Here is a 144,179-nt window from a genome sequence, read left to right on the forward strand (position 1 = left end):
ATTAGGATCAAGAATAGAAGCAGATAGCCAGGTAAGAGTTATTGAAGTTGTCTAAGCAAGAAATAGGATCAGAGCAGTGGAAACAAAAGAGATAGATTTGGGGACATCTTTTGGAAGCAGGAGATAGGACTTATTGATAGATTAGATGTGATCATTCAGGAAAGGGAACACTCGGAATGATTCCTAGGTTATTATCTTGACCAACTGCAGGTGTCTGATGCCAATTATTGAGATGGGGAAGAGTGAAGGAAAACTAGATTTGAGTTTGGGAAGTTAATTGGAGTTACTTAATAGGCAACCAAGTGAAAATGTTAAGTAAGCATGTGGCTATAAGAATCGGGAATTGAGAAAAAAGATTGGGAACGTAGATTTTAAACTTCAGTATCATTCGCACCAGATGACCATTGAATGAGTGATTGGTTGGGATTAGGTACAGAATGTACTGACAGGGAAGAAAGTAGCCCCTGAACAATGCACACATTTAGTGGTCAGATGGAAAAGGAGAATTCAGCCAAGAGACCAGGCAAAGTGACCAATGAAGTAAGAGAAATGGGCCATTGTGCTGACCAGAGCCTGGAGGAGCAAGCCCTTTGAGATGAAGGAAATAGCCAACTGTGTTGAATGGTTCTGAAAAGTCAAGTAACATGAAGACAGAGGATTGGCCACTGGTTGAAGTGGCAGGGAGGTCATGGGTGGCCTTGATGAGAGACAGTTTAGGCCCTGGTGATGCAGAATAAATCAGCGTTAACACCAGCAATTCCGACAGGGCAAAGCAGAAGCTTGCTTAGCCTGCTGCATCCCAGAGTTAGTTCCTGCCCTGGAGAAGTTGGTGCAATACCAGGGAAAGGAAGCAGGAGTCTAACTGTCTCTTAGCACCCATGAAATAGCAGTGCGTTTGAATAAGCCAAGCAACCTCTCTGGTCCGCATCAGTAAAGTTAGATGCTCTGCAATTCTATTTATTTATTTACTCATTCAGCAAATAAGAATCAAGCAGCCCTTCTACACCAGGCCTAAGTAAGAAAAAGACCCAATCCCTGCTTTTGAAGAACTGTCTCTAATGCATTGACTTAGGTCATCAGCGTATGTGTGTGCGTGGCTCACCTCCTCAGCAAGAACATAGGATCTTTAAAGCTGTATTCTTCTCATCTGGGTGTCTCCCAGGGCCTAGAACAATGCCTGACACACACTGGGCACTTAATAGTGAGGTCATGAATATGTTGTGGTACTATTAAAAACAATATTTACCACTTTCTGATTCACATACAAATCTTGTCTCTACCATTCATTATTTGGGCAAGTTATTTAACTTCTCTGTGCCCCAGTTTCTTTAACTATAGTATCAATATCATAATGTGTTATAAAAATTAAAGGGGGTGCCTAACATATAATAAGCTGTTATTATAACATGTGCTTATGGTAGAAAATTCAGAAAAATCAGAATTTCTGAAGAAGTGAACTAAATCTCTCATGACAACAACTAGACATAACCATTGCCAATGTTTTGGTGAATGTCCTCCTCACGCTTCTCTTTACATGATGCAGAGTTACCTCCTGAACACGAATGGGTCCAAGAGCAGTTGGGTTTATTTACTGGGAATATTGTGTAGAGCTACTGATATTATGTCTTTTATTTTTCCTTTATGCAAAATAGAGTGAAATTATGTTAATGCTATTTTGTGTTAATAAAATGTGTATATTAAAAACTACCAGCATTTAAAAAAAAAAAAAAGAGCCCTGGCTCGGTGGCTCAGTTGGTTGGAGTGTCATCCCATACACCAAAGGCTGCAGGTTGGATCCCCGACTGGGGCACGTGCGGAAGGCAACCAATTGATATCTCGCTCTCGCATCCATTTTTTCCTCCTCCTGCCTTCCTTCCTCTCTCTAAAATCAATGAACATATCCTTAGGTGGTGATTTTTTTAAAAAGCTACCAGATATTTAAGTCTTTGCAGTTGACTCCTAAAAATTTTATTTACATTATCTTAGTAAAGATAACAACATGTAGTGGCAGGTGTTACCCCCATTTTATTAATGAGGAACATGAGGGGCAGAGGAGGTCCCTCATTTGGACCCAGATCTGTATGACCCAAAGCCCATGTTCAATAGTTTGCCTAAGAAGCGTTAAGATATAGAATTTTGTGAGATGTAATACAAGAGTTCCTATCATCAGCTTTCTTATTTCACCTTGAGTACAGTAATGACAGCAACATCTTCCAAGTTGTGTGACATTTCTCCAGATCTGCATGTTTTGCAGGGAAAATAAGCAAAGCAGAATAGCCTTAGCATTTATGGTGGGCTATGTGTTTTTGACATCCTGTGGGAATAATACAAGGTCATGTTCAACTTTTAAAGTAAGGAGAGTTGGTAGCAAAGCTTGAAAATGAGGAAGCATCTAAATGAAATAGTATTTCATAAAAACCAGAACTTTTACCCAGCAAGAACTTTCCATAACAAAGCCTTCAGAGGAACCTCTAGGAAACTAACCCAACACTTTTTGGGAAGCAAAGGTAATAAAATTGGTAAGTCAAGCAGCTAAGATTAAAGTTCTTAAGACAGATATTGCTGAATACTCAGTCTGGTTGACTGGCTCAAAGAGGGTGAAACAGGTAGAATATAACAACAGAGTTTTCAGACTGTGACTGTTTAAACAGCATAAAGCCCTATCCTATAGGGAGAACTGTGACAGGAACTCCCTAACTTGTAGGAAGAGTCCTACACCATCAGCATCTGATTGCTGGGCTATCTTCTTCAAAAACTGGGCAGAAGCCACGTGATTAGCTTTTGTTGATTTCATCCTTCAGGGTAGAAGATGTATTCAATTTGAATATTGCTTCTAAATTATTTAAAGAAATTAAAGACAACACCTTCTTAGTGGCTCTAGTCCACCAAGCACATTAGACACTTTTTCAAGTCAGAACTAAAAGAAAAAGAAAAAGGAATGTCTTTCTTGGGTCCAGAGACAAAGAAGGAAATAGCTCCAGCTGCCTGCTTCCCTGTTCTCCCAGATCTGATCTCAGCACAGGCCAGTATCAGGTCCAGACACTTCCCCCTTCAGGATGGATGTGATGGGTGACAAATGAGGTGATAATGGCTCCATTGGACTACAGTTTAGATGCACGTGAGTCTTTGCCAAGGCTCTTTTCCAGGGAGAAGTGAAGCCACAGAATTGGGTCTTTGTGTATTGTCTGAACAGAGTGGATGGGACACCAACTGCAGTAACCCAGGCCATGAGCAGGTTCTAGCATCTTCTAGTGCCCCCGCTAACTCTGTCCATCCGAAACAGGCCTATGCCTCATGAGGCCTCTGCCACCATGGCTGTTACAGGAATTAGAGACTTGGTCAGCTCTGACTTGATTTGCTTTATCTAATAAAAGGCATTGATATTCAAGAATTAAAGGATTTGTGTGGTCAAGTGGTGCAGAGCATTACAAAGCTGTCTGCAATTTCCTAGCATCCTGAACTAACATGAACTCAAATGCTAAACCTAAACCTACTCAAAATAACATTCACTCCACCTTTTCTCAATGGGGGATAATCAAAATATTGCACAAGGAATTTCTCACAAAGAAGATGTTCTTGCCATCTTGGTGGGGTCTCCTTCTGTCCATATTGTAGGTAAAAATATTTCGCTCCCTCATCACCCCTTTGTGCAGGTGTAAAGAGAGCCCTATACACCAGAGAGCCATGTAGAATTCCCCACCTTGGTGACCAAAAGCACAGCATTGGTTTCTAGAGACACCAAGCGTGTTGCTGACTTGGCTTGGTGATGTTAAAACCCCCAGCTAAAATCAGACCTTGTCTACAGTCAGCACTAACACGAGGCCTCTCTGAAGCTATGGGATATCTTGCTTTTTCCTGGGAGGCACTGGCATCTTAGAAGGCCCGGATGGTTTCCTTCCCTCCATCTCACTGAACACAGTGGCTGCTTCAACTTCAGCGTGGCTGCAGGATGGCCACTCTAAAAGTCAGGGCTATGTTCTTTCTGGGTCCAGTTCATTTTGGGGGGCAGGTGGGATTGACCATCAGTCTTTCATTTAACAGCAAGAAGTTTTTCCAGAAAACTTCTCCTGGCGGACTGTAGCCAGAACTGGATCACATGCCCAGTGAGCCAGTCACTTGTAAGGGGAATGGAAATGTCCTTGGTGTTTGGGGGCCCTTGGGATTTTCAGGGCATTTCTTTCCTTCATTACTTACACGCTTACTTTATATTTTTAAAACCCTTAAAATTGGAGAGACTTAATTATCCATGGTTCAAGCTGTGGTGGATAATTGATTATAGAGAAATATGGTAAAATGATAGCATAAAGTTTCCCAAGAGTGTGGGGAGGAATAGGAGACAAAGGATGGGTGGAGAAGGGACTGACCTCTGGCAGGGAGGAGACCAGGAGGAGCAGATGTGTCCCAGTCTAGGGAGGTGTCTAGCCACCATTGTTCCCTTTGGTCACTAAGGGACTACCGACTATATACTTTCAGCCATGTTTACTTTCATAGGCACAAGGTTTTTTGCTTTCGGGGCTGCTGCCAAGTCTGCCAGAGAAGATACTGCTGAAAAAATACAGCCTTACCCTAAGTGCCAGCCTTTCCTGTTGGGCTTTTCCTAGCAAGGCTGGACATCGTAAAACATGTTCTGCAAAGAATATTTAGTTTCCTCTTTGGATCGTGCTTTCTTTACCAGTCATAGCCACCTCATGACAAGCTGTGGCTCTGCTTTGAACCAAGTGTCCCAGAGTTTAGACACAGGCTTGTGGGGTAAGATAAACTAAAAAAGCTAGGAATGCATCCTCTACACTTCTCAAAGTTCTACTAAGGAACACTCTCTTTCTCAAGGCATTTATTTTTTAATTACAAAGGGAAAAACAGTGACTTTGCAGCAGAAAAACATGGCAAACGGCACTTTACCAATTAATCAAGGTTAATGTTACCAGTTATAGGGCTTTCTGACTTCATCTACTCCCTGATATGACAAACTCAGAAAGGCACACTACTTCTCTGGTGTCCATGCCAAAAGTGCCTGCCACAATGTAAGCATGAGAAAACATCAGACCAGCTCAAATCGAGCGGTGTTCAACAATGAACTAACCAGTAGTCTTCAAGAGATTTGGGGCTCTTCAAATGTCTTTTCATAGGTGAATGCTCAAATGAATGGGGGTCCATCAAACCATGGAATTCTCAGCAAAAAAAATGAATAGACAATTGATAAATGTCAGCAACTTGGATGGATCTCAAAGGACTTATGTTCAGTGGAAAAAACCAGTCTCCAGGGGTTTTGTACTGTAAGATGTTACTTATATGACATTCTTTTTTTTTAAGATTAAAAATTTTTTTATTTATCTTTAGAGGGGAAGGGAAGGAGAGAGGGAGAGAAACATCAATGTATGGTTGCCTTTCATGGGTCCCCTGCTGGGAATTGGCCTGAAGGGAACCAGCCTGCAACCCAGGCATGTGCCCTGACTGGGAATTGAACCGCGATTGTCTTGTTCGCAGGCCCGCGCTCAATCCACTGAGCTACACCAGCCAGGGCTATACGGCATTCTTGAGAAGAGAAAACTATGGAGATAGAGGACAGATTCATGGTTGCCGGGGGTTAGGAAGTGGGAGAGGAAGGGAGGTAACTGTGGTTCCTACCTTGTGTACCATGAGGGGGTCCCTGTGATGGAACTGTTCTTTCATGCTGGTTGTACAAATTCACATGTGATAAAGTTGCATAGAAACACACACACACACACACACACACACACGCAAATAAAGGAGTCCACATAAAATTGGTGAAATCTGTGAAGTCCATGGATTGTATCAATGTCAATTTCCTGGTCATGCTTTTGTGCTCTAGTTATACAAGATGTTGCCATTGAGGAAAACCACCTACAGGGTACAGGGGTCTCTCTGTATTGTTTCTCACAGCTGCATGTGACTCTACAATTATCTCAAAGTAAGAAGTTTTGTAAAAATATGTTTAGGTTGCAGAAGTCAAGGAAAAATGTAGGAACCCCCAGGTTAGAAGAGACTTAGAAGTCACATAACTAGATGCAATGTGGGACCCTGGGCTAGATACTCAATCAGAAAAAAGGGCCTTAGTGGACTAAGCTTGTAGTTGTGTCCATACTGAAGTTCATTTCTTAGTGTTGATCATTGTATTATTGCTCTAGAAGACAGCAACATTAGGGAGAGAGAAGTGAAAGGAACTCTCTGTACTTTGGGGGGCACCTCTTTAATGTATTTCAAATAATTTCAAAAATTACAAGTCACTTAAAAATTTCAAAATAAAATTACTTTATAAGTTCTATAAGGAAAATTTTCTTCTATCCTAACTAACCCCAAATCTGATCATTGCCTTTAAACATAAATTGGAAAGCAATTTAGAGTAAATTAGAGTAAACAAAAAAGAAAACAAAGAGCACACATAATTTCTTCCTATTCTTACCCACAGGTTTCTTCAAGTTTAAGACCATGGACGGCAGTTATAATACAAACTCCCAGAGTTTAGATATCACAGCGCTACTCCTTTTCAATCATAGGAGCCTCTACAGCTCACTTGGTTAAATTTGCCTGGCCCAATACTTGATGCTCAGAGGCGCTCGGTCGACAGATGACTGTCATGTGACCAAGCCACCTCTTGCCCCCTCCCCTGCTGTTCATGGGGAAGACTGAAGCTGGGCTAGGCGCTGCTCTGACTGGTTCTGAGGAGCCCCACCAAGCTGTCTCTAGCATACAGGAGTGACCCAGCATAACCCAACACGTTTTGCAACCCGACTGGTTGAAATGGGGTTGATTTCCCACCCGTGATCTCAGAGTTGCACGTTCAAGGGCAGTGGCCTTAGACGAGGCCACCATGTCCCACCCAGCCCTGTGCACTGCACAGCCGTGTCCTCCAGGCTCAGCTTCCACCATCTTCTTCAGTCAAAGCATCTAAACGAGGCAGGTTTTGTTGTGTGGGGCCTCTTTTGCCTTCCTTTAAATAAGTATTTTTCCAAGCATGGAATTCAGAGGAGAGGTCACTCTTTCTGCATGGGAATCTGTCTGCTTTCTTTTTATGGTCATTTCTATATCCAGAAGGCCCCTGGTCCAGCACACCATTCGCAGTCCAGTATAATGTTCCCCCGAACACCCGTTCCTGTGTTCCCTCACGGTCTCGTCACGTCAGACCTCATTCAGGGGCCACTCCCCGCTCGTCCCCTTCAGTCCCTGGCCTTTCTGCTCCAGTGGAACAGGATAGTCCTGGAGTTTCTTCTGCGGGTTCTTATCTGTGCAGCTCTGGTCCCAGGCTGGACTGGTCTGCTTTTCATCTGTCTAACTGCAGAGGTTATAGAGGGATGGACAGAAGTTTGGACATAGCAGTCTGGGAAAACTTCGTCCATAAACCTGATTTGATACATCTGTTCCACTGGCAGCGGGAGGACCACCAGGCATCCAGCTGGCTCCTCGCCTCTTCCAAGAGGCTCAGTCCAACGGGGTGCTCCCTGATATTCTTCCCTCTGGTAGAAGCAAGTGTCCTGCTCAAGCGCACTAGGCACGTCGTGGGCCCTGGGCCACCGTGAGCAGTCTCCCAGCCCAGCAGGTGCACAGGGAGACCCAGACATCCAGCAAGGAAAGTAAGACCAGACAACCAGGTCGTGCCTGCCTTTCCTTCTCTCAGAACAGAACTCTCCTGGAAAGAGAAACCAAGCCCCCACTTTCATCTGTCTGGTTCTGCCAGGTGAGCCCATAGAGCATAAAGCTAAGTTCCTCATGTCCAGACCCCAGAGTCAATACGTATATTGACTGGAGATCAATATATATACAGGCGATCAACCTAGAACTTCGGGTACTTCAGAGCGGTCTGGCACCCACAACATTAAAGGAAACCTGTCCCTCCACCTCTTCCTCACTGGTATGAACCCCTCACCTGCTGGAATGTTAAGGAAATCTGCCGCACTGATATCTCAGGGTGTGTGGCTGCCCAGGACTCTGGCCACACAGGAAACAGTCCAGGGCAGAGAAGGATATGAATGCTATTTCGGGCCTCATCAAGGGTCTCTGTCACTTTGGCATATGTTACTCAGTGAAGAGGGTTTCCAGGCTCACTGCAGAGAACGCGAGTGCTGAGCTCATCCCACTGGCAGGCGGCGGGTGCTCGCTGGAGGCTGGCTAATGACTATCACATGGCTGGACTTAGATGCCCCACCCTGGGGCTCACAGCACACTCCGGCCACAGCCTGAGGTGCAGAGTGGTAGTAGGAGGGGGCAGCCACCGCCATTCTCCCCCAGCTTCTCACTGGACCCTCCAGTGCCTCGGGAAGGCCCTGGAAGGAGAGGCTCTGGGGCTCCTGCTGCCACGGGCGCTGTAGGTGGGGAAATCATCCATGGAACTCTGTGACATTTTCCTTCTGTTTATCCTTTATATTTTAATGGAATTCTGTGGTCCAGACTTGGTTTCAGACTCTGTGCTCTCAGAGTCAGCTGAAGTACAAAGGGGGGGGATAAAAAAGAGAAAGTAGTGGGAAAAATTAGATTCTTGATTTGTGTCCAGATGGTACTGGACGAAAATAGACTCAGAGATTCTCACTGCAAACTTGCCTCTGGTATGACGCTCCCCTCCCTTCACCGAAGGTCTTCTTGGTAGGAGAGGGAATGGGAGTGGGAAAAGACTGGGAACATTCCTTTTCCCTTTTCCCAGCCACGTATTAGAAGGCGCACGCAGGTTCCAGTGGAGAACGGCTGTGGACCACCAGGAGTCGCACCGCACACAGGGGCCTGGGACAATGGTCACAGCCCACGTAGAAGAGACCCTCGGGAGGGGAGGCTGGCCTGGCCTGCGGGCAGGACAGGTAGAACCCACGTGCTCTGCCTCAAGCAACCGCCTGTGACGTACGCAGAGGTACCGCAGCAGCTGACCTGGCCAAGAGAGGCCACACAGCGCTCCCGTTATACTGGCAGCAGCCACCTGTTCAGATGAAAGCAGAGAGACCAGGCGCTGCCCTGGGTCCCGGGTCCGCTGCCTGCAGGGAGCAGCAGGGTTTCAGACTTCAGGAAGAGGCTCACAGGGGCGTGGTACCTCGGGAGAGCCAGCTAGAAAGCGGAGGACATGCAGTGCTCTTGGGAGACAGCATGGAGAGCCTGGAAGGCGTCCACCTGCCAGAACAGAAGAGCTGACCGATTGAATGGTTCCCCTCAGGTACCACAGGGCACGAGCTTCACAACACCAGCAACGCGACCCAGGGCCCCACCCTGCCTGGAGAGAGGCTGTGCCCTGGAATTCACACACCCCATTTTATTCCCCATCATTGATCTCATGTTCACCAGGGATGTCACCAGTGTCCGTAGCTGCCACACAGAGAAGGTGTCCTCGGGCCCAGTGGCAGTCAGCCAGATGCCAGTGAAATGAGCAGTGGTCAGATAAAAGGTACTTTTTAAAAAATGTACCTTTCTCACCATTGGGTTTCCTTCCAAATGTTTCAGCTGCCTTGGAGGACAAGTAGAATGCCAGCGAGTCTGCTCTCAGTCTGCAGTGCCAGGGCCGGGCAAGGGAGGACACCGTGAAGGTCTCAGAGACAAGGACCAGGCAGATGCCAGGACCAAGTAAGAGCAGATGGTCCAAAGCAGGCATCTGCCTGAAGGTCAGGCGGCCAGGCGAGGGCCAGGTAGGAGAGAGCCCAGGCAGACGCTGTGGGGGAAGCACGCCCAGACCTTCTCCTCGGGAACTGGAATTCTAGTGTGGGGAACCTCCCTCAAGTTTGCCCAGGACCAGTTCTGGGTTCAGCTCTGACATCTTTCAGAGCTTGAGGGTTGGAATGAAGCTCTTAACTTTCCTAATCTTCACTTATATGTTGGGTATTTTCTCCACTTCAACTCAGTATTAGGGACAACCTCATTGTGTGGGAAGTGTATTCAAACAGAGCATGCTAATATTTTACATCGCACTGTGCTTTATACTTGACAAAGCACCTTGTATTTCTTTTTTAGAGTTGATCTATTATTTACTTATTTATTCCCCAGCATTACTCTCCCCTGCCCTGCCCATCCCCCACCTCCCACAGTCAATCCTCTCCCGCCCATGTCTTTGTCCTTGAGTTCTTTATATGTGTTCCTTAACCTGACCCTTCCCCTCCTTTCATATTTCTTCTCTTATGGGGGCCTTGGCATCATCCTTTGAAACAGAAAGGAAATGACTGGACTCCACAGACCATTAGGCTCCTTGAAGACAGAGACTATGTTGTTCATCACAGTAACCTAAACACTTAATATGCTGCCTGGTACAGAGTAGACACTCAAGGAACTCTTTTTTTCAGTAAAGGGGTGGGTGGATGAGAGGGTGGGTGGATGGATGGAATTTGAGTCAATTTTCAAGGTGGATTCAGTTCCAATTTCCACTTATTAATGTGTGGCTTTGTCCAAGTTTCTAAACCTTATTTTCCTCATCTGTAAAACAGCAATAATAATATTGCTTTAGCTACCACAATAGAAAAAATTAAAAAGGCATGCTCAGTGTCATAGTGACCAGGAATGAAGCCAGGGCTTGAAGCAGGGTCTCCTGATTTCTAGTCCCCTGTTTCCCAACGCATTATGGTAGGGCAAGGTAGAAAACTACTGTGTGTTTATCTGGCAGGCTCTGTTCCAGAAACTTTAAAATCCTCATAAAAGCTCTACAGCTGTGGTCCCTAACCTGTTTGATGCCAGGGACCGCTTTCATGGAAGACAATATTTCTGTGGAGAATGGTTTTGGGGAGATTCAAGCACATTCCATTCAAGCTCACCACCTGCTGCGTGGCCTTGTTCCTAACAGGCCAGGGCTGGTACTGGTCCTCGGCTGGGAAGTTGGGGACCCCTGCTCTATGGGGTAAGTACTATTATTATTCCCAATTCACAGAGAAGTTAAGTGACCTGTCAAAGTTTCCACAATGGCACTGAGATTGAAACCCAGGTCTATCTGACTTGGAAGTCCCATTTTCACCACTTGCCATGTTTTCTTTTTAGCTCACACCGAGTCCATGGTTGGAGGCTTCCCAGGTTCCCCATCTGGCTTGGAAACAAGACGTGCAAAGGCTTCCAGAGACTCCAGCACCAGACTGGAAGAAGCCACCTGAGGAATCACCACAGTTTTAACTGTTGACCCGTATGTACCAACAACCCTGCAAAGTTGGAATATTTTGGCGCAAAGCGTGGCTGTCCGCTGCCACACCTACATCATCAAACTACTCTCTGGTTGCCCAGATTTCTTGGTCCAGACTGTCTAGAAAACAGCCGGTAAGGGTGCCCTTTGTGAGACTGGGTCTATGGAACCATTTATGGCCCAAAATAAACTCCAAGCATATGAAGATTTATTGTGGAAGTCACAGTGTAGGAAAACCCAGAGGAAAATGAAAACAGAGCTTAATATAAATCTTTTTATATATATTTCTACTAGAGTAATTGGTTGAATTAACTTCCAGCCAGGAAGCAGGTATCCAAAGCTAGTTAGGGTCCAAAACTCAGAGTGTTCCAATATGGGGCACACCTGTCCCTAGGAGGAGGCAGGGAAGAGAGCTGGAGTAGAGGAGAAAGAAATAGTTTTAATTATGGAACAAATGAAATGAAACAAATTCCAAGATGTATTTCCCTATGTTTAAAAATATATATTTTATTGTTTATGCTATTATAATTGTCCCAATTTTTGTCCCTTTGTCCCCCTCCATCCAGCCTACCCCAGCCCACACTCAATCCCCACACCGTTGTCCATGTCCATGGGCCACATATATGATCTTTGACTAATTCTTTCACCTTCTTTCAATCAGTCCCCAGCTTGCCCCGCCCCGCTTACAACTGTCAGTCTGTTCCATGCTTCTATGCCCCAGCTTCTATTTTGATTATTTGTTTATTTTGTTCATTAGATTTCACTTTATAAGTGACATTGTATGGTTTTTGTCTTCCACTGACTGGCTTATTCCACTTATCATAACAGTCTCTAGTTTCATCCATGCTGTTGCAAAAGGTAAAAATTCCTTTTTTACTGCTGCATAGTGCTCTGTTGTCTAAATGTACCACAGTTTTTTGATCCACTCATCTACTGATGGGCACTTAGGCTGTTTCCAAATCTTGGCTATTGAAAATATCACTGCTATTAATATAGGGGTGCACATATTCTTTTCAACTGGTGTTTCAGGATTCTTAGAATTTATTCCCAGACACGAGATAGCTGGGTCATAAGGCAGTTCCATTTTTAGTTTTTTTAAGGAAATTCCATACTGTTTTTCCACAGTGGCTGCACTGGTCTGTGTTCCCACCAACAGTGAATTAGGGTCCCCTTTCTGCCACATCCTCACCAGCACTTGTTGTCTGTGGATTTATTAATGATAGCCATTTTGGCAGGTATGAGGTGGTATCTCACTGTGTTTTTAATTTGCATCTCTCTGATGGCTAGTGATGCTGAGCATCCTTTTGTATGTCTATGGGCCGTTCTGTATGTCCTCCCTGGAGAAGTATCTATTCAAGTCCTTTGCCTGTTTTTTCATTGGATTGTTTGTCTTCCTGGTATTGAGTCATGTAAGTTCTTTGTACATTTTGGAGATTAAAGCTTTGCCTGAAGTATCACTGGCAAATATATTCTCCCACAGAGTGGGTTCCCTTTTTATTTTCATGACAGATTCTTTAGCTGTGCAGAAGTGTTTTTAATTTGATGTAGTGCCATTTGTTTATTCTTTCCTTTGTGTCCCTTGCCCTAGGAGATATATTGGCAAAAACACTGCTACATGAGATATCTGAAACTTTACTGTCTATATTTTCTTCTAGGATTTTTAAAAAAGATTTTATTTATTTATCTTTAGAGGGGAAGGGAAGGAGAGAGGTAGAGAAACATCAATGTATGGTTGCCTTTCGTGTGTCCCCTGCTGGGAACTGGCCTGCAGGGAACCAGCCTGCAACCCAGGCATGTGCCCTGACTGGGAATCGAACCGCGATTGTCTGGTTCACAGGCCCGCGCTCAATCCACTGAGCTATACCAGCCAGGGCTCTTCTAGGATTTTTATGGTATCATGAGTTCTATCTAAGTCATATCTATTTTGAGTTTATTCTAGTGTATGATATAAGTTGGTGGTCTAGTTTCATTTTTTTTCCATGTTCCAGTCCAGTTTTCCCAACACAACTTATTGAAGAGACTGTCTTTACTCCATTGTATGCTCTTGACTCCTTTGTCGAATGTTACTGACCATAAAGGCATGGGTTTATTTCTGGGCTCTCTGTTCTGTTCTATGCCAGTACCAGACTCTTTTGATTACAGCATCCTTATAGTATAGTGTGATATCAGGTATTGTGATCCCTCCAACTTTGTTCTTTTTTTCCTCAAGACTGCTGAGGCTATTTGGGTTCTTTTTTGGTTCCATATACATCTTTGGAATATTTGTTCTACATCTGTGAATTATGCCTTTGGTATTTTTAATAGGAATGGTGTTACATCTATAGGTTGCTTTTAGTAGTACAGATATTTTAATGATGTTAATTCTTCCAATCCATCAGTGTGGTATATGTTTCTACTTATTTGTATCTTCCTCAGTTTCTTCCTTCAGTTTTCCAAGTACAGGTCTTTTATGTCCTTGGCCAAATTCACCTGTGAAGCCTTCTGGTGTTTATCTGCTCCCTTGCTGTGTGTGTCACTCTCTTCTTGTCCTAGGGACTTGTGTTTGACATCTAGCCTGGCCCCCATCCATCTGGTGCAGGACTTTTATTTGATGGGAGTTTTTTTTTTATTACTGCTTCAATTTCATTAGTGGTTATCAGCCTGTTCAGGTTTTCTGCTTCTTTCTGATTCAGTTTTGAAAGGTTGCAAGTTTTTAAAAATTTATCCATCTCACTCAGGTTGCCCAATTTCTTGACATACAATTGTTCATAGTATTTCCTTACAATCCTTTGTATTTCCATGGTATCAGTTGCTAATTCTCCTCTTTCATTTCTGATTTATCTGGGTCCTCTCTCTCTTTTTTTTTTGATGAGTCTAGTTAAAGATTTGTCCGTTTTATTTATCTTTTTAAAGAACCGGCTCCTGGATTCATTGATCTGTCGAATTGTCTTTTTGGATTGTTTTTGTTATTGTTGTTTTTCTCTCTATGTCATCTATTCCACTCTGATCTTATTTCCTTCCCTCTACTCACTCTGGGCTTTGCTTGTTGTTGTTTTTATGGTTCTTGTACATGTAGGGTTAGACTGTTTATTTGAGAATTTTCCATCTTCTTGAGGTAGGCCTGTAATACTATGAACTTCCCTCTCAGGACTGCTTTTGCTGCGTCCCATAGGCTTTGGGTTATTGTGCGTTCATTTTCATTTGTTTCCAAGTACTTTTTTATTTCTTCTTTGATCTCTTTGATAACACATTCATTATTTAATAATGTGCTGTTTAGCCTCCATGTATTTGAGTTTTTTTTTACTGAAGTTGATTTCTAGTTTCATGACATTGTGATCCCTCCCCATTGCCTCCCACTCCAGACTCTCCGTAGGCGACTCCAGTCCACACCATCCTCCCTTAGCTGGAGCCCAAGTTAGTGGCTGTGAGTGAAAAACCTGTGCTTTGGCTTCTTAAAAAAAAAAACAAACAGTGGCTTTGTCTCCAATAGGCTCCATCTTTCCCTGGCAGACAGAAACCACTCAGCCTTTCACCACTAGGTGCTACATGTGTAGCTGATCTCGGCTCTGGTGCTCTGGGTTTGGGAGCCTTATCTGGGGTCCAGGCTTCACTCCTCTCAGGGGTGCTGTAACCTTGGACTGCTGCCCATGGGAGTGGGGCTGGTGCCTTAATCATCCCCGCCCTTCCTACTGGTCTCAAGGTGGTTTCTGTCCATCCTTGGTTAAGTGTCTCTTCAGATAGTCTTTGGATGATTATTTCAGGTGGCTGTTCTCCTCTTTAGTTTTTTTTTTTTTTAATCCAGTTTGGTTCTGGGAGGAGGTGCGAGAAAGGTCCCCCTACTCTGTGGCCACATTGTGACCCTCCACCTGTACTTCTGTGTCAGTTATGGCTTAGCTATAAATGACAAAGAACCCAGCGCAAATTAGTCTAAAGTAATCTGTTCATTTGTAAGTCCACATAACTTACAAGTCTAGAGGCAGGTTTTTATCACTGTCTGTGTCCTCCCCAAATTCCTATGTCGAAACCCTAGTCCACAATGTGATAGAATTTGGAGGTGGCGTTTTGGGGCCTAATTAGATTGAGATGAGGTCATGAGGGTGGGGTCCTCATGACAGGATCAGTGCCTGTATAAAGGAGACCAGAGAGGAGTCCTGCCCCCCTCTCCCACTGGAGGACAAGACCCTGACCTTGCTGTGTGTGAGCTGCCCAGTCTATGGCATTTGTTGCAGCAGTCCAAGTTGGTGAAGGAACAGGTCTCACTTTAGGCATGGTGGCTGGCCACAGGAGTGCAGAGCTGTCCTATTATCTTTTTTCTCTCCCAGTGTCCCACCTCTCCTTACTCTTAAATGGCTCCCTTCTCAGAAAAGCTCATGCCCCCATGAAACAAAAATGGCCCCCAGGTTCAAGTTGGAGAAGCAGCCTAGACAGAGGCACCTCATCTGTCCCAGAATTCCCAGCAAAATCCCACTACCTCTCACTGTCATTGACGGGCCTCTGTGCCCATTCCTGAACTGACTGCTGTGGTCCGAGAATGTGACATGCTAATCATGTCCAGCCTTGGCCACGAGCTTTGCCCTGCATCCATGGCTATCACCCCACTCAGAGAATAGAGGATGGGGTGGGGGCCATGGATGCTGAAGACACAAAGAGCGCCTCCTACCACAATGGGTTAGTGGGGCCTGGGTGTGGGGAGCCAGGCCAGATGTCAAATACAAGTCCCTAGGACCAGAAAAGGGTGACATACATGGCAAGGGAGCAGATAAACACCAGCAAATGGAAGGCTGACTTGTCTCAAAACCTTATACACTGCATTTATTATTAAGCCATAAAATGTTTTATCCCAAATAATAAATTAAAAGGTACAGTTTGCTAAGGTGGAAACTCATACCTTATGTAACTTAAACTGCAAAAATCAGTGCATGGGATTCTGTGAAAGGGTTGGTATATCCTATAGAATTGTTCTGTATTTAAATAAGTACAGCTGTGCCTACCTTTCCACTCTGTGTTCATGCCTGAAATAATGTGTATAAATTGAATGTGAGACCAAGGGCTTGTGTTTTCGAATGTGAGGCACCAAGGGGCACAGCAAAATGCATCTATGGTGTGAAAAATCTCCTTTACTTTCTCCATAAGTTTAGCTTGTGGCCTATTGGCTTTTTGTAGAGCAAGGCCAAGGTCATATCTTTAACACACACACATACACACTCTACTCCAAAACCCACAAACAACATAGCAGTACCTGCGGAAACAGCTTAACATTTTTGTTCCCAACAATCTTTTCCCATGAGTCTTTTCTTGTATAACTACATCTCTTCAAATTCACTTCCCCAGACTGTGTTCCTCCTTGGACAACAGTGAATTTCATAAACAAATGGCCTTTCAGTGACTTGACAGCAGAAAGACTCCAGAAGCCAATACTTCCTGAGCCAACAAACAAAATTCTCTTTCAATAGCATTTTCATTGACTCTAAGGTCAGGCCCCTGTGTATCTCGATGGTTCCATTTAGACCCATACCGGCTGAGTTAAGTAGGTCTCACTGGCAGCATCTCCTCCCGACAGTGGTGGCCATAAGGACAGATGCTCACTTAAGATGTTGTGTGTGAACTGTTCTTATTTGTTGACTTGTAAATCTTGTTTAAATTGTTGGTAAAAGCTGATATTTAATCAGTACTAGGACTAAAGTTGTGTTTATTAGGAATTTTCTCTTGCCTAGGCTGGACACTCAGAGGTCTCCTTCAGCCAGAGACATTCATGGCAATCTTTTAAAACCCATCTCTTCCACCTAAAACACTCTAGGCCTTATGAACGTGATCATGACATAAATGCCGAAAAGGAGGGCAACAAGGGCACAGAGGATGGATTTGCAGCCTTTGCATGATGAGTCTCTTTTGAGCATAAAGGGATCGGGGCAGGTTGCAAAGGACTTAACAAGTGCGGTTTCTCCTAGTTCACCTTCCCCTCTCAGGAAGGAAGCAGAGAAGAAGCAGGTGCCACTCGACCTGGTGTGATTTCAAGGGGCACTTGTGCCCCACCCCCCAAGGAACTTCCTCCCAGGTGCTCACCAGATGCCAAGCTCTTCCCACAGTAGTCATGCTGCTCGGTTCTTCAAGTTCAAAGGCAACTGTTCTGGGAAATACTGGTTTAAATCACTGACATGTACCTTGGTGATGTCAGAATCTTTCCTTAGGTGCGGCATTGAGGATATCAAACATCCATTTTGGGAACTAACTTCATTTAATCTTCCAAGCAACTTTAAGAACAGGCAGACTAGTAGTAATACCATTTTACAGATGAGAAAAATGACATTTTAAAACTTTAGGGAACTTGCCTGGGTCACGTAGGGTTTTGAGAATTACAGGGGTTGAGAAGAGAGAAAACTATGAAGACAGGAAAGTTTTTGCTGCTTCACAACTGTTTCTGTGTCCGAGCCCCACCCCCAAAGTCACAGCACAACTCTCTTCTGTTCTTCCAGTAAGAGACCAGGCATGAGGTGGGGTGAGGGCAAGGGTACCCAGAAAGTAAGACACAAGCCATTCACTCATTTGAGTAAGCACATCCATCCTCATTTTCCAGTACTGGGTTCCAGGGTGGAAAAGAAAAGAACTGGGTGATTCTTCCTTCTTATCTCCTTGTCAGTGACAGCCTTGCACTCATCCACTGACTTTTTACAGGTTCAGAGTAGCAGCAAACAGTACAGAGATTCCCCATAGTCCTCGCACAGAATCAGATGTGGACAAAAGGAAACAAGCCCAGAACTAAGAATTACGGTACCTGATACTCTCCCTGCACCTCCCTCTCCACCATACTCCTCAAAGAATGCCAGATGGAACAGATTTGAAAATATGCACCACCCTCAGTACCTACACTTTGCTTTGTAACCCTAAGCCTGCTCACCGCAGAAAGTTCCTGTGCATCCTAGATGGGACAGATCAGGAAATGGCTGATTTCGCTCTGAGTTCCCTCAGGCAGCCACCCACTTGGGAAGGCCTGCGATGCTGGACGGGGCAGTGCTACAAGGTCCAGGAACCCAGATGCTCCTTATTATGACATTTTGAGTTTGCACTGTTAAATTAATTTGTCCAATTACAAAGAAAAAATAGGCACTGATAGCTCTCTTGGCAGTTTCCCACACTTCAGGGATCAAAATTCTCTGCAACATACTGATGAGATCTGAACAGTTTGACTTCTACTTAATGGGTGCTTTCTTTCTTTTCCTCCCTCCCTCCCTCCCTCCCTCCCTCCCTCCCTCCCTCCCTCCCTCCCTCCCTCCCTCCCTCCCTCTCTTTCTTTCTTTCTTTCTTTCTTTCTTTCTTTCTTTCTTTCTTTCTTTCTTTCTTTCTTTCTTTCTTTCTTTCTTTCTTTCTTTCTTTCTTTCTTTCTTTCTTTCCTTCCTTCCTTCCTTCCTTCCTTCCTTCCTTCCTTCCTTCCTTCCTTCCTTCCTTCCTTCCTTCCTTCTTTCTTCCTTCCTTTCTTTCTTTCTTTCTTTCTTTCTTTCTTTCTTTCTTTCTTTCTTTCTTTCTTAACATAATTGCCCACTCAGTGGGTTTCTGAATCTGTTGGCTCATTCATTTAAGAAAACCTATATAGAGCACCTACTGTGTGCCTGGCACAGTGATGGCTGCTGGGCCTTTAGAGTTCCTCACTGGAGACAATTATGACAATGGCAAGTGACCAATGTGCAAGAGGAACAGGCATGCCCACCACCATGGGAGCAGAGTGCAGGGTCAAGGCCACAACTGAGGCTGACTAGCTGATGAAGTGTTTGCCATTATGGAGCAGACTCGGATTTCATCTGCAATCTGGCAACCATTTTTATACTCAGATTCAAAGTGCAGCAGGATGCTTCCTGGTAAAATGAATCCACACCACCCATCACACATCATTACTTTCAAGGAAGCAGCAAGTGTTTCAGGGACTTGAGCATATGCAGTCTGGCCTGGTTGCAGAGGGAGCTGGCCCCTCTGCCATCCTCCTCACACTAAGGCCTGGGGACCTTGGCAGTGACATGGGGGCCAAAGTAGAGTGAGTGATTGGTGGCTGGACCAATGTGTGATAGTTCAAGCAGCCACACCCATTCACATAACAAACTTTTGTGCTGTGCCTATTGCCACCAGGTACGGCTCTGGGGCCAGGGCTGAAATCGGACAGACTCACTGCCCTGGACGGCTGACAGCCCATGCAAACCAATCAGCAAACAAGAATGGCAAATGTCGTTACGGTGTGCCAGGCCCTGTCCTAAGAGCTTTACATGTTTCACCTTCACCACCAGCAAACAGGGTAGGTCCTCCTATCAATCCCAATTTATAGACAAGGAAACTGAGGCACAGAGAAGTCAAGTAATCTCCCCAAGGTCACCAGCTAGGAAGTGGAGGAGTCATGGGTCTGAACCTAAGTAATGCAGAGCCTGTGCTTTCTTCCCTAACACTCTTCCACAAATAAATGTCCTTATGCATGACATTAGGAGGTGATAAGTTCTGTAAGAAAAAAAAAAAAGAAGCAGGATACAAGGTGTTGGGATATGTGTGTGTGGGCGGGAGTGGTTTGTATTTTATAATTACTGTGGTCAGGATAATCCTCAATAGGAAGGGGTCCCGTGAGCCAAGGTCTAAAAGAAGTAAGGAAGTGAATGATGCAAACATCTGGGGGAAGAGCATTACAAGGAGCAGAGAGCAAGTGCAAAGGCCCTGTAGTCGAACAAAGGTTCTGCCTCCAATTTCAGCATGGGAGGTGAGGGTTATTTCCATACCACCAAGTAATTCTCTGACACCAGCTAGATGTCCTATATGTCCTAGAAATAGCAACAGAGTCCATAGGCTAAGGGTTCAATTACAGGAGTCTACCCCTCCCCCACCACCACTTCAGACACTAATAACCAATTCAGTTTGCCACCTGTGCTTCTGACCAACCAGCTGTAGATTGGAGATTTCAATGGCCCTCCTTCCTTGGGTTTGATTAATTTGCTAGAGGGACTCACAGAACTCAGAGAAATATTTTACCTACTGGATAATTATAAAAGCACAAAACTCAGGAACAGTCAGATGAAAGAGATGCACAGGGCAATAAATGAGGAGAGAGCATGGAGCTTCCATACCCTCTCTGAGTGCTCCACTCTGCCTTGATCTCTGTGAGTTCACCAACCCCAAAGCTCTCTGAGGCCTGTCCTTTTAGGATTACAGGGAGGCTTCTTCATACAGGGGTGATTGATTAAGTCATTGGCCACTGGGGATTGATTCAAACTCCTTCGAGATCAGGGGATTGGGACTGAAAATTCCAACAGTTTAATCACAAGGTTGGCCCTTAGGTAGATGAGATCTCATCCTTAGTTGTGGTCCAAAAGTCACCTCATTAACATAACAAAAGACACATCTACTGCTCTCATTACAGGCAACTCCAAGGGTTGGGGTGCGGTGGGCGAAAGTAGGCTCACAGTTATGAGTACACAAGACAGTTTATTCTTGTATGATTATTTATTTATTAATTATTGTCTTTTTTTATATGATTGTCTGGAAACCTACTTTTGCCCACCTCTGTATATATTGCTTATTGTAAGTCACAATATCACAGAGTATGAAGTAGCTGGGGTGGAGGGAGGGGGAAAATGGAATGAGGTGAGACCAAAGAGGTAATGGGGTTGGGAAGCCATTCCATGCAGGGCTCTGGCAGGCACAGTGAGGACCCGGGATATTTTCTGAGTGACACAGGAGCTGTGATGGCCATTACATTTCTGCCAAATACTCCCCCTCTGGCCACATGATAGAATGATAGAATTGTTCTTCCTTGTCCCTTTGAAGCTATGTGTGGCCCTGTGACCTGCTCAGTCAACAAAACAGGAGCAGAGGTGATGTGGTCACTTTCAAGCAGAATCTTTAAATAAGAAATAAGCTTTGTTGGATTAAGCCACTGAAATGTTGGTGTTGTTTGTTACCTCAGCACAATCTAGCACCAAACTGACTGATACAGATTCCAAGAGAGGTTTTGGAAAAGAGGAGTTCTGGCAGGATCATTGTGGCAGCCGTGGGTGTTCAGAATAGGCTGAAGGTGGAAGCTGAGAAAGCAATGAAAAAAGTATTGCTATAATGTAGGTGAGGGACTAAGATGATGGTCTATTGATCATTGGTAATATTAGGTAGGATAGGTAGCAAACCAAGGCATGGAGGAGGGGGGAGACATGTACGCCCACTGACTCAGCAGTCCTGAGCCTGGTCTGGTAATATTGCCGGGTGTCCCGACATCACAGAAAACACCAGGCTAACACGGGAGGAGGGCAGTCCTTGAAAGTCTAGGCATCATCTCCACTATCCGGGAAAGAACGCCTAGAAACTGGGCTTTCATCCCAAGGCCTAAAAGGTAGGGATGGACCCACGGTGCCAAAGGAAGAAGCCCATAAACACCTTTGGGATTTCATGACACCCCAATCCCTCCTACCCCTGCCAAAAGTTGATACCACCTTTACCTGTCAATCAATATGTAACCTCTTCACACCCATCCCACCAACTATAAGTCCTCCAAACGGTCTTGCTAGCCCTGCCCTTACCCTTCTCCCCTACCTTGGCAAGTGCCATTCTCTTCCATGGGAACATATCATCAATAAACCTGCTTGCATTCTAACAGACTTGCTGATCTGTAATTCTTTGCTGTATCAGCAAGAAGAAAGAACCAAGTTTCTCCCATAACAGTAATACTGGACATAATGAAAAGTGATCACATTCCAGATACACTAAGTTGAACTACTAGGATTTGCTAATAAATGGATATTGGGTGGAAAAGAAAGGAGTCAGAGATGTTCCCAAGGTTTTTGATGTGTGCAACTAGAAGTTATGAAAATTCAGCTGTCAGCCTTCTAAAACCCCCACCCCCATGCAATGCACACCCACTTCTGAAAAAGAACTAAGTTTTTTATACAGCAGGCAGAATGCCTGAAATTTCACCATGGAACAGTCATTCCTCTTGGAGAGGCAATGCCCTTTTCAGGCAGCTTATTTCAAAATGGAAATACCTGCTAGAGAGGTTGCTTCTTGTGGATTGGTTTATACTAGCAACTTGCAACTCAAAAACACCCTTAAAACTATCTAGGCCAAGCCCCTCATTTCATTTGGAGAAACAGAGGTCCAGAGAGGTAAGTGATCATGCCCAAGGTCATGTAGAAAATTAGAGTTGAGCTGATATCCAAAGAGGATTCCTGCCTCCCAGTGCACTGCTTTCTCCCCTGCCTATTGTCCAGCCCAGGCAGGGGGCTCCTGGCTGTGCACGGGCCTTGGAGGGATTGCAGGGAAGAGACAGGGAGCCATGTAAACGGCACATTGTCTCCTCCATGATTTTGTATGGACCCGTCCTGAGTAAGATCCAGTGCTTCTCACTTCAAGGTAACAAATCTTTCCATCACATTAACCTTGGCTTTGCTTGTCCTGAGCCAGAGACCAAACCTGAGAAGGGAAATTATTTTAAAAAGTGAATAAAATACAGTTCAACTCTGAGTGTGTGTATGTGTGTGTGTGTGTGTGTGTGTGTGTGAGAGAGAGAGAGAGAGAGAGAGACCTAGCAAGCACAGAGCACAGTCAAGTTCCTTGTTTCCTCTGTCTTCTTGGATGTTTCCCCGCCCTGCCAGCTTTGTGCCATCCTTCTTGCAAGGCATTCTTTGAGCTGCTCCCCATGGGTCGGGCGCAGCTAAAAGCAGACAGCGCCAGCAATGCCTCTTCACAGCCTAGCACACTGTATCCTAGCACAGCAACTAGAATCGTTTGTGTTATGCATTTTTATGTCGTGCTTCAAATTTACAAAGCGCTTGACTATAATTTTTATTAGATTTTTATTATTAGTTGTACCTTTTAAAACAGCTATTTGAAACATTCCACACTGAAACCCCCCATCTGATTTTTACAAATCTTAGACAATGCCCATTTTTAGCGACTTCTGTCTTAGACTTACTCTGGGGTCTAGGGAAGCCAAACTGCCTTTTTAGGTAGTTAGTGACCAGAGCTTTCCCATGAGTGGCAGAGTGGTAAGAGGCAACAAGGAGGTTTAGAGCTGAACCTCCTCTTCTAAGAAGAAGGTAAAGAATAACCTGAAGAGGAAAACATTGCAAAAGAGATTCACAGTCTCAAAGACCAAAGGAACAGCTCTCAGAACCATGGGCAGCCAGGGGCCAGTTTGTAGTGTTTACCAGGCCCCAGGGTTGAAAAATGTGTAGAATAAACTGAAATAGTGTTAGTTTTTCCTTCTGAAGCTGAAATGAATGTTTGCATTACATAAAAGTGCTGAAAAGTATATCAGCGCCTGTAAAAATGTTCACTAAAACAGATGATTTTGCTTTCATTGCAAATGTCCCCATAAAAAGGCATAGTCTGTGCCTCATTCCTCTGTTGAGAGGTCTGTAAGTACTGTCCTTGACGTCCTGGGTAAGCCTCCCTTTCTTCCAGTGCAGACCAACTTTGTCTTTCCTCAGACACGTGCACGGAGTTTGGGAAGACTGCTGAAACCACACCTGGAACAACGTGACATTGCGTGCTGCTTCTGGACGCACGGCCTGTTTTGTGTATTAACTGCCTCCTAAATCCCATTAATGACAATGCCACATGTGCTGTCTTCATTTTTTACCCCCGTTTATTCTTTATTCCACTCTGACACACACCAGCTAGGGTGAAAGAGCAGTGCTTACGTCTCATTACAACCAAGATTTCTGTATACCAAATATTCCAAACAATGGCCAGTTCTTAGAACAATTTTACTCAGGTCAATTTAATGACTGTTACTGAGGACAAACTCTGTCGGGGACTGTAGGTACTCAGATCTGCTGATTGAGAGCTGAAAAGAGCTACACAGGTAACCTCAGAGGGCTGAATATTGGACAGGACAGGATTCTAACACAACAAAAAAAATCGTGGTTCTCCCTGGAACTTTATTCTGTTGGGACCTAATTTAGAATTCCAGAAGGGGATGGCAGTTTTACCCCATGCAAATTTTAGGGTTTTTTCCCCCCATTTCTGCAGCTCTTTGGTTAGGGGCCTGGTGGCTCCTTGGTTCTATCACAGGGGTAATCATCCTCCAGCAATTTCCATGTCTCTGTGACAACACAGCCTCATGTCCGAGGGGGACTTGAGGAGGCCTCCTTGTCACCTTCATCACACCAGTCAGGTCTGACAGTACGAGACTGGCACAGATGCCACACGGCTGAATTGGGACTCATTTGCACCAGGGCCACATCGGATGCGGAGTTTAAGCCAGCTCTTCGCCCAGCCTAGGGCCTTGGTGGCAACGTAGCTCTTCATTTCATCGCAGTCTGTGGGGCAACATCACACACAGGAGCTTTTCTTGTGGGGCCTCTTGTGCAGGCATTTTTTCCTTTACCACAAAATGTTTTTCTTTTTTAAAAAATGAACTTGTTGCTCCAACCAGCTTAGTATCTGGCTCTGGATCCAGAGCTTGAGGGTAATAGTGAAGTTGAAATGTGTTTCTGGATTCTGTGGTTTCAAAGTGGTGATGCTTTCCAAACCAGGGTGGGCCCTGCACAAACTGTCAGGCTGGCGAAGCCAGCCTCTCCCCGTCTCTCGTCACCCCTTGCTCGATCCGAGCTGGAGGAACTGCATCTATGGAATTAAATCATGATCCCCGCACAGAGCACTCACTATGTGCCCAGAAATATTCCAAGTGCCTTACCTGCGTTGTCCTGGTTTAACCTCCCCGTGTTCCCATGGGCACCCCTGACAGGGAACTGCCTCCTCTCAGGAACCTGCTGTCCAGAGAGGCTAAGTAACTTGCTCAAGGTCACACAGGCGGTAAATGCTAAGACATGGTAAAGGAACCTAAGATAAAAGAAATCTAAAGGCCACAGACCCATCTTCCTCTGAGGAACCTGATGCACAGAGAGGGTAAGTGACTTGTCCAAGGTCACACAGGCAGTGAGTGGCTGAGACAGGACTCAGGAACCTAGGATAAAGGAACTTTGAAGGCCACAGGTCCAACCTCTAAGCCCCTACTAACACATTCTTTGTGGTACATAATGCAAAAGCATGCTGCTTTCTAAAAAAGGCAAAGAAGAAAATTTCTTGGAAAAATATATAATTTGGGTTCAACCAAGGTATTCCCAGTCTTCCTATCCCATCACGTACGTCCAGGACTCGCTTCCTCCCTTGCCTGCCATTGGACGCAGCGGTGCGCACACCTGCTCGGTGGCCAGAGAAGCCTGTCTGTCAGAAAAATGCCTTCCCCTAGTGTGCTTCCTTCTTAATGAAGACAACATTTTGAAAGTAAAATTACACACTGTGTAGAATAAACAGTACAACAATAGCTGTGATTAATCTGTCAGAGACTGTATAATGTGATGCTAATAGGAAGAAATAAACTCCTGCTGAAGAGCCAAGTCATCTCTGCACATGGGCAACTTTTAAAATTAGCAAGCCACTAAGTGGATCTCCATCCTGGGGAGAAGGAGGAAAGACAGGCTGAGGACGCTCCAGCACCCAGAGGGACTGGAGGCCTGGAGGAGACTGCTGGGCTGCAGCCTTGTCTCCCGCTGTCCCGAGTTCCTGGCAGTCCCTCTCCCTTTAACCTTGTGAGAGTCACTCAAGCCTCCCTAGCTCCACCCATCCCCTGCTATGATTCCTCCAGCTCAGCCTATGACAGGACACATGTGGGTGTGGGCATCAGGCATGTGTGCACAGGGTGCGGTGGGGGAGGGGCCCACCCAGGTCTGTGTTGGGCACCCCCTAAACAGCCTCTCCCAAGTCTTTCAAGCAGATGTCATTTTAACTGATGGGTGCTAGGCTCAAAAAGCAAAGGAACTAGAATTAGGAGCCCAGATGTTTCTGATCCTAAAGCTTGGGGTTTTGGTGCTTTTGTTTTTGTTTTGCTTCTTTTGGCAAGAGATACACACTAAGGAAAAAAGCTGTGTGTGTTTTACTTACAGCCACTGAAAGGTGAATAAAGAATGAAGCAGCACGTGGACCTGAACAGGAGTGCGGTGACTGTGGGAGGGGGAGGGAGTACAAGGGGGATCAATGGTAATGGAAAAAAATACCATACACATAAATGAACAAAAGAAATAAACAGCACGTCTGTAAACATGCAGTTAAGCAACTTTTAAGAGTGGGGCACTGATGTGCAGGTCCAGTGTTAGATGCTGGGGGTGAAAGGGCCCCTGCCACCGCAGAGAGCTTTTTCGGGAAAAGAGGAGGCCAAACAGGCAGAAAGCTGTTACAGTCACCCAAGTGCAGATCCCATGGAGGCCCCACACTTCTAAGTGATTTTAGAAGACCCAACACTGGGTTCCTTAAGAATTTTCCCGAATATTAGTCAGGAAGGGGCAGTCATGAGGCCATGGCTTTGCAGGTCAACAAACTAGGTTAGTTCTTTGCTGGCTGTGTGACCCCAGGCTGGCTCTTCAGACTCCCTGAGCTTCACTTTGCTCATTCATGTCATATGCACTTATTGAGGACCAACTGTACCCAGGTGTTGGTGAGAACTAAGAATTTATACTTTCCAGGATTTTATAATTTAGTGGAGATGGTAACTATTGCCTATTGTATGGATGAAATGGGATTTGAATATACAGTAGAGTCCCTTCTGCATTTCCCAGTCTTCTACCTTCCGCATCCTGCCAGAGGCATGCGGTTTTCGTAGGAGACCTTTGGGAATGTTGCAAAGAGAAACAAAGAGTCAATATTCAGCTTTTCACATCCAGAATTGGATTTTTGAGTCCAAAGCAAGAAAATGGTTTTGAAAACCAGCCATTCTCAGGAGAAAAAAAAAAGGGTTTCCTGAATTCCTTAATCTCCCATTCAAATAGCGAGAGCCAGGCTAGGAAGGACTGGATCAGAGAGTTTGAACAGAAGCCCAGGGCACAGAGAGCTCCTGCTGTGGCCTGAGAGGGGTTGTGACTGAGGAAAGGAGGCAGAAAGCACACCTCTCTATCTGGAGAGGAGAATGGGAGGGGGAGGACAGGCTAGGCCAGGTGCTGACGGCCGGGTTCTCGCTTTTCCTCACTCTTGGGCCTGCACCTGAAGGGCAGGGCGCATAGGGTGGAGTGGAGGGTGGTGACTATGGCAGAAGCAGGTAGCAGGGAGGGAATCAGAGAATCCTGGAGGGAATGGCCTGTGTCCTGGGCTCAGGCCTCTGGGAGGTGCCCCACAGTTGTCTTGGGGACAACATGGTAAAGGAAAGAGAGGATGACAGTGACAGGGAGGGAATTCCCCAGGAGAGACTTCAAGAAAATGCCATGAGTTCCCTTCAGCCTGTACGTGGTGCACAGAGACCACTGACCTGACATCCTTCCTGACCCTCAGACCTGTGTCGTACGACTGAGTGTCCACGGGCCTCACAAGTCCTAAACTGAAGACCTCTGATTCCTTGCCCAGGGTTCAGGTTCCACCTTCAGACACCTCATCTCTGTTGTTGGCACCACCATTTACCTGGTCGGGCAAACCGAGAATCTGCGAGGCATCCAGGAGACCCCCTCCCTCATCCCCCCATCTGACCATTCCTCATGCTCCCCTGAATTTAGTTTGACTGCATCTCACCTCTCTGCTTGGCTCCCAGCGCCCCAGCAGGCTGTCATCACCATTGTTCACTTGCATCCGAACTTCATTTCAGTCCAAGTAAAGCATGCCGGCCGCCTTCTCTACCTGCACCTGGGGGCTTCCCTACTAGAGGAGTATGTTCAGCGGGTTCAGGAGGCAGACTACTCCTGGTAAGGGATTATTCTCCCATCCCCCAAAATATCCTTCAGCCAGTTTTGAATGGGAGCTGGTGGATAAATAAGCTCCCTCACGTGTTATGGAAGAGGTCTGAGAATGACCATTCTGCCTAGAGAGGGGGAATGACTATAGGCCCTCCCTGCACTTGATCTTACCCTCTGTCCTCTATCCAGGGCCTCCTCGACCTCGCCCATGACTGCTCCTGCTGTACCTCCTGCCACTTCCTGCCCCATTAATCCTGAACTGCCTGCAGCTTCTTGCATGCGCCACACTGTTTCACACATGCACACCTTAGTTCCAGCTGTTCCCTCTGTCTGAAATGATGCCCTTCCCAACACTCTTCCCTGGCTCTGGCTCATGTTTCACTGCTGAGTTCAGGCAGTACCTCGTTTACAAATGTTCATCAAGCATTTGCTGTGTGCATCACAGAGTGCCCCGGAAGCACCTAGAAAGGACCTCGCCTTGAGGGGTCAGGGAAAGGACCCCATCAGAAGTGTCACCTAAGTTCCGAGAGACCGGTCTCAGAGGAAGAGAAACAGGCCAGATGGAGAGGGAGGTGAGGATGAGGGTGATCTTTTTAAAGGCACTACGAACACTATATAGGGCCCAGAGATGTCAGCTCAACTTACTATGTGAACTTAAATAAATAAATAAGCAAGACTGGAACTGGAGCAAAGAAAAGAAAGCAGCAAGAAAGGAAGCTGAAAGGGCATGAGGGGACAGATGGCACGGGGCTTCCTAGGTCCTGGTAGGAACACGGAACTTTCTGCTGGCACAATGGGACAACAGGAAATAGTCCCCGCAGCTCCATGTTGGTCTGATGCTCACCCCTGAGCTTACCCATTTCCCTGGGGTATGTCTCACCAGTTTGTGCTTCCCCATTCGATAGCAAGTTCCTACAGGGCAGGAAACATTTCTTCTGATCTGTTTCCTTGTACCTAACACAGATCCTGCCCCAGAACAGGACTGTAATAAATGTATTGAGTGAGACCACTGAGGTGACAGAAAGCCACCCAGGATGTGACAGAGCTCACCCAGCCCAGACCCTGCCAGGGGACCTTGCAAAGGAAGGCATGAGGCCCCTGCCTGCCATGCACCACGAAAACCCTAACTGTCCACGTGGCACCACGTGACAGAAAAGAGCAGCTTCGAATCTCTGCGGGCAGATCTGATCACTGGGGACCCCTGCCCCCAGGGCATCTCTGGGGTGACCCAGCAGGAAACCCCCGAGGGGTGGGTAGGGGCTGCAGAGAAAGGAGCTGGCAGAAGGTTCTAGAATAGCGGCTGGGCAGTACAGGCTCACAAGGAGACCGGGTCTTAACCTTGTGAGAGAGGAGCCGGAGAAGCTCAGAGCTGTCTGGAGACAAGACCGGTGAAGACCTGAGCTGACCCATACGCATGGGACCATCGGGTCCCTGGAGGCCCCCATGGGGCTGGAGTTGGACCCATCGGAGAACTTGGAGGCTCATCCGTATCTGGGTTAGGGGGGCAGAGGGCAGACAGCCATCACCGGGAGGCCCACTCAACTCTCTCCTAGGAGCTCACTGCCTGTGTCGCCAGTGCCCGTTCTGCATGTCCCACACTCCTTTCCAAACCAAGCTCACCAAAATCACAATTTTCTTTTTATGGGTCTGGCATACAGAGTCAGGCAAAAATAGGATTACAGTGGTGAGTACACAAAGCACAGTTTATTCTTGTATTATTATTTATTATTGTGTTATTTTCCCTGCAAACCTCTGTAACCCTACTTTGCCCCACCCTGTAGAGTAAACACTACATAAATATTTATTAGGCAGGTGAAGCTCCTTGTTAGAACTGAAGTTGCACATGGCTGGGGGCTGCTTTGTTCCCTAGTTGAATCCCTGGAACCTAGAATAGAACAGACACGTAGCAGGTGCTCAAACCTACTTATTTAATACAGTGAATGATAGAACCATACGAAACTATAGTTACTATGGCTCAAAGAAGACAGATCTTTTTCCCAAGCTCGCACCACCACAGAGGACAGACAGGGTAGGTGAGCAAAGTCTTCCCAGTTCTGAGCTGGTTGCTTTCCTGGGCTGTGGTGCCCCTGCTGGAGGAGAGTTGAACTGCCCTGCGCACCAGCAGATCCCTGACCGGTTCCAGTGATGAGAGGACCCACGGCCTGGGATGGGGATGCTAAGGGTTGGATGTGGGATGGAGGTCTGAGAGGAGAACCCAGGTTGCACTCAGCTTGCATGGACACTCAACATGTTAGTGGCTGAAGGAGCACAAGTGGGAGGTCAGAGCGGAAGCTGGGAGAGGAATCAGAACCTTAGGAGGAATCACCTGTAAGACAGAGTAGAGAAGAAAGCAGACTGAGCCTTGGAAACTCGAAAAGAAAGTGTTTGATGCAGGAGGTCCTTGGGGAGGATGCTGAAGACTGGCAACGTCTGCTGAGCTTGGCTGTAGAAAGAAGGCATGGTGTTTAACAAGAGCTTCACAGGCACGGTTCAAGTCTCCACCCAGCCATCGAGTGACTTGTGCTGCTACGCAAGAGACTTGCCTCTTAGGGTTTCAGTTTCCTGGTTTACAGATTGACAGATGCTACCTACTGATAGGGCCCATGAAATGCTTGCCCAGAGCCCATGATAAGGGAAGCACTGAATAAACGCTGTGATTTTTATGTTGGTGACTGTGCTGTTATTGCAAGTGGTGACCTTGAAAAAGAAAATATCAGTTCAGTGGGGAAGGGAAGAGAAGGCAAAGAAGATGGGAATCAGACGGCAGGAAGTTAAGGGAGCCAAAGAATCAGTGGGTGTCGATCACTTTGCCGGGGAACTCAACAGGGCAAGAAGTTGACAAATCCAGAGGTTGGACAGTGGGAAGGGCAAGCAGTTTCTTTAAGAGAGAAAAGGAATGTGAATGTGCACAGGCAAAGGGGAGGGGACCTGCAGAGATGAGCAACTGAAGCTATCACAGAGAGGTGAGAGCTGGGAGCAGGCCCCAGGAGTAGGCAGGGATGCTCCTCTCCCCCCAGAAGAAGGGTAGCCCCAGAGTTCTGGGCACCCCAGCCTGCCTTTGCTCCTTCATCAGCCTCCCCCTCAGGCTGGGGTTGGAAGGTCTTTCCTTCAGCCTCTTTCAGAGAGTGTGGTAGAAAGCAGACCTGCCTAGAAGTCAAAAGGCCCAAGTTCTGGTTTGACCCTGGCTATTCATACTTAGCTGAGCCCCAGTCCTTCCTGAGGTCTTATGTCCTCCTCTTTATCCCCAGAGTGGTCATCTCAGTGATTCCGTAGCCATGTCATCACACTAAGCATCAGAAAATATTTCTTCTTCTAAAGTTTTTCTCCACTCTGATTAGAAGGAAGGAAAAAATGAAATCTTTGAGGGGAAGCTATCACTTCTTCCAGCAATTGGGACAGTGGATCTGTTTCAGACATATTGCCAGCAGACCTGGCAGCACCCAATACCATCCACACTGGCAGATCCAGGCTGAGCCTCCTGACATTTTAAATAGCTTGTGCACCTTGTCTTGGTCTCCCGGAACCAAGCAGGAGCTTTGTGCGCGGCTGAGGGTTGCTGTTGACAAGCCACTCGTGGCTGCAGCCTTCCGAATCCTCAGAAATAACAACAATTATTGTGCACACCACACTCCGTCCTCCAAGGCGGCGAATGCATCAGCTGCTGGTTATTTTGATACCCTGGATAAAAAGCTCTTTCAAGACAATCTAGTACAGAAAAACATTCTTATCCTGTGCTTGCCTGCACCATTCCTTCTGCCCGCTGCCCTCTCTGCTGTTTTTCATTCCTATAAATGTAGCTGGTCCAAACTTTAAGGTCCTTCTCTCAATGACCCAGGAATAGGACATTCTGCTTACACTGTTCTGGAAGTGGAAGAGGCGAGGGAAGAGACATCTGGGCGTGGTCCCCATATCAAGGTCAGCCTGATCTGGAACCAACTGGAAACCGGTCCACTGTGGATGTCTGGCAGCCACAGATGGCTCTGAACAGTTTTGGATTCAATAAGCATTTACCGAGCACCTACTGTGTGCCAGGTCCTGTGCTACAACCTGGGGGGACGCCAAGAAATGTGGCCAGGGCCCACTAATCAGCCCCCACCAGAACACGAGCTCTCTGAGAACAAGCACCCCAGCTACCACACAGTGCCTGGCACGGAGTACACTCTCACAATTAATCTGGGGAGTACTTTTCTGTCGCCTAAATATTGTTCTTTACTGTTCTTATTCAAGATCCTTAAAGTTAAATCAACATGTGCCATCAGAGCATGATGGAGACTTTGGGGGGTGGCACCTAAACTTATATTCTGCTTGCACCATTTTTACATTTCCTTTTTACATACCACATGGGGAAAAAAAGCCCACAAGTGCCCCAGATCCTTTCGTCCTTCTGGGTGACACTGCAAGGACATATGCCAAAGCTCTGCATGCAACAACTAAATTCTCTGTTACTCTAAAATTCTCAACCTCGTCCCTAAATTCTCGGGCAGCTATTATGTAAGGCTTAGGGCTGGTGCTTTCAAACAAGTTTATATGCAGGACACGATTGATAAATGAATCTGTCCTTTTGTCCAGAAATTTCTTTGTTTAATTGACAATGATAAATTTCCTGGTGGATCACCCTGACTCTGACGCCACTTACGCAGAAAGGGCCATTTATGGTGACCCCGGTGGCCAGCACTCACCTCCAAGTGTGTTCACCCACCGGGCTGCAGTGATCAGCTCAGACGGGGACGAGGCTTTGCTGGGAAATAATGGGGCCACACCACTCCAATTCTGGGGCTTTCTTCCTACCTCTGCCTCCTCAGAACATGCACAAATGAAGTGAACTTAGGCATGGGGCCAAGGTGAAACTAGGAAGAATAGGAGACCTTAGACCCATCTCTGTTAAGAGCTTCACCTTGCTCAAGTGCCTTCCACTGGGGGTAAAAGGCCACCCTTGAACTTATGGCAAGAGCCCCTATACCTCAGTAAATCCGGGCTCCAACCAAGGGACCCGGTGCCTCTCTCCTGTCTGGGTCTCTCTCCCCGCATCCTTTTCTCCCCTGTGCATCTGGCACAGGTGAGGGATTCAGCATACAGGGGACGAGTGAAGACATCTGACCGTTCCACACTGAGAAAGCCAGGTGTGAATTTTAAGACCTATGGATTCCCTAGAACATAATTACAATTAAGGATGCACAATTGGTGAAAAATCTGACTTAAGGCATATTTCTGACTTGCCAGTTGGGGCTGGGGTAGGAAAGGGCAGGTGGTGGGTCAGGCAAGCTTCCCTGTCAGGCTCTGAATCCGAGGAACCCCAGAAATGTTGGACAGCAGCCAGGAGATCCCACCTCACTTAAAAAGTCCCCTCGCAGGGATAAAGAGGAATTTGGGTTGGGCCTGGGGTAGCACAGAAGGCTGGTTGTCTGGGTCAGTTTAGAGTCAGAGACCCCTTGCCAAGCTGATGAAAGTTGTAGACCCTCTACCCAGAAAAATATGTACATCCTACACACGAACTTACAAATTTGCCTGCAGTTTCATAGGGGTCAGGAACCCCAGGAACTTCCAGAACTTGAGACCCTGAGTCTGGATTCTGACACTGAAAGCCTCTGCTTCTGGTCCCCAAGTAGAACTTGCCCCTGACCCAGGGCCTTCTAGCTGGTACTGGTTCTGTGGGGCACAGCTCTCCCCCGTCAGGGCAGAGCCAGCACCCATGTCTTAACAGTGCTCCTCTTGGCGCTAGCTTCGGGGTACTGGTGATAGGAGGCACCCCAGGCAACACGCTCCCTTGGCGTTCCTCCCTGGATGGTGAAAAGCAGAACAAGGTAAAACTCACACCCCCAGGCACTGGCGGTGTGGAACGGTGTGCTGGGGAGGAGGGACTGGGCCCCGGGCAACTCCGCCCACCTGCAGCCCATTGGCCCAATCAATGGCCACTAGAAGTCAGCACCCCTGCCTGGTGTCCCTAGAAAATCCCCACCAGTGCTTGGCTTGCATAGCCCCTTCGACCCCTGTGCGTTTCCATTTGACCTCTGGGATTTTGACCTTTCCTTGGCTGTGTTGAGCCAGATTTACTGGGAGTAATTGATCGCTAGTCCCCAAGACCCCCTACAGCCGGGCACAGCAGCCTAGCCCAAACAGGTGCGGGGCTCGGGTTGGGGGGGGGGGGGCCTGCAGTGCCGGATTCGGATTTGGAGTGAGGAGGAGTCTGGGAGGAGGGGCTAAGAAATTGCAGAAGCAGTGTAAAAGCCGCTTGGAGCTCCTGCACGGCAGAGAGCGCCGGGAGCCCGAGGGGAGCGCAGCTTTGGGTGAGTCTGGCGGCCCGGAACCGAGCCCCGAAAAGGGCACAGCACTGTTGGGAGTGAGGGCCAGCGGGGCGGGGCTCCCCTGGAGACAGTGCATGGATCCTTGCTGAACACCTCTGGGAACCCCCAGGGGCTGAAGTGCAGCGGTGAGAGGAATGTGCCGAGTGGGTGCGGGAGCCCGGGAGCCTCAGCGGGAGGGCAGGCTGGCGGGCAAGTTGTGGGGAGCAGCGGTCTTTCTGGTCGCAGAGTTCTCGGTCTCCCAATGGCCCGAAGTTCAGGAGGCCACCCAGGCGCCTGCAGTGGCTGCACCGCCGTGCCAGGGACTATTAGTTCGAGGGCTAGAAGGGGACGGCGCAAGTGGGGGAGAGCGAAGGAGCGTGAACAGGGATGCACGGGCGGGAGCGTGCCTGGACGGGAGGAGTGGTGGTCTGCACCACCGAGCCAAGCGCACCGTGCGGGATCGGGCTGGATTGTGTGTGGAGTCTGGAAAGTGCCGCGCTGCCCCTACGTAAGGGGACCAGAGGGGTCGGGCGCGCTGGATCTGGTGCCAGAAATGAAGTAAGAGCCTTGGGGATCTTCTGCGCTAGCTGAAGGCCTGGGAGTCCTAAGGGAGGGTCCCCAGAGCTTGATGGCAGAAGCCTGCACACCAAGGGACCTCCGTGGAGCCGCGCTGGATCGAGGTCCCCAAGGCTCTGAAGGGCTTCTCGGGTCACATGCCTCACCTCCAGCTGTCTGCTGCCAGGTGTGGGAGAAGCTGGCATGGAGGGGTGGGGCGGGCAGCGCCTTGGGTCCAGGCAGCAAAGACTGAGGGGAGAGAGGACTCAGGGATCAGAGAGCGCATCTCTGAGCCAACACAAACAAGAGGCTTAGCTCCGTTTCATTACAACTTTCCTTATCCTTTCAACAGCAGCAGCAAAAATCTCTGAAATTCTCACGGAAGGTGTTTTTTGCTTGAACTTTCTCTTCTCTTGCGACTTGAGAGGTTAAAAAAGAGCCTGCTTGCTAGGCTGGTTTTTCCAAGCTGTTCCAGGTTAGAAGTTGTAACAGTATGAAGGATAATTTATGGGTGTTTCATGCATTAAAGTGTATTACTGCAAAGCCTTTTGGGTGCTGTGGGTATTAAGGAAAACTCAGTGCACGTTCCCAGCTGGAAACCGAAATAGTGCTCTCCTGGGTGTCTCTGTCCCATCTGTCATCCTGGAGAAAAGGCACGTGATTAATTGTCCTGGCTCCATCCTCTTGGTGCACCCACTGCCAGTGCCAGCCCCTCCTCCCCCACGTGCACAGCCAGCTGCATTCTGCAAATCCAGAAACATGCAGGAGGGCCCACCAGTAACTTATCTCCAGGGTCTTCAAACTCTTGAAGCTGTCATTTAAGCCTGCTGGAGGGGAATATTTCTTGCGCACTGTTTACAGTTTCCTACTGAATGTCTGAAACTTTCTCCCTCGGCGGAGCCACAGAAAAAAAGTCTAGAGAGTCTACTTTAGATGTCAGCCTGAGCAGCCCTGTTGTCAATCTGTGAGAGGCAGTGTCCCTCGAGGTCCAAAGGGGACAGGAGCCTGGGGGTGAGGGACTGTGAGAGTGGTCTGTGGCCGACACTGTTGGCATGGACACACAGAAGAAGTGAATGTTCCTCATACTTGGATCCTTGGAGTGGGTGTGGCTAATATCACATGCTACCAAATCCCTCCCCCATGCTTTTCCCAACATTTTTATGCAGGTGAAAAAAAGGGCAGCCTTAAAGGGGAAAATGTTAGGAGGCATCCCCAAAATCTCTGGGGCATGAGGCCACGAGTTTGAATGAACTGTGGGTACCTGAGAGGACTTTATAACCAGCTGCTGGTACCACACCTTCCCTGGGCAGTGGCCTTACCCCTAAAGCAGCCCACCCCACTAGAGAACTAAAAAGTTTGGTCCACTTAGGGCACCCATCCTTGTACTGGTAACTCTCTCTGCACTCTTAGACTTTCTCAAGGAGTGAGGTTCTCACTTCTCCCACTGCCCACCTGCACCTCCCACCCAGACAACCAGAGAAAGGGAGGGAGGAAACTCCATACTCCTCTCCCTCTCTCTCCCCCTCTCAGAAATCTGTGCCTTGGCAAGGGGGCCCCAGCTGCCGACATCGGCAGGGAGGGCAGGGCAGGGCAGGGCAGGGCTGCAGCCCGAGGGAGGTTTCTCATCATTACAGAGATTAAACTGATGAGCAAACCACACAAGTTCACTTATAAATGCGAGTGGCACTACTGCCACACACTCGTGGAGCGCCCTATTGCCACTCGACCACATGGGAGCCGCAGAGAAACTGCAAAGGAAACAGGGCTACTGCTCTTCCCCAACGGGCACGGAGCAGAGGCCAAGCAGATGTCAGTGCCACACCAGGGACCAGAGGCCCGGCCATGTGTCTTCTCCAAGAGGACCTTGTAGGAGTTTGAGGCCTAGAGTACGTAGGTTTTGGAGACCTTTGCTGGCAGCAAATACTCTGCTGTCAGGAGGCAGTGGAAAGCCTGTGGTTGATTCACTTAAAATCTCTGGACACCTCCGAGCAAACACCCTCTGTTCCCAGAGAGTTTCTCTTCCTTGACTGGCAACTCTGATCTTACAAACCAACAGCTCATGGGCTTAGCTGGTATGAGAAATGGACTCTGTGACGGACTACTTTTACAGACCGGCATAGGGTGGTGGCATCAGGCAAATAAATGGAGATGGAAGACCCTTCCCCAGCCCACTCCCAGGGAGCTTGCCTCTTGTTGGAGGAGAAACACTTAACATCCAAACTCCAAGAAGCGGTAAAACTGAGATGGCCCTGAGGCAGAAATGCAGCTGGAGAAACTGAGGCTTCGGGGTCACCAGCCTTTCAGTTGGATGAGCACAAGAATTGTCACTATATAAGCCAAGGAAGATAGCCCTTCAGCCACAAAGTCTGGCCAAGACCAGAATAGTGAAAGCATATAATAAATAAGAGTTTCTCATGCTTCGTGATGTTTTTCCTCACCCTCCTGTGGGCAACTTTACATGTTTCTGAGGAGTTCCTACAGACACTGGCCCCACATTACGACACAGTAAGAATCAGACTGTAGCATCGGGGTGATCTCTTGACATTTTTCTCCTGTGTTTTGGGTAGCCTTTCTATGGTAGTGTCCCAAGTTCTGGGACAGGAGGGAAAGTAGCTTCGTGACCTTGAGCAAGTCACTAAACTTCTCAGGCTCCAATTTCCCAATCTGTAGGACAAGTGCGTTGAATTATTAGTGTTTCTGAATGGGGCTATTGGCAGTTGGACACAGTCATGGGTAAATATGACCTACTTACATAATTTAGTATCCCTGTGTTATCTACTAAATGCCAGAAGTCCTAGAGACTACCAAAGATTCCTACCCCCACCCGCCATGCCGTACATGGCTAAATGCTTATTAAAAGAATATGATTACTCCCAGTTGAGAATTCCCTTGGAAATTACCCACAGGGCCCTTTCTTTCAGGCCCTGATGTTGAGCATCTATTTCGTTGCTGAGTTAGGACTTCGGAAGCCTAGCCCTGAGCCTGGCCCTCCAACAACCAGCATTTCAGGCTCCAAGAAGCCACTGACAGGAACATAAGTGTTGTCATCCCATCCGGCATCATCCTTTGCCTTTTGTCAATGGAGCATAACTACAAATGACCCACATAAAAACAAAACCAGAAAGAGCAGGGGGAAGGGACAGGTGGTACTAGAGCACCGCGGCCTCCACCTGTGCCATATACTATTGAAAACACAGGCAGACTGCTTGCCCCTGGTATTCATAGCACTGGGGAGAGGCCGTTCCCTCCTGCACTAAATGACTCGCACCATGGTGCCAGGAGGTCCCTTCCCTGAAGGAGGGAACAGGGAAGCAGAGCCTTCTCCAGCACTGACAGCACTCCATACCCCGTGGGTACACATTGGTATCAAATTAATGCACAGTGCACAAGCTGTGAGAATAAATGGGCATCAATACTGTGACATTTGATTTTAAGAAGCAGGCTAGCAAGGCTGCCCTGGAGGGGTGGTACTGGCAGCACCGGGTTGATTCTCAAGGAGAACAGCTCCCGTTACCCTTACCTCTGGCCCAATCTCTCACTAGAGGACAAAATATTAGAGCCGTTTGGTTATTCACAGGCAAAGGGCTAAAATGAGTATCTTGGGAGGGTATTACAGGAAAACCTACTCACCCCTAAGCAGTAGGAGAGAGGGAACTACTGAAGTGGCAGGGTTGGTAGAGTTTGGAGCTGCTTTCTAATGAGGCAAAAATAAATAAAGGAAGGACTGGGAGACGTAAGGAGCTACCCGGTGAGGTCGAGATGAGTCTGAGACTACGGTCTGTCAGGTAGGACTAGCACATGCTTTCTGAATAGCCCGAGAGTTTGGCCAAACTCTCACTTGTGGAAAATCTTTTCATTAGCAGTAGTATTAGTCAGAGCCAGACAGTCAGGGTTTCCCTGAAAACTTGCCACTGGGCTAAGCAGATGGAGAGCTTTTGGCATCGCCTTTGGTGACTTCTGCAGGTGGAGAGGATCTGGCTCTGAAGTCAGTGGGAATGAACAGCCCGAGCTTCACACAGAAACCATGTCATGTGGAGGGCAGTTACGATCCACTGTGGCTGGAACACTTCCCCAGGAACCAGAGTATTTGCTGTTTGGTGTGGATGGGCTGATTTTCCATTTTCCTGTGGCTCTTCGGTCAGTAGTAGCCAGGGTCTGCTTGCTGCATGCTGTTCCAGAGTGAGCCCAGAGAGGACCACCTGGAGGAAGCCATGAGTGCTCAGCCCAAGTTGGGGGTGAAGGGCAGTCCTGTCTCAGTCCCTCATCACTGTGGATCTGAGATGTGGTTATGGTGACTTGCTAGCCTTACTGGCCCAGTCTGGTGAAACACCATCCCGTGCTACAACCTGAACAGACCTGGCTCCCGGGTTAACACCCTGGGGTACCATTGATGTGGGAGATCCTGGGAAAGCCAGCCCTCCACCACCCCGCACCTTAGCGTGGGATTTTGAAGGGAGGAGCAGTCGTGCTCAGCTCTAACTGCACAAAGGATGCTGGACTAGGTGAGCAGAGAGGAGGGACAGGAGCAGCAGGTGAGCAGGTGGAGGAGAGCACCCCTTGTACCAGGTTCCTCTTCTGGAAAGCAGAGATACCAGCAGAACCTGCCCCGTCAGCCAGGCTGCTGTGCACAGTAGGCTGGATGATGTAGCTGGAAGGCAGCATGGGCCTTGCACACAGTAGGCACTTTCCCTCATGTTTCCCCTCAGCAGGACTGATCTTGAGGGGGTCCTCTCTTAATGCCTTTCACTTCAAGTCAGACAATATCATCTTTGCCTTTTTTTGTTTGTATTTTGACCTTCTGTGATTAACATTCTCATTTTGATAGAATTTTAACCAAACACTTCATCTTCTGAATTTTCTTTGCCTCATAATATCTGGATAAAAGGAGACTCGTGGATATTCTCCTGTAATTTTCTTTCAGAGGCAAACTTCCCCACAGACTTTTATTTCAGCGATGTTATGCAATACTCTCTAAATAAGGCATTTCTTGAGGATGGCCATTTGTACTGGCAACTTCCAGAGTGTTTTGGTTCCTTACCCCACATAACAACTCCTCCTCCTCCAACAACTGGTGTCTTTAGGACTTGTTTGTATCTTATCAAACGTCCGAGAGAAGGGAGGAGGAGGCTGCACATTCTTCTTGTGCTAGCAGGGCATTTGTGATCTCCCACAACACGGTTCAAGGGCTTACCAGCTGTTGCTGGATTTCAGATAACCTGCGGTTAGAGTAGGGAGCAGTCTCCACCCCACCAGGAGGGAGGCCCACCAGCTATGAGACTGCTGGGTTGATTTTCGTTCTCCCAATCAGCATCTTCACTAATATGCTAACCAGGGGACTGGGCACTAGGGGCATCGTGATCAGTATAAAAATCACAATCCTGCCCAAGAGGCTGGCTCAGGAACCCAAATTAAAATAGCGAAGGGACTTTGCAGGTTATGTGAATGAGAGAAGGCCATAGGCTGGTGAGGTCTGTGGTAAACTACAAAGAGGGTGCCCATCAAAAGGGGAAGGCCATGTGTCCCCTTTGCTTTGCTGGGTTATAGGTTCAGTGTGGCCAGATCTTCTAACTTTTCCAGAAAACTCAAAACTTTGAGTTTGAATGGATCATTTGTTTACTTTCAAAAGATAAAGTACAGAGCAAACAAAATCTGTCGGCAGGCTTTTATACTTCTCATCTAGACCTGGAGCAATTGCAAGCAGTATCAGAGGGCAGCAAGCTAAAGAGTGGCTAACTGTGCGGCTGTAATAGCTCAGAGAAGGGAGAGGTCTGAATGATGAAGTGCCCTCTGGGAAGACTTCCTGGAGGAGGGGGCAGGGAGGGAGATTTACTAGAAGATTTTATTGGTTCTGTGACCACGTTCCTTAATCCCTCTAAGCCTCAGTTTCCTCATCTGTAAAAGGGAATTAAAAGGTCAGTTCCGAAGGGCAGTTGTGAAGCCCAGTGGAGAGAATGCAGCAAAGTCCTTACTTAGCCCAGAGTCTGGAATGTAGCAAGTGCCTGGTAAGCCTGAGCTCAATTGCTTTTTTTTTCTGCCCCAGGAAAAGGACAGAAGGCGTAGGTTTTCTCCTCTCCTGCCCTCTTCCTGTTCCTAACCAAGGCCTGTGCCCCTGTGCCCACTTGTCAGAATCCCACCCTTTTAAAAACCTGACCTGGGCCACCGCAGAAAAACACAACTTTCCTCAGTAAGAAGGACAAGTACTCCGGGAGACTGTATAGACACGCACGGCAAATATTCAAGGAATTCTTAGGAATTAAAAAAAAAATCTGTAAATCTGGATTTTTGCATGAGGCCATCACAGGAACATGTTTTCTCAATTAGCGTGCACATTGCTTGGAGTGAAGTCACCGAGTCCGCGGCTCATCGGGCTGAGTCGCGCTGAGCCACCTGATCCAGATTCCACTTTCCGTGACCTAAACCTCATTCAGCCAACCCTGTCCCTGCCCCTAGCTGTCGAGATGAAATCACCCCCCAAATCCGAAACCATGGTGGGGACACACCGCCCCTGAAAAGCAATCTGATTTCAGATCCTGGGGATGCTCACCACAAACTAAGAAGGACAGCCCTACTCTTGATGGTGGATTGGCAGATTCCCTACAGCCCCACGCACTTTTCTTTTCCTTTGGCATCTATTGTCAGAGAGTGATTGTGCATTGCCCCTCGGAACAGATGAGACCTTTAGGTTCTGAAAACAGAAAATAGTTGCTTTTGTGAAAGCATGCCTCAACTGCTTAAAATATTACCAGTCGGTGCCTGAGATCAGCGATTATGTTTTCTGGATGGTTTCCTGGACTGACTCCTTTCCAAGTGAATGACTTTGTCAGATATTTGCAATTTCTGAAATATTTGATTAATGATGGCCCCTTACCAGAGGATGGTCCAGAGTGCGCAATTAGCAGTGTGCCTCAGAAGCAAGGATGCTGCCCAGTGTCCAACAAGGTCAAGCAGGGAGTTGAAAACATTTCATATCAACTGCCATAGACTAGAGGAAAGGAAAATGTCTTTCAAAGTACACACTGAGACCCATTGCGGAGACGTGAAATTAATTTGCTATTCTCTCCCTCTTCCCCTCAATAAAGTTAGATTTCAGTTCCCAGCCCCCCCCCCCTATTTCCCCTCCCCCCCCTTTTTCCCCTTAACTTCGAAAGGGTAAATTTTGTAAAAATTAATGTGCATTGCATGTAATAAGGGAAAGTATTCATGAAACTTCTATTTTAGTTGTATATATATTATACATATACATGTGCAAACTGGATTGTAATGAAAAAATGTATTGTTTCACTGTGAGTCATGGTTAAAATGCTTAAAAGCTACTGGCATAGATGACACCATAGCTTAGAAAAAAGGCATAGCTCCAAAGGCAGACACGGTTGGGGTTCAATGCCAGCCCTGTGGTCCTGGTTGTGTGATCTTGGGTAACCTGGGTTCCCTAAGCATCGGCGTCCTCATCTGTAGGGTCAGACTGACCACCCCCTCAGAGGGCCTTGGTACATTGACCAAGGGCCTGGTGCTGTGCCTCCACCAAGGAGGTCCTCAGGGAGAGCTGCTACGTCGTCTGTCCTCCCCTTCTCCTCCTCCTTTACTCCTTGTCCCCCTCTCTTCTTCCTCCTCTTTCTTCATCTTCTTAGGGATGACCCAACCTCATCAGAATTACAATTTTCCTGAATTGCTTTTATCCCTGAGGTTTGCTGTTTCTCTGGCAAACCCAGCAAAACAATAATCATATCTTGTCTTTGTTGCATCTCCTGTTTCATCTTCCTCCCACTTCATACTTGCAAAACCATCTCTGATTCCAGTCCCTAGATGTGATCATGACAGCTGTTGTCCTAGGGGTACAAACATCTCTCTTCATCACTGGGAATGACGAGAGGGGTATCGGTGCCCTTCATGGCCTGTGACTGGGATGAGTGCCTTAGTCTTTGGGTAGGTGCAGTCACTCTGGAAAGAGCTTCTGTTCCCACAAATCACATCCTTTCCCTGAAGTATATTTTTGTAAGGACAACAGGGCTAAGATACCATTAAAGTGTTGACATTATCAGATAGTTAAGAAGTCCCTGCCTGGAGCAGCGAGCCTACCATTTTCTCACAAGGGAGGCTCCGGGCTGCCCCAGCGCAGAGGGTTTACGTTTCTCCCCTCTGTGAACAGTGCAAAGGCCCCTAGTGTGGACCCTGGAGCTGACACCTCCCTAACTGCAGACCTCAACCCAGCCACAACCCATCACTGACCCCAGGCCTTGCCTTCTCTTCCCTTCCCGGGAGTATAGGGGTGTGTGAAAGAATGACCCACACCAGGAGGGGGCCACGGAGGTGACTCGTCCCAATTTTCTTGAGAGCCTGGCTCATGCAACCCCTGAAGACAGATCAGCAATGACAAATTGCCTGCCTCTTTTTTAACAAGGAAGCGTCACCTTTTCCCCTCTTCTGTATTTCCCATGCTCCCCTGGGGTTCATTCCAACTCTCTGCTCATAAAACGCCCTCCCATGGGGCCCCGTTTTCACCACCGAGACTCAAAGAGGATTATTAGTGACATCTCAAATGCCGAATTCCGATCCAGACCAAAGATTTAACTCTCCTTTCTAGGCAGTGAAGACATCTCTATTTGAGCCTGCCAGGCAATGGGAAAGAGGGGAGAGGATGGATTTGGTCCCAGTACAATTTTCATTTACTCTGAGTATCCTTTGCTCCCCTCCACCACTCATGCCACCACTCACTGTAAAATTAATGTCACCAGGCCAGATGCACATTTTAAATAACATTTATAGCAGAAGACATTTGTCACCTCATACCCAGCCCCCTCCCTTCCGAGAAGGTGGACTATATTGAACTTGAGTGGACCTCAGGCCAAGCAGCCAAGAGGCTATTTGACTTCATCACTGTTGCACCTGGGTTTTTGGTTTTCCTGTTTGTTTTTAAGGAAAAAGCAAATGCCAACTTACTTTTTCTGTGCTCAAAAGGATGGGAGCACATTTCTACCCCTGCTGAAACTCACAGTGACAAATGGAATCAATTGTCCCCAGACATGACACACCACCAAGAATGTTTCCTAAACACGAAATGAATTACCTTTCTTTTCATCTGGGTTCAAGTGCTGTGTCTGCCCTTTGATGGGGAAAGTGCGAACACTTAGAAATGTTTTCGTTTTTCTTTTCGAGGAGGTCATACATCAAAACCTGATTCCAGATTTCCTGGCCATGTGTCAGCATCTCTGTATCTTAGAAATAGAAGAAAACATTTGGGGGGTGGGGCTTTTAAGCATTGCTGTTATGAATTTTTCTAAAAAAGAACAGGACATGTCGGAAAGTAGAGGACTTAATAAAGTAACAAATATGTTTCAAAGGTTCTTTTTAAAGCACCTTAATGACTAAGCAAAAAAAAAAAAAGGTAATTTTAAACGTTCACTTGTGGTCATTGCAACTCTTAAATGATTGTGAACAGAATTTGGACTGGCGATACTTGTGCTTGGAAAAATTCTACAAGCCTGTCTGAATCTTATTTCTCCTATGGATTGGAAAAGTTGTTGTGTAAGAAAGAATAATGGTTAAGTCAGGTGTGGATTATTTATTTCAATTGCAATTCAGGAAACCAGGGTTGATCCCAGGCTCAGCCTTCTCCTAGCTGGGTAATGTGGGCAAATCACAGAACCTCTCTGAGCCTCTGTTTCTTCATCAGTAAAAGGAGAATAATAGTACCACCCCTGCTACTGGAGGGCCCGTTGAATTGAATATGGCTGCCAACTGAGAAACACCTTGGCTGTAGGTAAGAGGTAAGATGTGACAGCCCCAGACAAGGAGTATCTGACTCCAGGTGCCAGTGCTGGCTCTGCTCTTAGTGGCTGAGGGAACCTGATAGTCACTTGCCCTACATGAGTGGTCCACGCTCCTGCCTGCTCATCCCATGCAGGAGGCCTGTGCTCAACACTGAGTGGGCCCCTGTAGGCTGAAGCCAAGGGCACTGTGGAAAAAATGTGAACATGGAATCAGGCTCTCCAGATGCCAGGTCCAGGTGGGGCTGACCAAGGGCATCACATGACCAAGGGCAAGGCGCTACAGCTCTCTTATGGCCAGTTTCCTTAGCTATAAAGTGGGACTAATAGCACTTCTTAGCATCAGCACTAAACAAGGTGACTTCTGTAAAGTCTTTTGGTTGTTTAGAACCTGGTTTCAGAGTAATTGTTGGTGTTGAACACGAAGGGATGCCTGAGGAGCTCCCCGATTACATGGGGATGAGCTGGCTGAGGACAGGCTAAGGCAGATGGAGTTCCAGGACCAGGGTGCCTTGGGGACATGAAGCTCTCTTAATGCCCCTTCTTTCTCACTGGCCTCCTCCTCCTTTGCCAGCTTCTTCTCCTGACCTTGAAATATTAGAGAGGCCAGAAGTCCAGTCCAGAGTCCTTTCTTTGCTGTATTGCACTTTTCCCAGGTGACCTCATGCTCCCTAGGCATTAAATCTGATCAATGACTTCTAAATATCCATCTAAGTATCTGTGGCCACTTGGGTATTTAGTGGACATCTTGCATGTAGAATTTTTGACCCCTAAACTACAGAGTCCAGTGCAAATAACTCCCCTTTTTAATTACAAAATCATAAGCAGGTAATTCTGTAACATAACAATATCACACTCAAGCATATCCTATGACACATTAGGTGAAATGTTCAAATTAAAATTATAAATTATTACACCCATGTTATTACCCTACCAACCACACTCAAGCAGGCCTTCCTTCTGCCGGACTTGATATCCTTCAAGTGTTACATCAGTCTTCATGACATCATTATTCCCACAGCAGTTCAGACCCCAAATCTGGAAACCATCCTTGATTCTGCCTTCCTCATCCCCTTTCCTAGCCAACTTGCAAGTGGGTTCTGTTGGCTTCAAAGTAAATTCTGAATCTAGTCACTTCTCATCATTCCACTACTGCTTCTTAGTCCAAACCACTGTCCCCTCTCACCTGGACAACTCTAGGAACGTCCCCATGGGTCTCTCTGCCTCCATTCTTGTTCCCTCACAGCCTTTTAACCCAACAGCAGTAGGAGTGCCCTCCTAAAATGTAAATCATGCCACATTATCTCCCAGCTTTCAGCCCTCCAATGGCTTCCCATCACACAGAGAATAAAATCCATATTCCCGTCATGGCCTATTTCAGTGGTTCTTAGCTGGGAGTGAATTTTTCCCCCAGGGGACATTTGGCAACAGCTGGAGACAAGTATATGTTTAGGGAGATGTGAAACTGGCATCTAGTTGAGAGGGGTCTAGGGATGCAGGTCTACATTCTACAATGCACAGGACAGCCCCCACCCTGACAACAAAGAATTATCTGGCCCAAAATGTCAGCACAGTTGAGGTAGAGAAGCTCTGCTTTTACATGATCTGGCCCTGACTCCCTCTCCAACATCCTGTAGCACACTTGCCTGCTCTCTACTGCATCCATGCCGACCTTCCTGCTTGCTTCTATGTCTTCAACACACTAATTTTGTGACTATCTCAGGGCCTTTGCTCATGTGGTTTCCTCTGTTTGGGTCACTCCTACCCATACACCTCTTTGCCTCGTTAGCTTTTGCTTACCATTTAGGTCTGCTCAGATGACACCCTGATTTAAAATACCTGTTCCCACTACCCACCACACCCTGCCACCAATAGACTCTATTCCTTGACTTTATTTAATGCATAGTAATTCATTCTATTGTTTGTTTTCTTGTGTTAAGAACAAGGGCGGGAACTTCTGCGTTCGCCAAGTGCTTCATTACACAGTGGGAGCTCCATGAGTGTTTGCTGAATGACTAGTTGATAAGTGTGGTGCAGACATGGAGACTGCAGGAGGTTAGGAAAGGAGATTAGTGGGATGCAGCATTTTGGGAAAGGTTTCCTGGAGGAGGTGTGCCATGGGATTGCACGGCAAGTTTCTGGAGTCCCCACCCCCACAGCTAAGCTGGCCCTGAAGTGGAGCAGAGCTTTGGAGGTGTGGCTTCCTCTCAAGCACAGATGTACCTGGGGGGCTGTCTTGTAGATTAGAGCTAGTGTGGACTTTAATATTCAGTAGGATAAAGAGCAAAGTAGGAAGTGTCAGAGGTCCAACATGTGTGATTGAATAGAGGAGTCAGGAAAGAGGTGAGCGGAGGCAATGCAGGAGCCAGATGGAGAAATCAAGGCTGGGGTTGATTCCAATCAGGAGCGGAGCCCAGTATAGAAGAAGGGAGGGGCCCGGGGGAAGGAGCAGCTATCTCTGGGGGAGAATCTCTGAGTCACTCACCCTGATGGGCTCATGGTAGTTCCTGGGGAAGGAACAGGGGTGTCTCCTGCCATCGGTTTTCCAGTAATGAATGAGGGGGCTGGAAGGTGGATCGGGGCATTAGAAAGGCAAGGGAGGGGAAACCTGACTCTCTCTGGCAGCCAGGCAGAGACTGTCCTGAATAGACATACATGACCTGTATTGAGTTGGTTCTATGTGAGATAATTACTGAAACTGTGGTTCCAAAAGAGTCTTGATTCCAAATACTCTGACCCATTGTCAAATATTGGTCCTCTGCTTCAGGTAAAAAAAAAAAAGTAATTCTTGTAATGCCACATAAGACCATGTATAGTCCATGTTTAGCATGTGCCAAGTGATGAGTGGGGATGCACCCCGTCCCAGGTCAGCCCCCAGTGCCGACTCACAATAAAGACGTTGATGTCCCATTCTTGAGGGCAGTGGACTGGTAGGGAGAGCGGCAAACCATGGATCATTTTTCCAAGGTCTCAGATTCCCAGAGTATGCAGCTCATGGAGTCTCCCTTGGGAGGGGCGTGGCTGGTCTCAGATGCAAAGGTCTGGTCATCCCTACATCTCTATCAAATGACACAGTATGGTCCTTTTAGGGTCTGTGCCCTCAGGGCCACCTCAGCACGCTTACTTATAACTGTGGCTCGTTTTGCTGCCTGGATACTCCTGAGGATATGACTACAGGAGACAAGTTGGCCAAGACCTCATTTTATTAGTCTGTAAATGTAGGTTTAAAATAATACACCTCAGATGTAGACAGCTTACTCCAACCTACCAAAAATATCATTATGGACATTTACAAGGTCTGAAGAATGATATAGTGTTAATGAAATGCAGATGTGGTAGATTACCCTCGCGTTTAATTCAGCCCTGACTTGGTCCATAGAAATACGGGTTTTCCCGCAGATGTCTTCTCATAGCTGCTGGGCTCTGTGTGCCTCGTAGGGCTGAGCTGATGAGGCTGTTGGTCACACAGGCTCGGAAGCCATAAAACAGCCTGTCACTGTCCCTGCTGCCTCTGCCTCCTCAGAGAACTGCTGGCATGCCACCTCGCCTTTCCATTCACAGAGCCTGCCAGCCAACTTGTCACAGGGGCCTGCTTGGTCGTAGGTCCTCCTCTTGGTATACAGAGTTTTGATGCTCCCAAACTTCTACTCCATCACAGAGTGACCTCTGACCCTTCATTCATAAGCAACACACAGCTGGTAAAGACTCAGGCTGCTGCTTCTCCCGGGGCGGATGCTTTCAGCGGTCATCAGATTTGGTCAGAAGGCAGCGGACCCCTCACAGGCACAAGAGCAAGCAAAAGGCTGGCCCTGGGCCTTTCTTCCTGCTGACTGTGTAGCTTTAAATACATTATATAAACTCCTTCCAATTCTCAGTGTCCTGAACCATACAACTGGAATAATAATAGTAATAATAATAATAATAATAATAATAATAATAATCCATCCTTACAAAGTAGTGGTTAAATGAGAGAATGTATGTAACAGCACAGTACTTGGCACATAACAGTTGTTCAGCAAGTGGCAGCTATTCTCACTGTATTAATAACACCTTAGAGTGAAATTTCAAGCAGCAGTCAATGACTCATGGAATATTTTGGAGCCTGAGGTCTTTGTAAAGTGAGAGACAAGGGACATGGGGTGTAAGACACTGGGAGGAAATTGTTAGACAAGGAAGACACAAGTTCATTGTCATGGTATCACTGTGATTTAGAGCTCATTTGTTGGGTAAGTCTCAGTTAAGCCCCCTGTAAACTGGGAGTAATAGTAAGGTTGTTGTAATGATAAAATACAATAGTACTTATAAAATGGTTATCTTAGCACCAGGAACATAAGCCTCAAAAAGTTTAGTGTTCTTGTCGTTCTTGTTGTCATTGTCACAACCCATCTTCCCCACGCCAGTTCCTCTATCAGTTCCTCACTCAGGTCAAGCTCCCACACAGACAGGTCCACTCTGGGCTCCTCCCCACTGTTCCAGACTTGGGGCTGAGACAGCTGTCCCCCACCCCAAGGGTCTGTTTCCATCACAGGGCATTTACAGACAGCTAAAAAGTCACTCCCACAGATGTCTGGGATCCTCTTCTGGAGGCCTCCACAAGGCTTCGTCACATTTCAAGGCAATGCTATGCTGCGCACAGACTGGGAATGGTTCCTTTCCTTTCTTGCCAGGGGCCTGGGGGTATACAGCCTGGCTCTCACCTCTCATTCCTGGGATGGTCACAAAAGCAGGAAAGCCATGGTCTTTGAAATGAATAAAGTCAGCAACCAGCAAAAGGGAAGGGGGCCCAGAACTTAGCGTTTGCCATTGGCCTGGCCAGAAAGTGCTGGATCAGGACAGAAAAGAACTCCCAGAGTCAAGAGCCCTCCAGCTTGCTCGGACTCAGAGAGAAGTAAATTGCAGGGTTGGCTTATTTATGATCAAAGCTACCAAAACTTATAAAATGCTCTGAGGCTGTTTCTGCCCATATGTTCCTAAGGAAACATAAATAACTAGAGGAACTTTTGGTCCCACCAAAATTGTTAATTAGAACCAGTTCTCACCGCCAAGGTGAGGTCTGTCTTAAAGCTAACCATTCCGTCATTTTTATTGAGTCCTCGCTGCATTGCACTGTTCTGGGCATTAGCTGCATTGAGGACATGTAAGACTTGGACCTGCCCATGAGGGACCTACAAGCTGATTGGCACTTTTTACTTCCATCTTAATTCCAAGGAAGCCTTTAGCCTTTAGGGAAAAGAATCACTGGGACGAATCTAATACCACAGGGTCTGATGAATTCTTCTAAGACCTGGTAGCCTTGGACATGAAAAGAAAATGAAAGCCTTTTATCATAAAGTTTTCTTTCTCCCCTTCTGCATGCTTCTTCTGTCTGCCCCTGTTCACCCTCCACCACACACACACACACACACACACACTCGTGCACACACATGCACACATAACTACACAAAGTAGAGACACGGCAGAGGCAGCTGCAGATATTCAGGATTCGAGCCAACCATTCTGACTCAAAGATCCATAGAATCCTAGTGCCAAACGAATCATAGGAAATCAGTCAGTCCTTTTTAAAATATATGATTGGGAAAAGAAGAAGGAAAGAAAATTTAAAAAACTGGTAGATGAAGTGCCTTATTCAAAACCAAAGTTAGCAGCAAGGCCCAGCTCAGGTCTCGTCAGTCATTTATCGAGCACTAACTTTGTGCCAGGAGCTTTGCTAGGCACCGGCTACACTGGGTGGACCCAAAACATATACAATTTCCTCCCTCATGGGGTTTACAGACTAGTCAGGGAGACAGTGACCAATCGCCATGTGAAGTTACGGGAAGTCTCCACTCTGATCAGTGCTGTACGTGAAAGATCCACAGAGGGTGTATTAGGCAGGCAGGGAGGGCTTCCTGGAGGAAGGCATGGTTGGTTCATTTGAGATCCGAAAGGTAGACAGGAGGAGAAGCAGAGGTACTCCAAAGATAGAAGGAATTCCTTCTTTCTCATCCCAGAAAATGTTTCAGACGGGGCACGCTGTAGCAAAAACTCATATGGGCTCACACTTGTTTCATTGTGAACTTCTCTTCCCAAATCCACACTCAGTGCGGTCACGCTGGTAGCTTGAACTTGGCTGTGGTGGGAGTACTTATGCCTCAGAAAGCAGTAGATGCTACAAATCAGGCCCACCCTCCCCCACCTTTGGAAAGTCTTTTACCAACACCACACAGGCCGCATACATTTCACCTGCTACATAGCTGTGGGCAGCACAGACCCTGTGCCGAATGCCTAGTTCCCTGCTAAAACTCAGTCAAGAACCTGTTCCCAGAAAGTCACTGTCAACAAGGGACCTAGGCTCTGGAGGTGTTTATTTTGGGCCCTGGTCCATCTGGCTTCTCCCAGAATCCAGGACATCCCAGCAAATTAGTAGCAAGCAACTAAGAAAGAGCCCTTTCTTGCCGTCTCCGTCACCCCGTGGCATCTAATGATATTTATCAACCGCCCACGCCTGCCCAGCACTGGAGGAGACACTCGGCCAGGCAGGTCTCCAGCCAGGCTTTGACCCCTCAGGAATTCAGGGCTTGGCTGAGGCCGCCAGGCTGACATTGTGCTTCCTTAATATAACTCGGGCTGCTCGGGGCACAGTAACCAGGGCTGACAGCCCAGCCAAGGGCACAGGATTAGAAGGTGACACCCCTGCTGTTTTCCAAAGTCGGTTTCTAGGTTCAGGAAACACCAGGTGAGTGGAGGTCAGAGCTCACAATACACACAATCTGATCCAGTTTAAAAACAATGGGTTCTGTGGACCTTGCCCTCCCACTGAACCCTGGTTCTCTGAAGAGATTGCCAAATAAAAAGTAACTTTTGAGCTCTTACACAGGGCAGAAAGCAAGGATGGGTGGGCATCCTGGAGGTAGGGTTTTGCAATGGAAGCACCTTTGTTTCAGGGGTGTGTGTGCACCTGCGTGTGTGTGGAGTATCTCCTGTGCACACAGAACGTGGGGGAGAAAACAGTGACGGTGAACAGTGGTGCAGGGTACCCACGAGGCAGTCAGGCAGGGCGGAGAGATGAAGAATCTTGAGGGAACAGACCAGCCATGGGGTCTGGTTGGGAAAACAGGCTGAGCGCTCCAAATCAACAGACTTATTCCTTTCCCTCTGATCATTTCTCAGCTCCTGGACAGGACACAGGGACTCTCACCGATCAAGACTAGCTGTCTTGGCTGGGAAAGGTTCCTGCCATCTACTACCACCGCCCCACCCCACTCCCACCCTGGCCTCTGCAAGCTCAACCCCTTACTAGCTTGACCTTTATTCAGATTTGAAAGCTTAGTGACACCAGTAATTCTCCACACCAGGATTCTCAGTGAACATGCAGGGAATGTTCACTGACTTTTCTGTGGGGGTCCCATGAAGTTTGCCCACATTCTCTGCCATTAGCACCCCCCTGGGCACTGCCACCTGGCTGATAGCGACTCTCAGGGAGCCTCCCCTGAAAAGCAAACCCGAGAGTAGTCAGGGTGACATTACCAGCTTCTAACACCTAGATTTGCATTCACTCTCAGATTATCGAGCTGTACACTCAGTTGGGAATGAGATCATGGCCCAGGGAGAAAGGCTCCCCAAAGTGGGTGTGTTCTGGAGTGTAGGGGCCAGCAGGTGGGCTGCCAGGGCACTGGGAGGTGGTGACACTGGAGTGGTTGCTGTTTGCAGGTGCTGTGTGTTTAGAGTGCAGAGGAGACAAAGGAGAGAGGCAGCTGGAGATCACAGGTGTGAGGAAAGAGGTTGGCATAGGGCAAGCCACCCCTGGTAATGCAGACAAAAGTCAGGTAGATGTGATAACAGACCCCCAGCTGCACTGCAGAGAAGCTACCTCCCCTCCCTGTTCCTTTCCTGAGACTGACTTGGGGCTCAAGGGTATCTGTTGACCCTCTGGCCCTGTGCAGTAATTGGGGGACCAGGGCCAGACACCGCAGTCTGTGAGAAAGTCTGTAGGCCAGCCTTGTCCAGTCATTGGTCGGGGGGGTGGCTATGGGTCTTCCCCATGGTGGCTGTGTGGGCTGCGTCCTGTATAGGACATCTAGCCGAGGGGTTGAGCCAGGGCTCTGCTCATCAAACTATCCCTCGGCACAGAGCTGAATCTCTCTGAGAAAAGGGCACCTGCTGCTAATTCGCACAAGGGTTCTGTGTGACCCAGCTTCAGTCCAACCTTGGGAAGCCCCTGAAGACCCTGGGAGAGAGACCCTGAATGAGGATGGAAAGCCCAGAGAGTGGGGAAGGCATGCACCATGGGGGCCAGTGGAGGAGCAGCCTTTGAATAAGGGCAAGGTGAAGTCCAGTGCTGCCCACTTAACAAGGTTCCCTAGAGTCAGCCCAGGGTTATCCAAAACACCGCTGAAATAAATGCATGTGGTCTGGTGATGAAGGGATGTTTTCTTTATTAACATTGAAATAATTAACTTGTTTATGTTCTTACATTCATTGTCTAAATATTATTAAATAAAACATCTTATTGCTGATAAGTATCCAAACATCGCAGTGAACACGGGACTCCTGCCAGCGGCGGGGATGTGTTTCCAGTTAGACAGTGAGCAACCACTTCGCTGCCACAGTCACTTGACTGGGGTCTGGCTGCGACTTGGCCGGTGACAGCTCTTTATCAGTTTCAGGTGAACAGTGCTTGGATAAAACGCAAATTATTCTCTGTGGTCAGATCCCCGAGCACGTGGGTGACAAACACAGCGGCATTGTTTCCTTGAGTGGGCCTTGTTTTCCATATGTGGGCGGAATTCCAGACTTGAGAATTCTGCATCCAGACTTCATAGATTTCTTTTTTCTAATTGAGACAACACAACTAATCATAAAGGACAATACAAGCCTGGCCTCTTGGTGTTCCAGAGGCTCTGGGTCAAACCTTGACCTCTGCAGGGGTTGGACAGGATCCAACAGCAACCACTGTCTTCTGTTGTCAGGCTGGACCACAGCTCCACAAGGCCAACTTTCCACTGGCTTCAGGGGTGTGGACACACAGCAGATGCGCCTGCCTGGTGATATGCTTTAGGAGAGAACTGCTCTCCAGGCTTATTGAAATCAGATGCCCAGCACTGAGAGTTGCCCTGCAAACTGCTGGGTCCAGGCAGGTACCCTCGCACTGGGCATTTGCAACAGCCATGACTGTACTTCCTCACTGGCAGGCCAAGCTCTATTTTTACCCACCGGGCCAGGGAAAGGCCTTCCCTTCTCCATCACACACTCTTAGGGCCAGGCCTGTGTCTAGATAACTAAAGTAATATAACAGTTTGAATACCACAGACAATTCTAGAAGGATGTGCCCTAAATGTTAACATTAGTTATCCCTGAATAAATGGGATGGGAATAAAAAACAGGATGGCATATCTGGAATTTTGTGTACTTGTTTGAGAAAGTTACACTCAATCCCCAAATCATATTCCTCTTGCCACAAACAAATCCAGGGGTTATGGAGAAATCTTTTTTATATGCAATATCCTTCTAGAAAACCTTACCTTGAAATGCTGGGTAGTTAATAAACTACTTCAATTGCTCTAAGGTTAAAAAGTTTTATCTCAGTTGCATGGACATTGTTTGAGATGTTCTGGGTTAAAGGACTGTAATCTGGGTAAAACAGTGTTAGAGTGAATTCATTGATTGGTGGGTTGGCTTCTGAAATTCACCTAGGCAAATATAAATATACAGCCTCAGTTTCCTCTTCTGTGCAAGAACATAACTGGTTTTTTAAAAGATTTTATTTATTTTTAGACAGTGGGGAAGAGAGGGAGAGAAACATCAATGTGTGGTTGCCTCTTGTGCACCTCCAATTGGAGACCTGGCCCACAATCCAGGCATGTGCCCTGACTGGGAATCAAGCCGACAACCCTTTGGTTTGTAGGCTGATGCTCAAGTCACTGGGCCACACCAGCCAGGACAACAACTGTTCTTATAGAGCTATTATGAGCATTGAGATAATCCATGTACAGTATTTGCTGTAATACCTGGCACCTACAAAATGTTTGATTCTGCCCTTAAAATCTGCTTCTTCCCCAGTGTTCTCCATCTCAGTGAATCGTACCTCCATCCAACTGGATGCTAAAACTTTGGAGTCATCCTTAATTCTCCCCTTCCTCACACCTCTCCATCATGAGGGAATCCTGTTCACCCTATTCCTTCCATACAGCCCACTTACCATGTCTTCTCACTGTCCCTACATCGCCATCCAAGCCCAGACTGTCAGCTCTTCTCACCCAGATTATTACAAGAGACATCCAGCCTATCTTCCTGCTTCCACTCTTGCTCCCCATTGTGTAGGCTCAGCCAGAGAGCTTCTTTAAAAGCATATCATGTCACTTTCCTGTTCGCCACCTTCTCATGGTTCCCTTCCTCCTTCAGAATAAAGTCCAAAGCCCTCTCTAGGATCCATAAAGTTCTACAGGAGCTGGCTTTGGCCGCCTCTCAGATCTCATCTTCTGCTCCTCTCCCCAGCGATCATCTGCCCGGGCATGCTCCTGTCTCAGGACCTTTGTGCTGGCCATCCTCGGCACGCACGTCTCTGCATGGCTCTCTCCCACACTTCATTCAGGTCTCATTGTAAACATCACCGCATCAGAAAGACTGTCCCTCACCAAACTTGCACTTCCCCAACCCTCACCATGCTTTGTTTTTCCCAGCACTTACCACCAGCTGACTTCTGTTGCTTCTTTGTTCTTTGTTCTCTGTCCACCTGCTCTAGAATTTAAGTACCCTGAGAGCAGAGAACTTGCCCACTCTGTTCACTACAGTATCCCCACATATAGAACAGTGTAGTTAGCACATAATAGGTGCACAATATACATTTGCTAAACAAGTGAGCCAACAGTATACTCTCATCCTGTGTTCCAGGATGAAACTGGAACTGTGTTAGTTGTTTGTGTCCTTCTCATATTACCCCACCCAGACCAGGCTCTTCCCCCCGCCAACTCCTGTCCTTCCTGGCACGGGGTACCTGCACAGACAGGCACTCGTTACATGTTTGTTGAATTCAGTTGAACAATTGCTGAGCACTAGCCAATGATGTGACACTAAATCACAGTGATGTGACTTAAGCCCAGTTCATGTCATGTACAAGAGGCACATGCCAAAGGGTTCATTTTCTGTGAGATAGTCCCCATGTTTCATCAACATTCTGGGCAGAAGAAGCAGCCCTCACGGAGCTTTGGGTGGTGGACCAAACTAGAAGGTGCAGTCACAGCCAAGCAGAACGCAGTGACCTCTCGTCAGGCCTGAGCGGTCAGAGCCATGCTCTGGGAAGAGCAGCAGAAGTAAATCTGACCAAAGTGCTGATCAGGCCTAAGTGAGACACTAACTAGGGTCATGGGGTCTTTCTTAAAAGGGGAAGGTATACCATATGCCCACCGTAGCACCATGCAGACACCCAGATTTTTGCTCCTGTCTCATTCAGAACCTGACAACTCTATTCCTCACCTTTGGAATCACATCCACTGATTTGCAGTAATGCACTGACTGGGTGGGGGTCTTTCTGCAATGCCATTCTCAAGACCCATGTCCCCAGGTCCCAGGTACAGGTGAGGCTATGCTCTTTTGCAAGGGGTCCAGGCACAAAATTCATTATTATATGTAGGGATAGAACATGACACAATCTGGTAAGAATCATTTGACAAATTTATCTTAAAGATAAAGCTACTTGCAAAAATGGATTTAGCACTGCCTTCAACTGTATCCTCAGGCTCAAACATTTAAATAGAAATAATTCACAAAATGTGTCACCGTCTGCTTGTATTTGCTCCTGATGGTAATAGAATGTTACTCAACTCCCCAGTTTGCCATCAATTATTTTTAAACTTTTTTTAAAAATAAAAACCCTTTGGGGTCTGGAAGACTTGTTTCAGTTTAATCAGAAAAAATAACTCTACATTTGAAAGATATATTAAAGTAAAAATAAGGGTTTTAATAAAACCCTTAAAGAGTTTTTAATAAAAAAAACTTAATAGGATAGGTGTTTTTGCTTTTACCTTTTTAGTGGGTTGGTATCCTTAAGGGATCCTCATTATGGGAAGCTATGGAAGGAAACCCACCAAAATCAAAGTGAGTGCAGATTTACAGAAAAACAAGCAATCGCTGCCCCAGGTCACCTAGGGCTTTGCAGCCAGCAGTCTGCTGAGAAGTTATCAAGAGTTGAGCAGTTCAGGGCAAAACATATTTTAAAAATAAAAGTACAAGCCCAGTGGGAGTAGTAAGAAAAGACTCATCCAAATTTTTTAAAAATGTGCATGCAAGGCTGAAGCCATGTCAGCGGGCCAAAGCAGGGCTCTCTAAACCAGAGCTGCAAGGAGGCCACTTGGGAAAGCTACTGAAGGGCAGCATAAAAAGTACCCTGGTCTTTCCCTCACACAGGCCTGGCATGGAAGGATAGACTTCCTTTTAACTCTCTCTAGAAAATCCCCAATCATAACTGTATGAGCTCCAGTATACTGGTTTTCAAAGCATCAGTCAACTCAAGAAGCTATTTTCTTTGGATAGCTAGACTAATTATTATTAACATGAATTTCTTTGTATCTTAAGTCAAATTTATGTTACCAAATCTTTGGTGAACATATGTTTCCATGATCAAATAAGTTTGACCTCAAATCAGTGAGTCCTTCTAGGGATTCCCAGTGCATATTAGAATATGGAAAGAAAGCTCTGATTAAAGAGAGCTGTTTCTAACCCGGCAATTCCCAAATGCATTTAACCACGGAACCCTCCCTCTACCAAACCTCTTTTGACATCCCAGGAATGGGAAACACTGGTTGAGACATTCCTGTGGCTTCAAGGCCAAGATCAAGGGCCACTTCCCATTGAAATCACCCATTCACTTATTAAATGGACAGTTATGAGGTGGCTTCCACAGGTCAGGCTCTGCCTAGACACCAAGACAGATACGAAGTAGAAAAGTGTATAGGTCCCTGCACTCCAGTAGCTGTCAGTGCAATGGGACAGGTAAGCATGTGAATAGACATCAACAATTCTATGTGATGCACCTTCTCTGAACCCCATTATTGCTGACAATCTGTACAACCCACATTAGAACCCAAGTTACTCACTATTTCCTGTGCATTTGTCTTATCTCCTCCCCATATTGTTTATTACTTGAAGGCAGGGCTCATGCTTTATACTCAGTGGTACTGAGCATGGAATTGGACACAATGTGGGTCATCCAGTGAATACTACCGGACTGATTAAAGACTAAACTAGATGGTCCCCAAGTCCTTTTTAGTTTTGCAGAGTTTCTAAGTCTTTCTCAAACAATCCTATGTCTCAAAATTATGGTGAACCACAAAAATATTGACTAATTCATTCGTTCTAGTTTTCCAGGGGCTGTCTTAATACCATAGACATAACAAAATTAATGTGTGCTCTCCTCCAAATAGGCAAGCCACAGCAAACTAAAGCAATTAATTTGCTCTCTGCTTATAGACACAGCTGAAGTGTTAAAACTTCGTGACTTGACCTTGTCATCGGAGAACAGCCAAGTTTCTGATTTTACATATGGGAACCCTGAGACTCAAGTGAATGTTTAGCTATTCATCGTAGAATTTAATACAGATTAGGGTTAGCCACAATTGGTAACACTTGGGGAGTTGTTAATTTATTGCTGGCAATTTCACTACAGGCTCCCTTTATGAATTTTGGATTTAAACTTGGCATTTTCATCTAGATTTTATGCACATTTATTTGATTTCCATATGCTGAGTGGTTCTTAATTGTATGACCAATAAGTAAACAGCACCTCAGATACTTTATATCTTTGAGAATGGTACAAAACTATGGAAACCTAATTTCATAAGTGAAGAGGAAATGAATTTAGTGGGTAAGTTACACTGGGCTCTGTTATGATATGGCAAGCTTTCTCAACCTCAGCTCGATTAACATTTTGGCCTAGACAACTCTTTGTTGTGGTAGGTGGTCCTGTGCACTATATGATGTTTAGCAGTAGCCTCAGCATCTACCTGTGAGATGCCATAACAATCCCCACCTCACTATGGCACCAAAAATGTCTCTAGATGTTGCCAGATGCCCCCTGGGGTGGCGGCATTGGAGGTCAAAAGCACTCTGGTTGAAAACCACTGTTGATAAAAGAACCCCTGGTGATTTTAGACTAGTGGTAAGTGATGTGTTTCATTTTGTGGATTATCTGTTAGTAGGTACTTACAATATTTTGGGACTAGATAGCTCTTTTTCCTAGCCTGTGTGGCCTGCAACAAGTTACCTAATGTCTCAGCATCTTAGTTCCCTTGTCTGTCGGATGAGTGTAGGTGAGCAACACACTGCAAAGGCACGAGTATAATGCTTGGCAAGTGGCAGGCACCTATTCAATGTTAGTGGTTCTGCTCCTCCTGCTGCCCCTCCTACTTCCCTTTCCCCCCAACTGGGAGTGAACACAACCAAACGATAGGCACTACAAGTAGTCTGGTGATTTGCTTCCAGTTTTTTCCTTCCATATAACAGATAATCAGAAGCCGACATTATATCCAAACCTTATTCGACCTTTGGAGTATGCTACCACCTAAGTCAACAACAGATAAAGGAGAATCTGAGTCCTCAACCCTTTGCCTTCATGGCCAAGAGCTGCCAAATACAGGGAGTGTGTTCACAGACACCCAAGCCATTCAGCAGTTTCTTATTCTCTGTTCAGTGTGATAAAACTGTAACTTGAGAAAACAGAGTCTGCTTACAGGCTGAGCATGTCCCCCACCTGCACCTACCCAAAGCCACAGAGTAAACCTGGTGGCTTAGTCAGCCACACTGACTGAGCCCCTGCAGAATGAAACAGCTTAGACTAGGCACCACAGGGTGCACACTAACATCGGCATGTATCTGGTATTGCCTGGAACCTGAAGGGTTTACAGTAAGAACATATGGAAAGGTTTATGGACTTTACTTTCACTATAAAGACATTACAACAACATTATGAACCACTTGGAAAATGAAGGAGAGGAGGAGAGCTCCCAAAGGTCTAACACTCAATACAACTGTTTTCATTTTAGGTATTTCCTTCCAGGCCTGGTTCCTATTCACGTGTGACTTCCCTGGGCTGCAGCGATTTCATACATAGTCTTTTCTATCCTGTTTCCCCCGCTTCACACTAGTCACAAGCATTTCTCTTTGTTCTTATTGTCTTCACAGTTTTCGTATTTAACGATTATAGAGAAGTTTGTAAAAAAGAATTTCCATAAAGTAACCAACTAGCTATCTTGTTATTGAAGAATACTTGGCTTATGACTTTGCAATGATAAATCATTCAGCAAACAAACAAACAAAAAAAACCCTTATGAGTATGCCTTTTTCTCTTTTAGGATTATTTTATTATGACAAAGTCATCTCAAAAGTAGAATTAATAGTAAAATCTATGGACATTTCAATAGTTTAAAATATTTTGAAATACATTATCCTGATTATAAAAGCTATTCCTGGCTCATAGCAATACTTTAGAAAATATAGAAAAGTATAAACAAATCACCCATAATCCTCTAATTCAACTACTGCTAGCATTTGCTGTATTTCCTTCCAGCCTTTCCCCTCTGTGTCTGCCTTTAACATATGCATCTATTTAAAATTAGTTTTGTTATAATATGATCAAGACTAGGCTTTCCAAATAAGCAGTTATATATGGTAGTAGCTTCAATGAAGACATGGGTAATATGAGTCAGCTTACTAATGGGGTCTTGTTAGAGTGTCAAGGATGATTTGGGGGCCACCATGATTGCTTCAATGCACTCACAGCCTCCTCCATATCAGCCACCTGTTAGTGGCCATCTGCCTACCCTTCCTGCCAATAGGACTCGTCTCTACATTCCTATCAGAGCAATCCTGGCTGAGCTCACACAGAGGCTGTATTCTAAAGTCAGTGTATAAGAGATCTGGGAAGTGTAGCCAAATTCACCCTGAAAACCTCTTTAGGAAGGCCCCACCTTGGAGAATAACATTACGCCTCTCACTAAGTCCAACCAGCTAGTTTTCCTCCAGTATGGGGACAGACAGCTCTTTCTTTAGCACCAGCTAAAGTAGTTGGCTTGCAAAGGATCCATATTGTTTAAAACATACAAATGTGTAACACTAAATGCATACACAGGCTCACAAAATGAGAGGTCAATGGGAACCGGCACCAAAGGGAGTGTGGTATATGCTGGTCTCCACGTCACATGCTCATTTTGTGGGACAACATAGAGAATCGGCCTATTTACATTGTTCTCTGTTTTCTCTCTTTCCTTCCTTCCTCCCTCCCTCCCACTCCCTCCCACTCCCTCCATTTATTTGTCTGAATTGCTTATAATTGAACAGACACAAGTTTAATCCTCTTTTATGAGATCCCATTGCAGTTATTCATCCTGAGATGAACATGACCCATGCCGAAACTCCACCTCAGTGGGTAGCCTGTTCCTTTTGCTGGAAATCCTCAGCAGCCTCCTGTTGACAGGAGATCTGTGTCTCTCCCAGTTCTGCCCATTCGTGTCCCCAGTTGTGTCTCCTGGAATGATGGAGAGCTGCTTTTGTCCCTCTCCCTGTGAAAGCTTTCCTGCATTTGCAACTTCCCTGATCCATTCCTTTCGTTATGGGGTGGTTTCCAGGTGCCTTGCCTTCCTGGTTTGCCTCCAACGCTTGCGGCACTGGAAGAGAAGGGTTGTGGGTCTCTGACGGAGCCCGTGGTCCCCTCAGCCCATTCACCGACTGAGTGAGCAGCAATAACAGGGCAAGGGCAGTGGCGCACCCTGAGACAGCCTCTCTGCAGCGCCTGCGGCCTGCACCCAAGATTTATGCATGGCACCTGGTGAAGCAGGGATGCAAGCCCAGTGTGAAATCCAAGCACATCGTCATTTATCTGTGTTTGGATTTGGTTTGGGGTTTTATTCATGACAGGGGATTTGATTAAACAGAGTTTACATTATAACAAACTCCAGCTGGATGGAAGCATCAGTGGGAAGCCCCAATTCCCCCGGTGTTGTCTTTTGGTCCTTTTCACTTACCATTTCTTTCCAAGGCATTTTCTCTGAATCTGCTAATGGTGAGGTCACTCAATCTCATTTATTTTAAGCCCTATTGTGGCACACCCAGCATGGCGCCTCTATGATGAAGGGTTTTGTGTTGAACATGTGCACCCTGGGATATGGCCTCGTTCTAACCTATGGAATGAAATCACTGAGTCACTCTGCCAAGGCAATGTTATCTATCACTGGGTTTGGGCTCAAATGGACTTTTTCCAGCAAAACAATTGTATTCTAATAGACTGTTAATTGAAGTATCAGCAGGATTATCCAGTAAGGTTACCAGAAGCCAGTTCAGTGAAATCTGGGTTCTCTGGGGGAGCTGCTAGTGGCTGATTACCTATTGCTTGGGCTCTTTCTCTAAGGAAATCTGGGAATCACATCTCAGCAGCACAGGCGAACACAGACAGGGGTCTGTGATCTGGGCAAGGATTTCTTCCACATCACTAAAGCTGAGTCCAAGGCCATCTTCAAAGCCTGCTCCCAGTCTCTGTCTTTTTCGTCCATTTCCTGCTCCCTGATTCCTCTCTCAGGCTGCTGCCCCCCCTTTCCCTGCTCTTGCTCCTTTGCCCTTTGGATCTCCCTCTTGACCCTCCTTTTTTTGCCTGCTCCCCTCTGTCATTTTCTTGCCCTCTCTCGCCTCTCATTTACTGTTCTTGTTCTTTCTCCCACCTCCCCTCCTTTCTCAGTTGCCTTGGACTCTAGGTTCCTCTTTCATTCCTCATCTTTCATTCCATATCTTTACTTTCCCTTGATGATGACATCAGGTTTCCTAAGGGTAGGGAGAACCCCAGCTCACTTAGCTTGTGCCAGTGCCGGCGGGTGGTGGGCTGGTCTGATTGCATCTGTTCAGGATACATCCATTCATGCCACAAACATGCATCAAGCTCCAAGTTGATAGGAAAGGAAGTAGGTGTTTCTCCCTCTCTCCCTGACCTGGGCTCAGCCCCAGGCTGGCCCCTAATTGGAAGCAGCAGATCCAGCCCCAGAGCCAGGGCCAAACTCAGTGCCAGTATTACTCAGCTCCCTCATGGTGCCCAGTGGGGACAGGGCCAAGCCACATCATTCATGGCCAGTATGTGCCCTTCTGCTGCGTCTGCCAAAATGTGACTGTTGTCCTCCGATAGGTGACAGCCAGTGCTCTCTGGTGAAGAGCCTTCTTCTGATTTTCCCCTTTCTCTTCATATTATTCCTAAGAAGTTAATAGAAGGCAGTGACCCTGTCTCTTTTAAAGAGTTTCTGGTGGCAGTAGGCTGGCAGGCTAAAGAGACTGCCAGATTTTCACCCTAGATCTTGGGGGTGAAAACCACCCATCTGCTGCACACATAGCAGCAGGATTCCCAATATTAAGCTGTTTACTTAAGTTAACATGGCAAATCAGAATGAGCAGCTTCTCTTCTGCCTAGGTCTCCTGTCTGTTTTCATAGCCTGAGATTCATTCTTCTAGAAAAAGACCATTTTACCCACTAACAATGAACACAATGATGTCTTCCTCAAAAATACATTAATGGTAACGTAACTCAACCTCCTCTTCTTTGCCTTTGACTCATTTCTGTTCTATGAAGTACTCACTGCTGAGAGCATGAAGCTGGGACAATGGAACCCTGACTGAGTAATTCACAGAGTCCTGGGAAATAAATTCACCAAGGGAACTTACTTCTGGATGCTGGTCCAGCAAGGACCCTTGACATTTGATCCCTTTGCATGTCTGCTCAGTGTTTATTACTTTTCTCCCATCCCTCAAACCAAAGTCACTGCTGGGTAATTTCTTGTTTTAGAAAGTGACAAACAGAGCAGGCAGAGAAAACACTGTATATTTTGGACTAAAAATGAAATCATTAGGGTAAGTTTCTATTCTTGGCAACTGGAATTTTACTCTGGTTCTGATTAAGCTCAACAAAGATATTATATTCGATGTTTTCCTGTAAATGTATGAGATGGTGCTCAAGTGCATGCCCATGAATGGAAATCCTAACAGACCCCACTTGGCTCCATCAGCCTCAGGCTTGGTCTTCATACCCAAAAGCCAACTGACAGAGAATCCCACCCCAGCCCAGAGTGAGTGGGTCCTGTCTTGCCTGTGGTCCCCTTCCCTGCCCTGCCAGTCTCACAATTAAGAGTAAATCTTATCCAGAAAATGTATGTGAGTAAATGGAATAACAACATACCAATGTTTATAGATTGCCCAGTAAGAAACAATTGCATGTTCTAAGTATCTATCTTCTGTGCCTATATTTTTGTCAGAATAGTGAGTCTTTTGAGAATCTGCTTCTTGCTAGTTAGAGTATGTCTATGAGAAGAAAATATGGTCTGTGGTCTCCCTCAAGGTAATAAATAAGGAAGCTCTTGTGACAGACAAGGGGAGAAGTCAAGGTATGTCAGTTATAATTAGAAAATTAGTACTAGATTCTAAAAAGAAATTAGTCAATTCAAGAACAGAAAATACTGTATGCAGAATCCTACCCATACATTATCCATATCACAGAAGCAGGAATGGACCTCAACACAAAACCCAGAGGACACAGTCATTGCTTCTTCACATGGTCAGGTTTTGAGCCCAGGTTTTGAGCACCCCAGAGGGGAGAAGAGGAGTGGACTGTGGAGTGAGAGACCTGGGCTCTTTTCCATTCTCCCATCTCCTAAGCAGGGTAACCCTTCACTTCCCTGCTGCAGGCTGAGTTGAAGTTTCCTCACCTATAAAACAGAGATAATACTGACCTCAGAAGATTTTTAATAAGTATTTTGAAAGAGAATACATAGCCTTCAGTCTAGTGTCTGACACATAAAACACAATAAATGTTATTATTAGTGGTAGTAATTGTATTCACTTCTAACCCACAGTTTATGCTAGGGAAGTAATTAACATATTTTAATACATCATATTACATTCCATTTAACTTTACACCTAAAACGTAGGCAATCCTACCCTAATTAGTACCTCTCAGACAGCCAAATGGAGCAGGCTAAGGGGCCTTTGGGGGATTTCTATCCCACCTCTGCCCTCTCTCCCCACAAGCTCAAACTCAAGCTCAACTTCCAGTGTTGGCATACTCCCCTTCATGGCCCTAGAAGTAAGAAGCTCCCCACTCAGTCCAAACAAGAGGCTGAGAAAGAAGCATGCCTCCTGGGACAACTATGTGGTGAGACCTTTCCCCCTGGGACAGAAGGGCCAGGAGAGAGCCTGACCTGAAACTCCCAGGAACTCCCCTCTTACAGGCCCATCACTACCGTGAATCAGTGTAGTCAGGAGAGTACCTCCTCCTGGAGGCTGGGGGCGGAGTCAGGGACAACTTCCCCTCCCCGCAGTCCCAGGCACAAGTCTCCTTATCTTCAGGGTTGAAGACATAGAAAATCTCCAAGATGGCAAAAACTGCATACATGTCCTTAACATACTGCATCAGGCAAGTGGAAGAATTTGGTGTGTTTTGGAGGACCAAGGTACCTAATTAATTCCTTATTTACCTTCTGGGTGGTGTGTGTGTGTGTGTGTTTGTGTGATGTCCTTGTGACAGTCATAGGTATTCCTCTTTGGAGATAATTTTATCAAGGTCTAAACTAAATAGCATTGATGTCTACATTATTGGAAATACAAAATTAACCCCAAAATCAGGAGAAAAAAATAACAGCTTCCAGAGTGAGTGCTGGAAAATAGAATAGAATACACAGGAAAGCAACAGCATTGTTTTCCTGCATAGAGTGTTGAACAGACCCAGCTCAGCTGGGAGTTACATGGACCTAAACAATTCATCCACCTACTCTGGGAGGGACTAAATGACCCCCAGGCTCGGCTCTATCATGGCTCCGCTGATTCTACTGACAGCCTATGAGGATGCCTTGGGAAACAGTGGTCAGACTTCTCTGACTCCAGAAAGGTCTTTAATCCTTTGGTGGTGGTGGCAGTGGTGATGTGGTATTGAAGGAGGGAGTGGTAACAGTGACGTAAAATGGTGTGAGCAGTGCTGCTGCTGGCAGTGATGGGTGGTGATAGGATGGTGATTGGGAGGAAGTGTTGGAGGAGATGATGGTGATGGTGATGGTGGAGGAGGCGATGGGGGTGGAGGTGACAGTCATGGTGATGAGGGAGGTGGCTGTTGGAGATAATGCTGCCATGCTCTGTGGGCCTGAATAAGATCTGACCTGTATAAATGCCACATCGGACTTGAGAAGTGGGCAGAGAAAGGTGAGGCACTTATGTACTAGTACTTACTGAGTGCAATGCACAGAGCACTTGGTGGGACCGGACTTGCCTGTAACTATAGCATGTGCCTTTCAAGGTGATTCCTCTGTTGGGGACAGTGCCAGCCAGATATGCTTAGGAAAATACATGTATACACTGTTTTGCTGGTTGTGGGCTTGGGGATGTTGGTTTATTTTTTTAATTTTTATTTATTTTCATTTTTATTCTAAGGAAAAGTTTGAATCTATATTTTGGGAATATAGAAACTAGGTCTGTGGAATAAAATAAAAAGTAGAAACAGTTAAAGAGAAAGCCGGGACCAAAAGTCCTGGACACAGTTGGGGAACAGACAGCAGACAAAGAGGAGGGCACTTCTTACACAGTGCACCCAAGGCTGGCTGAGGCCAAGCTTGCAGAGAGCCAAGGGTCCACACACGATCACACAGGGTGGATCTGGGCCTGGGGTGAGACAGAAGGTGAGAGCTGCAGATGGCCTCGTGGCAGTGGCTGTGGCCGTGGCCCAGAGGGAGATGCAGTGGTCAGCCAAGCCCCCTTCTTTCTGGGGACAAAAGGTGACACTCTAGGCTAGATGTGGTGGAGAGAGCCCCTGGAAGGCCTTGAGGGACAGCCCCCTTCTCAGACAGAGGCTGGTGCCAGCCACTCGGCTGATTCATGAAGGAAGGAGTGAAATCCTACCAAATGGTTCTCATTATCATCACACAGCCTCCACCCTCAGCTGTGTGTGTGCGCTCTGCTTTCTTTCTTTCTTTCTTTTTTTCATCTTTTCATGGGTTGTAACTAAACAATGAGGTGATTGCCATCCCAGTGGATTGCACAACATTACCAGCAGAGCCTTCTCCAAAGAAATTCTGGACAAGAAAAATAAGCAAGCTGGAAACAAGGAGGCGTCGGTTTTGCACAGCACCTGTGTGTGCTTTTCAGCGCTTGTGATGAAGGCGGAAGGAAGGTGGGCTGAGAGCTAGGAGACTTAGTTCCTAGCAGCACACCTGTCGGCCCACCTATGGGGGGCTCACCCAGGTATCCAGGAATATAAAATAGGGCCGCTTGTTATTTCCCAAAATAATATAAAATAATGATTTACTTTGAATAAACTGGTGCAGTTGCATGAAAAGTTTTCAATTTTGTTCAGTAAACATTTATTAAGCGCCAAGTCCAGAACAGCGCAACGGATTTAAAAAAAAAAACAAAACAAAACTAAGACCTTAAGAAGTTAACCAGCCAGCAGGTGTCTAAATGTGTCCCAAATCCCTGGATCATTGAGCATAAATTTGACCATGAGGACCCCTTCCTGTTGTATTCCCCTGAGACGGCAGCAATTACCCCACACCAAGATGCCATTAATTCTCCGGCTCCTGACAAGTGTTTGTGGCACTTAAAGGACACTGTGCTCACCGAACTAGAGTTAGAGCAAGAGTAGCTTCCTCTGTCTGACTGCGACATGGCTGAAGAAAATGGATCATTTCAAAAACAAGTGTTTCAGTTCCTTACTCAGCATCTCGGTAGGCAAATGATTGCAGATAATCGTCCCGCAGCTGCAGACTGAGCCTTCTACATTTGCGCAGTTGGGGCCACTGAGCACGTGCACAGCCAGCCTTTGCAGCCACGGTTGGGACGCAAAGCAGGATTTCTTCCTGCCAGAGACAGCCAGATGGGGACATGGGATGAACATGTCTTCTCTTTCCATCTGTATCCAGCCTGCCACTAACTTGTTGCCAGAGTATAGCTGAATGTCTTTAATGATATTAAGAAGAATAGCTAATATTTATGTAGCACCAACAAGGTGCCAGGCACTGGGCTGAATGCATGTTCTGTTTAATGTTCTCAGTGACCCCATGGGGAAGGTATAATTATTCTGCTTCTGGAATGGACATACTGAGGCACAGAGAAGTTAGGTCACTCACTAAAGGTCCCCCAGCTAAGAACTGAAAGAAGCTAAATGGACTGCAGAGCCATCAGTGGCCCTTGCTGTACAGCTCTAAGTCTATAATTATTTTAAATAACAACTGAGATTCTGAAGTTAGTTTCTATTTCTCTGAGTCTTAAAAACCTAAACTTACCCCTTTAGAAGCAGCAGGATGAGTGGCTGATCTGTGTGTGTGCATGATTGAGTGGGGAAAACTGTCTGCCCTCACACGTGCATGTCTGATTACCCACAGTGTTATGAGTCTCTGGAGACAGTGCATTCTGTGGGCCTCTTGTTAGCTTGGGAGTGAACGTCCCTGGTGCAGTTTTCCTTCTGTTCATGTCACAGTCAAGTGAAACCTACAAGGAGAAACACTAGAAGGCTGGGAATATTCTGAAGTATAATTCTATGAGACTCAAGTGACTTTAGAAGGGACAGCAGGTTTTCATCTCTCCTGGCCTTTCCTCCTGAGATAATCAAAGACCTAGAGGAAACTCCTTGAAAGAAGCTTAATGATGCCTGCCCACGAGCCTTCCATGACAGTTAACCACCCCGGTGACGTTCTGACATTCCCCATCAGGCATGTGTGTCACTGTGTGGTAGGAGTGCATTTGGGACTGGATCATTTTAAAGCCATACATGGGAAGTAGCTGAGCCAGCACAAAGCACCCCGATGAACACAGAGAACTGAAGTCTTATTTGCAGCTTGTATCTTAGCCTTGGGTTACCTAGGATTTGCCTGTGTTGCATGCTTGGGCAAAGCTGGGCTAAATTCTCTCTTTCATGCCTTGAGTCAAATTTTCTGGGTATGAAGTCAGCAGGTAAGATAGCAAATATCAGCACAGAAGAACAAGGGAGCTGGAGACACAGTGGTAGCTGTCACTCCAGCGTGATGTGGGGTCAGAAGGCATCTGACGTGTCCTTGGAACTCAGTTTCCCTGGAGGGTTCGGATGCAGGCTGGTTGAGGCGTACCCATTTTTGCAGTGACACTGAGGTCCAGCTACCTAAGCAGAAATGGCCTGCCCTCATCCATACTTTAACCAATAAGGGTGGCATTTTACTGAGATCCTTACACTCAAGTCCCTTAGCTTGTCCCTCATCCTTCTTTAATTGAAGGATGGACTGACTGCTTGCCTTTATAAAAGCTCCATAACTCTGTGTATCTGTTAAGCCAGGATTTTTCCTAGTCTTTTTCAAGGCTATGAATCTTGAGCTTGTCTGGCTTTCCTAAATGACATCCGAATTGCATTATAGACTTATATGTTGTAACATTGCTTGACCCATTGCTTGGAAAACATACCACACACTGAGAGGAAAAGATTAGCTCAAGAAGAGCTGAGGACATTTAATCCTATAAAACAAATCGAATAAAGAGCTTGGATCTGAGTTTGCGTTCACTGGCAACGTTTTGTTTTCATTTATGTACATATTCCCTCCCAGGTGGAAACCTCAATAGGTGCTAGTATTGTTGGATATAAACCTGATTCCAGCCAACCCGAGAGTCCACTTTTTCCCCCAATCCTTCTGTCTGCTCTTGGTCCCAAATATGGGAACACAGGCAGGGAGAAGCCAAAAGCAGAGCTGAAATGGATCTTTTCCTTGTGGTTTAAGGATCAGCCAGTTGGAACCAAGGAGATGTTTTCTTAGGGTTGTAGAAAAGTTTGAAAAACTATTGGATTGTTTTTGACACTCAAATGTAGGTTTTAGACATATTACTAAAATTTACTAAGTTGATGGGCTGTACTACGACTGTTATTTAGCAGTACGTTCTTGCAGAAATCTCCTGCTCTCAGCTCCATAATGGAAGGTCACTGTATGTTTGATATCTTATCTCCAACCACGCTGATGGTGTAACTACCCACACTCTGACAACCTCTCTGTGGTGTTGGCATTGCATAGCTCATGAATCCAGTCAGGTAAGCACCACGCAGGCTGGGGCCCACCACACAGAGCAGAATGTCATGCACCGTCCTAGCAAATGCTCTTTGATTCTGGGGCTCAAGGTCAACCAGCCATGATGGCTTCTTCATTGAGCTGCCTGACTCTCTGGGGAGATACTAGGGAGGATTTTGTAATTTATCCCGAATCTCCAAGGGAGCCATAGGAACATATCTTCTTAGGGAAATGTGGCAAGGCCCTTTAGAATTGTCAGTACTGAAACTCCCAGTGAGAAAGAATAGTGGTTTTACTGAACCTGAATGTCTTCCTAAGTCCTTGGTGCCAGATACACTATTTTCCTATTGGATGTGCCAAAACCACTAAATAGTTAAAACACATCAAATCATCTAGAAATGGCCAAAATTGAATTTTTTTCCCAAAAAAAGAGTTCCTACTCAGCAAACCTCACATTCGTAATCTATAATAGAAAACTTCTGATTAGACTGAAAATTAGGAAAACAGACTTGCAACACGAGACTCTAAATGTTCTCTTTCCATAAGGCTCAGAGTAAGATCTAACAGAGAGGAGAGAATGGAAGGGAACAGTTACGGCAATGAAAATTACAGGATTAGCACCAACAATTATTATTATGCCCCGAACAACAGTGTCTTAAGCTCAACATTTTTAGTAAGTTTTCCCAACTCCCAGGCCTCTAACAGGTAGAAGTGAGGAGAAAGGAGAGTGCACTCTCCATGCCAGCTGTTCTAGCATTTTTGATGTGCTGTAAGCCAGGGGTCCCCAACTTCCAGCCGCAGACCAGTTAGGAACTGGGCCACACAGCAGGAGGTGAGCTTGAATGCAAAGCCTTGAATCATCCTGAAACCATCCCCTGTACCCTAGTCCATGAAAAAATCATCTTCCACAAAACTGGTCCCTGATGCCAAAAAGGTTGGGGACTGGTAGTGTAAGCTGCTCTTGGGACTGGCCTGTGCTTCCGAGAACATGGGAAGGGTCATCCAAGAGATCTTTTTGGTTAATCACCCCCAAATCTTTGGTATTAAAAATGTCAGCCAATAACTGTCAAGCTTTAAAATAAGCTAACCATAGCTCCAATATCAAACATCATTTTAAGTGACATGCAAGGAGTACAAAGAAAACCTTCCAATTCACAAATATCAATTACATCTAGACAGTTGGAGGATAAAGTGGGCAGGGGAGATAGGGACAGCGTCCCTCAGAGAGCCTGCAAGCTATATTCTTGCATCTCATTGCCTACAATGCTACCATGCCTGCACTTTACATTTGCTGAGCTATGTTAATTTCCCAATAATTTCTCTTAATTACTAGCTCATCAAAGCCAATGTCAAACATCCTGTTCATCCTGTACAGCAGTGATTCTCAGCCCTGGTTTGTCCTTGGGATCCTTACAAAATACTGAGAGGCAGCCCTCCAGACAAGTTAATTCATATCTCTGTAGGTGGGACAGGTGTAAGGTGATCATAAAGCTCCCCAGGTGATTCCAGTGCATGGCCTCAGCTGAGGGCCACCACTACAGAGGATTTGGGGGTGGAGGCAGGCAGCAGAAAGTGGGAGCAAGGATGTAGGTAGAATCTTCCACGAAGCCTGGAGGACTCTGGAGGATGCTCATTGAAGTTAGAAGGCTGCCACAGCTGCCACTAATGCCCTTGTCTCCTGAATAACTACCAGCAGAGGTTCAGTTGCCTTAAACTCTATATTGATTAAATTTTGAATAATTTGCCATTAATCTAAGCTTCTTGGCCAAAATTGACCAAAGTATCACAGGGCCCTTAAGAAAGTGAAGGGGGTCCTAAGGCAAACATCATACCAGTGATGAAGGCTGTACCAACAGGCTTAACCTGGGGTGGGTTGGGGGGTGGTCTTCAAAAGAATCCCCAGCTTCAGCTGACTCAAGACTGTTTGGTCAAAGGTTCTGGGGTCGTGGGTTCTGAGAGCATGGTGAACACATGATGTTGACTGTAATGTAGAAGACTATGGGCTGGCAGGCAGCCCACTGCAGCAGACTGATGCTGGGCTGGCACCCTTCTCAGCCCTGGATCCCTCACCCTGTGGGGAGGTTGCACTTGGAGGAAGGCCAGAGTGGGAGCCTCTAAAGCAGTGGTTCCAAGCTTAGGTGTGCATCAGAATCATCTGCAGGGATTAAAACACAGATTGTTGGGTCTATTGGGAGAGCCTAAGGAGTTTTCATTTCTAACAAGTTCCAAGATACTGCTAATACCCCTGTGTACCACAGTCGGAGAATCACTGCTTTGAAGCATGAAACCCAGAACAGGGCAGGATTGTCTGGGTTTAGAAGAGGCACTCCAGATGTCAATAATATTCCTTTGTGCCCTTAGAAGGAGTAGAACATGATCCCAAGATGAGCTGGGATTTATTTTCATGCATGTATACAAGTGTGAGAGCCTCTGATTAAGTGATTACCTCATGAGAACAGACAGGGTTTTAAAAATAGATATGCATTTGGGTTGTTTGTTCCTAATATTGTTGCATTAGAAACTGGTAATATTTAAATCAGATTTAATTTTAGAGCTACATACCTTTACTAGCATGAGACTGAAAATGATGACAGTAATAATTAAGTAATCTGTGAAAATTACTTAATGTGTCAGTATTCTGGACAGTGAATTGCTCTCTCTAGTAGCAAACCACCTCTGCCTACCCTGAACAAGAGAAGGCCGTGGTCATGGGAGATGCCAGACAGGGTCTTGAATATAGCAATCGGGCATCTCAGTGTGATTGGCAGGGGACCCTGGCAGGCACCAAAGCACTGTGGCCCAGATGCAGACATAGGGACAGGAAACCTTTTGTGGTGGGTCTATAGCTGGTCACCAAGAAGTCAGGTCTGCCTAGAGGCTGTAGTGGTTTTTTATTGAGATGAAACTTCTCTTTTCTTCTAATCATCTAGATTGGAGGCCATCCTGGCTTATAGCTGAATGTCCAGAATATATCTAGGGAGAAGCACTCTTACTTCCCTGGTTGTTCCCTAGAGTAAAAGTGGAGGCTTTTTTGTGTCCCAGAGGAAGTTATAGTCAGTGGGTGGGTCCCAACAGTGAGCTGTACAAGCTCACAAGCACCTGCTGCTGTATAAGGCCCATCACATACTCCTCTTACCTCCCCCAAACCTCTTTCTAAGTCATGTTGGACTTCTTGGCAGATCTTGAATTCTGGGGCTCTCTGATGCCTTTCCTCCCCTTCTTCCCTGATAAACTCCTATTCGTCCTTAAGAACCCTGCTCAGATGTTGCTTCCTTTTTGAACATATGTCTCTGGCTAGTCTGGCCAGACAATACTAAGCCCTCCTTCCATACTGTGTCCGCTACACACCATACTTATCACATTCTGCTGCAAGTGCTTGTTCCTGTGCTTGCCTTTCCTTGCCTCCAGATTGTTTGTTCTTGGAGGTTAAGTGCTATGTCTTATTCTTCATATCCTTAGTACCTACCATAGTAGTTGGCACAGTTTAGTGCTTAATTAATGATATAAATGAATTCCATGTTTGCATGGGAAGCATTCTTCAGTGCCCAGTAGGAATGTGGGCTGGAAAACATTAACACTCGAAGAGTCACAGATGATCAGAGTTGGAGGGGACCTTAGCTATCACCTGTGGCAGTTCCTCATCCTATGAAGGAGGAAGCTCAGAGATGCTTAAAGATACAGAGTGACCTACCCAAGAAGGAGAGCAAACTGGACTAGAATGCAGTGCTTTGGGTTCCAGTCCAGAGCTTAGCCAGGCTTGGCAGAACACCCAGACGGAGAGTTTGTGGACTAGCTCTGCTCCTCCTGCCCACACGTGATGAACCCAGCCCCATGAGGCCCACGTCTCACTCTGGAGTATGTGACACCCTCCCTCTCCAGTGCTACATCCAACCCAGAGAGAGTGAAAATGTTCTTTGCCACAGAATCCAACAGTTTTTGAGTGTCTGAGTAAGTGTTCATCTCTAGGTCAGAACCCCAATGGAGTAGGAAGGTTTTCCTTGGTACTTCTGAAGCAAAAAAGGATATTTTAAGCCAAGTGGGTAAGAAAGAGGAATGGAAACAAGCCAGTTCTTTACCATGATTTCAAGCAGCAGGAGAACAACTTAGGTGGCCCTTGCATCTCCCTGTCCTCTGGCTCCTCCATGTGAGGGACTTGGAGCCACAGTATCTTTACTGACGTTTACTTTTGTAGCACAAAATGAGAGGGGGTCAAAGGAAGGTAGCTAGTAGGAGTCCACACTGGGAAAAGATATGATGGGGAAAGGGGCTTGAGGGGGTTGGAAAGAGTATATGGACAGGAAGGATAACAATGCCATTCTAGATTTTTTTTCTTTTTGGGGGACCTACCCTATTTTACAAGTTCTGCCATAACACAATAGTTTACTCATTCATTCATTTTTTTTAAATGTCATGTAACTCTTCCACTTAAATCCTTTCACTTCCTTTCCATTTCCCTTAGGATAAAACCACAATTACCAGACTTGGATCTTTCTGCCTGTCTAATTCATTTTCCAGGACTGTTGCCTACATGCTCAGCAACTTTGACTTGTTTCTACCTCAGGGCCTTTGCCCTTCCTGTTCCTTTTGCCTAAAATGCCCTCTCCCTCATTTCTCCTCATCCTTCACATCTGAACTTGAAGTCCATTTCTTCAGAGAACCCTCGAGTGAGTACCCTGTCTACAGCAGCCCCTCGGAACACTCTGTACTTGCCCTCTGTAATCATACCCCACTTATTTCCTTCATGATATATGAAGAATCTGAAGATTATCTTGCTCATTTATACAGGACTGTAAGCTCCATGAGAGTGGAGACCTTGTCTGTCTTATCTACTGCTATATCCCTAGCACCCCAAAAATAGTGCTTAGCACATAGTAGGTGCTCAGGAAATATTGTTAAATAAATGAATGAAGTGCCAACATATATAAGGTTTATACAAGTGAGTAAATAGGAATGTTCCGTTGCTTCTAGGAACTACAACCTAAAACTGAGTAGCATTTTTTTCTCATTGTATGATCTCCATAGCTTCTGAGTCCCGAATTTTGGCATGGTTCTTCAGATTCCTGTCCGAGTCCTGTAAGAGCTCTCTCTTATCTGTCACATGGTCTAGTATTCCATCATAGCGCAAATTTATTCTGCATTGTCAGGGATTTTCCTTCTGTGTAAGGTATCTGAGGCCGGTCCAGAGGTGGGTGTACTACATCTCTGTGAGTGTAACGTACAGAATACTACCCATTCTGATGCCAGATTAGAGTTCTGCTGGAGCAGGACTCTGCCGTGAGGCTGAGCTGTGAGGCCCACCTACACTGGGTGTAAGCTTGGCCGCAGACTGTGTCCAGGCAGAAACCAAGAGTGTTGGCATAAAAGTGAAAGGCAGATGCTGCTCTAGGCCTGTGCAAGGTCAGGCCCCTGGCAGTTTGGGTAGCTAGGCTCGAACTCCTTCCTGAGCCCTGCTGCTTGTAAAATCCCAGAACTCATGGAAAGGGGGTTTGTCCTGTTGGCACATCCTTCCTTGCCTGCCTGGGGCACAGCTCTCCGTTTTCTCGAGAATGTGGCCAAGGGTCCATCTAATGCCAGCTCTTTCCTCTCACAGAGTCCTGGCCCGTGGTCGTGCAGTCCAGGTGGCTGGATGGCATGCTGGACCCAAGCTCAGCTCAGCGTCCGGGCCCAATAACGGCTTTTCCAAGGAAGCAGCTTTCAGTCCTGGCCACACTGAGGTGAATACCTGGGGTATCTCTCTTACCAAGGGTCCTAACTCTGGAGCTGCCAGGACAGCTGAACATGACCCCCAGCCTAAGGAAGGGGCATTGGATTCAACTGATGATAGTTCAACTGCTGATCACAGTGTCTGCACATTGTGACTCCCAGCCCATCTGAGAGATGTGCTCTCAGGCTGGCCCTATGGCTTCCAGGGACATGCTGGAAGTCTGAGCCGCCCATGTCTAAAGTAACAGAACACAGAGCCTCAAACAGACCCAGAGTACTGGTCAGACCCTCCACACAGCTGCTGGTCTGTCTGAGCAGGCAGCCTTGTGAGATGTAAGGGCCTTGATCACTCCCATGCCCTTGGCCATGGAATAGAGCATGGGGAGAACTCCAGATCTGCAGACAGAGGCTCAACTCTAAGTTCCATTCCCTCCAGTTTTGTGCCCATGGTCAAGTTACTCTTACTCTGTTTATTTCCTCCTCTATAAAGTGGGAATAATAAGGCCTACCTCCCAGGCTTGTTGTGATGGTTAATGAGACAATTATGCCCAATAGGTGATCATTTCCCCTTAAGATGGGTCTCTAAGAATGAGCATCAGTAGATTCAGTTTCCATTCTGTCCTACAGTAGACCAATACATCCGCAGATGCTTGCACCTGCTAGTGCTTTCTGGCTGCATATTTCCATCATGGACACTTTAGTGCTTTTGAATCAAGTTTACCTGAGGCCCAGGAACCTGATAAACTAGATTTTTAAATAATTAAATATCCAAGTATTCCCTGGTATCTGGACTTGTGGCCTAAGGGTAGTGAGACTTATAGTCTGCTAAAAGGAATTTTCACTTTGATGTTGGGGGCTGAGTAAACACAGCCCAGGACCCATCAGTTACTATGTGTGTGGGCTTCAAGCCTCTGTCCCCTGGAAGGTGCTAAGCAACGTCAAGTGCCCGCATGTGGAGGCTGCCTCTCAGTAGGTGCATTATGCCAGATCACTTAGCCTCTCAAAGGCCCATTTCTCTGCTCTGTAAAGTCCAGTGATTATGTTAGATTAGTGGTCTCAAAATGTGGTTGGCAGACCAGCAGCATCAGCATCACCTGGAACATGTGAGAATGGCAGATTCTTGGGCTCTGCCCCATGTCTAATGAATCAGAAACCGGGGGTGGGCCCAGCAGTCTGTGATTTAACAAATTCTCCTGGTGTTTTCCATGCACTGCGCCTCTGGACTTGAGAAGCTCTGATGTCCCCTCCAGTCCATCCTGCCCTCTGGGAGATGCTAGCAGAGGCACTGGCTTCTCTTCTGTCAATGCCTTTGTCCGCTGCAGCCTCAGGCTACCTCCCTGGGGAGCTGAGGAGACACAGAATGCCTCTCACACGCTACGCAGGCCCTGACAACTGAGAGTGTCTGCATCTACAACTGAAGACAGCAGCCAGTTTACATTTACAGTGGAGGCCAAGTGTAAAACAAGACATGACACTTGACCCACTGTCATAATGTGGCAAATGAAATGGAGGAGGAGGCTGGATTTCCTCAGCTACAAGAATTTCCTCTCTCGCTAACACTCAGTGACCCTGGTTCTCTGATCCAATCACTGAGAGCCCTTGGCATCACTCTGTTGAGGCAGGAGTGATCTTACTCCCCTTGGTATGTACCTCCAAAGGCGGGTTGCCAAGCCCTCCTGTTCAGGCCAGTTGCTTACCTCTGTCCAGCAGCTTCATCACCTCTGTAGGTGAGATCAAAATCTGTGTGAAGATCATTCACCTGGTGTAGGAAATTTCTCTTATTATTGGAGTGTGCGAGCTACTGAAAATTAGCTCCAGAATACACCGCTGGCCCAGGAGAAGGCAACAGAATTGGGCAGCCTGTTAGTAACTAGATAAATGCACCAGTGGGCCCCCCCACGCTTAGGCATTGATCTTCCCTTCTGGGAGGAGCAGGACAATTACATTCACACATTACACGGAACATGTTCCTTCCTGTGAGCCCCTCATTGCATCTCCCCCAGCTAATCATTCAGCTCACAGCTCTCCACTTAGTGGAGCCCTGGTGGGGGCCGTCATCATTTCAAAGGTCGTTTTTAAAAATAATTAAGTGAAAGTCCTCCCCAGGGCTCACTTCAACCAAAGAAAAAATGGTTGTGGGGTTTTGTTTTGCTTTTCTTGGGGAAACTGTTGTGCATTACATCAATAGACTAGAAAACACACTTTTTTTTAAATCTACTGATGATTTTTAAAAGAAAGCCTTTTTAATTTAAGAAGATTATAGGGGCACATTATTATAAGTCAAAAATGGTTTTTGAAGAGCACCTTTTCCTCTGAAACCCAAATGAGAGACATCATTGCAACATTTTCAAACCTTAATGAAATGATCTGTCCTCAATGCAAACCTTTGCTGGGATAACATGCCACCAGTCATCACGTGCTATGTCCTGACAGTGAGCCCAGAAGTGGCATTATACTGTCAGAGCTTTGTGAAGGCAGCTCAGCAGAGTAGGAAAATTCACACAGGAAGACCTCATTTCATTATGCTTTGCTCTGTTGCACTTCGCAGATACTGGGTTTTCACCCACAACGAGGCCAGACCCTCCACCAGCCAAATATCACGACTCACTGAAGGCTCCAGTGATGGTTTGCATTTTATAGTATATGAAGTATTTTTTTAATTAAGATGTGTACATTGTTTTTTAGACATAATGCTATTGCACACCTCATGGACTACAGTGTAGTGTAAACATGACTTTGATATGCACTGAGCAACCGAAAAGTTTGTGTTCCTCACTTTATTGAGACATTTGCTTTATTGTGGTGGTCTGGGGCTAAACTGGCAGTATGTCCAAGGTAATTGCTTAAATTCAAAGAGGCTCAGAGCTGGAAGGAGCACAGAAGGAAGATTTGTCCACACATTCACTGATTGTTATCCGGGTACTAGGTCACCTGGACACAAAAGAGGAACAGGATGCTCTTCTGCCTTCAGGGAGTTTGCCCTCTAGGAGGGAAGATAAAAAGAACAGCACCATAATAACAGCCTGAAAGAAATGCTTTTAGAAATGGAGAAGGCAGAAACTTTGTCTCTTTGGAAAGAAGAAAAGCTTCCCAGCGAGGGTGGCATTTTAGTTGGGTGTTAAAAGGCAACAGGAAGGAGTCCAACCAGCAGAGGTGGTAGCAGAAAAGACAGGAGGGGCAGTGAGGAGTGTGGCTGGTACAGAAGATTCTGAAGGGGACCAACAGTGGGGAAGCACAGCACAGGCACTCCTGGGAGGGTTTACTTGGGATGTGACAGGAGAGAAGTCAGGCAGGGACTGTCAGGCTGAGCAGTCCCCCTGCCTCAGCTGGGCAATCGGCCCAGCACTGGGTCCTCTAAGCAGTCTGATGTGGTTAAATGGGGCAGCCAGGGGTACCAGGCACTGGAAGGAAGTGAGAGTCCAGGACATGAGTTGGGATACTGTGCCATGACCTGAGCAGGAGCACAGAGGTGAGAAATTACTTTTAAGAGATGCTACTGATGAGAACCCAAAGGGATGGCAAAGAGCACAGAGGAAAGAACAGTGTCCAGGGATGAGCCAACAGCTGGAGCTGTGAGTGAAGGAATAGTGGTCCCAGTCACAGAGAAAGGAAAATGCAGAGAAACGTGTTTGAAAGATAGGGAGAGGTGCTCATAGGAAACTGTGACTGGGGAATGGCTATGTAAATCAAAAAGGGTCCCCAAATAGGCTGCTGTTGTTGAGGAAAGAGGAGGAAGAGGTGAAGACCCAAAGAGGACTCTTCCTGGTGTCTTGCTTTTAAAATGTCAATATCCGTGGAGCATTGCTCATCGGGAAGCTGCAGGTCCCCAACTGGCTTTCAAAAGTGCAGACCCAGAACAAGCATCGACTGCACAGAAGTTTCAGTCTACTCCTTAGAAGAGGGTGAGTGTGTACCCAAGGGGAGACTGGAGTGAGGGAGCTCTTGGAAATGGAAAACAGGGAGCAGTGTGGCTCTTAGTACCATCAAAACCCTAAATTTCAGTCAATTTTTTTTTTCATTTCAGTATCCAAGTTCTAAGTGTTACTACTAATTTGTATATAAAGGGATGACTATCAGTTTCATTTCTTTTCCCTTCATCTACCTGATGAAGGATATGGTGGACTGAGAAAAAGGAAGAAATGAGACACGAAAAGGAGCAAAGGTAAAGGACTTGGATTCGCTGCCACCTGAATGGTGAGCCCTGTAACAGTGGGTTGGATGTGAGCTGCATGGCTGCTGGTGGACAGAACCAGGGGTGGTCAGAAGTGCAGATGTGCCCCACCCCCTGCATGGCCAGCTGGAGAACTGGAGCAAATACTAACATTTTCAAAGTAACCAAAGAGAAAAGAATGTGGCGGTTTTGTTCTTGGTATCTCACCAAAGAGCTGTCTATTTCCAGCTGCAGAAAAGCACAGGACTGAGGAGAAGAATGCATAACTTGAAAATACGAGGAATGCTGTATTTGGCCATTTGTACAAAATCCAAGAGAAGCCACGCACCACGGTGGGAAGAAGGCCGATGGGGAACTTCCCTGGCCACCCCTGTTCACTCTTTCATTCATACTCCTTATAGTTGTTGAGGATCTACTACAATGCCAGGCACTGCACGTGGCCCCAGAAGTATTTAAAGGCAAATGGCTTCTAAAGCGCTCTGGGGAGATAGGCATGTAAATGATCATCCGCAGCTTGGAGGGGTGAGAGGGTTAAGCACAGAAGACAAAGGAGGTGCACACCCAGGGAGGGAGCCACTAGCTGCTGTGACACAGCTCTGCCCTCCACAAGGTCACAGCCAATAGGGGCCAGGCTCCAATCATCATACTTTGAGAGAAGCCTGATAGAGGAAAAATACAAGGTGCTGTGAAAGGACATTGGTGGAGTGAGGTTGGGGAGTGGCCAAGCAGCAATATAACTGAAGAAGACCAAGCTTTTGACCACAGGAAGTGAGAATGACTCAGAGTTAACTCGGATTTTGTGAGTGCCTATTTAACCTACCAACAACGCTGTGAAATGGTGTTTATTATCCACTTTTATCAATAAGGAAACAAAGGCTCAGAAAGATTAGTGGCTTCCATTTGCTAACAGGTAGCCAAGATAGGAATCCAAACAAGGTTTTGGAACCCCAGATCCAATGCAGACTTTTTTTTCACTACTTTGATTTAGCAGGAGAGAAAATACACACACACACAGAGACTGTCTTCTGAAGTTAAGAATGGACAGAGATCTCTTTTGATTGGGGTGATTCAGATGGCACCCTTCAGACAAAGGCAGTATCTGTGCCGGGCTGGACAAGTGGGAGGGAGTAGAATCATCAGTGGGCATGAGGAGGGGACGTAGGAGAAGGGATAGAATTAGAAGTCTGAGCACCCTCTACCAGGGATGCTCTAACCTATCAAGAAGATCAGGGGTAGGAACAGAGGAGGTGACATTTGATAGGAACCTCCTGGTGTGGACAAAAGCTCACCAGAAGTCAGTGTAGAAACCCAGCAAGTTCCACAGTTTACGTGACCCGGGTGTGGGGATTAGTAAGCAATGAGCAACCATATGCAGCATGGTGTCCTGTCTGGCATGTGCTGAAGAGGGGCTTGCACTGCCTTTGGGGACAGATATAATTATGCCATTTGGTCTATACAAACAATAAAAAGAAAAGACATGTTGAAGAATGAAAGAGCAAGTGAGGGAGGAAGGAAAGAAGACTAGAAGGGTGGACTGGCTCAGTAAAGGGTCAGATTTGGATTCTATTTCTGTTCCAGTGTTTGCTAGTGACTGTAAGATGCATTAATCTTCGGTGGATCACTTTCCTCATGGATGAAAGAAAAAGGATGAATTCTAACCTAACTTGCAGACTAATGAGAAATTAGAAGTGGACACATCTGAAAAGCTTCACAACAACACAAAGAGGAAACATTATCAGTATCGTGTTAAATGTGAGGGCTGCTGGCCAGATAGAAGGACTGCCTAAGATGGTCTCAGAACCACACAGTTTTTGCTCAAACATGATGCTTCGTGGACCCATCAGAAGGGTCCAGAGTCACCAGATCTCCGAACTGACACCGTGTTGCTGCTCTGAACAGCATGTGGTCATGCTAAGGCGTCCAGACAAGTCGCAGCCAACCCTCCCTACTGCCTTCCAGAGGAGTCCAGGCAGGACTCAATGCTGGGGGGAGGAGCCTAATTCACCCCCTTGCTGCCCAGTGCTCTGTGAGCTCGCACTGCCTGAGCCAGGCTGCCTCAGGCTGGCAGGCAGAGAGCTCCAGGGGTCCTGTGATTGATGCTCGCGAGCTCAGACCAGGCCACAGGGCACAGAATGTCAGGGCCTCTGTTTCTTCCTGGAAAAGTCCACCCCTTACAGGGTGGCCGTATATCTGGATTGTTTTGTCCGGTTCTGTTTATGCCTGTTGTCCCAATGTCACTATTGCTGGCACCCCCTTTCACTTTCAAAAGTATCCCAGTTCACAAAGGGTGAATTCCAGGGTCACCTTGACCACCAACTCCCAAGTAATCTTGGGGAGGTTGATTCTGAGCAGCTGAGACATGGCCTTTGTACAGGCGTCCTCGGTGAATAACCTCATTTCTGTTCCGTTTCAGGTGCAGAGCGTAATGTCCATGTTGTCCTATACTCTGATCACAGCTCTTTTGATCGGCGCCCAGGCAGACCCACAGGCAGAGAGCAATGTCCCCACAGGGCACACGGTCCCCCAAGCCCACTGGACGAGCCTCCAACACTCCTTGGACACTGCCCTCCGCAGAGCCCGCAGCACCCCAGCCCAGGCGATAGCTGCCAGAGTGGCAGGGCAGACACGCAACATCACAGTGGACCCCAAACTTTTTAAGAAGCGGCGACTGCGTTCGCCTCGTGTGCTGTTCAGCACCCAGCCCCCGCCTGTCACTGCAGACGCCCAGCATCCTGACTTTGAGGCTGTTGGTGCGGCCTCCTTCAACAGGACTCACAGGAGCAAGCGATCCACGTCCCACCCCATCTTCCACAGAGGGGAGTTCTCCGTGTGCGACAGCATCAGCGTGTGGGTGGGGGACAAGACCACCGCTACGGACATCAAGGGCAAGGAGGTGATGGTGTTGGGAGAGGTGAACATCAACAACAGTGTGTTCAAACAGTACTTTTTTGAGACCAAGTGCCGGGACCCCACCCCTGTGGACAGCGGGTGCCGGGGCATTGACGCCAAGCACTGGAACTCGTATTGCACCACCACACACACTTTCGTCAAGGCGCTGACCATGGACGACAAGCAGGCCGCCTGGCGGTTTATCCGGATAGACACGGCCTGTGTGTGTGTGCTCAGCAGGAAGACTGGGAGGCGAGCCTGACCGCGCCCCAGCCCCCAACCATCCCCAGCTCCCTCCACACTCTTCTGGGCCCCTCCCTACCTCAACCTGTAAATTATTTTAAGTTATAAGGACTGCATGGTAATTTATAGTTTATACGATTTTTTAAAAAATCATTATTTATTAAATTTTTGGAAGCATCCTGTGCGCTGGCACTCCAGTCATTTCCCCAGGGTAACCATCTGCGAGTCTGGGGTCCACAGCAGTTCCCGGCTGCCCCTCGGGCCTGCCTGTCACCCTCAGCCCACCCTGCCGGCGCTACAACTTCAGGGAAGGCTCACCAGTTTGAGATGTTAGCCTCAGCTCGGTGTGATTAGGAAGGGAAGTCTGTGGGATTGCAACTTTGTTCTGCATTCCAGAGCCAAAGCCGCCTAATCCTTGGATTACCTGCCCCCCAGCCTGGACCCGCAAGCCTTGATTGCTCCACTTGGGAAGTTAGTGGGGCCTCATCAGAAGCCTCGGTCCTCCAGCAACCCACTCATTCTCTGTAGACAGGAGGAGACTAGCACCAAGGACCTGTGAGCTGGTTTGCTTCTAACGGATGATCTTTTTGCTGAAAAGCTATCTGGCAGAGTGGTAACAAAATAATCACATGAGGCTTGTCACGGTAGATCTGATTTCATGTTAAGATTGCCCGAGTCCTAATGGCTGGTTCTCTGGTTTATCTCCAGAGGCTCCCTAGAGAAAGACTTCGTTGCCCGAGGAAATATTAGGGCCTCCAACACTCTTGCTACCCCCTAATGGACTCACAGCAACTTCAAACGTCAGCCTAATGCAGGGGAGCCAAAACACCTTCCCTGAAAAATAATTGAAAATCTCTTAATCTAACTGGGTGATTTCCACAAGGGACCAAAGGTGGACAGGGTCATGGGACCCTCAGAGAGATAGTGGGGGGAGAAAAGACAAAGATACATGGAGTGAAAGCCAACACAAATAAACCAGGTGAGATGGGGGTGGGGGTGGGCCAAGCCCAAGGGAACAAGGCCTTTCCACTGCTCCCCACAGGGGAGCCAAACAGGAGAGAGAGGAGAGCAGAGAGGGCGGGAGGAGGAGAGCACAGAGCAGAAGAGGAGGAAGGGGTCATCTCAACTTTACCAGCCTCCCCCTGTCTGCAAGAAATCCAGCACCCCAGGCAGTCTTCCCTTTTTGGGGGGTGGAAGTGCTCATCAACACTGACTACATCAAGAGCATTTTGTCTTAAGAGAGAGGGAGGTGACAGAGAGACTCCAGGATCCAGCCCGCAGGCTCAGCTGTCACCTTCCCCTGTAACTTTTTTGTTTTTTTGTATTTTCCCTGAAGGCACAATCCTACCTCCTCCCCCAACACCCCTCAGCAAACACAGACACACAGAGCACCTAAATTGAAATGGAAATTTTGCTTTTCCTACTTATCCCCTTACCCCTAGGGTGAAATGCCTACCCTAGTTTTTATGAGAACGGGCCTAAATTGCCCCTCTGATATAAAAAGCAAATGATCATCCTTATTCCTCTGTAATTCTTACTGGCCCACCCAACCCCCAACCCAATCCAAATAAAGCAAATTAGAAACGTGGAGAGCTTTGGCACAAGAGGAATTTGATTAGGGTGAAAGCTTGATGACGTGTAGCTTGTTTTTCCTATTAAAGCTACTGCAATTGGAATGAAGATTTATGTTAAAGGAACACCAACCAGTACACTCTGTGCTGAGATACTCGGTCAGATACAGGCTATAGGGCGGGAGCCCTCCCACAGACCCCTGTGTGTGGCTTACACTGGGCTCCAGTGCCAGGGTCTTTGGCCTTCCAGTGCCAGGGTCCTTAGCCAGCAGCTCCTAGGGCCCTTTCCCCTAGGGCAGGATAGACCTTCTGGGCCCCAGATATGGTGAGAGAGGGCTGCTGAGGGAGGCCTTTCAGGCTTTTCTGGAGAGCTACTCCACCCTACAAGACACTGGGACCCCCAAAAAAGGTCTTAAACTCCCCTGGCCTGCCTGGAGGGAAGACGGCATCTGAGGAAGGATGGAGGCGGAGGGCCTGCTGACAGGCCTTCCCCAAAGGCAGCGTTGGCTCCCGGCCGAGCCCTGGAGTGATGTTCTTACACATGGCACGGAATTATCATTTTGCCTGCTCTGGGTCTGCGTGGTCCAAAAACAACCCTGTGCCTGGTGGTTTCTGCAACTTGGACTCTCCCACCCCACACAGCAGGGAGCTCTGGCTTCCAGACTCACCGGCAGTCCCCCAAGAAGCTGGCCTGGGTCACCAAGCCTCAGACATTTGATCGCATTGAAAAAACAGCTCAAAACTGGCTATTATATTCTGCTCAGGAGTAGCAGCAGCATGTCCTGAAAACATTTCCTTCCCTTGCCTCACTTTTCTGCTGGGCTCACCAAAAGCCAGGGCAGAGCAGGTCCCTTCCCTTCTCTGGAAGGAAGCCGCCCCTGTCCTTCTGGCACACCAAAGAATATGGTGTAGACCCTGGTCGGTTCCAACTTGACACAGCCCAGCTCTCCTAGCGGAGCTTAAGGCAAATCTGGATCCGGGAGACAGAGCAATACGGTCCCAGACTCTAGCTCGTATTCCACCTCTGTCCCCCTGACACCAGGGCACCCCCCTACCCTAGATCTGCTTTTCTCCTGGGCAGAAATAGTGCAGTGGGGATACAGATCTTCAGCAATGACCAGACAGCTATTTTCATTCCCGTGAAACCCAGGAATGCTCCTCCATCTCACCTCTTTCTCCTTAGCATCACCTGCATGATGGGAGGAGGGTCTGCCCCACACCTGGAGTTCAGGGGGCAGGTATTCTGTGCTCCTTGGAGAAAAGGGGCCCTTAGGCAGGGGGAGCAGAACTATGGAAGTGTGGGCTCTCAAGAACACAGGACCCGGACCTATCTGTGACCTCAGAGTCTTTTTCCACAGGCCTGAGCAGAACAGCAGGAACCCCAGGGCCCTGGCGCTGAGGAAGCAGCCTGGTGCAAAGGCACAAACATGGCTTGGTGTCTGCAGAGCCGGGATCTGACCCAGCTCCCCATTCCTGTCTGTGAAAGCATAGCAAGCCACCATTCCTCTTTGACCTCAGATCCTGCACTTGTGAAATGAAAATAATCATTTCTACGTCCCAGAGCTGAGAGCACAGAGCAAAACCAAGTATTTGAGAGTTAAGAGTCAGGTCCCATGAAAAGTAATTTGTTCTGAACTTCACAATCCCTGTGGTGACTGTAGGCGAGTAACAACTGTACTCACTAGATATTTCTTCACTGGCAGATGTACAGGCTGGGTAAGAGAAACTCTCTGGTCAGTGGACATTAAGGAAGAGAGACATGGCATAGCCAGGCTCAGAAGGGCAAGACTAACACTAGCAGCTATTCAGATTCTGCTTAAATCTGGGCTCAGGGAGGCCACCGAGATTCTAGAGGTTCTAGAGTAGTGGTTAACAGCACAAGCTTTGGAGTCAGATAAGCAAGATACTTCTACTTAGGCTGTGTGGCCTTAGGTGAGTTGCTTCACTTCTCTGAGTTTCAATTTCTTCATCTGTGTAACAGGAAAATATCAGCTCTTTTCTCAGAGGGCTGAGAGACAGTTAAATGATATAGATTATATAAAATAAATATACGTACATTTCGGCATTTAAGAAATACGTAGCCCTGGCCAGGTGGCTCAGCTGGTTGGAGCATCATCCTCATACACCAAAAGGTTGTAAGTTCGGTTCCCAGTCAGGCACATACCTACCTAGGTTGTGGGTTTGTTCCCTGGTCACCATGGTACATATGGGAAGCAACCAATCAATGTTTCCCTCTCGCTCTCTCTCTCCCTCTCTCTCCCTCTCTCTATCAAACCAATAACCATATCCTTGGATACATTTTAGTTTTGAAAAGTAGAGTTGGCTGAGAAACTCTGAAAGGATGTTGGAACAGGATGGAATATCTTTCAACACGGCAAGGTTTGTGTCAGAGTTTTATAAATGTATCATAGGCTTATTTTGTGACAAGCAATACTAATATGACTGCTAGCATTTATTAAGACCTTGCTATGTGCCAGCACGGTATGAAGCAGTTAATGGGGATTAGCCTGAGCAAGCCCCTGAGTCCTAGCTCTAGGACCGGCCCCCTCACGGGGAGTGCCGGGAGGCCGTGCTTTTGTTTGTGCACATCGCTGCCAGAGAAGCGCTCCATGGTCCCCTGAGATGTGTTTACTACCCCAGCCCTTGGCAAGTTTATAAACCATTGGCTCTGAGAGTTTCCACGTGTCGAGCACATGGGCTCTGTTTTGCTCCAATTAATTTGGGTGTGCAACAGAAGAGCTCTGACTTTCTTAAAGTTCACCTGGGTTTGTGGAGATGGCTCAGAGGCCCTGCAGCCAAGATCAAGTTGGGCAGGCCCTCCCACAGCAGCAGCCTGAGGAGAAACCCTCCAACCCAGGACAGCTCCTTCAAATCAAGGATATGTCTCCTCTGTCTCCCTCTAGCACCTGGACCCAATTTTGCATGTGACAGTCACTCACCCAGTCTCTTAGGGCAGACAAGAGAGACAAGACAATTTAGTTCTCATCTTTCCCCCCATTCCCAATTTTGATCCCCCCTCCCCATTATGCCTACCCTGTGTCAGCAATAAATGGGTTAATAGTCTGAATTAAAAACAAGGTCCTTCCTGAGGCCATTGTTGAGGGCGGGAGTGGGGGTCGTCCCAGCACCTTTCAGAGGCTGGTGTCATGGTGAAGAGCATGATCAGACTGCCACAGTGAAACCCTGGCCATACCACTAGCTTGTCTGAGCGATATTGGACACATTACCTTATTTCTCCGTACTTTAGTTTTCTCATATGGAAGATGTGGAAGCTAATAATAGAAACTACTCCACTGAGTTGTAAAGCACTTAGTCCAGTGCTTGGCACATAGTAAATTATTGTATATAAAACACATATAAATACACACACAGCTATATGAACATATGCCCTTGTATTCACACAATATAAAAATACACATAAGAAGCCACAGAGCACTGAAAAGCAGCCAGGAGGTGTACCTTCTACATTCACGTGCATCCACACACTGACTTAAAAACACAGAGCAATGTACAAATTAGTGCCAAGAATATCGTAAATGATGTCTACAGAGATAAGAAGAAATCAGGTGGGAAGAGTAAAACTGGGAAGACTTCTCAAAGGAAACAACTTCTGAACCATATTTGGAAAAAGAAGTTGAGTGAAATTATTGTTTGTGATGGGACTTCTTCCAGATTTACAAACAGGGCAAAACCCAACCAAGAGGTTACCGGGCTGTGGATGGGAGAGAGAGCAGCCTCCATCCTTTCACCTCGCTGTGAACTGCAAACTGAAGAAGAAAGCAGCTTTTCCTGCAAATACAGACCTTGGGAAAACTCAAGGAGTAACCATGGGAAATACTGCAGGTGGGCCCAGGTCCTGTATGCTACCCACAAAATCTCTATATTCAGACCAAATGCCAAAGAGCTGGTCTAATGGCTTCCTAAACATGGGGCTTCCTCCATTCAGCCTTATCAGTTGGGTTTCCTTAACTCCCCCCAAAATAAGTAGCAAACAGAGAGGCCCTTACAGTGGGCACCATGCGCCCTGACTGCAGGGATGGACTTGAGCTGGAGGGCAGCTAGACGCCTCAGCTAACATTTGGTGCCACAGCTGACTGCAGTCTCCAGCTCGGCGGGCCTCTCCCCCTTTATCTCGCCCTCACCATTCCTTTCACTTTGACATAATGAAAGTGCAACTTGCATAGTGTCTCAAGATTGTATATGATAATTGGAAACATGTGTCCGAGCTGGCACACCTTCAAAGGACTTGGGAATTCTGACTCGGCCGTCTTCTGATTGCACCAGCAATCCCAGAGCTGGCTCCCCGGCTCTCACATTCTTTCAGCTGCACCTTGGCGTTAACTCTTGCCAGGAGAATGTTGCTTCAAGCCGAGCTCATCCCATTGTTCTGCAGAGACTGGCAGAGACAACCCCCCCACTGCACAGCAAGGCTCTGGACTTGGCGTCAAGGCACCAACTTTCCAGTAATATAGCCAAGAATCAGCAGTTTCATGTTTCTTTTTGAAGAAATGGCACATTGATGGGTCAATACCCAAGTGGGAGCCTAGGCTTCCGGGGCACTGCCTGGACTTTCAACGAATAGAGGGCTGGATCTTCTCCAATCCAGCAAGAAAGTTTACGGTAAAGAAAATACCCAAATGTCTTTATGTCACCAAGAGACTCCTGAGGGAAATTCTGAATTATTGGTGACTTTCCACTACAAACCCCAAGCTGTGTGACAGACAAGAGGGGCAGAGGGCATCTATTTGGTTCAGCAGAGACCAACTGCACATCTATGATGTGCTGATGCCACCCTGGGCCCTAGGGAGACAGGACAATATGGGGCCCTGTCCTCCAACATCCGAGTTGGCAGCTGAATAGAGGATTTTCATCTTTCAGCCTTCAGTCTGGATATATCTACATACAACATTCCCACAGCACATGGAGGCAGGCTCTAACACCCCCTGGTGTTAACAGCAACTTCACTGTCCCCTCACCTGGGCCTTCATCTGTTTTCACTCCTATCTTGTCCCTACTGAGTTCCAAACCAATGGCCCCATGTTCCTGACCCTGATACTGGCATGGGTTCCCCAGGAAAGTGCTTCTCCAATTTCAGCATTCACCTGGATCATCTGGGGACCTGACTCAGTAGGGTGGGGTGTGGTCCTACTTGTAGAAGAAGAATCAGTGACAAGCAAACCACCGCAATGGAGGCCTGATGCCATCTTTCCTCTTAAAATATTTCCAAGCAAGCTCACTTTCCTCTCTAACTAACACCCAGTTTGTTTGTCTTGATAACAGAGGAAAGATCACCCTCATGAGCATGAGACATTTTGGACTGTCCTAAAAATTTCTCACAGGGGCTGTTTTTACTGTATCCAGGACAGTTCACATAATACTTGATATAAACTATTGGCAGTGGCTTTAAAAATGAAAAATGTCACAGTTAAGTGTGTAAAACAAGTAGCGCCCATCAGCCTTAGAGTTTGTCTTCCTTCAGCTCTAAGTAGATGAATTCCACAGCCAAACCATGTTAGGAGTCATTGAAACATTTAAAAACCCCAAACAGATCTCTCGATGGCCATATGTGGAGTTTCCACCTCTGGCTCTCACCCTTAAAGGGCAATATACAGTTTATTTACAGTAGTTTGTCATATTTGAAAAATGTTATTTAAAAATAACAACCAGTTCTATTCCTTTTCTCTTTAGTTGGCTCCTTTCTGGATCTATAATGGTTACTGCTGTAATTACAATCTCTCTTATCCCTTAAGTAAAAATATCACTATTTTGAGTAAAATATCATGGACACACCAAAAAAAAAAAAAAAAAAAGGAGGCATTTGACTGCCCTAAAAGAAGTCTTGCTGGAAAAACGTAGCAAAGAATTCAGTTTATCAGAACAGATGGCCAGTTAGTTCCCGCTGAATTAATAGTTGCTAGAAGCAACAAAACCAATGTCAATGTTGTATGCATATACCAGAAATCATCTATTCAGAACCTCTTTGGTTTACATCTAGGTATTTCGTGCCACAGACATGCAGCCTCAGGTGGTAAATGTAAATTTATCTCTGGAAAATATTTTGTTTCAGAGATCACTTGATTTTTTTTTTTTTTACAATATGATTCTATACAGAACAAGAGCCAAAAGACCAAAATGAGGGCAAAACTCCCTCTAAAGATCTCTTAGGCCAGCAACCTCTGGAGTCAGCACGAGCAAGAATTGTAGCTGGCAAAGCTATTTTGCTGCTGATGTTCTTTTTCTGGACTTTCACTTGGTCATTTTCCTGATTTTTCCCTACAGCTTCCAGGAAGCCATCCCTCTGTACCTCTGTTAGATGAGACTTTGTCCCCACTGAGAAATCACAGTGGCATAAGATTCATGGCTGGGGAAAGTGATGATAGGACAGAGGTCTATGAGTAAGAGGGCCCAACATACATCAAAGGATTTGGATGCCTTGTGGAAAGAGGATGCAAAACTCTACTCATTGAGGGATTTACTCTACATAGACTTTAATCATGGCTTTATTGGGTTGTGGCTTGTGTGTATTTGGTGAGTCAGAGGTCTTTTAAAAGTAAAAAGCTTTTCAATTTTATTATTCATTATAAAAAGTCTTTGTCCTACACAAAGCAATAAAAACACAATTAAAATGGGATAACCAGATCCCAGGGGAAGGAGGGGAGCATGTCTGAAAAGAAAGCACTATTTAAGTCAGGACCCTGACTGTGATGCTGAATGAAGAGGGCCCTCAGTGTGGTGACACATGCCAGCCTTCTGGGCTGTCCTCAGGGTGGATCTGAGTACTGTTTTCTTTTAACAAAGAGACTATGCACAGTTCAGGTGGTAAGAAACAACAAATCCAAAGAACACATCAAGCCCCACTGTCCTCAACACAACCACACAAGCTACATATTCATTTTTGTCCTATACTTTTGCCCTTTATTCACTGGGGTAGGGAGGAAACCCTACTCCATTAGCCCACTTTCAACCAAACTCCTAATCTAGCTGTTTTGTTTTGTTTATAAATTTATAATTTAGCAGGGGGCTAAGAGAGTAAGTGAGGAAAATAGAAATCCTGGGTTCAGTTTCTGGCTCTCTCATTTATAGTCTGTATTAGTTGGCTCTATCTTCCATAACAAAATATCATTGACTTGGTGGCTTAAACAACATTAATTTATTTTGTCTCAGTTTTGAAGCCTGGGAAGTCCAAGTTCAAGATTCTGGCCAATTTGGGTTTTGCTGAGGGCTCTCTTCTTGGCTTGAGGGGAAAGGTAGAGAGGAAGAGCCCTATTGGATCAGAATCCTATCCTTATGACCTCATTGAACTTTAGTTGCTTTCTTGGAGGCCTCAATTCCAAATACAGTTATGTTGAGGGTTAGGGTTTCAACACATGAATTTTAGGGGCACACCATTCAGTTTATAAAACTAGGTATGTGACTTTGAGTAAGTTATCTAAGATTTGCATCTATAAAATGAAATTATAATTACATTCACCCCATAATATGCATTAAGCATTCATTATCACCTCTGTGAGTGCTTAGTATAAAGTTAGTTGTCAATACTACCTTTCACTCACATAGAAGTAAATTCTATGGCTTCAATCCATCAGGGTGACCAAGAAGGACCAGAGACTTGAGATTATGAATTAAAAAAAGGAAATCTGCAAACCAGTTCTTACCTGGAGGAGGAAAAGCAGAAAAAGAGACAAGGTGGAATGCTAAGGAAAGAGGGTACCCAGTTCATGTTGGATGGCCTGTATGCTACAAAGTTACTCCTCATGTTCAACTAAAAATCTTTCCCAACACCTATTCCCCAACATCTACCTATTCATCTACCTTCCTACTGTCCCTAGGAAGTGTTCTCTCTACAACATGAGGTGTTGGCCTGTGCCCTTTTCCACGTGACAAGCCTTCAAAAATAGCTATTATGTCCACCTATGTCTTTTATGTCCCAGGCTAAACATTCCAGCTCCTTCAATCATCCCCATATAATAGAGTTTCCAGTCACTTGCTGTCCTGGCCAGCCGTCTCTGGACACACTCTAATTTGTCAATGTTCCTCTCCAAATGTGGTGTCCAGAAGGAAACACAATACTCCAGATGTGGACTGACCAACACCAATTACACTGAGAATATTAACTCCTTTGATCCACATAGTATATTTCTATTAGTGGAGCCTGAAATTACAAAACACTTTTCAGCTGCCACATCACTCTAGATTTTTATTTTGAGTTTATGGTAAATTATACCTTCTTTTCTGTTTTGTCTTATTTTGTTTTCTTACTATTATTAAGCCAGAACTCTTTCATCTTTCATTTTTGCCAGTGATTATTTAGGCTAAACACAGGCGTGTGGCTGACTGAATGGTGAGACTTAAAGTCTATGTGGGCAGGAACTAAGTCGAACTCATCATGGTTTCCCAGCGCCCAGCACAGTGCCCAGGTCACTGATGTGTTAGTTATACCTTCCACCAGCTGCCTCCCACCATGATGAGAGCTTAATGAACAAAAGCACCAAAAACGCTCCCAGAAAAAGCTAGATCTCCACTCCTAACTAAGCCATTGGCCCCCAAATCCCTGTGATGTCTCCCACCCTGACCACCAGGACTGGAGCACCTCTAATCTCTGTAGGACTTTTGTGAACTCATTCAGACAACCCATCTAATGGCAAACACAGCAGGGAAGAAAATGAATAGTAAACCATGTGAAATGGTGAATTAAAGCGCATATGCTCAGTCCAGCTCCACTTATATCTGCATCATTCCTCCAACTAAGAGCCCCATCCCTTCTGTTTTGGTCACCTTGTAAGAGGAGGGGGAAGCCTTGAGCTCCCCCTAGAGGTTAGAGTACAGGACTAATAAGAGATGCTCAATAATTTGAATGACCACTGATCTTGTTTTCTGTATGGATCTTGATCTGCTAATCCAACTACTAATTGATCTACCGTCAGAGAATAGTCATTTGAGGAAGGATCAGGCCAATTGGGACCTCTGAAAAGAACCACCAAAGTATGTGACCTTGGTCCAAGGAAATTACTACAAACTCATTTTGTCTGAACACTGACTCTCTTGCCATGTTGGTTTGCTTGTTCCTGTCAGCTTTAGACCCAGGCTGCCTCCCACAGACTTCTATATCTTGCATTTGCTTAACTTGGAATTTATTGTTCTTATCCATTCATTTGTTCATTTAAACCAAGGGCTGTATAGGAGCTGGAAATACACTGGTAAGAAAAATCAGACATGGGGCTTAGAGACTAGAGAAGGAAAAAGATAACCCACAAAGAAAAGGAACTGCAACCATGGTGAGTGCTCTAAGAGAAGTGTGTGGGGCTCTGAGCACAAACACAGATGGGGATTTGACCTAGCTGGGGAGGAGAAAGGCATGTATGAGGTGAGAAATAGGTGGGACCAACTGGGGAGGAGAAAAACAAAGAATTTTTCAGGCAGAGACAAGGGTCTGGTGGAGAAGAGAGCCCAGAAAACACTGGAAGCTGGAAAAAAAGCCAGCTTGGCTACCATGAAACACAAAAGAAGGAGCTGGAAGGAAAATGAGGCCGTGAAAGAGAGCTGCTTGGCTTGTCACCAGACCTGCTTCCAGATTAATTCCAATCTACAACCAGTGCTCTTTAAAATCAATTGTCAAATAACTCTTTTTTAAAAACACATTCATGGAGTTATACTATAATTTATAATAGTGTAGAAACTTTCACTCCACCATTGACAGAATCTACATCAATAATCTGTTCCAGGTTAAGATGCCTTGCTAGAGAAGAATGTTTTGTTTTGTTTTTTATTACATAATATTTTCTTCTGATAGAAGAATTTCTTAAGTATTATTTTGTATTGGTTTCAGGTGTACAGAATGGTGATTAACCATCATATATTTTACAAATGTTCCCTCAGATATTCCCAATTCTGTATGTTGTGCTTTGTGCCCCTGTGACTATTCTGTAACTATGAACTCATATAACTCTTAATCCACTTTTTCCATCCTCCCTGCAAGGATTTCAGGAGCTACACCATCATATGCTTTTAAGAAATCAAAACACATTATCTCTATATCATGACCCTGAGTGGTTTCATCATGGATCTTAGAGACAAAACTTCAAGTATGAGTAGAAGTTTTCTGTTTTACTTTCTTGATTGATATGGAACATTTGAACATACTTAAAAGCATAAGGAAGGAGTCAAAGAGGGAGAAGCTATGGGTACTATAGAAGGTTTTATGTGGGTGAAAACCAAGGTCCTTCATAAGGAAACACTAGGTGCCTTCCTTACATCTTTCTCTGAATAGTTTCACTGTTCCTTAAGGACTGCACCATTAAGCAATGCTTTTCACTTATTCATTGTTTCTTCTTGTTGATAAGAAATATAAACTGGTGACAAAGCAACATTAAGCCCATTTTCCTCCATTTCAGGATCATTGAACAGCAGCTACAGATCTGTAGCCAATCAATAACACCCCTACTTTCATTTAATCATCTATTTTTTTAATAAACACATATTAAGTTCCTGTCCCTGTGTGCTAGACACTAGGATCAAAGATATGAAGAAGACAAATTATTTGCCCTCTAAGGGCTCATAGTCAAGTGGGAAAACCAGATGCAATTTAATTAGTAAATAATGGAAAGGATAAGAATGTGGCAAGTGGTAACATGAGGTGAGGGAAAGCTCCTAACTCAGCCTATGGAGGGCAGGAAGGCCCTTTGCAGGAGAGGCATTCGAGCTGGGGCTTGGAGGATGAGTAGGAACACACTCCAAGGGCCAGAGGAAGTCACAGGCAAAGAAAACATGCCTTGCCAACAGCAAGGCATGAAGACAAAGGGAAGCATGGAATACTGGGTAACTGAAGGAAGGTGTCTTGGACAGAGTCCAAGATGTCCTTAAGCATCAGGAGAAAGATGAATCTAAAAAGTCAGGTAGAAGTCACTCATGATGAGTTTGAACACTGTCCTCTAGAATTTAGATTTAATCCCATAAGCAATGGTGAGCCTATAGAGCTCCAATTTGTACTTTAGAAAGATCATCCAGGCAGCCATGTGAAGGATAATTTGTAATCATGAAGGATCAAAGAGAATTGTAACTCATCTGACATCAATGACTACTTGGCCCGTATACATTGGGCATTTTATATATGGTGTTACTTGGATTTGTTTGACAGAAAATATAAACTGATGACAATCCCAGAATCTCTGGAAAGACAGCTAGAGTTAGCTTAGTTTTTCACAGAGTATGTTCTATAGAATGCTAGTTCTATGGGGTATTAGAAGGTGTTAAGTTGGTGGGAGTCTGCCAATTATAGTCTCGGAAATGACATTTTGAGTTATGACTCATAGGAAACAGAGTGGTCTTATAGGTAAACCAAAGGAGATAAAGTAAAGAAAGTGCTTCCACGTCTCTTCAAAAAGCATCAAAGAAGACATAAAACAGGTAGCTACAGATAGAGACAGCTACTTGCATCTTTCTGTGACTGCTTTCCTTGGACTAGTAATAAAATGGGCTGATATTGGTAGTTTTCAGCACACAGCTACCAACAGTGAAAAGAAAGCAATTTCAGCTTCAGCTTGGCAACAGAGAGAAGTCTGTTTATAACTCAAAAATTAGCTCTGCAGCTATCCAACCCCCTCCTGGAGAAGGAGCCAGGCTGGGTGGGTAGAACCAGCCAGGATGAGCAAGGTAAGGAGGAGGTTCAAGGGGCCAGGGTACACCAGAAAGAGAAGTGACTGGGTCACAGATGGGCAGGGAGTTGCAGGACAGGAGTGTAAAACAACTGCAGAAGGATGTTTGAATATCAAAATAAAGAAGCTGAGTCCAACACCAGGCCTGAGCCTGAAAAGAAGATCCAGTAGATCAGATTAAGAATCTGGGGTCAAGAAGTGAATGAAACAGAAGGGTCTAGGCCTTTTCCCATGAACAGAGATGGGTAGCTCAGAGCATCTTCTCGTGAGATGTGGCTGAGTAGTGCCAGGGGGTAAGGGTCCTTCTGCATGAAGGCACAGCATCTGAGTAGGCAAGGTCATCCATACTCAATAGATTGAGTCCTCCCCCTGGACTCTAACTCCCTGGGCAGGAATCACTGGATTCATCTTAGTTACCCCAGCACTCCACACAGAACTTGGCACAACAGTAGGTACTTAGATAAGATCTTTCTGAACAAATGGCTGAATACATTCTCTACACTAAGCTTCCCTCCACACTACCAGTCTTTCTTGACCTCTAGATTCCAAAAGAAGTTCTACTTGGATATAGAATATCTTTGCAGAGTGACCTTCCTTGTTACATCCCCATGGGAAGATGTGAAGATTGTACTCATTGAGATGTCAACTACAATCTCAATAGAGAAATGATATAGTTGGCAAAGCCTCCGCAGTGAAACACCAAAATTGACATGCATTAACCTCTCCCTTTTTCTACTTCATTCTAAATTAGGCTGAACTCCTAGGGAGTTGAGTGAACAAGAAAGGCAGGCCCATAGGATGGCTTCCTAACAAGAGGCCTTAGAAAATTTTTAATGATTATATTAACATAGGCTTGTTGAAGCTGCAATTAGAAAAATCTAAGCCATAGAAATGTTATATTATGTTTTTTTGAGTTATTTTTGTTCTCCCGGCTTCTATAACCATGAAAGAGTTTTGGCATAATTATCCTCTCCCCAAAAAGGGGTGGGGGGTTAACATCTTGCATGGTGCCTGTGTCCATGCAGTGGGGGATCCATCCCCACACCAAGTGCCAAGGAAACGAGGCATGGAATCAACAGGTAAAATGACAGAGGCTCCAGAGGTTGGGAAATGTAACAGTGCCCATGCCTTACAGAGCAGAGGATGGTGTTTCAGAGTGATTTCCTTGGTGCCATCCTTCCCATGGCCTGCACTCACCAGAAGGAAAGATGGAGGGAGCTGCCAGATGCAGTTTTGTATATGCAGGGACATAAAAAAGATAGAAATCAGGTCCTCAGCACTAAAGTTAAAAGCAAGTTGATTCTGTTGAACAATGTGAATGTACTTAATGCCACAGAACCATATACTTAAAATGGTTTAAATGGTGAATTTTATGTTGCATTTATTTTACCGTAATAGAAAGATTTTAATGAGCAGATGGAATAAGGGAAGTGGAGAGCATCAGCATTTCCAGTTTCCTGCTCCCTCCAGACACAAGGGAGGATTGCAGTGCCCAGCCTATGCAGAGTTAGTGGTACCTAACTTGCTTTGGTCAATGCAAAGTGAGTGGAAGAGATATGGGTCGTGTTCTATTGGAAACACTTAAGTACCAGTGTGCACTTCTTCATGCTTTCATCCTTGGCTGCAGTAAAACCCAAAGTTGGTGTTGAGATGGTGAAATAATAAAATGGTGAAGCTCTTGTCAGCCTAGGTCCTGGAGTGACCAGGTTGAACTAAGTCTCCCATCAACCTACAGTAGGATTGAAGCATGAACAAGAAATAAGCCTTTGTTTTATAAACCTCTCAGCCAGTGAGATTTGATTATACTACAGAAACACACACACATACACACACAGTATAACAGCCTATCTTGATGAGTACAGATATACTGATTCATCTCAGTAAAAATAATCAGGCTCTTCTTGCAAAAGCCTTCTTGCCTACCCAGATGCTCAAGTTTTAGTTAATTATATTTGCTAGCTATGCAAACTCAAACAAGTCACTTAACTCTCTGGGTCTCAGTTTTTTTCATTTATGAGGGAGTTGCAATAGAGTTCAAGTTAAATTTTATTCAACAAACACCTATGGAGAACATGGTAGTGCCAGGCACTATGTTGGGTGCTAGCTGATATGGAAAGTCCCTTCTATATCTGATAGAACAGTCTGTCCTGATGAGCTGCCTAGCACTGTCCCCCATAGCTTACTGCTGAAAACAAACCTGGGGTCAAGCCCTGGCTGTGCCACTCACTGCATGTGACACTGGGTAAGTTATCAATCTTTCTCCATTTCTTCAATTAGTAAAACAAGGATATTTATGTCACCTACCAGGTGTGTTGGGAGGGTTAAGTAAAATGGTATATATATACAACAAGGGCTGTCTAGAAAAAGTCCAGCCATTGTTAATATGAGAATAGTTTGCAAAACATCGAAGTAACCTGGCAGCCAAGAAGAGTGGACTAGAATGTGCATTAGTGAACAATGATGACTTCACTGTACTAGTCACTGGGGTTGGTAGATACTGTTGAGTGAGCATGTGTACTGTGTGGCCACTGCATTCAAAATGACTGAATAGAGCAATGAATCAGCAATAGATTTTGCCTTAAGCTTGAACATTCCTCTGTGTAAGCTATTCAGATGATTCAGAAGGCCGCAGAGATGAGCTGGTGATTGACAGCTTCATCACGATAACGTGCCTGCTCATGCACCATGTCTCGTGCAGAGTTTTTTAGCAAAATATTAAATCCTGCTGGTGACTCAGCTCCCCTGCAGCCCAGATTTGGTGCCCTGTGACTTCTGACTTCTCCCAAAACTAAAACCACCTTTGGAAGGGAAGAGATTTCGCACTCTCAGTGAGATTCAGGAAAATATGATGGGGCAGCTGATGGCAATTGGGAAAACTGTGTGAGGTGCCAAGGTGACTACTTTGAAGGGGACTGAGGTATTATTGTCCTATGTATAGTGTTTCTTGTATAGTCTTCAGTAAATGTCTCTGTTTTTCGTATTACATGGCAGGATACCTTCTGGACAGATCTCGTATACTTAAACTGAACTTTAGTGATTACCCATTGATGATCTTAGTTCTGGAATCACCCCACAGCCAAAATCTTCCATCAACTTCATCTTCCACTCTTCTTCAGGGCTGCTTTACACAACTCAGTCTCCTCTCCAGGGAAAACAATGCTTATTGCTTTCTTGTGGTGGGGTAGAACATTTTGCAAGCTTCGGAGCCAAGGACACTTATGTTTTCTGCACTTCATACCCACTCATTTCCCCAATTTTAATGGTGTGTTCATGTCCTCTCTTTGTCAGGAAATCTTCTCTTATTATTTGATGTTCATGGATTTCTTACTTATTTATTCATTAATTCATGAAATATTCATTCAGTACTTTCTTGATTTAGTCCTTGATTACGTGCTGTTTTATATTTTTGTTCAGTTGTTGCATGTGTTCATGATAGGACAGACATTGGTCTGCTCATTATTTCTGGTTCTCTTCCTTGTTGGCACAGTAAGGTTGCACTTACCTACTTCTTAAAGGTAGTCATGCCATGTGACTTGCTTTAACCAATCAGGTCAATAGAATTGACAAGAATTGTTACATTTAGTAGGAGCTGAAGAGTCAGTGCACGACTCTCTCTTCTTCTCCTGCTGTGGCAGTGACCTTTGACACTCCACAAAGATGAGCCTCTGTCAGCCTGAATCGCTGAGGGTGATGCAGAGCAGAGTTTCGTCCCCTCTGTGACTTATGAAAGACATGTAGCATAGATGTAGCAAAATTTAAGCATTCATTGTTTTAACTTTATGAAATTAGCATAACTAGGTGATCCTAACTGATGCAGGTGTCTTGTTTTCTGAGTAAGGCTAAGCACGAAGACTTGTCTCCACTTACTTCTGCATGTCTCGTGGTGCCTCAAGGAATCTAGTGCACATGCCAGGCTCTTAGTGTTCATTAAATAAATATGTATAATCCAGTCATAATAGCTTGGGATTGAAAGGGATAACTGAAGTCATTGAATGTTAATATTCATTTGTTTGAATCTCTTCTACAACATTTCTGCTTGGTGTTTAGTCTGTTTAAACAATTTCAGTAACAGGAGACCCAATCCATTCAGGGAAAAATGTCCATATTTAAGGAAAATCATGCTAAAAACTTCAGCCATACATTTATTCAAAATTGACCTCAGTGTAGCATCCCGCCCTTGGTCTGAACTACTTCTCAGCTACAAGCAAAACACTGTCCATGAGCCCTGCTTCTCACTGTGTTGGGTGGCTTCTTACTTCAGAAAACTTCTCATCAATGAATTCCATAGATAAATTGCCTTCCTTGTTCACAAACAGCCTCAAAATGCCCTAAGTCCCAACATACTGCTGCAGCATAGCCATCACGTGAAGGAAGATCTTTTCTTTGGCCAACTCCAAGTTGCACAACACACAGGTGGGACTTTAAGGAACAGTGGGAGTCCTCTATGATCGTAAATTGTGAGGACAAATAGTCACTATGGGGACTCCACAGACTTTTTCTCAGATGTCATAAAGCAACCCCAACCACTGGCCACAAAACCAGGCAGAGATGCTCACCTCCCCAGCCCTGACCTCAGCTGTGCTGTGTCTGGCCACAGACCCTGCACTTTCTGCAGGAAAAGTTTGAATAACTAAGACTGGAGTATAAAAAGGCTTTTGCAAGAAGATAGGGAAAGTCCATGTGAAAGGAAGCCACCCACGGGGTTCTGAATGGCATCCCTGCAGCCAGTGGTGGGCTCCACAGAGGAGCAACGTGTTACACACTCAGAAGCACTCCCAGGCCTGGAGCTGCTTCACTCTCAGAGGGGTTTAGAAAGTTGAAAGCTCAGCAGAGGAAATAATATCACCAATGAAGTGGTTTTGAACCATAACAAAATGAGTTTTCCTTGGAAATGGTTTTGTTTCTTTAAATCAAAAACAAAACCTCTCAGACTGCAGAAAAACACGACCCAGAGACTGAGGCAATTTGGGGAGCTTGTGTGCTCCTTTCTGCCCTTCCCCTACCCCTTCTCTCCATTTGGTGGGCCCAGGAGGGATGGAGCAGGGTATGATAGACAATGTGTGAGAAATGAATTCTTTCACTTCTAGACAGTCCCAGAAGAGCCTGTGAATTTCTAAGGCCAGGAGACTGAGCTTTCTTCAAAAGGATAGAAAGAAGAGAATAGAAAATACAATGAATTTAAAACAATTATTTAACCTGTCTACTTTCCAGGCACTGGAGATGTGGAGAGGAATAAGACTGAGAGCCCATACCTTCAAGGCGGAAAAAATACCCACTCAATAAATAATTATATACTTTGTTTTATATATACAAATACAAAACAGCCTAGTTTTCATACAGCAGCTGTCTAAGGGGTCATTCACATTTGTGGAGTGCCACTATGTTTTGAGAATTTGATACCCCTCATTAAAACCCAATGGAGATTGTATTAGCATTACTACTTTCTCTTTATAGATGGAGAAATTTAGGCTAAATTTCTTCATCTCTAAGTAACACGCTCAGTGTCATGCAGCAAGTAAGAGATGACACCATGACCAGAACCAGATCTGTCTACTTCTATCATAAACGGACTTAACCAGGGAGTTATATTCATATAACATACTTTTGGAGCAGCTACTAGTATAACGATACAGGGAGCATAAATGCTAGTAAAATATGCCATTCTCTAGAAGCTTACAAAACCTTAGGAAGTAAAAGAGTTATATGGTAATACAGGCAGAATCTGCTGTGTTACATAGCAGAAACAGAAGGACAAAGTAGAAAGATGGGAAATACATTGTGAATGTAGGTGTAGGTGCCAAAGGAGGAAAGGAAGACAGGCAGCCCTAAGAATACCAGGCAGGCGAATGTGAGAATGGCCATACTCTTGCATATAACTATGAGTCCCCAAGCCACATCAGCCATAATACAGGAACAAACTGGTATTTCCCACCAAATTCTTCTCAATTATTTTATGATGTCACCATGGAATAGTTCACCTGTTCTCTCAAACACAGCCCTCTTGTCTACCATGGGCAGGGCCCACCAGCTCCTTCTTTCCAAGGTAAGCTGTTTACAAGGAATGGACTCCAGCAGTTGGCTGATCTGGCTCATTTATAATAATGATAACAATAACAATAGTAATGACAATAATAATAACATCCAAAATTTATAGAAGACCAGCTGTGTAGGTCAATAAGGCTTATTAACTCATTTACTCCCTATAGCTCCAGACAAGAAAACTGATGTTCAAAATGTTATGCATCTTATCCAAGACCACACCCCCCTGGTCAATGTCAGAGCCAAGATTCAAGCCCAGATCTTTCATACTCCACAGTGCTGCCCTGAGACTAAGGGCTAGGTCTTACAGAACTCTGGTTTATCAGCACGGAGCACACTGCCTGGCCCAGAAAAAAAGTCAGCACTTATCAGAAGAGTTAAAGGAACACAAAAATCAGACTGTTGAAATAATATTCCTGAAGCTGCAAATGTGTAATATATATTTTTTACACATTTTAAGATCAAGGAATGAATGTTAATGAATCAGGAGAATTGACACGGTGAGAGGGGGATCTAAGAAATGCTGATGGCAGGCACTGGAGGTCAGAAGGAACAAACAGGATTGTTGGGGTCACCAGAAAGCAGCACAACAGCTCTCTGAGCAGCAGGACAGGACTGCCACTCCAGTTGCCTGTAAGAAGGCAAGAGGAGAAGGTGGATGGAGATATAGTGGAAGAATGAGAACCTGGACTAGGGTGGCAACCGCAGGAAGGAAAATACCAGGTGCTGCAGAGGTGAATCAGGAGGAAAAGTCAGATGGAAAAGGTGATAAAGAAGGAGCAGTCGGGAACTTGTCCAAGTTTTCAGGACAAGAAACTTCTTGCCCTTGCAATATTCTAATAATACCTTATATTTTTTAGCCCTTTACCATTTCTAAAGAACCTCCATATCCATCATTTCTTCTATTTCACAAATGAGACAGCTAAGACTCATAGGGTCTTAGATATGACTGTTGTCCATCCCAAAGCCCTCTTTTCACTGTGATAATAGATTCTCATTGTGCAGACAGACAGCTGGAAGCAATGTAATCAAGTTCACAGATAGTTCATTAACTTAAAGGGAAAAAGTTCTAGGGGAAGGGAACCAGATAATTTGGGCTTCCTGTTGATGACTCTGTACAAGACGCTAATACACACTCAGCATTCAGGTAGATGGTCTCCTCCAGAAAAAAGACAAACCCAGGGCTCTGAGAGAAGGGAGCCATGTGTTCAACCTCAAACCAGGGACTATCGTCCCCATGAATGAAAGGCAAGAGAGGCAAAGTCCTGACAGAAAGGGACAGTGGCTGTGTAATGTTGCCTTTAACAAAATGAGATAGTTGCATGTTGTTGGTTGGTTAACAGAACACCATTAACCCCTTCTGCAACCCCTGTCCCTCAAACAAGGGACACCATAGGAAGCCTTCAGAGTCAAAAGGGAGAGACGGGCCTAAGTCCAGTTTCCCTCTGTTTACCTAATTTTCACTGTGTGGGAGGCATTGTCATTAGTGAGGTTCCTGAGCATTGGGCAAATAATGACACAGTCCTTTCAGATAGGTAGGCAACTATTACTAGAAGAATCATTCCTCATTCTTCTAACCCTGAATAAAAAACAGCATTTATCATTCCCTGTCATATCTTTCTTCTCTTTTTGCTCCTTTTTTCCTGTTTTTTTTTTTAACCATGAGGTACTAGAAGTTAAAAAATAAATAAATAAAAACACATGAAAGTTTCTGTTTGGAGCACTGACAAGCAAAACAACACTGAAGAATTCCTTTTGCCCTGTGGCTGAAAAAGAAGATGCCCCAGTTAATTCTTTATATCTAGTACATCGGAAGTTTTCTTCACAAATCTGTCTCCTCAGGAGTAATAAGATCTTTCTTGCAGTCAGGTACTACACACTTAGCAGATGTGAACCCATAAAAGATGGAGACTCAAAAAATGTGCAGCGAATGACAATATATATCAACTCATCAAGCAAGCATAACTTAAGCAGTGTTACTGAGTGCAGTTGTCTGAACTATTCTTGCTTCTATTCCTGCTCAAAGACAAGTGACAGATATACATGTTCTGCTGCCAGCAAGTTCATACCAAGTTCCTGCTTGATACTTCCTTCTAATTCGCCTCCTGAGGAACAGAAGCCAAGTAGAGCAGTTGCATTAGCCATGCACGTTCAGATTTACGTAACGGACTTTGGATTTACCCCACTCAGTGACTGTGTTTCCTAAGAAGCTGTCCTATCATGAGTCTCTCAAAAATATATATTGTATTGGTGTTTGAGGCAGAAAGCATGGCTTGCCTTCATCCTTGCCATGGCCAGACCTGCTAATCTGTTCATTGCCTTACAATTATCCTCAAGTCATGTCATACAGGTGAAACGAAGTACCAATATGACTTTTAGGCTTCCTGAAGACCTGGGCCCTGTTTCTCTGTTTAACTTTGTTATTGCTCAGAACTAAGGACACAGAAGCCTGATCAAATCCACCCTGAGATGAAAGAAGGCAGAAGAGAAGTGCTTCCCATTAGGAACAGAGGGTTAGCTGGAGCATTCTTCCTTTGCTGTAGAGTCAGTTCTCTGGGGCCCCACACTTCCACAGCACAGAGGTTCTGACTACCTTCATGAGGCTGTGACCTAATCATGCAGTTAAAACTGTTCTCCTTGCGAGTACAAAATATGTTAAGGTATTCTGTTGAAATAAATTGCCACGTTACTTGAAAACAGTTATTCACTTTAAGAAGCAGCTTCAGACAGCCTGTTTAGATTTCCAAAACATCTGTGCCTATAGCACTTGGAAACACACTCTGGAGCACAGACGCTGTCTCCAACAGGTCTGCTGCCAAGCTGCTTAGAAAATAACAAAAGAATAAAACAAACTCTCCAAGCAAGTGCTCCCTTTCTACAGCAACACTTGCTTCACTTCTCTTTTATTTTATTTTTTCCAAAAAAGGTTTTGTCTCCAAGGCCTTCTCCGTGATGTGAGAAGAGATGGGCTACAGGGTGGTGGTCTGGGGGGCCTGGGGGAGGCGGGCCGTGGCCTCCTTCACAGCCATCATTTCAGGAATCCACAGACCGGTTCCCACATGCCCCATGCATTTCCCAGCAGGCATACCTTGTAAACTCATGAAACCTTTTATTTTATCCCCCAAAGAAATTTCTCCAAATATACTAGACCCTGTTCATGAGTTGACAGTGGATTAGAGGTCATCTAGAAGGACTGTCCTCCCCATGCAGGGATTTCCTCTGTCACCAGGCTGTCCAGGTTGGGGGTCATCACCCCTGTTCAGGGGGCCTCCAATGACAGGAGCTTGTCACCCCACGGTACAGTCTGGGCCTTTTATTTATTAGCTCCTCTCCATATTCCGCCCCAAATCACTTCCCTGTAACTCAAACCATCAGACCCCCTCTACCATATGTAGCCTCAACAAATAAATCAAAGTAATCTTTTCATGGCAGACATTCAAATATGCTAAAATGGGTGGGAGGGTCTCCTCTGAGTCTTCTCTTCTTTGGGCTAAATAGTTCCTGTTTCCTGATTCAGCCCACCCACACCCGGGATAGATAACAGGCTCCTCCCCATTCAGGCATTCCCATTGGACAGGCTCCTGCTTGAAGACATCTTGCAGGCAGGGAGCTCCCAGATAGGAATCAAGTCCTCTGGAGGTGATCTGCTGAATGCAGAGGATGCTGGGACCATCACTTCCCTTGTCTTTTGTTCTTTAAAAAACAATGACACAATCACAGCATTTGAGAGTTTATCTGGGGTTTTTTCTCTGTGTTAACTGACTTTGAAGCTACCTTCACCTTATATTGCACATTGTTGATTTTTTGGAGCCTAGAGCTGATCTTCACCTTTGTCCCTAAAATTTTTATTTCCACAGCTTAAAGGCTTTGTTTAGTCTATTGAAGTGTTTTTGAGACTTGACAATGTCATCTAACATATCATCTATCCTTCCTAACTTTAGGAGGAAAGTGACTTCTATGTCTGAATCCAAGCCCAAGACTAAAAAAAAAAAATAATATTAAGGTATGTTATACCATAGAGCACAGGAGAGAATACTCAATAGCTTATACTTTACCATATCAAGTGTTTAAGAACATGTGCCAGGCACCGTTATAAACTTCGCATGAGTTAGCACATTCGATTTCTCATATCAGTGCTCATGTATAGGTATAATTAATAGCCCCACTTTACTGATGAGAAAACCAAGTAACTTCCCAAGGTTACTTGGCTGGTAAAAGGCAGAGGCAGTATTTGAGGCCAGGTGTTCTGGATCCAAAGCCTTATCCGCTGCCCCGTGTTCCGCCTACTAGAAACTTTGAGAGGCTTCCCTCCACTTGGGCATCATTAGCCCAACAATCCATGCTCTTTAGGAATAACTGGGTTAATCAGCAACAAGTCCAACATTTGTACTATCACTTAACCTATTTCCACAGGAATTTACAAGGAACTCTGTCAAATACCTTTCTGATGAGATTGGGCGTGTTCAGGGTGGTGTGGACAAAGACAAATGCCTTTCTAAAGTCACGGGTACTGCATTTATAGCATTCCCTTGACCTGCAGGTTCAATAAACCTATCAGAGAAAAATGATTTAGTTTGGAATGACTTCTTCTTAGCGGATCTATGCTGGCTCAAGTGCTTGCTGGCTCTACCTCAGGCCCCTTAAGCCAACCTGGCTCTCCCTACCACTACCTGCCACTGCTCGAGTGGATCACAAAGGGCTATTCTTGCTTATTCAAGTCTAGTCCAGTCTAGTCTTGCTCCAAGCCCTCCACTGTCTACTCTAATTCCTTCATGTTCTAATTCCATCTTTGATCCTTTCTTCTTACATCGAGTATGTACAGGTGTGTTTTGTGGCACACTCCTCTGCCAGGAATAGATTTTGTTGTTTTAAGGAGTGGTTCTTGATTTTAAAAATAAAATAAAACTAATTCATTTACTGTGGAGCACTTATTATGCTATTGTGCATTGTGAAGCTCTAGTCAGAGTGGTATCCCATGTAGGATTTCAAATTGGTTGACCATGGAGTCTGTGTTACCTGCACACACAGTCATGTAAAGACATTGAAGTATATTATAAAATAATGTACATTTGGGCACCAATTACTGTTTCCTGGTCTAAATGCTCACAAATCACCTGTATTTTTTTAAATGTATTCTAGAATTCTATTAAGGCCAGTTTGGTCAGTACCAGAATTTATCTTTTCCTACATGTATGTGTCTTCATTTTAGTGGGAGTGATTTTATGTGCATTCTTTTAAATCTCCTAGGATGAATGTTCTCTGGGCTCAGGAATTTGAAATGAATTACTTCTTACCTAAATTTGACCTCGATTTCCTCTTAACTGTCTCTGTGCTTACCTTTGTGGATTTATAATTTTTTCTTGCTCCTAGATCTCTTTTAAGCCTCACTCAAATGCCACATTCTCAAGGAAATAAAACCTTTGCTGATCACCTTAGTTCAACTTCTAAGTTGAACTCAGTACCTTCTAAGTACCTTCTCAGTACTTTCTACGCCTTTCCCCCCACACCACCACTTTCCTGCACTACTTTTTTCAGTAGACCTCAAGGCTTTCTAATATAATATATAATTTATTTACATACTTGGGGTTTTTTTTGTTTTTTGTTTTTGCCTGTGTCTACAAGGAGATCCTGCTGTTTCCCCAGCACCTGTAATGACCCATAACAGCAAACCCAGCTCTGGAGAGAAAACCTCACTTATCATCTCCTCACATCAGTTTCATCCCTTTGTCTCTTGGATCCACCTTTTGGAAGATCTCCTTATGCCCATTCGCATTATTGACTCTGCTTTCCAAATTATAAAATTGTCTCTTTATTGCTTCCAGTATGGATTTTAACTAAGCTATTGCATATTGATATTCATTTGAAAATTTACACTATCCCCTTGCAAAATTATCCTATACCCCTTCCTCTGTATCTCAACATTTTGTCTTTTAAGCCTGTTGTCTCCTTAGAATTTTCTGCTTCTTAGCTGTTGAAGCCACGTCTCCTTGAATTTCATTGAAGATGCCAAGTAGTTTGCTGTGATTTTATTCTGAATCCTTTAGTATTTCATTTCCAGAACATGTTCTCTCATTCTTTAAATAAAATACATTGTACTATAAGTATGAGTAATTTATATGCATCATACAAGGAATATTTATTAAATAAGCACACATGCAATTACCACTTTGCTTTTAAAATAGGACATTATCACTGTCTTTGAAATTCTATGTGAGCCTTTATCTGAACCCTGACCCTGAGGTAAGCATGGTTCTGAGTTTGCTGTTAATTATACCCTTGTTTTATTTTGGTGTATTTTTTACCATTTACCAATGTATCCCTAACAATAAGTTGTTCAGTTTTGCCTTATATCTTGATGCAAATGAAATCATACTATATGTATTCTTTATGACTTGTTCTTCTAGACTCAGCATGATGGTGCATATGGCTGTAGTGCATTCATTTTTACTTTGGTAAAATACTTCATTACATGAATGAACTACAATTGATTTATCCATTCTGATCCAAATGATCTAAATGAATGGATTATTTATTTATCCATTGGTGTTGATAGATTTTGCACTGATTCCAGATTTTGCTGTTACAAATCATGGAGCAATCATAATCATGTCCATGGTTCCTGATGCACCTGTGTGAGTTCTCTAGGAAGTCCTATGTCACAAGATATTCACATCTTCAACTACAACAAGCAATGCCAAATGGGTTTCTAATGTGGTTGCATTAATTTATACTCCAACAAGCAGTGTCTGAATATTTCCATTGTTCCACATACTTGACAGTACTTAGTACTGTAAGATTTGTTAATTTTACAAACCTGGGTGATATGAAGTGCTACTTGATTGTGATATTACTTATGAGTTTGAACGTCTTTTCATATTTATAGAGCAGTCCCGTTTCTTCTCTGTGGAATGCTTGTTCACATCTTTTGCCCATATTTTACCTAATGGGCTGTCTTTTTGTAATGAATTCACAGGAGTTTGTTATATAAACTAGACACTAATTCTTTACTGGTTAGTATGTTACAACTATTTTCTAATGATTTGTGGCTTATCTTTTTATTTTCTTTGGAAGAAAAAGTTTTTTCAATGTAATGCAGTAAAATTTATCAATCAAATTTTTATAAAGTTTGCTCCTTTGAGTCTTAAGAAATCCTTTCCAATCCCAAAGTCAAAGGACACTTTTTTCTCTAAAAATTTCAAGTTCTCACTTTTCCGTTCAAGTCCTGCACTTATTTAGAATTTCTATATGTGTGGTAGAATCCAGCTTTTTCCCCCACATGGATAACCAGTTATTTTAATATCATTTGTTAAATGGTTTATTTTTTCCTAATTCATTATTAGTACCAGTTTGTCAAATGGTAGGTTTTTATCAGATGTGTATGAGTTTGTCTCTGGTCTCTCTACTCTGCTCCATTAGGCTGTGTTCCTACTCCTGCCCAAACCATGCTGTCTTAATTACTACAGCTTGAAATAAGACTGGATCTGGTAGGGCAGGTTCTTCTGCTTTGGCCTTATTCTTCAGGAGTGTATTGGCTACTTATGAACTTTTTTTCATTCATATTAATATTAAAAATAATCAGAGTCTTCAAATCCCTTGTTCAGAATCTTATTAGAATTACATTGAATCTGTGGGCTGATTTGGGGGAAATTAACAACTTTACAATGTCAAGTCTCCCTATCTGTGACCATGATATGTAACTAAATAGTTTTTGTGGGGGACAGAGAAAGACATTATAAACTCTTTGGGGGGGGAGGAGGAAGAAACTCCTTCCCTACTCTGAGCGTTTCCTTCCACATAAAGGGAGCTTCACCTGTGAAACAAACCTGGCCTGTCTCCACCCCTCATTCTTGCTGGCCCTGAGAGGGAAGCAGCAGCGTAATCTGATTTATAGTTTGGAAGGATAAACTTGGCTTTCTTGCCCAGGCCTCTTCTTCCCTTCCTCTTTAGGGAAGTGCTGTCTGTGAGAACATGTGGTCTTAATTACCCTAAGCCTGGCAGAAAGCTTAACAGAAAAGACCCTTCCCCTATAGAAGAGGCCTTTAGATTGTCTATGGTACTAGTGACTCATTGAATAAGACTGTCTAATTCTAAAATTCAAGATTATGAACCTCTATTATGCATAAATATAAGCCACATTCTTCAAAATCAACATTAATGACAATAGTGTTTCAGCCTCTCTCTGCCTATTCTTAGTCTGGTTTAGACCTCAGGCCAGGGACAAAGGTGGTATTAATTGAGCCCCCTTGAACTTCAGTATGAATGCATTTTCATAACAGTCTTTCACCTATTGATCTTATATTTGACAAACCTCATAAATATTTTATTATTCTTAATAATTTGCTCATAGATTATTTTAATCTTTATATTAATAAGAATAGCATCTGAAAAGACTTTCATGTTTTTCTTTCCAAACCTTATAAGTTTCATTTATAACTCGTGTCTTATTTACTAGCTAGGCCCTCTGGGAAAATGTTGAATAAACGTGATGACAGAATGCATCTTTAGACAACTTGCCTATAAAAAAGTCTGAATGTGGTGTTTTCTTTTCATGAAAATCTTTTAAAAACTTAATTCCTTAAATGGTTATAGAAACATTCATATTTCCTATTTTTTCTTGGATAACTTTTGGTAAGTTTTTACAATGTTGAGTCCAGGAATTTTTCCCACTCACTTAAGTTTTCAAATTTGATTAGCATAAGTTGCTCATTATATCCTCTCATCTTCTATGTTACCATTCATGTAGGTCATCTTGCCAGAGATTTTAAATTTTTATACATTTTTCCAGAGATTTCAAGATGGCAGCAGAGTAGTTGGAAGTTACACTCACCTCCTTCTAGAACCAAACTGGAATTACAACTAAACTAAAGAACTATCATCCTGAATAACAACCGAAGACTAGCTGAAGAGGAGTCTTATAACCAAGGATTTACAGAAGACACTACATCAAGACTGGTAGGAAGGGTGGAAATGCAAAAAGGGCTGGCCCCACTTCTACAGGCAGCTGCTAAGGTTCTGGGGCATATCTCAGCTACAGGGGTTCTCCCTGAGAAGCAGAGACCCAAACCCCAAGCTAGGCTCCCCAACCCAGAGCACCAGAACCAGGAAGAAACAGCCATATAACACCTGGCTGTGAAAACAGTGGGTTTTCTGTCCACCAGAAAGACACCGGAGTCAACTAGAGACACGTGCACCCCCTTAATGGGACAACACACAAAATTCCATTCACAGCCACTCACCCTAGGCTTCAGCAGAGGGAGTGTGAAGTGAGCTATGCAAAGAGTCTGGGGTTTGTGGCTCTGAGGAGATACCTGAGGGGCCAGCTACCAGGATCCCTGTGTTGATTCATTCTCCATTACTGCAGACACCATCTTTCTTGGGTGAAGAATTCCCCTCAGTGTGGCATCAGCCTGGGAAAAAGTAATTGCCTCACCCTCTGGACTTTGGACTCCCTCTTGTTCTACCCTGTGGAGCTTACACCCTGCAGAGGACTCATCTGTCTTGGCCAGATAAGCACTGATTGAAAACACTTGTGGGGGTTGAGGTGCCAGGAGAAACTCCCAGCCTCACAGGAGAGTTCGTTAGAGAGACCCACAGGGTCCTAGAACATACGCAAGCCCACCTACCCAGGAACCAGCACCAGAACGTCCCAGTTTGCTTGTGGGAAGCAGCATAAGGAACTGAAATCCAAGACAGCAGAGCAAGCGCCATTGTTCCCTCTCTGACCCCGCCCCCACATACAGCATCACAACACAGTGATTGGCCCACCCTCCCAGGTGAACACCTAAGGCCCCACCCCTCACCATGTAACAGGTGCGACCATACCCCCCAAGAAATTGGCTCAAATGGATTGACAAACCGTTAACCAGGCTCATCAAGAAAAAAGAAAGAGGACCCAATAAACACAATCAAAAATGAAAAAGGAAAAGTAACAACCAACATCAAAGAAATGCAAAGGATTGGAAAAAAGCATTATGAATAACTATATGCAACAAGTTAGACAATCTGGATGAAATGGATAAATCATTAGAAGCATACAATCTTCCAAAACTGAATCAGGAAGAATCATAGAATCTGAATAGACAGATTAGAACTTGTGAAATTGAAGCATTAATCAAAAATTCCAAACAAAAGTCATGGACCAGATGATTTCACAGGTGAATTATACCAAACATTCAAAGAAGAACTAACACTATATTTCTCAAACTATTCCAAACAATTTGAAATAAGGGACGACTCCCAAGCTCATTTTACAAGACCAGAATAATCCTAATTCTAAAACCAGATAAAGACATTACAAAAAAATAAAATTATAGGCCAATATCCCTGATGAACACAAATGCTAAAATCCTCGACAAAATAGTAGCAATACAGCAATACATCAAAAAGATCATATACCATGATTAAGTGGGGTTTATTCTGGTGAGAACATAGATGGTGTGGTAGTTTTCATCAGGAGGCACTGACACCCAATCGTCTCTTTTTTCATGGTATTAGCATTGATGCTTATTGCCTAGATCCATTAATTTATTGGCAACTACAAAAGGTGATAATTCTAATCCTATCATTTTGTTTTAGTTTATATAAACTAAAGAAATATTTCCTTTATTTCATATTTGATTAACCAGGGGAACACCTCATATAGGAAGGCAAAATAAATGTTTACTCTTTCACCTTATTTACTAATTTTTAAGATAATGAATTGATTATCATTATTCAAAGATTACAATTCATATTTTTAATATCATAATCTCAAGAGTTCAAATATATGCCCTTTATAATTCTTATTACTGCTCTTATTATTCTTTCTTTGGCCAATAGAAGTTTCTTCAAATTGGTTCCTCAGTGTTTTCATATGACCTTAGTAATCTTTGTTACCTTCCTTGCCATTTTGTGCAATACAAACTTCTAGGTTAACCTAAAACATTCTAGACCTTGAGTCAGCTATTTCTCAAAAAAACACTGGTTTGGTTTAGAAGAAAATGATAATTCAAAATTACATTCTAGGTTCTAGCAATACTCATTGCTAATAATGTGGCCTTTTTTCTAGACCTTTTATATATATAAATTGTTTTTCCTCTCAAGGACACAGATGATAATAAAATACGACATTATTATTCATTTGATCTATTTCAATAACATTTCACACATTCCATCTCTCAACACAATTACAACTTTAAAATATATTTGCATATGCTCTTCTCATTATAACCCAATTTTGTTATGGTCAGCCTAAATACATGTACATTGTCAAAGACTGCAGCCATTACATATTTATATAGCCACCAAGATCCGCCTTTGAAGGACTTGCTGCCCAGCTGCATGGTGTTGGACTGTAGACAACCTACAACAGGCAGCTACATCAGGTCTACCTCAGCAGCAGAGCTGTCTTCCTGAGATTTTGTCCTTCCTAGTGCAGGTTTTACCTGGCAATTAAGAGGGGTGGACTCTAAAGGCCTTGCCTCTTTGGCCTAATTGCAGATACTCTAATTGTAAATGCTCTAGAGTTTTCTACTAATTTGGGCAAGGCTTTTTGGGGCTTGCATGATAGTTAAACTTTTTTCTGTGCCCAATTCTGCTTTATACCCATTTTCTTTACATGTGTGGATTTCTAGCAAACATTTTGTGCCCCAAATCCTATCTCAGTGTCTGCTTCTGGAAAACTCAACCTACAACAGTTAGCATCAGCAGTGATCTGAGAATGCAGGCCACCAGATGATATTCTGGAGCTGGTTCGCTCTCCTGTCTGGCGATAAGGAGGGTAGCTGAATTTCAAAGATAGTTCAATGCACACCGTGTAGGTCTGTTATGACAAAATCAAGACCCATTCTGAGAAAATCTGGGACCTTGAAACAAGGGATAGAGGTATTTGGGTCATTGGTTCTGAAGATCTTAATTCCTAAGACTCCTTTGAAGCTTCTGAGCTTACAGATGTCACCCACTCCTTATTAAAGGTCATCATGGTCCTCATTATCTTCTCCTCATCCCCTTACTAGAAAAGAGTACAGAGTCCTTTCCTGCAAAGTAACATGTATACTGCTCAGTAATCACCCCATTTCCTCTCCTAGCCACTCACTATGCCTAGAACTAGGGTTGAGTTGCGGCAAAATCCAGCAGGGTATGTGGTGGGCCCCAAATGGGAAAAAGGGGTTTATAGACAAAGGGAGCTTCAAGACCTAACCAGTATATTCCAGCAGGAGCCTGCTTGGGTCTAGATTCTGTGAATAAGTGATCAAGAGTCCAGAAGATAAAATTGGACAGGAAAGAGTTCATTGATGAGGGAACATTCTATGGAGACACAGGATTTCCTATATTGGCAAGACCTTCAGGAAACAGTCTGAACTCCCTAGGAGGGCTTCTAGAAGTATTTAAAAAAGCAGTGGCTCGCACTAAGCAGAGTTGAAATGCCAGGCTTGCTATGAAAGACAGCAAATAAAAAGACAAAATTTCTCAAGGTATCAGGCATACTAGAATGGATATACCATGTATAACCAGAAGACCTGCTAGATAATTATGTTCTCCTGGAACATAATTTACACATTATTTACAGAATTCATAAGGAACGCACTAGTGAAATAGGTATGAATATAACCATAAAGCTCAGTGGAGGCTTCTCTGCAGGCCAAGGCTGAGAGTAAAGGAGGCTGTTATAGAGCTTAGCCTGCTGATAACAATGGGGATAACAGGACACTGATACTCTAATAGAGGCCAAGTGGCAGCACCGCTGTTAATGTCTCTAATCAACTCGAAATTCTATTTGGTTTCTTATCAATTATTTCCCATCACTTTTTTAATCTCCTTTTACATGCCTTCTTTTTACAGCTTATTAATTATAATTTGGATTCTACATTTGACAATTCCAATATATTCCGGCTTTTGTCCTTGTGTTTCTGCAGTTTACTGTCTTCTGATTCTAGCAAATGGTATGTATGTGTTTATAAGTTCATATTCCTTGGAAATTTATCAACAGGAATTTTTGAGTCCTGAAATTTAAAAAGTATGCCCACAGGGAGGATTTTCATTTGATTCTTCCAGGGACCTGGGTGGACAACGCCTCCTAAGTCCTCTTTAAAATAAGTACTCAGCTTGGAGGTTGGCTTTCAAACTTTAGGGTTCCCATGAATTTCGGCCCCAAATACAAGCAAAGGTAAGCTTGGGGTTAGGAATTCTTGCAGAAGACTTCTGCCTTATTTTCCTCCACTTGGAACCAAACCCAAGACACAGAGAGATCCCCACTGCCTCTCTCTGTAGTGTGGGGTTTTCTTAAGCCCTAATTTACCACTGAGTATGTTGCCCTTCCATGATGCTGGCTTTCTGCAGGACTGTCAGGTCTGACTCCCCTCCCACTTTCCATGGGCTCTATCTGCTACCCATTTCAAGTCTAAGCCCTAGAAAACTAAGGATCCACATATGCCCTATGGCAAATGCTGTCTAGACTTGTCACTGCAAGACTTTGAAGATTCCTTTTACTTTCTCACCAATTCAGCAAAGCATTTGAATAAGTTACTCAGCATCTTTAGGAGTTCTAAGCTTGGAGAGTTTCTCCTGTCTCTGCCATGTCATAAGAAACCGAAGTTCTCTTCCTTCGAGTTTCCACAATCATGTTAAATTTTCTTTCTTTCGTGGTATTTTTTAGATTGTTTCCATGGACACATTTCCTTCTTACTCATCCTCATATATGGCAGGATCTATATACTCAGAATGTTTGGAAACAGCAGGGTGTATGAATTGCCCTTGGATCCACTCTAACTCCTAGGCTAATGGATGACTCCTCCCTTGGTTCTACAGCTAAAGGTAAGATAATATTCACAGCTTGAGTTGCTGCAATTTGTATCACACTTTCATTAGGTCAGCTTCTGTGGCATTTTCTCCTATATCATTGTTCCAGGTTCTAATGCTTTGAACAAACATGGCTCTAGAAAATCTAGTTTCCAGCATGTACTGTTATCAACATTATTTTTCTTTCTTACTGCAACTACTTGACTCAAAAGAACCCTATCAAAATACAATGTCCTACCCCCACTTTCTCCAACTCTCTCCTCCATTCTCTTCCCCAGTTCCTAGCCATTGTTGCCATTGGTTCAGTAGCTTTTCCCAATACACTCACTGACATCATTTTCATAGCTTATGAGACTACATCTGTCTCTCTATGAACACAGGAAGGTGGTAGAGAACAATTGACAGGAAACCTCAAAGTGCTCTACCCATGTCCTAAAGGAATACTTCTTTATTTTCCGGTTTGTGAAAAGCCTCACCCTCTGATCAACAAAGCAGTCATCAAAGGGTTATGAAATAAATTTCCCCCCAGGTGTTCTGTTCTGTGAAGTTTTAAGTGAGACTGGAGTGTGCCATGAAGAAACCTACATAGAATTTTTTCCCCAATTTGTTCCATTACCCTATACTTAAGAGATTTTTCTTAGATTCTAGCATTAGGTGGTCCATAATGTTTATTTCAGCTGGTTTCTGTCTTTTTTCTAGTCCTCTGGGGGTATTTACATCATTGAGATATTTTGAGAAGCTACAGTCCACTCTGCTGGCCTGCACAAATTATGTAAAAATAGGATACTTTCACCCAAAGTTTCTGTCTTCCACATTCCTGACAAGTTGGTAATGTTTTCTAATGTATTTTTTTATTATACTATTACAGTTGTTCTATTTCCCCCCTTTATTCCCCTCCACCCTACACACCCCTTCCCACCCACATTCGCCTCCTTTAGTTCATGTCCATGGGTCATACATAGAAGTTCTTTGGCTTCTACATTTCCTATGCTACTCATAACCTCCCCCTGTGTATTTCCTACCTACCATCTATGCTACTAATTCTCTGTACCTTTCCCCCCTCTCTCCTCCTCCTACTCCTGTTTGATAACCCTCCATGTGATCTTCGTTTCTGTGGTTCTGTTCCTGTTCTAGTTGTTTGCTTAGTTTGCTTTTGTTTTTGTTTTAGGTGTAGTTGTTAATAACTTTGAGTTTGCTGTCATTTTATTGTTCATATTTCTTATCTTCTTTTTCTTAGATAAGTCCCTTTAACATTTCATATAATAAGGTCTTGGTGATGATAAACTCCTTGAACTTGACCTTATCTGAGAAGCGCTTTATCTGCCCTTCCATTCTAAATGAAAGCTTTGCTGAATTGAGCAATCTTGGATGTAGGTCTTTGGATTTCATGACTTGGAATACCTCTTTCCAGCCCCTTCTTGCGTATAAGGTCTCTTTTGAGAAATCAGCTGACAGTCTGATGGGAACTCCTTTGTAGGTGGCTGTCTCCTTAGCTCTTGCTGCTTCTAAGATTCTCTCCTTTATTTTAATCTTGGCTAATGTAATTATGATGTACCTTGGTGTGTTCCTTCTTGGGCCCAACTTCTTTGGGACTCTCTGAGCTTCTTGGACTTCCTGGAAGTCTATTTCCTTTGCCAGATTGGGGAAGTTCTTCATTATTTGTTCAAATAAGTTTTCCACTTGTTGCTCTTCCTCTTCCCTTTCTGGAACCCCTATAATTTGGATGTTGGAACATTTAAAGATGTCCTGGAGGTTCCTAAGCCTCTCCTCATTTTTTTGAATTATTATTTCTTCATTCTGTTCTTGTTGAATGTTTCTTTCTTCCTTATGGGCCACACCATTGATTAGAGTCCCAGTTTTCTTCCCATCACTATTGGTTCCCTGCGCATTTTTCTTCATTTCACTTAGTGTAGCCTTCATTTTTTCATCTAATTTGCAACCAAATTCAACCAATTCTGTGAGCATACTGATTACCAGTATTTTGAACTGTGTATCTGATAGGTTGGCTATCTCTTTGTCGCTTAGTTGTATTTGTTCTGGAGCTTTGATCTGTTCTTTTATTTGGGCCATTTTTTTTCCCCTCAGTATGCCTGCTATGTGTAAGGGGCAGAGCCTTAGGTATTCACCAGGGTTGGGCAACTCACATCACTGCCTTGTGATGCTATATACTGGGAAGGGGTCTGAGAGGGAACAATGGCACTTGCTCTACTCTCTGCTGGATTTCAGTCCCTTCTGCTGCTACCCACAAACAAAGTGGACCCTTCTGGTGCTTATTCCCAGGTGGATGGGCTTGTGTACATTCTAGGACCCTGTGGGTCTCTCCAACAAACTCTCCCGTGAGGCTGGGAGTCTCTCCTGACACCTCAACCCCCACAGGTGTTTTCAATCAGTGGTTTGAGGCTTTATTTCCCCACTCTGGGACCTCAGGTTGTGAGGTTTGTCTTGCTCCCCAGTTGTTCCTCCTGGTTTATCCAGACACAAATGTGGGACTGCTCCTTCTGCCAGCAGCTGCCTTACCCACCCTGGTCCTCTCCACCCAGCTGCCCATCTTTGCCCCCCCTACTGGTCTGGATGAATGTTTCTTCTCTAACTCCTTAGTTGTTGGACTTCCACACAGTTTGATTTTCTGGCAGTTCTGGTATTTTTTGTTTTTAAATTGTTGTCCTTCTTTTGCTTGTGTGAGGAGGCATGGTGTGTCTACCTACGCCTCTGTCTTGGCTGAAAGTCAAGTTGCTAAATGTTTTCAAAAGAGGCTGGGACTCTCACAACTGGCTGAGGGATCCAAACACTGGGACCAGACTTCAGAGTGGTGACCTGGCATGGGTCTCCTACAACAATGCATACCAGTTGATGGGGGAAAAAATCAACTCAACTGTCTAAGCTAAGTCTATGGTTTCAGAAAAGTAGTTAGATAGTACCACCTCCTCCTCCCTCTGACCTCAACCTCTGCTCCACTTCTCTCAACATGGAGCCCAGTATTCAAAGCTTTTTTTATCTTAGATTTTCTCCCAGTGACAATTCCTCCTCATTCCCCTACTGTCTAGGTCCTTGAATTCCTTAGCAGATTTTTACAATTGTAGAAGACCCATGTATAATTGCTGTTTTATGGAACAAAGTAAAAATAGAGAAGCCCTTGGAGATTGAGCATCCTGGCCGTCCTGGTCAGGATTCCTTTGACTGCCAGAATTAAGTCCAGACAGCTCCTCTGCAACTATCCAAGACAGTTAGGCAAATAAAGAATTTCTCATGTGTTCCTGTTCCTAATATTCAGTGAATGAGTATATTGTCAATGATTCCCGCATTAGTCGATCTAGGTAGATGGCATCCAGAAACCTCATACTGATTAATATTGCCCTCTAAGATTATGCATTTTAAGAACCTCACTCAGATTATTAACAAATGAACTTTCCCTTGCTAACAATGACAGGAAGTGGTCAGGCATAGGAGCTCTCAAGGTTGTGGCCTCAATGACAAAATTATTAAATAATTTTGCAATTCAGCAACCTTACCCAAGGATGACAGATAAGTGCCTGTTTTAGGAAAGTGTTCAGTACTGGACTAAACATCTCTGTCATTGGACCTGCTTCTTCAGAATTATAGATGACACAAAGCTAGGAAGCACCACTACTAGGTGGACTGACCAATTAAGATTCAGTGAACAAGCAAGAACAATGACCTAAAACAAATGAAAGGGGAGGAGAGAGAAGTTTTTAATGATAAAGTTACCTGCATTTAGATTTAAATATTTAATTGCTTACTATAACTGTCTAATCCAGGAAAGCCCTAGTTTAATAGCAGTTTCTGTAGAAATACCTTGAGGTTTTCATCTATCAGACACTAAATATTAAATAATCATAGAATCTGATTTTTAAAATGCTGATAGGCATTTAAATCCAGACCAAGGAAGATTTCAACCTTCTATCCTGCACACTGTTAAAACTCTCCTGGTGTGGCATTTAGGTGACACCTTTGGAGGACAACAGAAAATGTGGGCATCCTTCGTCAACAGGAACCTGGACTGTCAAGGATGTGGAAACTGTCCCAGGATCTAGAAACTGTCACATGAGAAAAAATAAGCTAAATCAGGATGGAAAAGAGTGCTCTATCTTTAAATATTTAAAGTGCTTTCAAATGAAAAAGGAAGCAAATTTACCTCCGTTTGCTTTATTTCACAGAACTCAGCCAATGAATCCAAGTTTGTGGGAGGTGGACTGACTTCAGCTTCTAAAAGGATGTCTAATCAACTTCAGCTGCACCTCATGGCATGGGCTACCTCATAATGCAGTGAGATCTTTGTCAGTGGAATTACTCCAAAAGAGTCTGAATGACCATCCGCTAGGAAGTCATGGGGAAAAAATGGGTGGGGGTGAGCAGGGGTTGGACAGTGACCTCCAACTTTAAGAAGCTACGATTTTAAAATTATTTCCCACTAGAGTTTTAATGACTAATACGTGTAGCAGCTACCTTATAACCGAAACAATGACTAATGGCACCACACCAGGCATTATCACAGTCATTATCACAGGGTTTACGGGAGATAAAATTTTTGTCTGGGGTAGGGCAAGGAGGGTCTTCTAAATACTTATTCACTGAGATAACTTTGTTGTGTAGAAAATTGGCTTTAGTTTGTATGTTTGACTGAATCAGTATCTTTGCAAGATGTTGGAGAGTGAAGGAGCAAGCAAAGGAAGAAAAGATGACAGTTTATCCTTTGTCCCAAGACAACCCAGGGCAATGAAAAGTATTACACCCATTTTATAAACAAAGATAATGACACTTAGAGAAGAGCCGATGATCACACTGCTAGTAAAAACTACATCGTAGTGACAGAGATAGAAAAGAAGACAAATGGGCTTCCTCAGTCTTTTTTATGGGACTCCAGATTCCTGAGATAGAAAAGAGCTTTAGAGATTCTCTATTCTAACCACACATCAGGAGTACAAAGCCTTTATTAGCTTTGGAGAATTGGGTATGTGCATTTGGACTAAAGGTCAACCTAATAAAAAAAGAATAAGCCCGGCTCTTAAAACCTAATATCTCTAATGGCTCTGCCTTCCTCAAGACCCTCTACCTAGTTTAGACCAGGCTTCTACTGCAGACACCCAGTGCAGATGCATGGGTGTCTGGCCCTGGGAACAGACACCCCAGCAGACCATCCCCCATAGTGTCCTGGTGCTCACCATGGGCCTCTGGAACCAGATGGGACCCCAGGCCAAATCTCAGGCCTTGCCAGTCCAGTCCAGACACCCAAAGAGCTGCGTGTGTTCCAAACCACCCCATATGCCTGCACCCCAGGGAGCAAGCTTCTGTGGGAAAGAATGCAGTATTCCCAACATGCATGTGGTCAATTCCATTATTTTCTCCAAATTTCCTGATCGGGCTGTCAGTGCTTCTATAGTGCCTCAGAGAGGAGGCCCCAAGATGCCATGCTTTCTTCCCTATAACCTCCCCTTATTCTCACAGGCAGTCCTGGGTGCAGTCCAGCCTCTGAGCCAGTACAAGGAGCAGAAACTCTCACCCGCCTGGTATGATTCACTGGCCTCTCACTTTCCAGCTAGTGACACATCCTGGCTCAAAATAAATAAATCTTTAATCTTCATCAAATCTATGAAGGGAAGCCAATGAGAATTGAGTGGCATAAGAAAGAAAAAAAGAAGAATAAAAGAGAGAAAAACCTTAGTCTCTAGCATCTTTCAGAGTAGGAACTAGTCCTCTAAATTCTAAAACAAGCTCTGCAAGGTCTCGGTGGATGTGGCGTTCCAATTTTCCTGGCTTCGGTCATGCTGTGCAAGGCTCTGTGAAGAATACCAAGATGTATAAGATATCTCCCTGCCCACAGACAGCTTGCGCCTCCTGGGAAAACCTTGACTCTTCCAGGTCACGGTGGCATCTTCCACCATGACCCCTTAGCGTTCTACCTGTTTCCCTCCCATCAAGTCTCACACTGCAAGTGGCTCACTGCTTATGTTCCTTGCTACACAAGAAGCTCACTAAATCCAAGAACTAGATTCTAATCATCTTTAAATCTACAAAGTGGCTAGTATAGTGCTCACCACACAATAAAGGCTCCATAAATGTGAAATGAAGGCAGTCTTACTGGGGAGATGAAAGATACATGGGCACAAATGGGAAGAGCATGCCAGGCAGTGCAAGTGCAGCATAAAGGGGAAGAAACCCAGGCAGTGAGTCAGCTCAGTTGGCTCTGACCCCAGCTCAGCCTAAATTAATAGCTATGTAAACTTGGACAGGTTGTTTCCTCTCCCTGGGCCAGCCAATCCAGGCACCTTAGTTTCCATGTCTGTCAGATTAAGAGGTTGGTAAAAAAATGTCTAGAGACTCTTTCAGACAGAAGTTCAGAGATAAGTGGGTTCCCTAAAAGGTGGGTAGCAAAGTTCTGTGTAAACTCACTACTTTCTGGTAGTGCCACCCTGAAATTCTCCCTTTGGAGGCAGGGATGTCCCCTCAGGATTATGTCTCCTGGTTCTCTGCCACCAGGAACTGGAGGGACTCAGGTAGATGAAACCTCTCAGCGAAGATCTGCCCCCATGGGCTTCTCTCCATACCACACCTTGCACAGCTTGCTTAAGAACTTGAGCAAGTTTTTCTGGTCTCCACATACCTGAATATACTTTGTTCCCTGTTTTGAGAACTGGGACATCTGCCCACCCCAGACTCAGAAGCACTTAAGATTCTATATTATACCTGCGGATCGTATTCATCCCCTGGGACACAATTTGTCTGCTTCATTGGGAGGTGCTGCTGTTCTCTTACCAACTCTTCACCTAACTGTGATTGGCCCACATTTTCTTAATGGACTAAATGAATTCGAAAATAGAATCTGGATAGTTCGGGGTTCTTTCTATTGTCCATTAACATTTCACCGGCTGTCCCAAAAAATGGGTCTCTGACTCCTTTAATGTTTCTTTTGTTTGTATTATAGTTTTAAAAGATTTCTTCTTTTTCTCAATACCATGTGAAAACTTCATCTCCTTCAGCAGTTTCAGAATTCTGACTCTCTTTACAGGTATCTGCTAACCTTGGATGCGTCACTTCCTTCCGGGTCCCATGGCTGGGGCCTTGGAAAGCTGGACTCAAGGAGATCTCCTAAAGAAATGACCTATTTGTAAAGATTTGTAAAGTTGTTTCCTTTTTTACCTCCTTATCAGGATGATTTCATTTGTAGAGTCACAATTATCCTTCCTAGACTTTCCCAAACTTTTAAACCTGCTTCCACTTTTCAGAGCCCTGGGTGTACATTTGATTGTCTAAGACACTGGTGTCCCTAAATCTAGGGAATGTGTAAGGGTTTCCATCCTTGACCACTTCTACCTAAGAGTACTTCCCCCAAATTTTCTGTCATTTCTTTACCTTTAAAATAAGTTGTTTCTTTTTTTAATATTTTTTCTTTTATTAATTATGCCTTTACATTTGTTCTGTTCCCCCCTCTGTTCCCTTCCACCCTGCACACCCCTCCCCCACCATTCCCCCCCTTTAGTTCATGACCACGTGTCTCAAGTTCTTTAGATTCTATATTTCCCCTACTACTCTTACCCTCCCCCTATTTTCTATCTATTGTCTATGCTACTTATTTTCTGTACCTTCTCCCCCCTTCTCCTTCTCCCACTCCCCTATTGCTAACCCTCCTTGAGATCTTCATTTCTATGGTTCTGCTCCTGATCCAGCTGTCTTCTTAATTTGCTTTTGTTTCAGGTGTGGTTGTTAATAACTGTGAGTTTACTGTCCTTTCACTGTTCATCTTTTTTATCTTCTTTTTCTTAGGTAAGTCCCTTTAACACTTCATATAATAAGGGCTTGGTGATGATGAACTCCTTGCATTTGACCTTGTCTGAGAAGCACTTTATCTGCCCTTCCATTCTAAATGAAAGCTTTGCTGGATAGAGCAATTTTGGTTGTAGGTCCTTGGCTTTCATGACTTGGAATACCTCTTTCCAGCCCCTTCTTGCCTATAAGGTCTCTTTTGAGAAATCAGCTGACAGTCTGATGGGAACTCCTTTGTAGGTGACTGTCCCCTTTTCTCTTGCTGCTCCTAGGATTCTCTCCTTCATTTTAATCTTGGCTAATGTAATGATGATGTGCCTTGGTGTGTTCCTTCTTGGGTCCACCTTCTTTGGGACTCTCTGAGATTCCTGGACTTCCTGGAAGTCTATTGCCTTTGCCAGATTGGGAATGTTCTCTATTATTTGTTCAAATAAGTTTTCCACTGGTGGCTGTTCCTCTTCCCCTTCTGGTACCCCTATAATTCGGATGTTGGAGCGTTTAAAGATGTCCTGGAGGTTCCTAAGCCACTCCTCATTTTTTTGAATTCTTGTTTCTTTATATTTTTCTGTTTGGTCATTTTTTCCTTCCTTCTGGTCTGTTCCCTTGATTTGAGTCCCAGTTTCCTTTTCATCACTATTGTTTTCCTGTGCATTACCATTCATTTCAATTAGTTTAGCCTTCATATGTTCCTCTAATTTGTGACTAAAATCAACCAGTTCTGTGAGCATCCTGATTGCCAGTGTTTTGAACTGTGCATCTGAAAGTTTGGCTATTTCTTCATCGCTTAGATTTATTGGCTCTGGGGCTATGAGTTGTTCTTGAGCCATGTTTTGATCTGTCCGCACCTGAGGAGAGGTGCCTTGGGCATTCACCAGAGTGAGGCCACCCAGGTCGCTGGTTTGTGACAGTGTATGTGGGGGAGTGGTCAGAGAGGGAGCAATGGCGGTCCTCTTCACTCACCCAGTCTGCCCCACCACTCTCCCCCCCGCCTGCTTATCCGAGCACAAAAGTACAAGCCACCTCCCTGCGCCAGCCGCCGGGGCCTGCCCGATCTGTCTCAATGCTCGCCTCTTCACTGGTTTATCTGCGTGTAAATGCACACCCACTGCAGACAGCTGGCCGCACCTCTTCCCTCGGTTCTGCCCGTAGCTAGCCCACGCCTGGAATCCGCACCCTCTGCTGCCTGTGCACCGCCCGGGGGATCTTTTTTGCTCGACCCATTCCACTGCTGGCTTCGCCCCTGTCACCGGTTTAGCTGAGCAGTTCACTGTTTTTGGACTCTGTATTCGATTTTCTGTGTGGTTTGGTTGTGTTTATTATTAAAACTTTATTGTTTTTAGATTTGGTTGTGCAAGGACGCAAAGTGTTCCCACCTATGCCTCCATCTTGGCGGAAGTCCTAAAATAAGTTGTTTCTTATTGATCACCTTTGAGTCCAGAGAAGGACTCTCCCAAATTCAAAACAGTGGCAATCTCTGTGGAGAGAGTGAAGACCCAGCTGAGGTGGGGGAACAAAGGGAACTTTGCTTGATCTAAGAAGGTTTCCCTTCTCCAGTAAAAGTTTAGGGCTGATGTCTGAAATCAGTAACTTTTGTCAATTCCAGGGGTTAGTTAGTACATTCATTTTTGTTACATTATTTTGGGTGTTCTTTTACACATTTTTCAAAGTACAATAATACATTTAATAAATTAAATACAGAATGACAGCTCACCTGACTGCTTCCTCCATTTTCCAAGAGAGAAATTTGTAAAGTAATAACAGAATTCGTCAGCTATTCTGCTTCTTCAGACATCTCAGCCTCACATTTCAGGGCGTACCCCTGACACTTGCTATGTAGACATAGCTCCAAAGGCACCTCCTCCCTCCCACTCTTTCTCCCCATGTTGCAGTCTTTCCCTCAGTGATGCAGTCCTTGGCACTCTTTTTTTTTTTTATCTTTAGAGGGGAAGGAGAGAGGGAGAGAAACATCAATGTATGGTTGCCTTTCGTGCATCCCCTGCTGGGAACTGGCCTGCAGGGAACCGGTTTGCAACCCAGGAATATGCCCTGACTGGGAATCAAACCACGATCCTCTGGTTCGCAGGCCTGTGCTCAATCCACTGAGCTACACCAGCCAGGGCTACCTTGGCACTCATTTTGATGCCCATCTTCCCTCCCAGAAAACATTTCTTTCTGACTTCTGTCTTACTTTATTTCTTTTACTAGGTCTAGGAATCCAAAAGACATTTATTCTTTCTAATAAGTTGGGACACATTTGTGCATTACTTGGGTCCTTTTGCCTTTTCCTCCTGATAGGCACATACTTTTACTTAGAGACCACATCAGTGGTGACCAACTTTTCTTGGTGACAGCTAGCTGAGAAGAGATTTTACCAGAATAGCTGTCCTAAACCACAGACCGTTATCTGGGCAAGGTGGCCTGTGATAACTGGACACCTGGGCCTCTGTTCCCACCACCCCGGGGAAGTAAAGAACAGAGAAAGGGAAAAACCAGAGGGCACAAAACTAAACCTAACTGCCTTTATAATTTCCCCGTGTCAATTCTATATAGGACACATAATAAAAACAAAAGTTGTTAAACCAAGATAGGAACCATGTTAATAAAATTTATGAAGGAAGTTGTCTGTGCAAGATCTACAGCAGATACAAAATTGTTCAATAGCAAGTGCTCAACCAGTGAGGAGGGTTTGATAAGGCACAGAAAGTCACCATAGCAATGAGGGAAGATGAAGGTAGCATTATTCAGTCCTGAGGTTCTTCTCTTCCTACTGAACTTTATAAATCTTCTTCAACTGCCATAGGTGATCAAAGCAAGAAAATGCACAGAAAAGACAATGACTCCAAGGCCTTCTCTGTTTAGGTCCAGCATTGTGCAAATGCATGCAGTAGACAGCAGTAGAAGAATTCAGATCACTTGAAAAAGGGGATGGCAATGTACCTGAAACCAGTCACACATAGAGAATGTTAAGAGGGCATTCTCTAAGTTAGCATAAAACATGGGACTGGGCAAAGTGACCAGTGTACACATAATGTCCTGAATCAATGTGACACCCAGAAAAGAACAACAGAGGCAAAGATACAAAACTAGAATCCACCAGAAAAATGCTCCTTAATTACCCCTGGCTCAGGGTTTCACTGTTACTCTACAGAGCATGGGCTCTCATAGTGAACACCAGGAACAGAATTGTACTCCTTTGGTTGTTTTAATTTAGTATGTGTATATTTTGGGGTACACACACATATACTCGCCATATTCTTAAATTAACTGCTTAATAAATTTTGTGCAGCTTATTCTACAGTTTGTGTTCAGCTCCTATCAACTCCTCTTCTTGTAGCTTTTATTGAAAGTCAACATAAAAGGATTTGGGGGAATGTTGTTAATACCTGAAATGGACCCCACTGATATTGCAGTGAAGTCAATAGTGCCAGGAGAGGGAAGCTCATAAAGCTGCCACCCTTAAAGGAGTCTTACCTAGATGAGCCACATGTGACACTGGACAGGATGTTAAAACTTCTTAAAATTCATGTTCTATCAGAATGGCATTTATAATATAATTGAAAAGGGTGGAATTATTGTTACATAAAATGCTAGGTGGTAATAAGAGCTCAAATTAATAAATGAGATATCATGAAACAATAAATGCAAAACAATACATGACTTGTTGCTAAATGAATGTTACTGATCACCGTTGCTATAGAATATCAGAAAAGTGATAAAGAAATCAAAGAAGAACTAATTAATGGAGACATATTCCATGTTTATGGATTTAAAGACAATATGGTCAGAATGTCAGTCCTTCCCAACTTGATCTACAGAGTGAATACAATCCTAATCAAAATCCCAGCAAGTTATTTTACAAATATCAGATTTCTAAATTTTACATAGAAAGACCAAAAGATCCAGAATAGTCAACACAATATTGAAAAAGAACAGAGTTGGAGGACTGACACTACCCAATTTCAATAAAGCTACAGTAATCAAGACAATGTGGTATTAGCAAAAGAAGAGACAAACAAATCAATGGAACAGAACAGAGAGCCCAGAAATAGACCTGCATAGTCAATTGATCTTTGACAAAGGAGCAAAGGCAACACTATGGAGCAAAGATAGCCTCTTCAACAAATGGTCCTGGAACAACTGGACACCCACATGCAAAAAAGTGAATCTAGACACAGACCTTATACCCTTCACAAGAATTAACTCAGAATGGATCATAGACCTCAATGTAAAACAAAACGTCTAAAACTCCTAGAAGATAACATAGATGACCCTAGGTATGATTATTACTTTTTTAATACAATGCCAACAACACAATCCATGAAAGAAGTCATAGATAAGCTGGACTTCATTAAAATTAAATACTTCTGTTCTGCAAAAGACAATATCAAGGTAATGATAAGACAAGCTGCAGACTGGGAGAAAATATTTGCAAAAGACACATCTGCTAAAGGACTGTTGTCCAAAATATACAAAAAATCTTCAACTGAACAGTAAGAAAACAAAAAACCTGATTTTTAAAAAATGGACCAAACACCTTAACAGATACTTCATCAAAGAGACAGTCCGATGGAAAATAAGAATATGAAAAGACACTCCACATCATATGTCATTAGAGAAATGCAAATTAAAATGACAATAACATAGCACTATACACCTGTTAGAATGACCAAAATCCAGAACAATGACAACACCAAATGCCGGTGAGGATGTGGAGAAATAGAAATTGTTGGTGAGAATATAAAATGCTACAGCCACTTTGGAAGAGAGTTTGGAAATTTCTTATAAAACCAAACATTCTTTTATCATATGATCCAGCAAATTGTGCTCTTTGATATTTACCCAAAGAAGTTGAAAGCTTATGTCTACAAAATACCTGTATGTGGACATTTATAGCAGCTTTACTCGTAATTGCCAAAACCTGGAAGCAACCAAGATGTCCTTCTGTAGATGAACAGATAAATAAACTGTGGTACATCCAGACACTGGAATATTATTCAGTGCTAAAAATAAATGAGCTATCCAGCCATGAAAAGACATGGAGAAGACTTAAATGCATTACAAAGTAAAAGAAGCCAATCTAAAAAAATGTTACATACTATATGATTCCAACTTTCTGGAAAAAATGACTTTCTGAAAAAAGATATGACTTTCTGGAAAAGATAAAACTATGGAGACAGTGAAAGATCAGCATTTGACAGGTGCAGGAGGGTGGGGAGAGATAACAAAGCAGAGCACGGAGGATTTTTATGACAGTGAATATACTCTCTATGGTATTATAATGATGGATACATGCCGTTATTCATTTTCCAAACCCATAGAATAGAGAACACAAATAGTGAACCCAAAGGTAAACCATGGATTTTGGGTGATTATGATGTGCCAGTGTAGGTCTGCCCTTGGTAAAAAATGTGCCACTCTGGTGAATGATGTTAATAATGAAGGAGGATATATGTGTGTGCAGAGGCAGGGAGGAGATATGTGAGACTTAGTACCTTTCTCTCTATTTTGTTATACATCTAAAACTGCTCTAAAAAAGTAAAGTCTTTATTAAAAAAAGCTTATGCATTGAAAAATGAATAAAAGTTAATTTGTCACACCACTACTTCTGCGTTGCAGAATTACAGGATGTGAACATGGGATGGGACTTGGACAATCTCTTCTGAGGAGGAAGATGAGGCACTGAGGAAGTTCATCACTACTCCAGGCTGGGGAGCAGCAGAACCAGAACAAGACCTCAGTCCTCCAAATTCCATTTGATATTCTTTCCCCATACTGTCATTCCTCTCCTTCCAATATTTCCTACATAAGAGGCAATCAAATCAAAAGGCAGTGTAAAAATATAACTAGTAAGTACATGGGAGTTTTAAGTGTCTTTGAACAGCCTTCATGAATAAATATAATTTATTCACATATGAACATATGCAAATATGATTTGCATACATTCTAAAAATATCAGGATAGATACATTTAAAAGATGAATAGTGAAATACATGTTCTACATGATACGAAGCTAAAGGTTTAGGTTCACTTTATTTTAAGCGTTTTTTGGACTTCAAAGCTTCAAACACCTATTTATGTGCATTTCATTTGATATTCACAATCTCTATGTATAGAAGTTCTCACTTAACGTTGTCCGTAGGTTCTGTGACTTCAAATAATGAAACCAATTTTACCACAGGCTAATTGATATAAACAAGACTTAAGTTCCTATGGCATCTCATCAACATAACAAAATGACATTAAACAAAACTACGTTTTTTAAGGAGCTGCTGTACAAGCAAGATTGGTGTTGTCCCCTCTTTACAGAGAAGAAAACTCAGAATGTAACTCTTCTGACCCATAATCCAGTGTCCCTTCAAGGGCAAAGGACTGAAATAATTTGACAACTCTCTCAATGAACTCTTTAGTCTTTGTTGAAAACTTCAGTACCTAATGGTAAAAAAAATTCATGATGTTTGGCTCAAGAAACTTGGGAAATCATCCAGGGATATAGGTACAAAGGTATAAAGCACAAATGCTTTGTAAATTATAAAATTCTACAAAATGTTAGTGGTGGCTGACAATTTCTTTCAGGCACCATTTCCCGAGTTTCTGACCCAGAGATGGAAATGCCATTCTGTTCCAACTACAGCACAGTCAGTGAGACATCCCAGGCCCAGCTGGGCAAGGAGTCAGGACCGGCTGGGCTGTCCCCTTCGCTCCATCAATTCCTTATGCCGCCAGACCCAGTGCTGAAGGGAGGAAATTACAGTCTTCCCATTTTATGACTTTCATGGTGTGGCTGAAGGATTTAAAACAGCCAGCCTGACTGATGGGAAGGCTGGGTGGCTTGGGAAGCCTTCTCTTCATGTTTTATTTGCTTCTGTCACAGTCTGTAGAAGTGATGAAGACTAGTCCTTCCAGCAGCTGCCTCTGCCAGATCTGCCAACCTGCTGCTGATCTGAGGTGGGGGGCTGGGGCCAAGCAGGGTGGGCCCAATCTGGGGTGGTGGAGTCACAGTAGACTTTCCTCAGAGTCTTAGATATTAAGTATGAGTACAAACTATGTGACTTTGAGGGACTTCAGTGTCGGTCCAACCTAAATTCAGATCCAAATTCTGCCACTGCCTCACTGTGCAGGTGTGAGCAAATGACTTCACACCTCTAATTACTTAATGTTCCATCTTCTGTAACATCAGGACAGGAATAATCCCTTCCCCAAATGCTTTCTGTAAGCATTCAATGAGATAATGTGGGCACTTAGCCCACATTATCAAATCTTGCCCTAAATAATAATTGCCAACTATTGCTATTATTGTTATCACAACCATAATCAGTTATTATTAAGTGTTCAATATGCTAACGAACTGGTCAGAGCTGAATAAAGGGAAAGACCTAAGAAAATTTGGATCCAGGATCTTTGGATCAGCTGATCAGAATATTGATTCTTCTTCCTTCTTTGAAGTGGTTAAGGGAGATTTTTTGTAGAAGGGAGTGTGGGGGAGAGGCAAGTTTGGGGGGGAGCAAGTAACATATGTTAATTTTCTTCTATATGTGTGTGTGTTTTAAGGGAAAAGTCTCCTACCTTCCAGCACCCAATGTCCACTGGACTTGGAGCAAATAAAGTCAGGGACAACTCCCTAGGAAAAGGTGTAGAAATAGAAGGCAATGACATTGACATTATAGTCCATGGGGAGGAGGGGCCCACATGCCTGGCCCCACCTGGGCGGGGGAGTGCCTGGGCCTCATCAGGGTGAAGCTAGAGAGGAGTTCTCAGCCTGCATCCCTCTGCCCTGGGCCAGCGCCCAAAGGAAACATTCCTCCAGGGGTCCAGGTCTTTCTCACAGAGCCCACACACAGGAGGGGGAGGACAATCTGAGTGGGGAGGAAAAAGGTGCATTAAAGCACCTTCAGTAGGTAGGAAATTTACCTACACTATCTGTGCAATCCTCATCACCACTATTGCACTTCCGCCTTCATTTCACCAGTGATAAAGTGGAGTTTTGATAAATTGATACCAAAGTGGACTCTTTGACAAATTCAGATTATTTTACACAAAATTTTCTTAAATAAATTTTGAGACCCCAAAATTCCCACCAGATGAAGACTTGTTTTCTTTAAAATAGGTGTGACAGGCACACTGGAGAGGGACTGTATTACTATGTAAAAGAAATGGGTACCTAGAGTCCCCCCAGTTCCCTTAAGACATCAACAGTACTTCTCTGTCTGGGGAGCAGGCTGGGGCAGGGACCCTAAGGGGAGAAGGCCTTGAGTTCTGGGAGAGGCCTGGTGTACAGAGACCAGTTCTCTGAACAGAGAGCTCTGGGGTGCCTTCCCCACTAAAGAATAATCACTGTGACCATGGGAGAGGGGCTTGGCACTCTAACACACAATGTTCCTGGGTTACCCTGGCCCCTCAGTGCTGCTACAAAATGGAGCACCAGACTGAGCAGAGCCAGCCAGTCATTCCTCGTGAGACATGAGGATCAGAGGGAACTGCACAGTCTCGTCATTCCTTAGCTACCCTGTCTGACCTTGATGATCCCCCAAGACCTTGAAGCATATTTTGGGGTAAAGAGGTGCTGAGCTCATGGCAGCCTAGAAATATGAGTGACAGTGGATGGCCATCACTGTCCGACAGATCGCCATGCAGGCTTCTTCTTCAGTGGTCCTGGTCCAGGAAATGGAAACCAGTGGGAAAACAGACAAAAAGGTATGAGACTGGGGAAGATAGGAGCAAGGAATGACTGGGAGAAAGTGAGAGCTAATTCTTTCCCACAAGGACCAATAATAAATGAGCAGGTAGAATGTTCTCAAATGAAAGAAGCAATCAATCAATGGACTGCAATTATTCCAGCTGGCTCTTCAACAGATTGATGACAGAGGCATTAAAGCAGAAAAGCAAAAGGAGTCAGTGTGGAGGTTGTACAGATCCTGATGGGATTGTCTTAGACCTGCATCAGCCCCATAACCATAGTGTTTGAACATTTGAAATGTCCCACAGTGGAAAACCCCCAAATAAAAGACCCTGCTGAGCCATTTGGCTCCAGGGCAACATACACCAGAATTACTTCCTGCACTGCCTTGTGTTCAACAAACACAAAAATGTGTTTGTTCTGTGAGACTCGCTCATATACATGACAGGAGCTAATCTCTCCACATCCAGAAATGTTTCAAAAAAACAAAAAAGAATTCATAGTTGGCCCTAGACCGACTCAATGCTCAGAATGTTTAATCCCAGGGTTTTTCCCCACTCATGGGTAACAAGGGCATTAATCAGCAGGAGCCCCTTCCCTATGATTGAACCCCCTCCTCCCATATCACATGCCACCCCACACCATGGTCTCCCTTCAAGCCTCACAGACTGAAAGCTTCACAAGCACGTTTGACTCTTTTCACTATTCCTGATTCCAACAGCCATTATATCCTACTATTTCTGCTCTTAGAAAACCTTTACATTTGTTCTTGGTTTTCCATCTAAATGGCTACAACCCCAGCCCAGGCCCTCATCCCCTTGCATTTCTTCTATGAGCCTCTTTCCACCCATGTCTTCCCTCCAGCACTATCTGTAAAACAGGGTTTTCTCTCAAGCCAGGCCACCATGTCCAGCTAGTAACTCCCCATCTCAACTAAGTCTTGTCTCTCCTTAAATCACATTGAACTCATCATCAGCAGGATCTCCTATCACCAAAGGTTCAAATTCTGTGACCTTCCATCCCTACCTGGCAGAACCTGCCCAATCTTGGCTTAGCTCAGGGATCACTCTAATGTAAAGCTTCCCCCAACTCCCTCAGTAACGAGTTCATGTTACTTTGTTCATTCCTTTTATATCACCCTTCTCCCACTTTCTCCTTTAAGGAGTAATTATACAGCTAAATTATTAGCTATTTATCCATCTCACTTGCCTCCTTCTCCCCACCCCCAGCTCCTTACATAGAGCCTCAAAAGAGTAAACTCTAAATAAATACGTATTGAATTTATTCCCACTACCCTATCTACACATACCTGTAGTCCATTACTCATATTTACCCATCCTGATCCCCACCCTTATTAAATCCTACCCACCCTTCAAAGCTCCCTCTGTGTATAAAGTCCTGCTATATCAATCTCATCTCCTAGGACAGGATTATTCTAGACTGACAGATTAGGAAATCTGACTTGGTAGCAAATATGACTAAGAAAAGCACTTGAGTATTTCAAGATAGCTTCACAAACAAGCACAGAGAAACAAGGGCTAGATGCTAAGATATACTAGCTGGATGCCATCAAGTAATTAATAACTAACTGAATTACCATACCCAAAGGATATAAGCTTAAGCCCTATATTTAAATTATTCAACAAATACTTATTAAGTTCTATATGTTAATGACTTAAAATATGTTACAGAAGGCATGCTTAATACTTGAGTAAGAACAAGTAACAACTGCCCACCTATAGGAAAAAAGGCAGGGAAGTTGGACATAATTTATCAGCAATAGAGTTTTGACTGATCCTAAACTCAGTATGTCATAATAGAATGATAAAAGAAGGAAGAAAAGAAGGAGGGGAAAAGAGAAAGAGAGAAAGAAAGGAAGAGAAAAATAAATGATTCGGGGTAAAATAAGTGGAAGTCAGGCAGCACTTTTCAAATCTTTGTGGCACACTAGGGTGGTGAATGTGGTACTATAACAAACAGTTCTGTGATCAAATACATTTGGGAAATGCAAGGTTAGGTTAAGGTAAACAGGACTACTTAAATCCTTTAATATTTTAATGTACATTCTAAAATCTTCAAGAGGGATGATCATCTGTAGGATTTTTCAAACATAGTTGTGAAACTAATGACCACCCACCTCTGACCCCAGAGCATGTCAGAGGACCTGGGATGAGCAGAGCTCACTTTGGGAAGCATGACTTACGCCAAAGGAATTCCTCTCCCCTGGCTCAGCAGAGCCTCTCTAGAGTGTGGCATGCAGCTCCTGGCACCTCAAAGAAAGAGCAATAGAGATCAGTTGGACAGGATTAGGAAGAGCAGTGAGGTTGGCAAAATATTCAAAACTATAATATCTAAGGAATGTTGATAAAATTACTTGTTTTGCCTGAAGAAGAGCTGGTTTGGCAGGAGTGTGAGATGATCACAGAAAGGTGAGGGCTAGATAATTGCAATTAAATCCATAAAGAGCTGTCATATGAGGAAGAAATTAGACTTGCTCATATGTGACCTTGAAAGATAAACTATGACCAATGACAGGAATCCTCGGGCAGTTATATTTTAGCTTATCAGATACCATTTCCTTTATACATACTCCTTTTGGCTAAAACTCTGATGGTTAAACCCAGCTAGAAATATTATGTCCAAGAGTTTCTGATTCCCTTGCTTTTCATTCTTTGAATCATAAGGGATCAAATGGGGCACCCAAATCCTATCTGAGATTATTTAAAAAGAGGTGAGTCCAGGGGTGGGTCCCAGCCAAGACCGTAAGTGCAAGATAAGAATCAAACCAGGAAGAACAAAGAACAACCCCAGTTCAAAGGGCAGGAGACAGTGAACAGGAGGTAGAGCCAAAAGTCTGGCCCAGGCAGAAAGAAGAGTGAAATGGGTACAGGTCAAGAACCTAGTCTGGGATCATTGCTGTGAACAGCAGCTCACCTACAGGGAATTGGCATATGAGATGTCAGGCTGGCATAAAGACACAGGATGGCAAGGGGTCCCAGACAGCCAAGCTCAGCAGCAGGAAGAAGTCTATTTGAAGCCATCCCAAGAGATAATCTGCCATAGGTAATGAGCAGCTAAGTGACACTCATACAAAATACCAATGATTGCGTAAATCCACAAGTCTCCTTCAATTACCCTTCTAAGACTAATTCTGCAAGAATCTTTCCAGTACTTTGAATTTCTTCAGCACTTGTACTAATTGATTCAACCTTCTCCTTTTACAAATGAAGAGACAGAGGTCCAGAGAGGGGCAATGACAGAACTTGATAGATTATGGAAGGGCAGGGCTTGAACCAAGATCTTCCAGATTGCCCATCCCATTCTTGCCCCTTTGTATCCAGCATGGTGCTCAGCACAGTGACCAGTTTCCAATCTCTGCCCCATGAACATCTGTTGAAGTGTAAATGAAGTACACATCAGTGTGGCAAGCACTAGTGTTGACTTCTCTATTTAAATAGTCAAAATGGAAGACTAAGGAACACATGCAGCTCCTTGTTCTGGATGTCGACTGATGTCACTATTTGGTGTGGGGGACAGGTGACAGGTGGCAAAAGGGCCACTAAGCTGGACAACTTTCCTGTAAGGTGCTGGCATGAGCTTTAAGTGCTGACCCAATGAAGGGCCTGTGAGCCCAGATACACATCAGATTCTAAAGTGATGCTGAAGGGCCCTGGGGAGTCTTTGGTCCCTGGCTGCCTGTAAGTGCAATTTTTATTTGAAATTTGGGCTTTAGGTTTTTCCTCGCCTAGTATTTGGGAACTCCCCCAGGTCCCCAGAGTTGTGCCGCCAGAAAAGGCCATTAACTCCCAAAACTCAGGGTAAATGCTGCTTCCCAGCCAAGGCTCATAAAATTTCAAACAGAAACCCGTCCGAACCCAGGAAGATTAGCCTCGTTGACAAGAAACACATGGGCAGAGTCAACACATGGAATGCATTTTGCTCTGAACAGCTTCTTTTGATGATGTTTCCAAGGGCTGAGGATACAGCTCTCTGCACCTTCAAGGCAAGTACTCAAGTCTTCTTTCCTTAGGCTTTGGCATGTTGTTAGAGCTCCTAGTCACAGGATTGTCAACTCTCAATGCCTTCATTGTGCCACAGGAGCAGCCCCTGGTCCTGTGGGCATGAACACGTTACTCATTGCATGTTGTCAACTGTTACCTCTACCACCAACTCAGAGCTACAAGCATGGGCCCTCGGCTGTAGGGCAGACAGCCTTACATGGAATGCTCAACCATACTTGTACTGAGGACCATTTCTCCACTTGTTGCACCTCCCTAAATGACCCTATAAGCTGACAATGTGCTCTGACAGGTCCCACAGTCCTTATCTATTCTTCTACTTCTCCCCCAGCTGTCACTACTGAGTTCCCTACCCACTGAGAGCTCATCCCAGGCCCTTGGCCGCATCCACTAGTCCCTTCCTCCTCACCCTCAAGCATCCTGTAGATCTTTCTTGATCCTGTAATGTTTCACCTCCACCCATATCCCTTCTTTTCCACCTTATGCACAGCTCTAGGAAACCTTCCTAAGTTGATCTATCTTAGCCCAGATCATTGCCTTTCTCCTTTCATTTTTAGCCCACTAGTCTTCTAGCCCCATTATAGTGATATGTGCAGGTGGATAAAGTTTTGGGGCATACCACATTTAACTTCTAAAAATTTCTCCTGTTTCACGGTAGTTAATCAGTGTGGTGGGGTGGATAAATGGATAGATGGATGAATTAAAGACATAAATAGTGACTTCCACCAGGCCCTGGACCTTGTCTAACCCTAAATTCCTATTTTGGTAAAAGAATCTTAAACACAGTATTCAAAAAATGTACTGAAGAAAGATATCTTTCTGTGGTCATGAGGCCAGTCCATTTTTCTGCCACACACACAAAAAAAATGCCCAACCTCAAGATCCAAATCATAAAGTCTTTTCTGTTCTGAGCAAAGTAATCAGAGGTCCTGATCTGCATTCTGGTAACCACTCTCAGTAAGACCAAGGAGACCACCTCTTTGACTAACTCAGCTCCTCTCACTGGCAATTACCAGCTACTCCCAGGCACCCACCAATAACCTGCTATCTTAATTAGTTCAGGCTGCAATACAAAATACCATAAACTGAACGGCTTATAAACAACAGAAATTCAGGACTTCTGGTCAAGATAGTAGCATAGGTAAACATGGCTCACCTCCTTGCACAACCACTTCAAAATTACAACTAAACCATAGAATGACCATCACTCAGAGCCATCTGAAATAGAGTTGAATGGAAATCTGACAACTACAGAAACAAAGAAACCATATCCATCCAGACTGGTACACGGGGCAGAGACATGGAACGTGCTGGTCCACATCCATGTGTGGTGGATAAAATTCAGGAGGGATATCCCAGGAGCAAAGAGTCCCAGCCCCATATTAGGATCCCCAGCTCAGGGTTCCAATGCCAGAAAGATAAGTCCCCATAACTTTTGCTTGCAAAAACCAGCAGGAATTGAGTTGGTAGAAAAAATTGGAGAAGAAATTGGAGATAAGCAAACAAAGAATACCCTACTAGAGTCCCAAGTAGTTCCCCTTAAAGAACCCACACACTGACTTACTCAGACTCATTCCTAGTGAGAAAACATGGGTGGCAGCTTGAAAGGCACCAGTGGCATACAAGGAGGAATTGACACGTCTGGCATCAAGGCAGGAACTAGGGCACAGCTTTCTCCCAGACAGAAAGGTGAGCAGAGGCCATGTTCCTTTTTCTGAACCCTCCTTCCACAAAGCCATGAGCTGGCAGGTGAATGCCATATCTGAGATTCCATCAACCTGGCTAACACTGTTTGCCTTGCTCTGGAGATCCTCTGAGAATCTGTCCAACCCAATTTACAGGCCCACCCAGGCTGTTAACAGTGACTTTTTAATATGAATGGCTGGTCTTGGCTCATTCTTCACAACTTCCTAAATCCTCTCAAATAAGCAATAGCCAGCTTCAGTAAGCATCCAGCCCCCATACCTCTTGATAAGTGGCTCAAGGCCTGGCATTAGCAGTAGCTAGCCTACATTCAAATTTGGCTTCACCTGGAAATCTCCAAGCCCAACTCAAGTAGCAGCCTTCTCAGATTGTCTCATAGCTCATGCATGGTGGCCCTGGGCAGCACACAGGTTGGGGCTGACCTTGGCCTGCACCGCCTACAAAACCTCAGAGCCTACACACCTAGTAGACAGCTACAGACCATGTCAAAGAACCACCACCTTGCCCCTCTACAGCTGATTTTTTTATGGAGCAGGGAGGTTGGTGGTCAGTGGTCACAGCCAGTTCTTGCAGTTGTGTGGCCTGGGTACATCCCTCCTATTGACCTGTCAACGGCAATCAAGGCAATCAACTACGAAAGTAGGGTGTACTCAGCCTACACAAAGGGCACATCTCTGATGGGTTAAAGGGACATTGAGAATCCTCCCTGTTTATGCCCGTGCCATGACCTTTGTTGTAAGAATGAAATATAGGCATGCTGTCTCCTAGGGAGAACTGGCCCTTCTCCTTGGGAGATTAGTACTTTTAATATTTAACTGTTCCTTCGGGGAGAACTGGCCCTTCTCCCAGAGGGCCCTGTTGGTTAGCTAAGTCACACAAGGCCCTTGGCACATAGCCACTTTTGTCTAAAACATATTTAAGCATATCCCCCAAAGTGAGACTTTAAAATCTCACCCAAGGGAAGGACGCTTCACCTGGAACTTTTCCCAGTCAGACCCCAAATGCATCTCCAGAATACCCCAGAGTCTATGTTCAGGAGTTGGTGATTTCCTGTCTGGTGATGCATGCTCTTGATTCTTGCTTTTCTCTTTGCTCTCGCTTAATAAAGTGATTAACTATTCACCTTTGACTTGGGGTTTTTATTGTCTGCAAATCTGAACCACCAAATTAAGTGGCCACAATCTCTTGATGCCACAGCCTCAAATACCCAGCTTGGCTGATAGGAGAGGCTGTGCTACTGGACCTTATAGGATACCTGCTACATTCGACCACACTATCCAAGACAGGGAGTCATAGCAGCTCTATCTATACATACGAACAACCACAGGGAGGCTGCCAAAATGAGGAAAAAGAGAAACATGGCCCAGATTCAAGAACAGATCAAAACTCTAGAAAAAGAACTAAGCAAAATGGAGATAAGCAATCTACCAGATGCAAAGTTCAAAACACTGGTTATAAGCATGCTCAAGGAACTTAGTGAAGACCTCAACAGCATGAAAAGATCTTTGTTTCTCTAGTGAGAAACAAAGAATACACTAATTGAAATAAAGAACAATTTACAAGAAAATAACAGTAGTGTAGATGAAGCTGAGAATCAAATCAATTATTTGGAACATAAGGAAGCAAAAAATAACCAAAGAGAAGAACAATAAGAAAAAAAGAACTAAAAAAAAAAAATAAGGATAGTGTAAGCAGCCTCCAGAACAACTTCAAGCATTCCAAAATTTGCATCATAGGGGTCCCAGGAGAAGAAGAGAAAGAGCAAGAAATTGGAAATCTATTTGAAAAAATAATGAAAGAAAACTTCCCTGATTTGGTGAAGGAAATAGATATGCAAGTCCAGGAAGCACAGAAAGTCCCAAACAATATGGATGCAAAGAGGCTCATTCCAAAATGCATCATAATTAAAATGCCAAAGGCTAAATAAAGATAAAGAGAGAACCTTAAAAGCAGCAAGAGAAAAGCACTTACTTACAGGGGACTTCCCACAAGACTATCAGTTGATTTCTTAAAGGAAACTTTGCAGGCTAGAAGGGATGGCAAGAAATATTCAAAGTCATGAAAAGCAAGGACCTACAGCCAAGATCACTCTACCTAGCAAAGCTATCATTTAGAATCGAAGGGCAGATTAAAAGCTTCCCAGACAAGGAAAAACTAAAGGAATTCCTCATCGCCAAATCATTATTCTATGAAATGTTGAAGAGAGTTATTTAAAAAAAGATCAAAACTATGAACAGTAAAATGACAGTGAATATATATCTATCAACAATTGAATCTAAAAAACAAATTAAACAAATAAGAACAGAGACAGAATCGTGGATATGGAGAGTGTTTTGAATGTTGCCAGATGGGAGATGGGGAGGGGGTGGGAAGGATGAAGAAGTGAGGGGAGTAAAAAGTACAAATAGGTAGTTACAGAATAGCCATGGGAATATAAAGTACAGTATAGGAAATGGGGCAGCCAAATAACTTATACACATGACCCAGGGACATGAACAATGGTGTAGAGATTGCCTGAGGGAGTGGGGTGTGCTGGGTGGAGGGGGACAAAGGGGGGGGGGAATTGGGACAATTATAATAGCACAATAAATAAAATATAATTTAAAAAAATTTAATATTTCTCACAGTTCTGTAGGCAGGGAACTCCGAGTTCAGGGCATTGGCAGATTCAATATCTGGTGCCAGCCCTCTTCCTAGTTCATAGATGACCATATTTTCACCATGTCCTCACATGGTGGAAGGGGTGAGGGAGCTGTCTTGGGCCTCTTTTATAAGGGCACTAATCCCATTCATGAGAGCTCTGACCTTCAGTACCTAATCCCTTTCCAAAAGCTCCACTTCCTAATACCATCTCCTTGGAGATCAGGATTTCTACTTACGCATTTTGAAGGGACACTTTCACACCACAGCACCTTCAATACCTCATTTTCCCCTCTTTTCTATATATCTAACAGCAATCAAACATGTTCATTTTCGAGATTTTCCTGTTGGCATTTTTTTAAGAATGAAGAGGAATGGGGGTGGAGAAGTTAAACATCAGACAGAAGCCATCACTCCACAGAGGAAAGTAGAAAATTTTTTTTTTAAAAAGAGCCCCTGCCCAGAGGGCTTGCTATATAAATTAGACACATAGAGGGAGTGCAACAAGACAGGGCAGGCACCCACAGGGAGACAGGTGGCAGCCCAGGATAACTGTCTTTGTTCCTGGCCAGGCCAGTCTGTCACCTGCCACCTTGGAGACAGCTCAGGGGAAGGCTCAAGAGAGAGATTAAAAAAGGACAGAGTAGTGATGAATTACTTCCAATAATAAATGGAAATGAAGGCATGGCTCAGAGGGGCCCAGACACTTGGTTTCTGGTACCTGTCCTCCCTTATGTACGAGAACAGAAAGAAAGGGGAGTATTAGTAAAATAGCTCCCAGCCTCGACATGAGGACCAAATTGAGGGGTGTCCAGAATTTGACACTGGTTTTCCTGTATGTCGTATGTGTGTGTGTTCATTTACTGTTCCATTGTTATTCTTCTAACACGTGTTATTGTGCTGAACCCTTGTGTGTGGGTGATATCTTCCAGTCTCATCCATGCCATAACCCTGAGGCACTCTCTCTTCATAAATTCCAGGGCCAGAACCCAAAGACATCTCAGTCCAACACATCTTGTCACATTGAAGTAAAAGCAAAATTAAAACATAGACATTGTGCAATGCCTCATAAAGCTCTCACAGTGCTCAGTGCAGGCTCAGATTTCCCAACATAAAACCGCTGTTCCTAAGACAATCTGCCTAATATGTGGAATATGTAGGTCAAGAAGGGAGGATTTTAATCTTCCTTGAGTTACATCAGTTCGAGTCATGATATTATAGGAGAGTATCTTGGGCAAAGTTGATGAAAGCTGGCAAAGTCTGTCCAGTGTGGGACTCAAGCCCAGGTTCATCAAGGACATACTGGGACTTTGTTGGAGACCCACACCACCCATCTGTATTCTGCGGATGTCACACAAAAACTATGCCCCTCTCTGCCTGGATCTGCAATCTCATCATAAACAGACAAAAAGTGGCAGTCTGTGAGCACTCAAGCCCTTGTCCTTGAGATCACATCACTACTTCCTTCCTTTTAGAGACAGTCACCTCCATTTATTAAATAGCAACTCCCCTATTTACATAGCAGTAAATCACAGTACTAGCTGGAATTGAGTTCTTTGTAGTTTTCCCTTTTTTGATTGATTACAAAACCTGTTGAAGATGAGTGTTGTAGAGTGAGCCAGCCAGAGAAAAGGAGAGATTCACAAGGTTTGACAGTTCTGATGAATGAATAATTGAAACATCAGAAGCTGATTCTTCAGGAGTCATGAAAACAGGTAGGACCAGAGGGAGGCAAAAGCTTTTCTTGGAGAGGAAGGACTCTGTGGTTTGTAAGAGGGTGACAGCTTTCAGCTCCTTCCAAGCACCCATATGGCATCGGGGATGGGAAGTGCTTAGACAAGGGGAAGAAAATGGCTCTCTAGTGGTACTCCTGCCCAAGAGTTGACTTCCCTAGTGATGACACTAGACCAAGTCCTCAATTCCTGAATCGTCTGGGGGAAAATAAGATAGAGGCACTCTGAGCCTGTGGTTCATTCCTTTGCATATTCTACTGTGAACGGGGAAAGTTTGGGACAAGCCCTGATGTGTGCAACAAAAGCTGTCTTTCTGGATTTGCAAGTAGATTAATGGGACTGAGTTTTATAGAAAACGTGTTTCCAAACACATTAGCCACAGGCCAAACATCTCCTCAGAGGAATTTTATTTTTAGAAGAGCCTTAAAAGTATTGTCTTTGTAGGACCTGAGTCTAAATTATCAATCCCTGTGATTCCTTGAAACTCAATTTTTCATAAACGTTCTGAGACAGCAGGGCCATTTGACAAACTCTCCAAAGTGGGGCTGCAGGAGAGAAAACCTCCCTGGTGGTTACTGGGAGTGGAGAGGGTGGGAAGTTCTCCTTCAGTCACATGCAGCCATCTCCTGCTTGTAAAGTTGTCTGACAGAAACAGCCAGGTGGGAGAACCAAGTTCCTATTTGGCTTTGTCACAATCTTGGGCATGTCACAACTCTTCTAAGTCTCTATTTTCCTATTTATATAAGAAAGAATTGCAAACACTATTTCCTTTCTGACCCAGGAATTCCTTTCAGAACTATGAAGACACACCCGAGACTCCTGCAGCTCCACTAAAGGAACAACATACCTATCAGCAGAAATGTGAGTCAATCACACTGGAGGTTTCACATTTAACATGGAAAACATGTTCATGGTTGCTGTTGCAATCCTCCCAACCAGCCTGTGAAGCAGGTAATATAGATGAAGATGTTGGGATGTAAATTACGTGTCTAAGTCTCTTCATTGATAAAATGGTACCTTTCATCTGCTTCTCCTGTGTCCGTTCCCAGCACCTCTGCTAGCTGGATTCTGTGACCAATCACAGAGAAGTTTGAGAATTAGGTGGTGATTGTAAGAGTTGCTACCAACTGAGATTCTACTTGAGCCATGTGTTGGGGCAGCTATGTTGAGTCCTCAGAGCAACCCTACAAGCAAGTGGTATTGTCCTCATTTTGTAGATCAGGAAAGCAAGAGTTACTTAAATACACCTGATGGAGTAAAGACTCAGATCTATGCTGAGATTCTGAGAGAAAGAATTCCATCAAGGGACCCTTTGGAAAGTCTAATGACCTTCCCAATATTGTCAGGGTCTCAGGGACTTCAACTCACAGTGCTATTATCAGGGACAAGTTTTTAAAACTCACCTGAGTCTGCATGCTGCTGTCTGTGGAACATCCAGAAGGTGTTACAACGACATCAGTCTTCTGTGAAGAATTCCTACATGAGGGACAACCCTCATGTTTTGGGGGAATGAAGACTTATTAACTTTTCACCTCAGACTACAGCATATTGTGGTCATTTTTTAAAAGCAATTATTTGTACGTCTACCAAATATACCAGCCTCTTCACGAAATTATAATCTTTTGGAGAGCAGAATTAAAGAAGCCCATGAATCACGGTGATCAACTTAAAACTGGATCTGCTTCCTTAAATCAGATTCGTGAATCTGAAGATTCACGCAACCTTTGAGTTACTTTACAGAGACAATGCTGAGCATGTACCATCTCCGTCCTCAAGGTGACCTCAGAGCCAAGAATCATCAGTCTACAGAACTCAAGCAACGGAAATGGGGCCAGCTAGAGCCCTTTACAAGCAAGAGGCCTTTCAATAAAGACCTGATGCCTGGGCCAAACGTGGACAAACATAGAACTGACCAATCAGTCCCTGCCAGGTTGGAATTCCTTTGTGCTTTCTCTTGTCCCTTGATCCTGTACCATAAGCAACCATACTTCAAAATCCACCAATCAAAACTCAACTTGCCAGCATAACCTCATGCCATCCTATTCTCCCTTTAAACTCGTCTGGACCCCAGATCAAGGAGACAGATTTGAGCAGCATTTTCTGTTTCTTCACAGGTTGACTCAAGAATAATAAAAGCTTTCTTTTCCTTTGAAGTCAGTGTTAATCGTTTTGGCTCCTGTGCGCATCAGCCAGCAGACCCTTGTTCAGTAAGAGCCCATAGGTCACACTTTGTGTCCCTGTTCCC

The 144,179-nt window shown here is 44.7% G+C and overlaps 1 protein-coding gene across 2 annotated transcripts; it reads left to right on the forward strand.

Moving 5' to 3' along the window:
- Window positions 1–33,968: 33,968 nt before the first annotated feature.
- Window positions 33,969–82,525, forward strand: NGF (nerve growth factor). 2 transcript variants are annotated; one of them, XM_053655848.1, is made up of 3 exons: window positions 33,969–34,022; window positions 74,933–75,056; window positions 81,630–82,525. In XM_053655848.1, the coding sequence occupies exon 3, from the start codon at window positions 81,642–81,644 to the stop codon at window positions 82,365–82,367; it is 726 nt and encodes a 241-aa protein (XP_053511823.1). In that variant the 5' UTR covers window positions 33,969–34,022; window positions 74,933–75,056; window positions 81,630–81,641; the 3' UTR covers window positions 82,368–82,525. The 2 variants fall into 2 exon arrangements, with proteins under 2 accessions (XP_053511823.1, XP_053511822.1); XM_053655847.1 differs by lacking the exon at window positions 33,969–34,022 and adding an exon at window positions 73,814–74,006.
- The last annotated feature ends 61,654 nt before the right edge of the window (window positions 82,526–144,179 follow it).

The sequence above is a fragment of the Artibeus jamaicensis genome, unplaced genomic scaffold (assembly GCF_021234435.1).
Source record: "Artibeus jamaicensis isolate MK-2021 breed Jamaican fruit bat unplaced genomic scaffold, CSHL_Jam_final scaffold_1689, whole genome shotgun sequence".
In the NCBI taxonomy this organism is placed as follows: Eukaryota; Metazoa; Chordata; class Mammalia; order Chiroptera; family Phyllostomidae; genus Artibeus; species Artibeus jamaicensis.

Bases quoted from the DNA above. Each gene is read 5' to 3' on its own strand.
- NGF (XM_053655848.1), top strand. From the start codon at position 81,642: ATGTCCATGTTGTCCTATACTCTGATCACAGCTCTTTTGATCGGCGCC.